At 40.4% G+C, this 128,580-nt stretch overlaps 1 protein-coding gene across 2 annotated transcripts; it reads right to left on the bottom strand.

The window, feature by feature from the left end:
* Window positions 1-12,747: 12,747 nt before the first annotated feature.
* LOC142107577 (BAR/IMD domain-containing adapter protein 2-like) lies at window positions 12,748-95,108 on the bottom strand. 2 transcript variants are annotated; one of them, XM_075191079.1, is made up of 15 exons: window positions 94,823-95,108; window positions 78,088-78,163; window positions 61,549-61,635; window positions 50,665-50,726; window positions 49,914-49,967; window positions 45,553-45,624; window positions 45,300-45,437; window positions 31,226-31,378; window positions 28,945-29,154; window positions 27,537-27,774; window positions 27,007-27,208; window positions 24,550-24,621; window positions 20,741-20,912; window positions 19,070-19,110; window positions 12,748-16,645 (listed from the first exon to the last, which is right to left on the bottom strand). In XM_075191079.1, exons 1-15 carry the CDS (start codon window positions 94,868-94,870, stop codon window positions 16,573-16,575), a joined length of 1,698 nt encoding a protein of 565 aa, XP_075047180.1. In that variant the 5' UTR covers window positions 94,871-95,108; the 3' UTR covers window positions 12,748-16,572. The 2 variants fall into 2 exon arrangements, with proteins under 2 accessions (XP_075047180.1, XP_075047181.1); XM_075191080.1 differs by lacking the exon at window positions 49,914-49,967.
* Window positions 95,109-128,580: the final 33,472 nt, after the last annotated feature.

Raw genomic sequence — 128,580 nt, 5'->3', positions numbered from 1 at the left:
AACGTAAGATATAGATGTTTGTGATTTTTCCATACACCTAATTAAAAAACAAAGGGGGGAATTTTAATGTTCTCTCCAGAAAACTATGACATATCAATGTATAGGAATGGGTATTTCCTATCTAAATGGAACTTTCAATTTGGACACTCTAAGAGATATGTAAAACAATAGATGCAAAGAAACACTAACCAGATGTTTACTTTCATTTTGAAATTGTGATGCTAAAATGACAGGTAGAATCTGATTGGTTGCTAAAAGCAACACCAATTTTTTCTTTTTGCACCAATTTTCATAAATGTCCCCCTCTGTCTATAGTCAAAGTTATCTTTTTTGCCTGCAGAATAAGTGCAGAATGTAAACCTGCTGCTGGTGATAACCTGGTTTACTCTTAGTGCCAAATTCACCCAATGGGGAGCCTTATTGGTTAAAGCAATGACATAACTGATTTTTTGATATATATATATAGAACGATTATAAAATGCAAATGGTACAATGAACTAACTCTCGGCAATTGATTTTTTTTATTTCCTTTTTTTTTTCTTTGCACTGGCGTTAGTGAGACTATACCCACAAGATGGATAGGATGCCTGACTTTCAATTGGAATTTTACTGTGAAATGATTTGTACTTCAAGTGTAAGGGATGTCATATGGATATGGATCTGAGTTATGACTATGTGCTAATGGCTACTGGGATGGAAGCACTGCTCTCAGTGGTGAGAATAATTCTTACCAGCTTGGTAATGACATGTTGACTTGATTACGCTACAAAAGACGTTTATTGAAGACAAACTGTGGATGAAGTGTCTGAAAACAAAGCCTCAAGTTACCTTACTACATGACTATCGCTGGCGAATGGATAGTGACACCTTCTTCCTAGATAACAAGCAGCAATTTCACTACTATTGAAACACATGGAACAATTTTGCTTCATTTTGAAGAGATTCACTATTGTTGGGATATTTTGTAATTTCACTCCCTTCATGCTGGATTTACTCGAATGCTAGTGACATTACCGGAATTTTGGCTTCTTATAAAAATTCCGCTGAATGCTCTCCTAAGACAAACGCCATGTCTTCTCCAGTCCTCATCGCTTGCCAGTCAGTGCCAAATTTCTATCTGGGTCCTGGCGTGGCACAGCGTATTCCCAGCATTTCATCATGATGACTACCACAAAACTTCTGAGGCTTTTAAAAAATGCATCATCAGAATCCAGGCTTCATGAATGTGTGTTTGTATGTTAGTTTCTATTTTTCTTTATGATCGTCCATGTTTTTGTTTTGTTTTTTATCTGTAAAATAATAACTGTGAGCCCAGAAAGGTAATTGATGTTAAGCAGTATGTTTCTTCTTCTTATTAAAGAAGCAGTACTAGAAAGAGCATAAAAAAATCAAAATGACCTTTAAACAATAAAAACATCACATAATTATTTTCTAGAGCTCTAAATCTTGGGCTTTTTTCTTTAGAAATATGTTTTATTGAGCAGAGTGTAAAGAAAAATCACTATCCCACTAATTAATTGTTCAAACTGTACTGCCTGGTTAATCTCCAATGTTGTATTTTAACTGTCAACTTATGTTGAAATCTTTCTGAAAGACAAAAAAAATGCACAAACCCACATAATGCTCTGTCAGTGGATGGCCTCATGGCAACAGCAATTGAGTATTATGTGACAAAATAAGGACAAACTTGCACATTCCAGTGGCTCATAGCAACCAAGTCACAGTTTGCATATTTGCCAACAACATATGTCACAACCCTGGTGTGCCCACATCACAACCCACATCCATTTTGGGCAAAACCACATCTATTTTGGCCACTAGAATTCAGGATTGTCTAACGGAAATCTAGCAGGTATGGGTTTGCTCAGTTGTGTTTGAGTTGGACTAAAAGGGGCCGATTCAATTCTGCTGAGAATAACGCTGCGTTAGCATTTTTACCGTTAATACGGTAAAACTGTGCATAATTAACCTTAATACAGTAATTTCAACGGTGGATTTTTACTCGCGGCTCTTTCAGCTGCGAGATGAAATCCAGGTTAAAATTACCGTATTAATGGTAATACTGTTAATGCCGCGCTATTCGCTGCAGAATTGAATCGTCCCCATAAAGTGACAGAATGTTGCTATGGGTTACTGCACTGTGCAAGTTTACATGTCTGCATATCTTTGTGTGATATGCAGATATAGCTTTAGTAAATGCTATATTTAATGCTACCCATATCATATTGGAGTCAAGTAATGTTTTTTAACACAACCTGTTGAAAATGAGTGGTTTTCTGTACATGGTACATGGTAAGATATAACAAGGATGTTACTGTATAGAGCTAACAAGTAAATTATCAATATATAAGGTTAGAATTGTAAACACAAAATGTACACAGTAAGGATGGTTACCCACAGACGTTTAGAGAATGCCAGTGACAATGCAGGTCACCTGCGGTGTGCAAGGTCAAGGGAGGACACTCCTTTGAGTGACCGCAAGTGAATACAGCAGCATCCAACAGGCCTCTACAACTCTCATCAGCTGGCACAAGAGGAAGTGGGTATTGGGTCATTGGCACAAAATAGTTTCCACCCACATATCTATTTTATATGCTTTTACTGGTATTAATAAAACAAACTAGTAAAAACATGGCTGTTAATGCTAATGTGTATCTGGCCTTATATGAGTAGTTTAGCAGCTAACACAGATCTATATTTATATCATTTGCCATAAATGTGATTGGAGGATAAATTGGGGCAAATCATACTTGCAGATTGTTTTTTTGAGGCAGGTTTTAAAGATTTGTCACTGAAAATATGTCCCTGGAATAGGTTATAACTATGTTCAGTGAACATGTATTGATGGGGGTTGTAAGGTTTACCTAGAGTGTATCACATGGAACATGCTCACATGCACTCGCAGGCGGGGTTAATAGATGGCACTTCATTGAACCCAATTCGTTTGCTTGTAGTGAACACAAATAATGGAGCAGGCAGCGTAGAACAACTGGGCCACAACACAAACACCCCCGAACAGAAGTGCAGGTGCTAGCGGCTATAGGGCCATTGGAAGCAATAGGTTAAAAACGCTAGTAAAAACGTGTATATCCATGACAGCAGATAAGGGGCCAAGACTTAGTAAGAATAATGTGTAGATTCATTAATTAACTTGTCCTGAGTAGATAATGTGCTAAATTAATATATTATACGCATTTGTGGTTTACAGGCACCATCACTGATTTTAGATTTTAACCTCCTCAGATGTAATCATAATACAGGGCAGTTTCTTGCTCCTGCCCTCCACTATATATGTATTTTTAGACATTGAAGTATATCATGGAAACACAATGACACAAGTTTGCATGTCTGTGCAGTTTACAGTCATGCTCACTAATAACTATTTGATAAACCCAATGTGTTTATATAAAAAAAAAAAAAATAGTTAATGAAAAAATCTAGTACTGCTTCTTTATAATTATAGTGATAAAAGTCAAACTGATTTGTTACGGAGTAAAATATTTGAATGCTGTCCCCTGGAAGTTTTGATGACCTGTAATAGGTCTTTTATTAAATTGGGAGAAATGTATTGAGCTCATGATCAACTCAGGTGAAATGCACCATGCCCCAGTGCATGCTATCGCAACCAAGAAATGCTTTTTTGAAGATGGCACCTGGTTGCTTCTTGGATTAAAGAAGCCGAAACTGGATTTTGTTGTGGTTGATGACTTTCTTCTTTCTTCTACCTTTATATAAAAGACATACCTCCCAACATTTACTATCAGAAAATCAGGACAAATTATGACATGCCCTGGTCCTTTCCAAAACACATCCTGACCTGACAATGTCACATCCATTTTGTATGAGGTCAAACCCCTTTTGGTTGCCGAAAATCGGGATGTTTGTCAGGTATGTAAAATATACTGAGGGTCATTTAAGAAAACTGTTGCACAGGTGCAATGCGCTGTAATCTTTAGTAACATTGGGCCTGATTCATTAGTGATCTTATCTTGTGCAAAAGTTAAGATGCTTATTTTAAGAAGAAACAGGGAGATAAGAGTGAAGTTAAGATGGATTTTCATCTTAACTTAAGAAATTCTTCACGTACGCAGTGGATTTTGCTTTTTATCTCCCTTTTCTGGGCATGAACAGAGTGGATTTGCTTAAGATAAGCAAAAAAAAGACAGATAAGATCACTAATGAATCAGGCCCATTATGTTTGCTTTCATTTCCTAACCTGTACTGGAAAAATTAAAGCATCTAATTTCCAGAACCTTTTATCTGTGCACTAGTTTTCATAAATGTCCCCCACTGTGTCTATGTAATATATTAGTTACTGAATGTCCTATTATAGATTATAGGCTGATGTCAAGTCACCTTCGAATTTTATGAAGCATGTGAATACAAGGTGACTTGTGGTAGACTTACCATCTTCAGTGAAGGTATATTATAATAAATATGTGGTAATGATGTCACCACTGATGGGTGGTGACATCACCATTCACCAATCAAATCAGTTTCCCTTGCTATTACCCTATCAGGATTTCCCATATGTCATAATAAGGTTTGAGTCAGATGATAGTGACACAGAATGACTTTTTTCACTGTTATTTTTTCATTGAAGGGTGATACAATCCCACTAGGAAATATAAGATCATGTGTAGGAGAGTTCATGGAAATAAGGAATTACTGCTCCTTCCATTATGTATAAAATGGGTTGAAAAGAGTATAAATATATATATATGTAAGAAACCATAAAGACTGCAGTATTATCTCTCAGAAACTCACATTATTTTTACATGGTTAAAATGTGATGTATTTTGACAATTTTTGTCTGTAAATAGATACATTTGCTGTTCTTAAGTGCAAATTGAAAACAAAATTTTTCATTTAAAATGGTGTTTGTTCGCCAAAATAATGTTTGCCAAAAAGGAGAAAAATAACATTAAAATAAGATCTTATACTGATTGGCTGGTGGTTTATCTTTGCAATTGTTTTCTTTCTTTACCGTAGATTACAATAACAATGCTCAGTAACAATGATGTTCTATTTTGTCAACCTTATAAAAGTTAGACAAATTCAAAAAAGTGGACAGCTAGGAAATTGTATGGTCGTATCCATTGCTACACCGCTGCAAGATGATGTACTGATCATCTGGGAAGGCACAGAGAGGACATTATCACAATTCTTGCATTATATTAACACCAATGAATATGGACTTAAATTCACAGCCCAGTATAGCCAAACATCTATGCAATTTTTAGACCTGGAAATTTTCATTAGGGAGGGAAAATTAACCAATAGTACATACAAAAAAAATCTGTGGACGTGAATAGCTTTATCCTCTCAGATAGCAATCACCATCCTAATTGGCTGCACAGTATCCCCTTCAGCCAATTCACTCGAGTTAGACGAAATTGTACTGAGATTTGAGGCTTATATTGTACAAGGGGAGAACGTGAAACAGCAGTTTTTGGACAAACAATATGATGTAGACCTAGTTGACCAAGCATTTTTGAAGCTCAAAAATACTGATAGGAATGACTTATTGAAATCTAAAAACAAAATACAGAATAAAGTTGTCCCAGAGCAATTAGATCAACTACCAATGGAACCTATATATTTTGTTTCCAGTTACTCTCAAGGAGGGAACACAATGAGAAAAATGATACGCAAACATTGGCATGTCCTGAAGCAGGACAATGTACTAGGACCATTGTTACCATCATATCCACAATTAGTATCTAGGAAAGCTCCTGACCTCAAAAAGACCTTAACATAAAATTATATCCCCAAGGAAACAATTTCACACTGATCCAATTGGTTAAATCATAGAACACCCATGAGTGGTTTCTTCTTCCATTGCGGTCAGTGCCCTAATTGTGTAGTACTGGGGTGCAAAAGCACAAAACCAGTAAAGGAATATCAATCAACGGTAGTGGAAAGACATTTAAGATTCATGAGTTCATTACATGTAATAGTCAAAACGTGATTTATCTACTGCAGTGTACATGTGGGAAACAGTATGTAGGTAGAACAATTAGGAAACTGAAAGTGCGGGTTAGAGAGCATATAAGAAACATCAGAATAGGGTATGAAAATCACCATTTATCTAGACACTTCAAGGAAGTTCACAACTGCGACCATGTACTGTGGTCACCAGATATGGACTCTACCATGTACCATGGTCACCAGATATGGGCTCTACGATGTAACGTGGTCACCAGATATGGACTCTACCATGTACCATGGTCACCAGATATGGGCTCTACGATGTACCGTGGTCACCAGATATGGACTCTACCATGTTCCATGGTCACCAGATATGGGCTCTACCATGTACCGTGGCCACCAGATATGAACTCTACGATGTACCGTGGCCACCAGATATGGGCTCTACGATGTACCATGGTCACCAGATATGGGCTCTGCATTTTACTGTGGTCACCAGAACATGGGCTCTGCATTTTACTATGGTCAACAGAACATGGGCTCTGCCACTTATCTACTTATACCAGAATATGTGCTTTATATTCTAGTCATGAGGACATCACTGCTCTAAAAGCAATATATTTGTATCCGATTTAATCAGTATGCATTCAAATTGCACTCCTGCATAATGACATCTCTCAGGTGCTACCAACAATGGGTTATCTGATACCCACAAAGTCAAATTTAGGATAGAGAGGTCAGCATACACTAAATTAAGTGTATTCTTCCCTACCAGCGATGTGGTGATATTAAAGCTGCATTAACCACTATTGATAGATTTTACCAATGTGCTCCTCCCCCTTCCTGAAACCCCATAAACTGCTTTGTACAGCTGTCTTATTGGAGTTCAGTGGTTCAACTCACTGTCATGAGCCGCGGCGGCCGCGGGCACCGCCGCGGGCACCGCCGCGACTCTCTGCCCCTGACTTTTCGTCATAGCGACGGCCGGGACGTCACATCTGGTGCCGCGGCTCCGGACGCCGGAATTAATGCTATCGCGCCCCGGCCACTCACTACAGCCGGGCGCACGCACTATAGCCTGCGGGCTAATTAGGTCATTATACATCTTGCAGGGTAAGTCCGTGATTGTCTGGCTCCAGTATATAAGGCAGGGAGGGCTTAGCCTCCCTGCCGGTTATAGCGTCCTGTTCACAGTTCTGCTGCCTGCTTGTTCTCTCTCTGTTTGGTGTTGAAACCTGTGACTGACTTCCCGTGTATGACCCTCGCTTGTTCCTGGACCTTGAACCTACTCTTCTGACCCTGACCATTTGCCTGAAAACCGGATTCTGCTCCTCCGCCAGTGCCCCTGACCTTTCGCTTGTCCCTGGATTCCGAACCTGTGCTTGTGACCTCCGACCTTGGTTTACTCTGTCTGAACCCCACGCTGCTGTCTGCCAATCACTCCACTCCTGGGTTCTCCTTAGCCGGTATACGATTCTCGAACCTCTTTCAGCCTGCAGCCAAGTCTGTCCCCACCACTAGGGGCTCCAGCGAACACCAGGCTTTCGGAGTAGACTCCGAGTTTTATTGTGCTGGCTAGGGAGTTCCTAACACTCACAGGCTGTGTGATGCCCGGATGCCGCAGAAGAGGCATGTAAGTAAGGGGTCCAGGGTAAGGATCAGAAACGGCAAGCACGAAGAGCTTAAATGCGTTTTTATCAAACACAGTGACAAAAGATGTATACATTGAGACCACCCAGTAGAATTAAATATGCTAATTAATCTAGAGAGACTGCCCAGTAGAACAATCACTATGTCAACTTTTCAATTACTTTGTCGCATTTAATAGGGTAAGACAATATAATCAAACTGTAAAGCAATATTGGTAATGTGTTGCTATCAGTGTTTTTGTGAATCATGTTTTTAAGTTAAGAGTTTAGAAATGTACGCCCCATTGGAAAACTGGGAGTGATGAAAACAGAGCATGTGTCTTTTGTCTAATTTTGGTGTGGTTTTATGTAGCCAATATAATATTTGAAAACATTTTATTTCAAAGAGCTACAATAAAATACACCTATCAATCCCATCTCATTATATAATAAATATACCCCTAAGAGTTGTACTGCCTCAAGCTTTCTGGAGTTTTCTGTATGAAGTTGTACTTCCTCAAGTTTTAGTTAGTTTTTTGTGTTTAAATCCTATGAAAGAGATCCCACGATCTATAATGTATCATCTATGATGGTTGATTTTAGTCCTGATGTTCACATTTAAGGGCATATTTAACAACTGGTGAATGTATGGTGCACTTACCGTTAAAAACACGTCCCTCTGTGTTTGTCCCGCATATTTAAGAAGGGTGCATCGCAGCAGATATCATGGATATCTGCTGCTTTGCATTCCTTTTCATTTTTGGGAGCAGTCACCATTCTAAGGTATGGTGACTGCTCCCAACCGCAATCTAATAAGTTACGATTTTTTTTTTTTTGTGGTGACTTGTCATGAAGCTGGCGTACATTATCATAATTGAAAGATTTCAGTGCAGTCCAGCTCCGAAGAGCAGAGCTGGACAGCGCATGTGTAGAGGGATCACATGATCCCTCCCTGTCACTCACCGCTCTCTTTCTGCAACTATAGTTGCAGAGCGAGATCAGAGATGTCTGTGCGCATGCCCAAGGGTTTCACTCGGCGCATGCGCACTGGCGTCAGAAGAGGAGCCCCGTTCATCGCATGCTGCTTCGGGAATGAAGCAGCAGTGGTAAGTATGATTTCCACTTCACAGGAACAACAGTTTTTCGTAACTGCTGTTTCTGTGTTGCTTTTTTAATAAATATGAGAAATAGTTCAAACCTCATCAATGCGATAAGGATTGGAAACTATTTTTCATATTGTTGATAAATGTGCCGTTTAGTAAGTATATTAAATTTAAGAATTTGCACTACACATAGTAAAACTATGTCAATTTTCTTCTACCGCACTCACTTCGGTTCGGTCGGATAACATTCGGATCTCTAGCAGTCGATGTCCTGAAAAATGTTGAGACAGTACATCGGCCACTGTGAATGTATCGAGGACACTGAATAGATACCAGAATTGCGGAATATTATTAGGAACCCGTTTGCGGCGATAAGTGAGATTTTTAAAAAGTCCCTTATTGTCCTCATTTATCAAAGAAATATTGCTAAAGCTGCTGAACAGCATCACACTGCACAATCTTCAGTATTACCTGCGAGTAGATGTATTAAACTCCCAGTTCTCTCAACTCTTATAACAGAAAAACTATACATGGCATGTTGAGACTGTTCACTTGGCTCGTGAGCACTTTCTCAGCAATCTTCTGGCTCAGTCGTTCATTTAGCTAAAGGGTGTTTGCCGAGCCTGGAAGGGTAAGAAATAATTCACCACTCTGACATGGCTGTTCTCTCCAGTTGTGCGCATACGTGAGCCGTCTTGCCCACATTTGGCCTTTCAGTTCCAATAGAAATACAAAAAGATTTTATTTATTTTTAAAATGAAATAAATGTTGATTTTGTTCCATTGTTGCCATCCTGAAAAGCGGCAACATTTTTGCTATACATTGTAATATTTGAAGCATAAGGCTAGTTATATCACATTTGAGGTGAGGGCCTTGCTATACATTCTAATAAAAATCTCTAAAAAAAAAAATTGGGGAACTCAGGCCAGCCATTTAGTACTCTCAGAAATGCCAGAGAGCCCGTCTGCCCTGGTAAAGTGGAGGCTCGTGCATGAGACCCACTCAGAGCGGACAGTAGTTTTAATCCACCAATGACTGGTATAGTAATGTGCAGACTTTATATAATGCCCGGGAAAATTTCTATTCTAATTATGTGACTTCCATCAGTAGCACTTTTATTCATGCACATTCGCTAATTATATTATCCTGATTCATGCTCAGACGGCCTTCTGTCTGCACAGTGTATCTTGCGTGAATTAGCTCTGCACAAGCCCAGAAACAGACATTACTGCAATGTATGCAATTCATGTCTGTACGCAACTGACACTGCCTATGACTTCAGAGGCAGAACGGGGGAGAGCAGGGGCGGACTAACGTAAGTCACGTACCGCAAGGGCGTTCCTACGCAGATGCATCCAATTCAAGTCCTTTGTTTGATATAAGTGCACTTGTTTCATCATCATCAATTTATATAGCGCCACTAATTCCAGAGCGCTGTACAGAGAACTCATTCACATCATTCAGGTTTGCAGGTGCAAATGGTGACTGATAGTGATGACTGACACAGCAGAGTCTAATCTATAAATTACACGTATACGTGCAAGTAGCCATCACAGAACATTGGTATGCAACTAAGATACTCTATTAAAATGCATTATATGTACAGTATGCATTGAATAAGCTTTATCTATGTAATTAATGTAACAAAAAATAAAAATAAATTATATTGATTTTAAATATAAAGTGATAAATGTATAATATAATATTGTTATAGACTTTAGCTAGTTTCTATCATTGTGCTCACTATAATGAGCTCTTCTAGACAATTGCAATGGATGCAGTATGAGAATATCACATGGCAAATAGCCCTTGTAGGGGATCTATTTTTCTCCATGCTGTGTTGCAAATTGCCCTTGTAGACAGCAATTCAATAAGCAACACTGAAGTGCCTCTATATGGTTTTATTTATTTACCATTTGAATTAGTTATAAGAATTGTCTTTAAGACGACAAGTATTGCTGCTCACCTTAAGCCATCTTACGAAGTGTCAGGCACATCCTAAAAGCGGCATTAAGCCTTAATAAATTGTTCATTAATTAGTCATTCTTACAAACATGATAATAACATTTTTCCTAATATAAGAATTGTAAATTTTACTTTTTGGGTTGGTGTAATTTAAACATGTGGTCCTGCCATGTGTGGTATTAAACGAGACACAAACTAAAACCATATTGCCATATGATAAACATGTACAGAACCTGGTTCACGGTATAGAAAGGGCATCATAATAACAGTCATGTATGTACTTGAAGCGTCAGCACATTTTTCTCTGAGGATTATGCTAATCTGGTTGGGGTATTAGTTTGAGTTTTTAACTAGTTTCAATTTTGATGACTTAGGGCTAGATTTACTAAGCTGCGCATTTGAAAAAGTGGGGCTGTTGTCTATAGCAACCAATCAGATTCTAGCTTTTATTTATTTAGTACCTTCTACAAAATGGCAGCTAGAATCTGATTGGTTGCTATAGGCAACATCCCCACTTTTTCAAACCCGCAGCTTAGTAAATCTAGCCCTTAGTCTTATATTCAAAATAGAAGTTCAAAGATTTTTCGTGTTTGCTATAAAAAAAAAAAAATTACATTTGCAGTTGTAGTCATTTTTCCAAAGAAGACAATTCTGGCAGTAATGACACAGACATTAATGTGCCGATGAGTAGACTCCTGGCATGGAACATATACAGACTTACCGTAAAAGCGACTCTCAACACTGCAGACTCGCTGCATATAAATGCCCGCACTGTCATTCTCGTCGCATAGCTGGTTTTAAGGGGGCGATGGCAGGATCTGGCCACTCAACCCTTTTTTTTGATTATACAGGTGCCAGGTCCTGGCATTAACCCCTTTAAAACAGGCAATGTGAAGAGAATGACGGTGTGTGCATTTTCTGCTATTGGGTGTCTGCGATGTTGAGTCATTTTTATGGTAAGTCTGTATTTATTCCATGCCGAGATTCCACTCATCGGCATATTAATGTCGGTATCATTACTGTCAGAATTGTCTTCTTCAGACAAACGTACCCCACCCAGTTTTAGCACATAATTCCCCTTTGATCACTGCATCCATAATTCTACCTTCTGAGACACTGCTCTCTGTATAACAATCCAGCTCATCTGCTTCCAATAATCTGGAACTGTACTCTTTACGTTCTGCACATCAAATGACATGACTCGGAAAGAGAATGCATAGAAGCTCTACTATCCATGGTCTCCTACACCCGATAGGCTCGCATGGATGCATCCATCTGCCTCCCCCCTGCTTGCTGGAGGGATTGTGGCCATAGAGGAACTCTATTTCATATCTGGTGGTCGTGTCCGGTCATCTCCTCCTTCTGGGGATAGGGTTGCTGGTCTCCGCTCCTCCCTTCTCCAATGCCCTGTCAGGAAGGATCTATGGTCCTTCCTCCTTTGTTACCCTATACCAGACCTCGATCCCCATTCAGCAAAACTGGCGTCACATGTCTTAGCGGCTGCCAGGTGTCTGATTCTCTTAAGCCCTATATCTGGTTTGTTGCCAATCTGGAGAAAATTACCTCCCACCTACGAGATAAGGAAGACAAGTTCCACCAAGTCTCGGCTCCCTGGCTATATCTGTAGTGCCCCCCGCTCATTTCCTTTTGAGTAGCCTCTCCCCCATGTGATTATGGGCCTACCGGTTTTCCAACGTTTCGTGACATAGCTTTGGCAGATTCCCCACCTGTGGGGTCCCTAATTCCCCTGGCATGCAACAAATGACAACCATCATCATTTATTTATATAGCGCCACTAATTCCGCAGCGCTGTACAGAGAACTCATTCACATCAGTCCCTGTCCCATTGGAGCTTACAGTCTAAATTCCCTAATATCGAACCAATCCCCCCTCTCCTCCCATCTCTTTCCCCCTTAACTTACGTTGCTATAGCTTGATTTAATTCCATCGTTTACATGTTTTACTACAAATAGCACTCGTACTGTGAAATGTAACACTGGTTGGTCTCTGTTACCACTATTTCCTTTATGCTTGTTGTCACTTGTGTTTGTGTAATAAAATTTAAATTGAATATAAATAAAGGACATGATTTGGACATAACAATAAACAATACAATGAACTGGATTAAAGCCATTTCTATTTGCTTGTTTAGTGACAAAGTCCATCAACATAGTACAATGTATGTTACAATGTTACAAAAAGTTGACAGGCACTACAGCAATAATTGTTGGCGATTTACACTTCACCTAAAATATACACATTGTTATATAGATACAAAATCAATGGAGTGTGAACAAAGGTTACCATTTTTTAAATGATTTAAAATATGCTTAATACTGACCATGGGCTTTATGAGTAATAACAGTCTTCTGCTGGTCACAGCGTATGCATATTTTTATTGAGCTAGTGCCACGCCGTGCATGCGGCACATTGCATGAAGAAACATTCTTTATCGAATAGCTCTGCATTAAGAGGAAATACACTGGCTACAAACGCTCAGTTAGTTAACAGACATGTGCCGCAGCCTACTAGCTGCGTAGTGTTATTCGTTCAAGGCGTAAAAGTAAAAAATTCTTTATTTCTTCTCATACAGACTTTAGAATATATACATTTTGCAGTATAGACAATGCCGATATGGCTTAAGGGCCTCCCCTAACATCAAAGAATGAACAGGCTTCAAAAATATTTTGAAATGCATTGTTCGGTCCAATATATTTTAGATATATAAGTTTACAGTGCTGAGGGTTCACAAACATTAATGCTTAACGCCAGATGAGATGTAATGGAAGCTTATATACTGACAGATGTGCTATCTGTATAAAAAAAACAAAAAGAAAAAACATACTGATAAAAAATATATAGTGTTTTTTTTGCTCCTTTCTACAAATACTGGGTGCGTTATACTGTATTTGAATGTTCATGAAGCCTATTCATTTTTTGGCATTATTGGCCCTTTAAATTAATGCCAATCCTTTAAAGTGTATAGGTGGGGTAGTAGATTTTTTTTTTTAGTAGTCCAATTCAAAATAGAGAAAATAGGATGATTACACATTACCAAACATTTTTTTTTTTATTTCATATGTTGGCATCCCATGTCTCTCCAGCTGTTGAAGAACTACAAGTATCAGCATGCCCTGCCAGCGTCTGTAGTGCTGCAACAGTTGGAGACCCACATATTGTCTACCTCCTTTCTGTGTACCGATACCAAGCAGAGAATGTACATCCTACATTGCTTTCTCTTATCAGGGACATTATTATATAGTCCCGTCACACAGAGATGCATACACACATTCTATGTACCATCTTATGCACACTTTCCATTTACCTTCAACAAATATTTCAACCCTGCAACATAAAAGCACAATGGAAAATAAATCACTTCAGTGCAGGATATCACAATTACATGTAGCTACATGTAATTACATCAAGCTACATCTCTGGATATTGAGGGCTCATTATGGTTTGATTATATTGAAACAACATTTTTGTGGATATTGTTTTGTATGGAAAATATAAATCTTTCCATTAAATCAATTCCAAATACTTGTAATGACAACTTCCATTTGTCTCAAGACCTTACACCATCCCTTGTGACAACATTACAAAGACCTGAGGGTATATTTACAAAACTGCGGGTTTGAAAAAGTGGAGATGTTGCCTATAGCAACCAATCAGATTTTAGCTGTCATTTTGTAGAATGTACTAAATAAATGATCACTAGAATCTGATTGGTTGCTATATGCATCATTTATTTAGTACATTCTACAAAATGACAGCTAGAATCTGATTGGTTGCTATAGGCAACATCTCCACTTTTTCAAACCTACAGTTTAGTAAGTATACCCCTTAGTGTTGTGCAGGGTAGCATTAGTGCACCATAGGTGGGCATGTTACCTGAGCCCCAGAAATTTTTATATCCTGTTTAAAGTTAGTTCCTGTTGTATCACATGACTGTTACTGCCCTCTTGTCATCCTCACTCTTCTCTTACCTGGATCTCTTGCTTTGTCACTCTTAGGGGAACATGGACCAGACTCTTAGTATCACCACTTTTCAGGATGAGAAATTCATTGTAGACACACACTCTGCCTTTACTGTTCTAGTGGATGCTAAATAATACTTTATAATAGAATACACTGCCAACATCTTGGTTTTACAAAGTGAATCATTATAGCAATAATGTATGCGTAATTTCTATGAAATCCATCTTGCCATATCTCCTGGGGTTCATAGGGTTTATGAAGAGTGTGTTTGTATGTGGTGATAAGAATAGGTGACAAACTATTTGATTTTAATGGCTTGTCAATGAGTGGATTCTTGAGTTGTGTTCCAAACAGAATACAACTTGAGAAATCCTTGGGGAACTAGAGTGGCAACGAGACGGACTGATCCCTATTCAGCCACTATTTTCCACTGCAGCCACCGAGCCACATATATCACTATTGTCCATGTCGACATCATAGGTGGCTTTGCATATAAATTAATGGATCTCTATGCAAGTCTATTCTCCAGATTGATTACCATGTGCAACACAACTTGAGAAAACGCTCAAGTGGATGAACCCTAAGTGCCGTTTCTGAGTGTCTATAGACCAAACGTATGTAACCAATGCTTTTTCAGGTGTTTGTGGACTTTCAAGTTCCAGCAAACGTAGTAACTCTTAGACCACCGGGACATGCCGAGATGTAGATTTGGAGAACCACAGACAGTTGGAGGCTCTAGGCATTACCAGTAAAAGCTCAAGGAGATAGAAGTTAAATGAGTGTCACAGTAGATGCAGAACACTTATTTGAACCACTCCTATGTTGATAGAGCTAGAGTTTACTGATAGGGCAAGTATAATGGAGCATTTTTGTCCCATTGGCACCTAGTGTTGCATGTGCTTGATTATAAATCCTTCCGCGCTCACTATTGGCTGCAGTAGTATAAATTTACTATCACTTCCAACGCACTCTCTCTTTAGTACATTCATAACATCCTTTTCCACAATCTCTCTACAACTTTCCTTTACTTTCCATGGATACCAAGTACATCTCCTTCATTAAAATATTTTGACCTACACAATGCTAAATAAACCCAATATTATATACAATATTTAGCAAATACACAGTCCTGTTTACTTCAGAGAATTGTTGTTATGCTAAAACACATATATCACGCTAGATAGATTTTTTTTACATGCCTAACATATTATTTTGTATTTCGGGGGCCAGATGTAATTAATAATACTTGTTTGTTCCTCTACAAATAAATAGGTATCACTAAAGTCCCTACAGGACTACTAGAAACACAAAAAGGAGGCAATTAATAACAATCTAACCTCACATTCTTCTGTTCTGTGTGTAGTTCTATAACTTTTTCTGTCTTTTTATATCAATTGCATTGTTTTTGCTTGAGCATCCTTAATGCAGTCATGTTTTCTAGGTTATTCTTAAATGGGGGTTATGGTTATCAACTTGAATATTTCCTTATATTTCTGTGTATTCAGCCTCACATTAGGTTTCTTTAAAATTACTACATATTTAAGCAATGCTGCAACTATCCTAAAGTTATCTTAAGAATGTGCATGGCTAATTTGCTATTTGTCACTTTACATGTGACCGGAGAAAGTCACCTTTTTATAATACTGTCGAGGTCATTTCATGAATGCTTTTATCAGAAAAGTGCAACAGGAGCCTATAGCCGATCGCCGGTATCCACACAAATGGATGCTACCACGAATCTGACAATCAAATCAACAAACACATGACAGGTAAAGGTCCTCGTGACTGATGTAAACAGAATACATCCAGGGTTAATTATTTAAAGTTGTTGGCTCACAAAGATATCACATCTCACAGTTTAATACGTTAAGTCTTTTGATTCCAAGAATAACATGTGACATCAAAGCGACTCTTCCTCTATAGACTGTTCTTGAAGCAGCTTTCTCTTGAAGGACGTCACAAGGTCACTGAATAACAGGAGCCGAACGGTCGTTAGTAACTGTCCGCTTCAGTTTTACATGAGCAAAAGGGTTGTTTCTTGAAAAAATAAGAAGTGCAAAAAAAAAAAGTATTATAATGGGAAGAATAAAATTCATGGTATATTAAATCTATATATCGCAATTGCCACATAAGTCAATGGACATAGGTGGCACCTTTATTTAAGCTACTTGGATATCCTATGTAAGGTGAATATTATTAGGACTCCCATTTAATGACACCTATGTGACAAATGTAATAAATTCATTAAGACTACCCTCTGCTCCACTGTGGTTTCCATGTAATATAGGTGTGTAAGGGGTCTGAATTGCGGTCAGATAAGATTTCATGACACAAAACTAGGATTGAAAAACTTGAACACATAAGAGCTAAACGGTTGCCTGAACATATTAACAAAGGTGGGGATGGAGCTGTCCACCAACATCTTATACATAGTGCCTTGCAAATATATTCAGACCCATAACCAATTCTCTCATGTTAGTAAATAACAAATCATATACGGATAACTTGTTCCCTGTGATATTATTATTTCAACGCACTCAAAATTGTTTTTTAAATGTGACCTGGTTTTATGTTACAAAAACATCTTAAGCAGAAATACTGAAATATGCTGTTTGCAGTTTTTTTGCAGTATTTAATTCCTATAATTAATATTTTGTAGAGCCCCTTTTTGCAGCAAGTCTTTTGGAGTAAGTTTGTATCAACTTTGCACATTGTTCGTGAGTTATTTTCAACCATTCTCCCAGGAGATCTGCTCCAGGATGTCAAGGTTAGTTGAATGATTCTTGGGCACCCAAATTTTCAAATAGAGCCACACATTCTCAATTGGACCTTTTTTTGCCTTTGAGCCACGCCAATGTCAGTTTGGCCTGAGGATCATTGTCCTGATGAAAGATGAACTTTCGCTTATGTTCCAGTTCTTAGCAGATTGAAATAGTTGCAATATGTTCTTGTGTTTTTTACCATTTACTCTTCCTTCTGCTTTAGCAAGATGACTGTTGATAAAAAGCAGCCCAATGCATGCTACCACCATCAGGTATAGTGTTCTTTGAGGTGTGGTCATTGTTAGATTTCTACCATACATATCGCTTTGAACCAGCAGTGGCCAACCCATGGCTCTGGAGCCGCATGTGGCTCTTTGATCATTAAAATGTGGCTCCCAGCCAGGTGCCTGACCTCATGGTGCTCAGGGGGGTGACAGGAGCTAACTCTGCATAATGCAGGAAGATCACAGTGTCAGCTACAGCAGTTGTGTGAGAGGTAACTAAGGGACATGTGGGTAGAGCTAAATCGCATGCGGGGACATCTGTTGGCATATAAGAGGCATGTGGGGAGGTCTGATGGCATATAAAGGGCATGTGGGGAGGTCTGATGGCGTATAAGGGGAATGTGGGGAGGTCTGATGACGTATAAGGGGAATGTGGGGAGGTCTGATGGCGTATAAGAGGCATATGGGGAGGTCTGATGGCATATAAAAGGCATGTGGGGGGGTCTGATGGCGTATAAGGGGCATGTGGGGAGGTCTGATGGCGTATAAGGGGCATGTGGGGAGGTCTGATGGCGTATAAGGGGCATGTGGGGAGGTCTGATGGCATATAAGGGGCATGTGGGGAGGTCTGATGGCGTATAAGGGGCATGTGGGGAGGTCTGATGGCGTATAAGGGGTATGTGGGGAGGTCTGATGGCGTATAAGGGGTATGTGGGGAGGTCTGATGGCGTATAAGGGGCATGTGGGGAGGTCTGATGGCGTATAAGGGGTATGTGGGGAGGTCTGATGGCGTATAAGGGGTATGTGGGGAGGTCTGATGGCATATAAAAGGCATGTGGGGAGGTCTGATGGCATATAAGGGGTATTTGGGATGGTCTGATGTGGCATGTGGGGAGGCAGATTATTTTTTAATTATATTGAAACAACATTTTTAAAGGACATGTGGTGACATCTGATAGCAAGAGGGTAGGTCTGATTGGTATGAGGGGAGGCTGATGGGTATGTGGAGAGATCTGATGGATAAGTAAGGGGCATGTGAAGACGTCAGAGGAGCTTGAGAATAGATCTGATGGGCATACAAGGGACATTTGGTTAGGTTTCATGGTATCTGGAGAGATTTGATGGGTATATAAGGGGCATGTGAAGAGATCAGAAGGGCATGTTGGTCATTTATTACTTTTTTATCCCCACTTCAACAGAACAGTGATTGTGGATGCAGTAGCAGTGTGAGCTACTGTGAAGACGCTATTAGTAGCCCTTTTGAAAAAAACAATGTGTAATTAAAAAAAAATAATTTTGAGTTTCAGTGTTTTTGATTACAAATATCAGAACAACAGTTTAGAATTTGTTATTCAGTAAAATAAGAGAACTAGTTAAGGATCTGAATACTTTTGCAACCAACTGTATGTTTATATACATAAATTTATACTTTAGTGGTTAGACCCTTGTGGGCTTCATGGCTCATGACCTGTTACCTGGATGGAGATGACATTGGGCTTCCAAATTCATTTGCTAACTGAAAAACAAAAGATGAAGATGATTTTGACTGTCGGCATTATCACAGGGTCAGAAAGTATTAGAACGATCAACTACATAGGTAGTAATTGTTACACCATTATTCTGAATGACTACAGATACCAATTTATTTTTATTAATATTGTACATGGACCATATTGATTTTACACCTCATTAGTATTTGACATAATTATATATCTTTTGAGAAAGTCCTGCTGATACAAGACGAAACGCGTCAGTTGTGAGCTTCAGACGCTGAGATACGGCCTCCCTCTAAATACCATTACCACCTAAGGGTGGAACTAACTTTTCGGTCCGTGTTGTACCATTGGGGGATCTAATAAGGTGCACGCACTTGTTGTCATTGTGGAGACTCTACAGAAACTATGGTCGCAAATTGTATGCATGCATGCTGAAGTTAAGTATCCCTATCAAGGGTTGGCCATCAGATGGACATGGGTATCTGTACTTTATTATCAATTGGGACGGCTATTAAAAAATGGGACAGAATGACATAGTCTTCAATATCTGACCCGGATAGTTCTTATAAAGGACCTTGTTGTCTCTGCTCTTATTTTGTATGGGGCTGCATTTTATCTCCCTAATGTGAGTGCTACTGGGATTCCTCAGGAGAATGTACTTATATCAAGGTCTTTAAGGACTGTGTTGGCTTTATTTGGAACATATTGCTGGAACTTTGCCTGGAGCTAATCCTTTTCTCTTTATATCCGCACACCTACCTATTGGTGGTGTTTTATAGGTTTATACAGTGATTAAATCTTTGTTTTTTAGAGACCCCCTCTTATCATGTTTATCTTTTCCAAATGTATTAATGTGTATTGGTATTTATTACTCTAGTGATCAATCTGCACAGCGCAGTTCGCTCTTTTTTGTGTATGTGTCTATGAATAGGGTGCTCAATAGACCCTTAGAACTAGCTGCAGTGAGATTGACTATCTGTATATTGATACTTTTGTTATGCAATGTTAATTATCTAATTAAGATTTATGTGCATTAATTGGGTATTCACCTTATTTTAAATTTATTATATTCCTTATATCCTCATTAACGCCGGCGAGCGTCTTTGCTTAGGCATAAGAAGCGAAATACATAATATATTTATGTTTAAGCTAAAAAATAAATAAAAAAAAAAAAAGATACTTTTTACAAACTCTCAGGACGAATTGAAAAAGTTATATATAGAGGAAGGTTTACGTGCTGCAATACAATGAGATAAAATGAATTAGTATCACAGTTTCTATATTTAAAGGAGTTGGACTGTCCCAGCTATTTAGTGGCTGTTCCTCCTCTCGAGACACCAGAATTCAGCCACATACCAGCAGCACTGATTGAAGGGAGAGAGTACAGAGCTGCCATAGCTGAATGTGGCTCCTGATTGGACAGGACAGCCAGCCAGTCAGAAGCCACATTTGCTAGATAGCCCCGGTCCTAGCTGCTTCAACGGTTAGATCGAGCTGGGTTCACCAGCGCTGGCAGCTCTCTTCAACCCTAACAAACAAAGGTATAACCCCTTTAATGACCATGGTGTTCTCTACATAGAAAGGAATCAGATTCAATGATGTAACAGTCACATTTGTATGTGCTGACATAGCTATAGGAAGAGTACTGACCTGCACCAAATCAGGACTGATCATGCTGTATGGGCGTTGTCGGAAGGTACTTGTGCGAGGTGAAGGAGTGTACCTCACTGCTTCTATCCGGATAGTTTCAGATTCAGGGATTGACATACCGACTTTATCCAGATTTCCAGTGCTGCTACTGTTCAACTTACTAAGCGGAAAACTGCAAAACAAAAAAAAAACAAAAAAAGTGAAGTTAATGTATATAAAAGTGATAAATTACATCAAAAATATCAATAGAACAGTACAGTTATTAATATAGAAGTCTTTTAGCACAGTTTACAAAGTGAAGATCTGATTGGCTGCTGGAGTGTCATGTGACAACAGATTAGGGCACATCACACCATGTTATCAAATAATCCATTTAATTGTTTATTAACACTAGTTGAAAATATGCCTTATATGTCATGTATATGGAATCGGTCACACAGATGAGATTTCATCTGATATCTTGCAGATTTCCCATGTAAAAACCAGGCGATACATTTATCAGTAATAACATAAATTAAACCTGCATAAACACCTACATTTGTGTTAATTACTTTAAAATGGTTGTAGTAAGGGGTGTGAGCGCAAGGGCCAATGAGAAACTGCAATGTGTGGGATTGGAACTTCTCATCAATCCTCCCACTGATGTTCCTTACCCCACCAAGACGTCACACACCTCTGATTTTCTCACGGGGCTGCGATACTACCCATGGAGTCTCTATTTCACTTTGTTGGTCACAAAGGCAGCATGCAGCATTTACTGCACACGTCTCCCATAGATAATACAAGTCATATAAATCTGCATGAAATGCACATAAACACCAGAACCTGCATAAAAATGCATCAATCTGCATGAAACCTGCCAAAATAACTAATCACATATGCCTAATAAACCTGTGATGTATTTTTACTAGTGGTCAAATTTTTTTTTTATAAAGATTTGGGTTTGATGTTTGACCAAATCAAAAATATTGATCTGGTGCACCCAAACTTCTGACTACCAAATTATTTTTTTTATCGAACCAAACCAAAAAGTTGGCTCTTCCCACAAAAACTCCAGCCAAACTGATTCTTCGCAATTATTGGAAATGAATAGCATATTTCCCAACATGACATAATATGGTTCATGCTATTGTATGTTATTTATTTGGAAGAAAGAAGAAGAAGAAAGATGAAATAAGATGAAAGATGAAATAAGATGAAAGATGAAATAAGATGAAAGATGAAATAAGATGAAAGATGAAATAAGATGAAAGAGAAGAGCGAAGAAAGAGAAGAGCGAAGAAAGAGAAGAGCGAAGAAAGAGAAGAGCGAAGAAAGAGAAGAGCGAAGAAATATTATTATATTTATCCGCAATACATATTCTGGCAGTCTGTAATCCACTTCTATATCCTGGGATTGATATAGGGATACATTTATTTCATATACTGCTGCAAAATGATCTAGACCAGTGATGGGCCACATGCGGCCTTCTAGGCCACCACCTTCATGCTTTGATATCAGATCTGTTTGTTATAGCTTAGAACACTTGATTATCTTACAATACAATGACTGCTGGCATGGTATTACCAATAGGTGGCCTTTTCTTTGAAACTTATTACTGAGATTAAGGGTAATGTGCGGCACTACTGGAGGTTAGAGGCCGGCATTATGCGACACCTGAAGAGTATCAGGTTAATGACTGATTAACGAGATTAACGAGATCCATGAGAGGAGACTCTTGAAAAACCTAAGATGCAATAAAAGACAACCCACAGTAAAATTTGTTTCAAACAAGGAAAACTAACTATAATGACATTAACTAAAAGTGGCCACAAAAATGATCTTGATCTTCCAAAACATTTCCGATTAATACCAGCTGAAAAAGAACAAGTGGACATAATGCTAGATTAACATAGTGGTTGACTAGATAATCTAGAAAACTGGAAGAAAATGTCACAATTCTAAAAGATCTTACAGATGTGGTTAGATACAAAAAATGAAAGAGATTGAGTACAGTGTTATAGATCTTGAAAACTGATGGTGCCGAAACAATTTGAAATTTGTGGGGATCTCACCCAAAAAAAAGCTAAAAGTTATACTATCATTTTATTTTTTATAAGAAAAAAATGGAAATATTGTAAAATCTATATGTTTTATACAATAAAATATACTTTACTTAAATGGTTTAATTTTCTTATATTTTTACATTTCATATGTAGGTTCCTTAAAGGGATCAGTTCCAAACTGACCATCACCCCAACCAATCCTCCACCACATAGGATCTTGCTGAATATCATTTTGTTTTCTATAGTGAAGATAGAGTCAGGAAATATTTTATGAAGACAGGCGTGAAGGCAGAAATGCTGCTGCTCCTTTATTATTTCAAGCAATTAATGGGCCTATATATTACATAGGAAGTATCACAGTGACATATTGCTTGCATTTATCAAAGAACTATCGGTGAAGCGGCTGAGCATTACTCAGCTGACCTGGTCCTACTGATCCAGAGAGGTAACAGCAATTTACCGCTTCACTGAGCCAGTCCGCGCTGTTGTGCGGATATATGAGCCGGATTGGGCATAAGCTATGGTAGTGGAGGTCCAGCTCTGAGCTTTCAGTTCCATTATTAAATAAAAATAGTTAAAACAAATTTGTAAAAAAACTCCAAATGTTCCAGCTTTCTCCCACACTCCAAAAACATACTGGTAGGTTAATTGGATTCCAGCTTCTGTGTTAGGGAATTTAGGTGGTAAGCTCCAATGGGGCAAGGACTGATGTGAATGACTAAATATTCTCTGTATGGCGCTGTGCAATATGATTAGCACTATATAAATAAATAATAATAATAACCTTTTAACATTACCATGGTATTCTTTTAAATTATTGAGAGATATGTGTGACTTGGTGATAACGGACTTGTCTTCATATTACCAACACACTGGGGTATATTTACTAAACTGCGGGTTTGAAAAAGTGGAGATGTTGCCTATAGGAACCAATCAGATTCTAGATGTTATTTTGTAGAATGAACTAAATAAATGATAACTAGAAACTGATTGGTTGCTATAGGCAACATCTCCACTTTTTGAAACCCGCAGTTTTGTAAATAGACGATAGGTATTGTCTTTTTTTAAGCAACAGAAATCCTGATATATGTACAATAAATACCACCAAGTACGTTATCAATGTATTCTTTTCGAGTTGCCAGAAAGACTTCCCGATGAGTTGAAAATGTTTCTCAAATTGATTACCATGACTGTTAGAGAGACCAATGCATGTAACTGGTATACTATGGATATATTGAATTGAATGTATCCTATAAGGAATTAACTGCACACGCTCTAAATACAGAAGCTTCCCATGGACGCAGCAGATAATGCATTGTCAAAAAAGAGGCATAGGAGACCCTTAAATGCAACATTTTGTCTGTTTAATGCAGTGGTTCCCTACGCCAGTTCTCAAGCCCCCTCCAGTCCAGGTTTTAATTAAGGATATCCATGCTTGAGCATTGGTGGGTGAATAAAAATGATTGAGACACTAATGACATCACTAGAATCAAGCATGGATATCCTTAAGTCCTGGCCTGTTAAATGGGCATGGGGTCCAGGTTTCAGAAACACTTGTTTAATGTATCAAATCCTCTTTGTACCCACCACTGCAGGTTCAAAACGTGTATTAAAAAAAAGTTAATGTTTATTACATAAAATTGCATAAACAACATTAAAAACATTCATATTATGTCTTGTATGTGTTATGTCAGTTTGACACAACATTGGCAAATTTGTGAAGGGGATTTTAATAAGGAACAAATTCAACTGAAAATGCCTTACCTTGAGCCAAGTTTCTCTAAATTCTCTGCTGGCGGTAGGGGACGAGTGTAAGAGAACGGGAACCATCCTTTCCTGTTGTAAAAACAAAGTATATGGGATATTCGGTTAAATTGTACATGCTCGACACTTATAGGCTTTCTGGACATCAAAGTAATTAACAGCACCTAGTTGTGGCTAAAATGGAATGAAACACAAAAAACTTAGACCACTTATTTAAAAACCACAGGTAGGAATGTTGCATGTTGAAATCCAAACAGATGAGAGAAGCGTCAGGTTCTCGGCCTAGATAGCACGCATTGCGACAAACATGGCTTATTTATCCATCCAAACCCATGACTTGCAATGCGAGACAGACTATTACAGAAATGTGTCAGCATGTATTGAGCAACTTCTGAATTATTTTCTGAGTAAGATAAAATAGTACAGTTCACCTTCTTCTACCAAAGCATTTCTCAGAAGTTCAAGGCATATGTCTAGATTTATTTCAATAAACGTTTTTCCAACGTTTGCATGTCATTTTCTGTATATACCACCAGAGGGCATTAATGTGCGATTTATATACAGTTACACAAAAAGGGTAATTCACGGACAGTAAAGGAAGGGTAGCATACAGCAAATACCATTTGTTCCCCTTTGTGCCATAACGTGCCCATGTTTACAGGTAATCCCATGTAGCTATGGAATATGCTGGTGCTATATAAATAAACATTAATAAATGAATAAACAATTAGTGTGTCCAGCTGTCATCGACTGTAGGTGCACAAAATGCTGCTTCTTCTGATGGTAGGAGGCGGATGCCCTGGGGCGGTCATTGACAAATATGAGCTAGACACAGCTATTAGTGGATACTGCACCCAAATGCAAACACTTTGTTTTACAGGACAAAACATGCTCAGGGGGTGGTAATGAGCACTTTTAGCCCAGGAAAGATGAATTACTTTTTACCAGAAGACGATCAGCAAAGAGCACAACCTCAAGGCTGCAGGACTTCTCTGAGGCTGTTCTGTGGAATTACAATGACTATGGCAGGATGAACACAAGTGGTGTGCATGCACTGCATGCTTCCTGCTATCTCCTTAAAGCAGGAAGCGCACATTTCAGTTTGGTCAGCCGAATGCGCATTTGAAGATGGTCTTCATGTTACTGTGGTCCTCTCATTTAAGCCTTGGAGACGGGGCAGGAGTGCGTGAGTTACACCAGAATGAAGGGCCAAAAAAAAAAAAAAAAATTAATGTTTATCAGTCCTCTAAGTAGTAAGATGGACGGCACTTCTGAACTTTCCTCTGGTTCTCAGAACGGGTCTTTTCAGCCAGTTAATAGATCCGCTCACATCTCTGGGAATTTTGTGGAATGTTTCAAGTCACTGACCCCAGTTGAATAAGAAAATGGTCCATCAATATACACTATGCAGCATAAAAGTGTTAACTGTTCGAAATTTTGAAGGCAGTACATACATTTAATGCATGTTTAACTTCTAAACGTCATTTGAGGATAATTTCCGAACAGGAAAAAATTGATAGGTGCGCAGTGCATGTTTTCACACACAGTTGTGAAAATTGTACTGCACGGTAAAGACGTCACTGCACGGTAAAGATGTCACTTTAAGGACCGCTTACTGATTAATTCTGTACTGCTCATCTGACCCTCAGTGACGTAATATATAACTCATGAAAAGTATGAGGACACCTGGGGGTAAATGTATCAAGCTGAGAGTTTTCCGGCGGGTTTGAAAAGTGGAGATGTTGCCTATAGCAACCAATCAGATTCTAGCTATCATTTTTATAGAATGTACTACATAAATGATAGCTAGAATCTCTTTGGTTTGTCAAACCCGCCGTAAAACTCTCAGCTTAATACATCTACCCCCTGGTTTGCAATTATACTAAAGGTCACAATTTTCCATTAAAATGTTTGAATTATTTTGGTTTATGTGTTCCCACTAATGGGCTTTCTTTATAAAATTCTCCTAGTCTGGGCATAAGCTATCCAACTGAGTGGCCAAGAAATTATTTCCGCCACCTACAAGATGGTGTAAAAATTGCATAATCATGAAGACTTCCAAATGTTCTTGATGCTTTGGTGTTAGAATATTTAGTCCGCAAACTGATACCACAAAATCTGTGTGCAAACTGGCACCTTATTGTGGATATTCCTCATTTTGTATGGAATACTCTAATCTGCCCTGAACAGAGAAAGATCTCCAATCAAAAATCTGCTAGTCAATGCTGTAAAAATAGAAGCATGACATGGCAAAAGAGGAAGCGATGGGCTGCAGAGCCACAGTGGAGTATTAATAAATGGTTTTATTTATATAGTCGCTACCACTGTAACTGTGGTTGCACAATAGAAAAATGAAATTCAGTGTAACTTTGCCTTTTTCTTGAGCAGTCAGCTTGTGGCTGGCTGGGCCAACGCCCTACGGGTAAAAGTACCATCTCCACATACACAATAACTCACATTTTGGTGGCTTCATTCTCTCCATAGTGCCAGCCGTCTCTGGCCTCCGGCACCAACAACAAGATGATGTCTCCCTCCTGGAAGTTGAGTAAAGTGCTGCTCTCTCCAGCGGTGTGAGAGAAGACCGCTTGGACTCTACGTCGTTCCACGCGAGGAGGCAAAACAGACAGGGGACTGATTCGAGGAAGGGTCTTATTTTCAACTGCAATTGAATAAAATAGAAGCTTAAATAAACATAGCAGTGAATTCATATCTATTACATACACTTATTATATATGTGATAGACATAGTAATACATGTAAACTAGGGTTGGCTTTAAAGGAAATAGTGGTCACTGGTTGCAGTGATGACAGCTGGTAGAATCAATTGTCCCTACAGAACGCAGTGCTCCATTGGTTAAAATCATTGTCTATGATTGGCTGTTCTCACTGGTGGGACAGAGCTATAGAGGGACCGGACCTTCCCATTTTCTGTTCCAAGTAGGTGGTGTATAGAGGAAGCATTGAAACAGCAAATAACAACGTACTCACCCAGCGTGGCCAGTCTGTTCTCACAGGCTGGTTTCCGTGGCATCGGCAATGTACATGAATACATTTCATTGGCCTTAGGAGTTGGTGGTGTGAGGGAACATGGTGTTGCTGGGCGCGGTGGAGCAATTTGATTGGGTGACAATGGATCTATATGAATAGGGATTCCCAGATCACGTGATCCTCTTGCTCGATGGCTCTCTCCGTTAGGTATAGGGAGAACTTCTTGAACAGACATGCGCTGCAAACGTGATTTAAAAAATATGTTTAGGACAAAGTTGTACAGATCGGGTCGGGGATGTCAAGGGGAGTCTAAATCTTTGACGTAGAGGCCTTATTGGTTCAGGAGATGGGGAGGAGTGGGGCCCTTTCCCCTTTGGAGAAGTCAAAAGACCCAAGCCCCCTGCACTGTGACTGCACTGCACAGAGTGATTGAAGGACACACCTCAGGCTCCAATTATAGAAAAAAAAAAAGAAAGGTATCTGCAAAACACATTGCAGTGAAGTGGAGGAAAGGAATGGGCAACCTGAAATATTTACACTAGAAGAGAACTTTTGGAATTGTATTCATATTTGCCCTTGTTCTTCTTTATACGCTTATACTGAATATTTGCCTACATTTGCAATTGTTCTGTATTATATATGAAACACTATGCATTTCTTAAATTTAAATGGAAATTGGAGATGTACATTTTATTCCAGTATACCATTTGGAAAACAACTAATTTAAGGCAGAACTCTCATTAGAATAAGATGCGTGTATTTGTATTTTTATTTTTAAGAGCTTTGTGGAAACACTGCATACTATATATCCTGTTTATCATTGTTGTTTGGTCCTCCTGCGCTGGATTCCTGACTACAGCATGTTACATTGCGAAGCAACAACAATGCCACTGTCTGTTTAACCCAGGAAAGTAGTAGGAGTGAGAATTACATTGCTGAACTGTAACAAACATTGTACTTGAATCTGGGGTAATGCCGCACAGCAATTTCGCTCACTTGCTATCTCTTACTATTTAACAGAGCAGCACTGATTTCCATTCTGAAATGACATGACAAGACCTCAGAATGGAATGGGAGAGAAGACTCAGAGCTGGAGAGCTATCTTGTTTTATAGAGTTCAAGGAATCATCTGAAGCTTCTAGCTGTAAAAGGGGCAAATACTTATGTACCACTGTTCTGTATATTATTATACAAATAAAGGTATGGCTGTTTATCTTTTAAATGCATTAACAAAGAGACAGCTAAAATGCAGTACAACTGCAGTCCATCCATGTGCAGTAGTCCCGTTGGTTGGGTGTAATGCAGTCTGCCAAGAGTTCTGCAGGCAAATGGCACACACGTCTCCGGCATTTGTTTTCCAATGTTGGACAGCATACAAACATGCAGAAAGCAATTTAAAGGCACTTACATGATTCAAAGACAGTCCTCCCCCTAAAAGAGGCGCTAGCTCAGGTGGAACATCTAGTGGTTTAGTGCTCGGCACTGGATCCGAGATGACCATCTCAGTAGTAGCATTGGCAGTTTGTTTCACAAGCATCAGGGCACGTTCGGGAAGTTTGGTGGGTTGAGTACATGACTGTTGCCAAGACGGAAGCTTGGCACTTAATAGTTCCTTCACCTTTAAAAATACCAAAGACAGGATTCAGTCATAGTTTGCTGCTGTTTAATAATGAAAGATAAGAATATACAAATATATTTTTTTGTCCAAGAAATCTATGGAGTACATGTTTTTCCTTGTGATTTCTCAGTCTCAAGTCATAAACATGTATGATTTGCCAAGAACTAACTGGAAGATACAGTAAATGCATGATGGACATGAAAAATATCGGGAAATGCAATACCTGATTTGCCAGATGCCCTATGATGTACGGCCTGCAGTAACATAGTGACTGTCTGTGTCTATGTGCTAAGGGCCCACTAAGCAGCATTATAGGCCCCTGGGCAAAGTAGTGCACTGGGGCCCTACCTACACAACCACACACAGGAAAACAAATGTAAATTATTGATAAAATGAAGCTTATATTTATTGGTGCCTCCAACAAAATCAATGTTTAAATATTAAAAAACAACCGGGCAGCACGGTGGCGAAATGGTTAGCACTGCTGCTTCATAGCGCTGAGGTCATAAGTTCAATTCCCAACCATGACCTTATCTGTGTGGAGTTTGTATGTTCTCCCCGTGCTTGCATGGGTTTCCTCTGGGTGCTCCGGTTTCCTCCCACACTCCAAAAATATACTGGTAGGTTAATTGGCTGTCTGTGTGTGTGTTAGGGAATTTAGACTGTAAGCTCCAATGGGGCAGGGACTGATGTGAGTGAGTTCCCTGTACAGCGCTGCGGAATCAGTTGCGCTATATAAATAAATGGTGATGATGATTATGATGCTGTACAGAAGAGATTAATCCACATACGTTTGAACAATATAACCATATATTGAAGTTGATAAATAAAGAAATTGACAAGGTCAAGATATGTATTCGCAACAGCAAGATCACATGTACAGATAACAGCGGATACTGCAGTGATTAGTCCACCTAAACGTTTTATTCAGAACCTTCAAACTCTTTATTAAATCTTCCGAAATAATATACTGAAAAGTTGGTAAGCCTCTATGATCGTGGAGCCCTCGGACAACTGCCCAGCATGCCTATGCATTAAGACATCTCTGTATGTGCTAAGTGATTGACTGACAAATTATAATCTTTGCAATGTGTTGTTTTCTCTATGGCATGCAGTGTACTTTTTCACGCACTCCACCTATGCAAATGTTTCAATGCCCTCATTACTTGATTACTAGTTGATATCCAACCTCACGTTATGATCAATGGGCACTTCAGAACATGATTATCAATACATGCCCAGCAGTGACTCTTGCCATTATATACTCACAGTGTCATGTAAAAGGTGAATAGGAAAGGATATAATTTTGTAACAAAAGATGTAAAATACTTTTACTATTTATTTGTGTTCCAGCTCAATCATTCAGAATAGTGATTTGTAATATATTTGGCAGGGTATAGTAAATACACACATCAATAATGTTTCTAATAATACACATGGAGGGTTTGACTAAGTTATGAATTACAGATTATCGAAAATAAAAATAGGATGACACAAGATAAAGGGGAAAAAAATCATCATCGGGACGTGGAACTAGATAGGTACATTTATGGTACACGGACAACAAAGGGGATTTGGGTTTGAAAGTCCGATATGAACTGTCCAAAGAGTGGTATAAACTAACCAAAAAGTTTTCTAACGAGAGGTATGAACTGTCCGTAGTTTTAAAGGGAAGCATGAACTGTCAGGTTTCGATCATAAGCAAGCCGAGAGGGGGTTTCCTAGTGCCTGGAAACCCCCCTCCAAGCCTGGGGGCACTGTAAAATTGAGATGGCTGGACCTTGCCCCAGCTTCACACGGCTCTGCTTGAAAAGGGAGAGCTGCATGCACTTAACAGTAGTCCACACAGCATTGCCATTGTATATTAAAGGGATAGGAAGAGTTGGAGAGCAGCCAAGTACTGTCAAAATTATAGCCACGCCCCCATGAATGCTGGTCACGCCCACTGGCGGCGTGCTGTGGAAACGCCCCTCTACAAATCCTGCGTTTGCCCCTGACTATATACAGGATACTGGGATGATTCATGGTACCTAGAGGAGGGGTACTGCTATCTGTTACACCTGTATTGTACCTTGCTGTGATAGGTGCTGAAGTGTTTGGACACTGCACACTGTCGGTCCACTAGGAATGAATACCGTCGTCGTTCTTCTGTAAGAGCGGCTTTGTATCCTTCTGCCACAAACTGATCCAAGTCACACTGTTTTGTGCTCATGATTTCAACATACTGTAAAATGAAGACAAGAAGAGAATAAAAATAATTACAAATGTGTGATATGCTAAAGCCGGACATGGTAACAATTTTCCTAACCAAAGAGCAACAACAAAAACATTTCTGTTAGCTAATCTGTTGCACATAAACCTTTCTTATCTTGTCCTTCTATTCAAAATAATTACTATGATCAAAAGCACAGCATTTAAATGATCATGAAATATTCTTCTCTCTCAGCAAGTACAGCATAGGCTACATAGTCCATTAAAGAGAATATAGTACAGCACTCAGGCGTATATTACTTTATTATTATCCTTTGTACGGGATCAGTTTATCAGAAATATGTGTCCTACAGTTTTATTGTGACTCACTTAAAGTCAATGACAGGATACAATAATGATGTGCTTCTTACTTGGCAGTGTTGCTTTTCTAAACAATTATTCTTTTAAATAATAAACATTTTACAGCCGAAAAAAACCCACTCCATTTTAAGTTGTTTTTTAATATTCTGAAATACTCTGCGTGCTGTTTTTTTGCCTACATACATACAAAACAGTAATTAAAGGACAACCGAACCTTGAACCTAAGCTTCTTTTACAGAGTAGCATTGCTGTCTACATCTACAAATACATATATACAAATTTATGAATTATATAAAGATCTTAGCAGAACCAGGTCCAGAACTGTGGGAAGGTCACAATGGCCCAGTTCTAAAGCAGCATGATTGCATCTTTTCTATTATTTAAGCAACGTTTTTGTTCACTTTTAGACCATGCACGCCAGGGGATAGATGTATTAAACATTGTTTCTGCAAGTTGTCTGATATCGGCGACTTTGCAAGGGAAATTTAAAGCAGCAATGGCTGCCAAGGCAAAACTTACCTTGAAAGCGATTGGTATTTTAAATTTCCTCTACAAAGTCTGGCGACTTGCAGAAACCGATGCATAATACATTTACTACCCCCAGGTCTATTAGTTTTGCGTGCACTGCTAAGTTTTGACTTGGTGGTGCAGTGTCAATCAGTCCAGATTAATCCAAGCAGCACCTTCCCCTTCAGTCTGAAGGTGAATCCTGGGGATTTGTAAATGTATTAAGCTGAGAGAGTTTTCCGGTGGGCTTGAAAAGTGGAGATGTTGCATATAGCAACCAATCAGATCCTAGCTATCATTTTGTAGACTGTACTAAATAAATGATCGCTAGAATCTGATTGGTTTTTCAAACTCGCCGGAAAACTCTCAGCTTGATACATTTACTCCCCCTGTCGGCATCAGGTGCCGATCAGGATTGATCTGATCGGTACCTAATGCACCTCAGTAATAACTAACGCAGCAAAGCTCTACGCACTGCTAGTAAGTAACCTTACATGTTATTTATGCAAGTCCTTCTGACCAACACCTGCCACCATTACCGATTAGAAAATCCGGACAAATTACAGTGTCCTAATCCACCTAAACCTTTGGTGAGGTCACATACTTCTCCTGTATGCACTTTTTTTCCACCAAATATTGAGGATATCTTACAAATATTGTGACTGTTGGCATAACTACTGATCTGTAATATCTGTGATATTGTCACGTGATGATCAGTCCATTCATGGTAGCTCACAACAAGAAGCCTAGGGGATAGCACAAGTATAACTCTCAGCCTGAACACAACTTGAGCTTGTGTTATCTGGGGTAACATTTTTTTCCATACACACTAAATTCAGTGCCCTATTGTACATTGGTTGAAGGGCAAAAATGATCTTGGCAGTGATGGGCAACAGACATCCCGAGGGCCGCCTGCTGCCTACTGAGCCTTCACCTGCAGCCCCAGCTCCTTTCTGCTTTTTGATTCGTCTATCTTTTTTTCTGCTTGAAGCCCCAACAAGCTTTACCTGTGGCCCCAGAGCGGTTTTAAGGCAAATGGGGTTCTTGAGCAGCGATGATCAAGAGGCGGCTCACGGAACCCTGACCTGTAGCCCCCAGCTCCACCCTGCTTTAAGACTTGTTGGACCTTTTCTCCCCATTAGGCCACACCCCAGTTCACCTGAGGTCCCAACTCTTATTGAATTAGTGAATAGGAAGAGGGGTATTATAGGGCAAGTGGAAGTGAAAGGCGTTTTGGGGCAAATGGCCTTTTAAAGTGCTTATCTGTGTGGAGTTTGTATGTTCTCCTCGTGTCTGAGTGGGTTTCCTCCAGGTGCTCCGGTTTCCTCCCACACTCCAAAAACATACTACTAGGTTAATTGGCTGCTATCAAAATTGACCCTAGTCTGTCTCTCTCTTTGTCTGTCTGTGTGTGTGTGTGTGTGTGTGTGTGTGTGTGTGTGTGTGTGTGTGTGTGTGTGTGTGTGTGTGTGTTAGGGAATTTAGACTGTGAGCTCCAATGGGGCAGGGACTGATGTGAGTGAGTTCTCTGTACAGCGCTGCGGAATTAGTGGCGCTATATAAATAAATGATGATGATGATGATGAACTATGCTCAGCCCTGTATTCCCTGTATGTGCTTATATAGATTACATATTTATACATATATATTTTTTTACATATTTATTTATCCATTTACTGTACAGGGATAAAAAGATTTGTCTCAAAATACATCATTTGCGATCCTGTTTTTTCCTCTGTGATTGTGAGCTTTAAGTGTGTTTTTACGGTCAAGGCGTTGTTTACACTAACAAGTAAAAATATCTGCCTGGATAGCAGGCCTGCATGTGAAGAATAAACACTGCCAATTTGCACTGACAGTATATAAAACAGACACTGATTACAATCACTGCATCTGTACCTAGAGGAAGCAGCTGGGGGTAGATGCCTCTATTACTAATTGAGAGCTAACTAGATGCCACAGTGACAAAGGTTCTGGTGTGTCTACAGTAGGTGCATATTAAACCACATGTGATGTCATTATTATTCATGAATTGCCCTGGCATGCACGGCCTATCGTAAAAAAAAAAAAAAGTTAGAGCTACACTTTAATCTCAGTAGTCCCCCCCTCCACACACATAACCCCCCACGAAAAGAAAATCAGATAATATTGTTTTGGAGTTAAATGACTGGATATTTACACCATGTCATATTCTCAAAATATTTAATGCTGTCTGAGAATTTGGCTTTAAAAATTAGTCACTTAGCCATTTTCATTTCTTTCAGTGCTAAGCTGTTTAGTTGGCGGTATTTAAGACCATCTATTAACATAAAATGGCTGCTCATAGATAAGGATGTCAAACTGCCGGCTGACAGACAAAAAGCAGATTGTTTAACTTAAACAGTGATAAAGCACTCGACAGTTGTTTATTTACCACAGAGTTCTGCGCTCCCAGAACAATTACTAAACATCTGGTGGACCTGCAGCTAATCTGGCAGCCATTTTAAACTTTAGCCAATTAATAAAGATGTCAAAACATCTCTTGCCGAGTCAGAAGACGCCTATGAAGCTTCTGAGTACATCCATAATATTCTAGCAGGAATTAATATACCATGCCTCAGCGTGAGGAACATTCTGACAGAGAAAGGGTTAGCACGAGGTCCCTGGCCTCCTGATCTGTGGCTGAATAAACAGGATGGCACAAAGCTTGAAGTTAGGGAAGAGGAGGGGAATCCTTACATTCTTTTTCAGAAACAGTCAGTAATAATTGCCCCCACCCTCCTCTCTGCATCCAACAGCAGCTTCATGTACCCTTCCCACCTCATCTCTCCCCCCCACCCAATACCACTCTTCTACCAGACTGGCCTCAAGTAGGCAAGCTGTGAACCTAAAGTAATGGTTGCCACGGTGACCATGTTTACAAAAGGGATGCAGAGATAATGCCCAAGCCTTTCTAAATCACTGGAGCCCAATGTCGTTCCTCCCTCCGCCCCCCTCCCCCCTACACAGCTGACATGCTAATGAAAAATGGACGAGGAGTAAGGCAAAGCAGAGCCAGGCACAGAGGAAATCAAAAGCCCAATCCGTATAATGAAGGAAGAAGCTTTTAATATGTGTTTGCTATAAGACCATGGCTGCTCAATTATGCTTTTTTTTTTTTTTTTTCATGCATTCCAACCAAGATTGGAGACAAAATAGGTCTCATGGATAACGATCCCCTAAATGTCAGGACTGCAGAGTTACTATTGTTCAAGATGTATCAACTTTATGTCAACCTATTCATTGACTGTTCATTGTAGATTTCACTTTTTTCCCACCCAACTCTTTAGTCAATGTTTATGTAAGGAGAGTGTTATAGTATGTATATTTCTACTTTACTAGGAGGAAATAATACACATAAAGAGACTGCCTAAGTTACTGATCTGGCAGCAAAATATTGTTCTAAGTACCAAGAGCGGAGAAAAATAATAGGATGGCCACTATTTTTCCAGAAGAAAATTAAATTTAAGGGTAGACTTAGTTAGCCCTCCTGTAATGCATAGTCCATAGGTATAACAGACCCTAATGTCCAGGGACAGTCCCAGGTATTAGAAATCTATCCCTGATAATTGTTGTCCCTCGCAATTTCTTTGTTTTTCAATATTGTGCTGTAATACACTGTACTGCAATATTCTGTACAAAAAGCCCAAAACCTCTTTTACTTCATGTTAAATGCAAAACTTGCAATTTATCTTTTTTTCCTTGGGCTTTATAAGTTGATATTTATTGAGGATCAGCATTTAAAATGCAAAAAGCATGGTCAATCAAATTCTGAAAACCAGCCATGATGGGGATAGCCATGCTACAAGGTCGGCCTTGAGAGAACAGCGTATGACAGTGTTGGCTAACCTGTGACACTCCAGGTGTTGTGAAACTACAAGTCCCAGCATACCCTTCCAGCAATAAGCTGCTCTATATTGGCAAAGCATGCTGGGACTTGTAGTTTCACAACATCTGGAGTGTCACAGGTTAGCCAACACTGGCGTATGACATGCTTAGATACCTACTCAGCAGCAAAGAGTCAGAAGAAACGATTTTAAAATGTTGACAACTATGCTTGGGTTGTGGTCAAATTAGGAAAACGACAAAATCTGTCAGGGGCACGGTGTGATTCCCTATTGCTAAATTACACATTCGTTCAAAGTAGCTTTCCATCAACTCCGCCACACCCACTTTCACGTCTCAGGCAATACTGATCCTACAAAAACCACCACCTGGATGGCCAGGTAAGTATGCTCATACTTTATTTATAATATTGGTCCTCTTCCCCTAAAACAAAACCTCTTCCTAATAATTTCACAATTATTCACAATGAGCGGATATCCAGTAATTAAAGTATAGTTAAACTCAAAGTGAACTCAAAGCACAAACGATTTACATTGCAGAAGGAATGTGGAAGATCTTATGAACCGTTTCCAAAAAACAATAACCAAACTTCTGTCCATTCATGAGAATGGTTCCCCATTTACAAGACATTCAAGACAGTCAAGAATATAGATAATTCACATACAAAATGTTCATACATTGGATGCTGGCAATGTTCCTTTTATATCAAATATTGGTACAATATTACTGTTCCCAAAAATCCCTGAATTTAGGGATCCAAAGAGAATTTCTGCATAGGCCATGAATGGCCCACTGGTTTATTGTATAGCGGTGTAAAATTATTCACTTTCCATAAGTCAAATGCTCAAGTATAATTGCTTCAGTCAACATAATAACATGGAGTTTGTGATGTGGTAAGCTGAGTTTTATGTTAATTTGTGTTTTTAGGTTGTTCAGAGTGGTGGGCATGTCTATTTATATAATAGGCAAACATCCATCTTTGGCTTAAAGCTTATAGGCTAGTTTATTCCTGTATAAGTAGGACATTCTATTCACATTTTTGCTATTTTTCTTTTTAATCAAGTATTTTTGTTGGTATTTTTCAAACAGAACAATACAAACAGTACAGCCTGTAAATTGGCTGTGAAAAAAAATAAACAAAAAACAAAATAAATAAATAAATAAATAAAATGAACATAACAGGCATCACATACCATTCAGGACAAATATGTTGATTACAAGATGTATAAACTGAAAAACAGAGTGCACAAGAGCACATAAATAAGCATAGAAAAATAAAAAGGGGTATATTTACTAAACTGCGGGGTTAAAAAAGTGGAGATGTTGTCTATAGCAACCAATCAGATTCTAGTTATCATTTTGTAGTATGCACTAAATAAAGTGATCAGAAAAAGTAGCTTTGAAGCTGAAATTAATTCACTAGATGTCATCCGACATGGGCGTCATGGGGTCAGACATCCACACTCAACCTCCTCATGGAGGTCCAAGAATAAGGAGAGTCAAACCACCTACACCATATACTTTCACATTCTGGTAAGGTCTCCCTACTAGTATATACAAATCTTCCATGTCCTATCAAGTCAATGACCAACGTAATTAATTTGTGAATCGTCGGACTGCTGGGGGCCAGCCAGAGCTGGGCTATGCAGACCTTAGCCATCATAAATAAATTCAATAGGTAAAGTTGTGTCACTTTATTCATCATATTCTTTAAATGCAACCCAAAAAGTAAAGCGGCAGGTGAGCTTAAAGGGATTGAAACACCTGGTTTAGTGATACAGCAAATAACTTTAAACCAGCAGGTGTGACTGAAAGGAGATGCTAAAAGGTTTCAGACTCACTCCCACATTTTGGGGAGTAGGCAACTTCACGGACACTTGTGGATGCGGGGCTTAATTATTCGGTCACGCCATTAAGCCCCGCCCCCACCATTCAATGTCGTGCATTTCAGAATTTTTATTATAGTAGGGGTTGGGGCTATGGTAATCCCCCACTGCACTTGCCAACTTATAAAACCTGGACAGGTCATGTGACAAGCATGCGATAAATAATAAGGAGGAGAATGTCTGGTGCTGAGTGGCGAACGGTCATTTTTCACCAGCAAGGTCAGTTTTTAGGAAGTATATGGTTTGTTTTTCTCTAGTTATTTACAAATAATATCAACAGTCTGGTTTCCTGCAATCTGCACGTGCAAAAGGGTGGGGTCCTACTTCCAGTCCACGCCATTTAGATAGATCCCAGACAGAGTTGACTGTAATAACCATGATCTGGCTATAAGAAGAAGGCAGGTGCATGCAGTCCCTTTCTATGGCTGTTGGCAATGAACCAAGTTGGGAGCTGCAGAGCTCTTGATGTTGAAGTTTTAGTACAGAATAGAGTGAAATTTTTAAGGTCGTTCTGCAAAATATTTGCCTCATTCCCCATATCACCGCAATATCTACATAATTTGGTGGCGAGCACTACTCTAACCACACCATGAACTGACCATCGCCCTCCCAGCTTTTGAGATATGTGAATTTACAAATACAGTGCAGAATGACATAGCATCAACGGAACTCAAAGATTGTATCTCCAGAACCTTGTACCTCTGTAATACAGTGGACTAGTCAGACAAGATAAATGCAAGTTAGTTACCCAGAAAGTAAGTTTTTTTATTTTCTACTGGGTGAGACGATCCCTTTTTGAAATTTATTCAGGATTGCATGTGCGAGGTATCTTTAAATTCCCATAATAACATTTTTATGGCATGAAAAGAAACCGCAATGTAAGTGCAAAGCTATTTTGAGAAGAGGGAAGTTTACATTGTTACTATACTTAAATAACTGACACGCTGCCAAGATCAGCACTTCAGTGTTTCCTGTGCACATGTGATGTCATGTTTCTTCTTCCTTTTTAAAAGAATTTGAGAAGGTAAAAAATTCAATTGTTCTATACTACAAGTTTCCTGGACGAATAATCTCTATTTGGGGGAGGGGGAGGAAGCGTATTTTGTTACGTCTATTTTACATATATCAATATATGGTAAAATTGAACAAAATATGTGTAATGAAATCGAGTGCGGGTAGCTTCAAATGTAAGTGATATATCCTGTACATAAAATACATGGCACTGATCTACTGTGGGAATCTGCTGTGTAATGTACACAGAGATTGTCAGGAGTACTGCTGCCTTTGACACTCTCCTGGGAGTAACCTTTCGACCTACAGAAATAACCCCACAAATAACAATGTATCACAAATCCTTTGAAGCCCATTTTGGTAACATATGTGTGGATTTCTCGAAATAATATGGTCAAAAGGTCACAACTAACTAAATCATGTACATTTCTGATTAATTTAGGTGCATTATTATGTCCCGTTATCAATGATAAATGTTAAAACTCCGCACCAGCCCCAGAAGTGGCAATGTTGTGCTTGTTAATGGACACAATACAGCAAACATTACTGACATGGAAAGGGCAAACACAGGATTTGTAGAGAGGGGTTTCCACACCACGCTGCCAGTGGGCGTGACCAGCATGCATGGGGGCGTAGCTATAATTTTAGACAGTGCTTGGCTGCTCTCCAACTCTTCCAATCCTCATAATATACATGGGCAATGCTGCGTGCACTACTGTCTGTCCCTTTTCAAGCAGAGCTGTGTGAAACAGGAGCAGGGTCCAAGAATCGGCTTATGTTTGGTGCAATTTCCACACCTGGAGGCTGGCTTGTGGAGCGCTACGATTAGCCCAGAAGGGTTCGGGTTCTGGAATACCTGACATTATTGTCCCAGTTTAAGGATAAAATGATAAGAGTGCGCTCAGGCAAAAAGGTGTATAAATACTGATGTACCGAGGGTGGGTGACCCGTGATGGGACATCCGGATTGGTATGGGGCTGAGCTGCTTACAGTGTTCTCCCTCCAACATATTAGTGTGTGGTTAGTTAAATAAACAACTTCATTTGCCAACAAGTCGGTGTAGTGTCTTTATTATATATACGATAAGTGTTAAGGTTAAGGGTTTATAGTATGTTATGAACTGTTAAGCATTTCAATGCATGTGCCTTTCCCTATTCATCTAACATGGCGTTTTGCGTACACCATGAACACTTAGGGAACAGAATGTGTGTGTATGGCCCATATGGGTGTGTCGCATTCCCCAGGAGCATGCCCAGTGCTTCTGCAGTACTAGGCAGCTCCCAACCCTCCAAGATATCACTGCATTGCCACAGTGACAAGTGCACACAGCATCCTGCTCACTGCAGTGAGCAGCACAAACCTCCAGGCAGCTCTGAATAGCAGGATGGTGGGGCAATACCCTCAAATTGGGACTATCTTGCCTAAAATGGGACAGTTGAGTGGTATGTTATAAGGACTAACATATTTCCTACAGCACATTAAATGGACATATGAAGACACATGAGACGGCAGAGAGAGTTTACTTCTAATATCCTTGTAGTTTACAGTAGGGCGGGGCATTTCCTATATTTCTAAAGTTTTGCAGATGAACACTAAATTGATGCCGCCTCAATGCAACAATATATTATGTGCGTGTATGTATCAATATATATTATTGTAGCTATTTTATTAAGTTAGTAATAAAATACTGCTACAAGGAAAAGAGAACTGTTGTGTCTTATTGAAGCCCTTTGATTCCTGCTCTTTGTACTTTTAGTGTTTTTATCATTTATTTTCACTCCCAAGCAAAAGTTTCACTAGGCTGCTGGCTACATAAACGCTCCAATTCCAACTCATTACACAAAACAGTTAACCATTGGTATGCATCACTGCCTGGAACCAGTAAGGATTTCAATGAATTACAAAGCTCTTTTATTACTGATGGGATTTGGATGGTTTACGGGACATGTGTTTAACATAAAGACTGACTCCTCTTCCCATGCAGTACAGCGGTTTAGAGACCTCTCTATATTATATTGCACACTGCTCTGTTAACAGTTATACTGAAAACTGTTGTGTTTATGGAACAGCTTGACAACAGTTTCAATAAAACTGACTGTATAACATATTTTGAAGATCATATTAAACAAACGATTATTACGGAAAGCAAACTAAGTATTAAGTATCCTAATTAAGTTAATTAAGTATCCTAGATTATACTGGGTGAGGCTCTGCAAAGTATTATTAGTGCCGTTGACTTGTAAAATGCCACAGTTCTCTACAGCAATGAACAGTGGGGGAAAAAGAGCGTATATAAAACAGAGACATACAAGTAGACAAAATCAACACAGGCGTGAAAACAAAGGATAGGTAGGACTCATGAGAGGTCTTACTAATAAGCTGAGACAAGAGTAGCGAGTGAGGCTGCAAATAGGACAATTGTCAGGGTGTACCAGTGTAAGACGTGTAGGTGGAAGCAGTGGCGGATCCAGGGAGGGGGTGATCAGTGCAATCGCTCCCCCTAGCAGGGGCTTGCTGCCGGCGGCTGCACACTATGTGCAGGTCCGTTCGGCAGTGACAGGCAGGGACAGTGTGCTGCCCGGCCGCTCTGACAATCAAAGCAGCCGGGGGAGTGTGGGTAGTGGTACAGGAGAAGCCTTGTAGGTGGGATTGAAAGGTAATCAGAAGTGAGGTAAGGGTCAGCTCAGTGTGAAGGATTGTATTTCGAGATGAGGTTTGAGATGTATGAAGGCATGGTGTTATGAGGGCTTTGGAGGTGAGATGTATGAAGGCATGGTGTTATGAGGGCTTTGGAGGTGAGATGTATGAAGGCATGGTGTTATGAGGGCTTTGGAGGTGAGATGTATGAAGGCATGGTGTTATGAGGGCTTTGGAGGTGAGATGTATGAAGGCATGGTGTTATGAGGGCTTTGGAGGTGAGATGTATGAAGGCATGGTGTTATGAGGGCTTTGGAGGTGAGATGTATGAAGGCATGGTGTTATGAGGGCTTTGGAGGTGAGATGTATGAAGGCATGGTGTTATGAGGGCTTTGGAGGTGAGGGTGAGTAATTTGAATTGGATTTTGGAGAATATGGTGAGCAGATTGGAAAAACGGAAGTGAACTGACGAGAGAGGAAACTCAATCTTGTGGTAGCATTTAGGACCGAAGCAGGGATAGACGAATGAGGTGAGTGCTAGATAGGAAGAGCTTGCAGTAGTCAAAGTGGAGATTGAGAGAGAATGGATAACAATTTTGGTTGCATCCTAAGTAAGAAAGGGGCGTATCTTAGCAATATTCTGTGGTGGAGGCGATAGGACTGGGAGGGAGACTGGATGTGAGGAATAAAGCAGAGGGCGGAGTCAAATGTGACAGAAAAACAGCAGGAAATTTGATGGTGTTGATGGTGAGGGAGATTTGAGGGGAGGTTGTGAGTCTGGCATAGTAAAATTATAATATAAAGTACAATTAATGCATATTATTAGTTTTACCGTTTGTTAAAAAAAGTTATATTTTTACCTGCAGGATATCTAGAGCATGTAACTGCCGAGTAAACTTGGCACATTGTGGTAGCTTTCAAACCATTACTATAATTGGTCATTTTGATTTGTCCTCAGAAACCCTAGTGTGTAGGCTGGTAAACATGTGTCTATAGGTTTTATAGGAGAAAGTCACCTCTGCTATTGTAGCTCTACCTACTTAATCACAAGCCCCTCCAATTCTTAATGAGTTCTGCTTACTTTATGTAAAACTTAGGGCTAAATTTGTGGGCCTACTTTAAAGAAATAGAGTCTAAGGGCTAGATTTACTAAGCTGCGGGTTTGAAAAAGTGGAGATGTTGCCTATAGCAACTAATCAGATTCTAGCTTTCATTTATTTAGTACCTTCTACAAAATGATGGCTAGAATCTGATTGGTTGCTTTAGGCAACATCCCCACTTTTTCAAACCCACAGCTTAGTAAATCTAGCCCTTAGACTCTATTTCTTTAAAGTAGGCCCACAAATTTCATCTCTAGCATTTGTATTTTCTCTGTATGTCTCATCTATAGATGTGTGCTTATGTTTGTTGCCTAAGGGCATTTATAATCATTCATAATGTAAATCTGTTTTTTTGGAGATATATATATATATATATATATATTACACATATATTAATATGATCGTAGATTTGTAAGGCGCCACAGTGCCGTACTGTAATGAAAACAGTACATACAAAAAACAGGGACATACAGGGTAGACAAAAGAAATGTAGACATGAAAACAAAGGGTATGAAGGACCCTGCTCATTCGAGAGCTTACATTCTAGGTGGAAGAGGACACAGCTGAAACGAGAGGAACAAATGTGGCTCAGAGTGGAGATTGGGATAGTTGTGCATTAGAATGAATAGTGTTATCGATGATAAGGTCACCTCTAAAAAAGAGATGGGTTTTCAAGGAGCATCTAAAGATTTGAAGGCTGCGGGAAAGTCTGATTGAGCATGGTAGGGAATTCCATAAGTGGGGAGCAGCACGGGAGAAGTCTTGTAGGTGGGAGCACATATGTACTCATCTGTACATTCAAATACATATTTAATGGGCACAACAAACCAATGGTGCCCAAGTGGTCTATCATTTTCTACAAGTTGGTCATGAGGCAATGCCTGTTAAATTGCGACCGCAGCTCAGTGAGAATGTACGGACACTGACCAGCAGATGTGACCTGTCTTTAGGCCACAAAAAAGTGTTGGTGGATCAATATAAGCAACACACAAAAATCCCCCAGCACACTGCAGTCAACCAGTAAAAAGACCAAATAAAACAGTCTTCTCTAATTGAAATGCAGAAGTCTTAGTTGCACATATTTGATCAGTGGGTCAGTAGCTTACAAGGAGTGCTGGTTCTTGTAATGCCATTTTGGATACCTCCTGGCAAGTTAGCTCTCAATTTAAAAACACATGAATATGTGACCCATAATAGAGATTCTCAGGGGCATATTCAATTCTTAAAAAGTTCAGCGGTGTAAAAACTATTACAGTTGATACGGTAGAATCCAGCGAGTAAATTACCGTATTAACTGATTTTCCGCACACGATTACCGTTATTATGGACCGCTGGATTTTCGGCGATCCCGCCGACAATTGAATATGCCCCATAGAGTTAGGACTATCCAGCAGCAGAAGTGCTGTGAAGTCATATTTTATGTGTGCATCTCGTCTTGCTAACCCCTACCCTTTTTTACCACCTGATGTGGCTTATATACTGATTGAACAACTTCAATTTTGGGTAGATGGACATACACAAAGTGTACCAAAAGTAGATCCCATATTAAAAATGGTTGGGCTCTCACGCAGAACACTATCCTTATATGCCTTCCTATTCCTTAATTGAAACCAAAAGCTCTTTATTAATAAGGTAAAACGGTCATCCGTATCCCCAATTGGATAATATAATGTAGAAAAGGTGTGCTTACATAATGGGAAGGTGCTGTAATGTCACACTGTGACATCACTAGAAATTTATATCCTAGTTGCCAACCTTTTGAGGTTGGCCTCCAGGAGTCTCGGGGGAGAAAGTGGGTGTGAGGGGGTGAAACTTGATTAATTGCGCCAATTTGGCCACGCCCCCGTGATTTAATGTTTTCGTCACTTTACCACAGGGGGTGGACCAAAATTTGTGGGGTTATTTCTGTAGGGCAGATTTTGAATCTCCATGATGCGATTCCCGGAGAATCGTATCAAGAAGTCTCAAAATCTGCCCACTTCACTTGGAAGATGCGGGACAATTGCCAGCTCGTCCGGGAGTTCAGGAGTCTCCCGGACATTCCGGGAGAGTTGGCAAATATGATTTACATTAATGCAGGAAGGGAAAAGAGATATTTTACTGGCAGATACACATTAGCTTAAGAGAAAGTTGGAAAATGTAAAGACAATATAAAAATGGTGAAAAATAAAGCAAGTACCTTTTCTTTCAACTCCTTACAATGGTGTCAGAAGTGAAGTAAACATATTTAGGGCTAGATTTACTAAGCTGCGGGATTGAAAAAGTGGGGATGTTGCCTATAGCAACCAATCAGATTCTAGCTGTCATTTTGTAGAAGGTACTAAATAAATGAAAGCTAGAATCTGATTGGTTGCTATAGGCAACATCCCCACTTTTTCAAACCCGCAGCTTAGTAAATCTAGCCCTTAGTGTCTTTATACTACAGATTCACTGGATACATCACAACAGTTGAAAAACTGGTCTGAACACCAAGACTGTAACTTCTTATCACTTGAGAATTAAATGAATATTTCTTAAAGACTCTACAATACTTTTATCCTTATGTTATAAATGTTTGATTTTGTTATACCTGCACCTCTCTGTCTCCATATTTCTGGGGATTCTTGCTGTTTTGACACTTTTTCCTCAGCTTCTTGAGTTCCGTTTGACATTTTTCTATAGACTCTGACTTGGAACGATGTTCGACCTGGTATTTTTTCAGTGTCGCCTGGGGACAGTGAAGGAACTGCTATCAGTTACAAAGTGACAAACCCCAGATACAAAAGAGGTGGAACAAATTACCACAATAGACAATGTAAAGAAACGGAAGGCAAATTACGCACAGTTAAATACTTGATGTCCAACTCCAGCTTGTGTTCCAGTTGAGCCAAGAGTTCAGAGTGGAAAAGTTTTAACTGAAAAAAAAGGTAGAAACATACATGTTTGTCACCATTACTTTGTCTTGTTAAATAATTACTTTCCCCAATGCTGTCAAAAGTGAACATAATTGCATACTGTTTTAATGGATGACAGATACTAAATTAAAGCTACACACACACACACACACACACACACACACACTAAAATCCAGACGTATGTCCTTACTGACAAACTTCCCCAAGTGGGCAAATTGGACAGGTCCAGACATTGGGTGGTCAATGACAATACAGTAAACAATTTAGATCTGATTGGCCAATGATATTGCCATGTGTATGGCCAGGTTTACTTCTGATTTTAATGTAACTGAATAATATTTAAAATGCTTTTAAATTATTTTCGACAATCTCCCTCATTTCAAAGTAAACCCTTTGCACAAAATATAGGAAAATAGTCCATTAAATAGCACACTCTTTATAACCCCACCCTTGTTGTATTGCCACTTTTGACCTATATACATTTACACCTACAGTACATGGAATCCTATCCATACATTAACTATGGAGAACAATGAAACATTTTCTTCACACCTCCCTGCATTGTCTCGGGAACAGGTTGGGCAGGCACAACTTTTTATCCATAAGTTCAAGTTCAAGTTGAATTATGCTTCTAAGTACGGTGTGGAGAACTCTGGAACTGATGATCTAGAGCTAGTGTGCCTTTATTAGAGACTGCTCAAAAAGCAGGTGGGGGACATCAAAGAAAGCAAAGGGAGTGTGTGTAATTTATTTATATATATATATATATATATATATATATATTTATTTATTTATGTTTTATTTGGAGGAGAGCAGACTTACATCAAGTGAGATCTCAAGTTCAGATGAGAGCTGCAAAATATCTGGACTGGAGGTGTTGAATGAATCTTCCCTGCATGGACTAGCTTTATACCGCTCACATGATTGTGTTATGCATCACTGAGTTAATGAGTGAGTGGACTGGGCATGCCTTACAAGTTATTAACTATGCTAAATGATGGAGGGTGTAATTCCACCTAAAATGACATGACGTGAGCATTTGTGACAGCTCAGCCGTGTCTCTGAAGGGGCTCACGAGAACCGAGATTTTAAAAATGGAACCCAAGAGTCCCATGTGAATACAGAGAACAGAGGTTTTAATTTGGGGTTGTGTCACTGATTGAGTCAGAGACTGAATATCTACCCCTTTGACTCTTTGAGTTTTTTAGTTAACCAGGCTACTATATGATCAAGTACGATCAAGCACTTATGAGTTTTGAGAAGGGGGCTCTGGAACCCAGTGTGAAAAAAGAAAGTGAGGAAAGTCGGATACTGACCTGACAGGAAATCGAATAGTCTGAGTGTGCGTGTTCATTTTGAGAGACACCTGGGAGACTATATTTGTTAGTTATGGAGGGTGGCCTTGGATAGAGAGGAGTTTATCTTGCCTAGTACGAGAGAGTAGCTAGTGTGCCCTCAACCCTGTTTGAGGTAGAAGAGACTGAATGGCAGACCCATCATGTTAGAGTGCCAGCTTCTCTGCCCAGTGTTGCAACAAGCTCAATATTAGTAAGCAATTATTAATTATGCTTGAGTGCAAAACGTTAGAAATGTAAATTAAACTTCCTTGCTTATTTCCATATAAGAGAGAGATGGACTGGTGCATTAATATGTTAACTGGTATCTGTTCACCACCACACTTGCTGCAGCTACATGACACAAAGATCACCGTTATCAATCCTGAATGTGCCCCTGTTTGTGGAGTTTCCCATGAGGCCCTGCGACAACAGACTGAGCTAGGGCCCATTGGCTGACTCAACTGCTCTTTAAAAGGTGCTGAGAAGAAATGCAGCCGACAAGGAGGAGGCAAAATAATAAACTCATAATTTTGCTGCAGAATAAAGCTACAGAGCCCTGACAGCGGTAAGATTGGGGAGTACATCTTTTATTATTTAGGAGCCACTTTGTCCTCCTTATTGCCGTGTACATGACGTTCTTACTATGGCAGAGTCTGGCACATTTCCTTAGTGTAAACCATAACATATCAGCACGCTTATGTTAGTATAAACATGCACAGGAAGCATATTCTATGTTTATATAATTGTGTATTCATTTAGTGGAAGATCAAGTAAATATTATATATTTCCCCATCAGTTGACAATTGCTAATTCATTAGATAAACACTAAGCAACATAATAGCAGCAATAATGTAATTACAATGCAACAGAAACACAACACTGTAATTCATCTAACAATGCATTTCCTTTACAAAGGGAGACTGATGTACAACGTAAGCTCTCACAAGTGGAACCCTCTCTGCATCTTATTCTTCAACCTCATGTGTACATATTCTGTTTTTATGTAGAGTGTTTTTACATACAACTTGTTATACCCACTGTCCAGAGTTTTCTGGCGTCTTATAAATAAACAATAAAAATGATGATGATGATGAACTTGACCCACACACAGTCATCAGCCAACATGGGATTTTGGGTCAAGCAGGTCGCTTACTGGACATCATCATTGACCATTTGGGCCTATAGGGACTACAAATAACTGTTCTCCTTGGCCAAATCCTGGAGCAATAACCAGATTGGCCAACTGCATTACAGTAAGTGACGAACTAAAGTGAGTTTCTTTAGTCAACATTTTTTTATTAACTAGAAAAAATATGGTGATATGGACACAGCGAGCAGCCAATCTGTATGATGATATGCCAATATAAGTATAGACACTAACAAAACAGACTGTATTTAATTTGGGAATTCAGTCAATACCAAGCTTTTTAGCAAGATTCCGATTTTGCCAAATTAATGACATTCACAGAACTGAACCAAAACTATAATCCTTGTTTTTACTGCAAACACGTTTACTGCAAATTATAATATAACGGGGGCTAGAAATAGATGATTGTCATGTTTTACCCAATTGATTTTGTTTGTAAGTGCTTGAAGTGGGTCTGCATTACCAAAACCAGGTAAGACAAACTAAATGGCATCAAATGTTACTGATTACAAACATGATATAGTTATCCAGCTCTAATACCAGAAGTGTAAGCTATAGAATATTTAAAATTGGCATCCCAGGCTAATGTAATGTATTCATTTTCTTTGAACCAATACATATTCAGGCAATAAACAGTAACAAACATTTTCATTGTAGAGCATTAAGAGGATGTTGATTAATTCTTCACAATTCACATCAATCCAGGAGACCTTCATATATCCACAAAATAGTCACTGTAAACCAGCTTAGTATACTGCTTCTGAATGTAACTCAGAGCTGTAACTTAGAATTCTAGCTCCTGGGGCGAGAAAGACAAATGCCGCCCCCCCCAGCCCTCAATTTTAACCAAATTAACCTAAAATATTCCTAAATTGCGCCCCCTTCAGCATTGCGCCCTGGGCGGTCGCCCCTGTCGCACAGCCCTAGTTACGGCCCTGTAACTTACTATAATATCCAAAACACGCAGGGCCTGAGTCATTAAGGCAAAAAAGGAGTAAATGTTCTCTGGGACAAACCATGTTACAATGCAAGGGGTGCAAATTAGTTTATTTTGCACATAAGTTAAATACTGGGTGTTTTTTCATGTAGGACGCAAATACTTGATAGCTTTATTACTACACTGAAATTTAAAGTTGATCTAGGACATGCCCTACCCCAACAATAAATATGTCCCCAAATTTTAAATTTACCTCCCCCTCCAATGCAACATGGTTTTGCCCAAGTGCAAATGTTACTCCTTTTTTATGCTTTGCTCTCCTTAATGACTCAGGCCCGCAGTGTCACCTCAGCATTGCTATAAAATTTAGACAAGTCATGTAACTCTCAACGGTTTCAGAATGCCCTACCAATACACTATGCCAAATTAAATAACAGACATGAGGTGGATATAGGTAAACAATATTATGTGCTACAAGATTAATGAGAAGCTACAGCATGCTACTATGAACTGATTAGCAACTGGGACTTCACCCTGTAGCAGTTGTGCCCCCTACAGAGCCAATAGTTCTGCCACCGATTGAGAGTTACCGCATTTTCATATATATCCTAGGTAAGTTTTGTAGTTTTTCTGTCGACAGAAAGGGCAATTATGCATTATAATTACACACATGCTTATAATATAAGCATAAAGGTTTACTAGATCAAGGTAAGCAAATGTAGAGAAACCACATTGTCTAGGAACCAATATAAGTCTTCTGGAAGTGGGTCACAGTAGATAAGTGCAGTGTGCTGCAGAGTTGAGAAGTCTGGACAGATAATTGGGCAACTTGTCTAAAAATGTTTGATGTGCAAAGTGAACACTTTACCTTGACTCTAGGAACAACAAACCAAGACCTGATCGCATGTTGTAATGGTGGGTACTGTAATTACATTGCAAAACATAAAGGTTGTGTTTGCCAAGGTGAGTTTCAGGTGCAGTACCATAAACTACATTCCCATATATGTAAAATTCCCCAAACAATGGCAGGTAAAATATTACTTTGTATTCTACCTCCCTGCAAGCTATTGCCCTCTGTTATCAGTGATTTTAGGGTTGTGTATGTCACGTGGTTAATATCATTAGATAATTAAATATGTGTTTGGCATGTAGTAGGAAGATCGATCTATTCTAATATCAATGGAACTAATCATTTTATTACTATGAATCTATCAATACTGGAGCAATTCCCAAAAACTTTTGATTACATTTCTTTCATTCATAATTAATGTGGCAGTCATTTATTTATAATCCATCAGACATTTTCTGTAGCACTGTGGTGGAACAGAAGCAAACCGATATATACTGACTGAAGCTTGGTTAAAGAACCACAAAGAGAAAGAGAGTTTACGGTATATAGGCAGTAATTAACTTACAAGGTATGGATGAGAGTAGATAAGGCATCAACTTACCATAAATACAGGACTCTGCCCTTAGGCAGCTAACAACTCTACCCAACACAGTGGGAAACCTTTTTACATCTGAGCAAATACATAATTTAAGTGCTATTCTACAAAGTAGTTCTGCATAGTAACCAGAGGCCTGAATCTTGATTAATCACATGCCAGGATGATACTTACAACTTCTTCCAGCTGAACTTGAATTTGTCGATGGACTTCAGCCATTTGGAATAATGTATCACCTGTAGCAATCAACCACATAAAATAATAAACGTCATGCAAATAACAAATTGAGCAGGAAAGCAGAAGAGATATGATCTATGACATAGTTGGCAACAATTGAAAAGAATTCCAGGGACATTTAGCTGTGAAGCAGGTGTATGTAAGCACATTACGTATAGTACTATAGATCTTGATGAACTACAATTCCTATTACAAATTGTTTATTTAAAAAATAATAGTAAATAAATTATCACTATTATTATTACTGCTCATATTAAATAAATATTACATAATCAAACCAATAAAATAAGAACAGATAGTCATAATTGTATTTAACATACAGAATATGGTACTGTGCAGCTGGTCAATGTTGGAAAATTAAGTACATTTCCTGGGGGAAATTTTAAAAGTTTGGGACAGTCCCCAGAAATTAGGTGCAGCAGGCAGCTATGCATAGAAATGGCCCTAATTAGAGACTTGAGATTTCAATGTAAGATGACAGTAGTAGTGGCAGTAGTAGTAATATGGTGACGCAAATATGGTTATGACGAACACAAATAAATTATGTAGCTTGTACCTATTGCATACTTGCCTACTCTTTCGAAATACCCTCTGGGAGATCCCGGAGGGGAGGTCCAAGTGGTAAGTGCCCGGAGTGAAGTGAGTCGTTATGGTGGGATCCGGGATGGTGGCCTACACGGCCACCAGTTGGGGAGGACTCCTTAAAAGTTGAGAGTCTCCTTGAGTGGACAAGTATAATCTATTGCTCGCTGGTGACTAACCACCCAAGGTATTGTTGCAATGGTCAGGATATGTAAAGCTATGTATGTGCAGTGTGTCATATCTTTGTGAACAATAAAGAACATTTAGCCCAGAGAGAGCAATGTACTGTAGCTATACAAAACCTTAGACTGTGTCTGTATTTACCCATCAAGATGACATATATGTACGTAAAGATAAAAAGATTATGGCCTGAAGCAGTTCATACAACATATAACTCTGCCCATTATTTGTTCCCCGTGCACCTCAACAGTGCATTAACAAAGTGTTTACTTTGCAACCCTAACATTTAAAAGAGCAAAGGAAGAGATACCTGGACAGACATGGAGACATTCCCTTAAATTGCAGAGGTGCTGACCCTTTCCCCATTAATCTATAGTCAGCTCTGACTTTATGTCCTGATGTGCTGTACAACTTTTGATTGGCTGCAGCTTGTTAACCAGTTAAAAGCAGGTGGTGTACACCCTACATCTGATACTGGTTATTACTGTAGGTATAATGCTGGGTGACTAATGACATATAACTATCGCTCCTAGTTTGTTACTAGTAAAAATATATTTTTTTGTAATACCCCCCATTAAATAAATAAATCTTAAATCAGGATGTTCTTAATGTATACTGTACATAAAAATGCATCTTTATAGTTTCTCTTAATTGCAAACATATGTCCTGTGCTATCGAGTGCCTATAAGTCGACACTTACACCTGCCCTGATACAGCTAAAAAACACGCACTTAAGAGATACCCTGAACTTGAACCGGCCGCATCTGCATTAGCACCCCCTCGCATGCGCTTAATGTACATTGCCTACGTCTGTCCACCCCTTCCCACCCCTGTCTACCATTCAAGTCACAGGCAGTACTAACTCATTTGCGTTCAGTCATGGATTGCATTTAGTTGCGTACATTGGTGTAAGTCCCATTCTGGCGCATGCAAGATACGGCACGCAAATGGACTTACGTTTGAAGATGAATCAGACCCCAAGTATCACAACAATTTAACTCAACACATAACAGCTTTTGTACTAAAGATGTTGAGTGTGTTACCTATACTTGCGTCGTGCGGCCGTCTTTTTACAGCCAACCGTTTCACTGTGTCGGTTCCAGTTCATGAGAGCACTAAAAAAAACATACCCCTCAATTTATGAATTGTCCGCAGAGTGACAGCAGCAAGTGGCTTAATGTGGCTTTTTATTCCCTAAATATTAGGTGTGCTGGGTGCTTATGACGTGATCATCTCTTGATTTCTATAACTTGCAGCAGTCAGCGCTTTTACGTCATTTTGAAGTAAGGAATTTTCACAAGGTTGGTTGCTTGAGGAGTTTTTCTCCTTGTTCTAAAAATATCAAATAATTTTTTTTTTTTTTTTAAATTGAAATAGTAGTATTTACCTAGTGAAATATAATTTGTTATTCTTTTTGCTTTTGTTGGAGATGCAGGTTATGGAAGTCATTCCAGGTTGCCAACGCCACTCGCAAATCCTGTTACTGTAGCGGAACAAAGACACCAAGCAGCGCACATCACTAGCAGACACTGACATCTCACCTTCTTTAGCTTTTCTTGCGCTCCCCAACTGCTTTTCATTCTTATTCTCTCAATTCTCTGCTCGCTCACATCTTTAACCCTTTTGCCTCCACATCATGCCCCTCTCTCGCTTTCTCTGCCCCTTTACCAGATCATCTGGACCGAAGCTTAGAAGAACCCATCACGCCTCCAGCGGCAGGGCGTGGACATTTTTAAAACAAAATCTATTATGTGTTCAGTTAAATTGTTGATAAATATTTTTTGTTAAACCAACCCCTCAAATATTATAATTTATTTAATAAATATTGTAGTTTAAAATAAAAATCAGTGCAATTCCCATCAACGTTTGCTAAATAACAGAATTTGTACATAATATTTGTGGCATTAAGTATTTATTCAAATTGTGCTATAAATTGACTGTTAAAACTTGTGGAAAATACTGTTATTTGCAGCTAAATGATTCGCCCCTTCATAATACTGTACCACTAAATGATAAAAATATGAAAAATAATTGTAGATCATAAAAAGAAGTCTGATCTTCACAATATGTTTTTTTCATATATTCAATGATTTCTTTAAAAAAAAGTATTTTTTCAACTGGGAATTCTTTTTATATTTTTTTTAATCTTTTTTTGAACTTAAGTGAAACTTAAAACCCAAGTCAGCGCTTCCAGTTCCAACACGCATGCATGTCCAGATCCCTTGACACCGACGCCATGAAGCTGTAAGTCTACACATACCGTTCCTTGCCAGTATAACTTTGCAGCTGAGTATCGCGGCACAATTTTACTAGTAAATCGTGGCGATAGAAGGTCTTCTATCTCTGCAATAAGCGTTGATATTAAACCAACCATATCTCCACATATTAATAAACAGACAACTGGCCCAGATGGCATTCACCCATGTGTGCTAAAGGAGCTAAGTAACTGATGGAATTCTATTTCTTATATTTGACAGAAAGCCAGTGTGGTTGAACGCAAGTGTGGTACTAATCTTAACAAGGGAACAGAAACAGGAAATTATAGACCAGTCAGTCTAAAGTCAGTCAGTCAGTTATTTGAAGGATTTCAAATAATTTATCTAGGTTTGTTCACTGTGGAAAAATATGCCCAAGAAGTGGCCTAATGAATATGTATAAATATTTGAGGTCATCAGGTATTATCTAACACTTTTTGTAGCAAGGATCATACTGAGGACAACGGGTCACGCAGATGGAAGAAAGACAGTTTCATCATGATCATAGGAAGGGTTCTTTGTTATTAAGTTGTGCAATTCCTAACAAAATGTTTTGTTGATGGCAAAGTCATCAACATTATTGTAAAATGGACTACATGCCTTTCTTATAAGAAATGGTGTCTGTCTATAATTCGTATATGACATTAAGGGGGTGGTAGATACTGTGAATTTAATAAATTACCCTATTTGTGATCAGGAAGGATTTTCTCCTCCTGTGAGACTAAGCTGGCAACTGTCACACTGGGGGCTTTTGTTTTAAAATAATAGAAGACATAAAACTCCTTTAAAAGACAAGTTATCAATTATTGATAGCATTTGCTGTCTTACTACAGTATATATGACACTGTGACAGTAACTGGATACTTAAAAAATATAAATGCTCCTGCTTTTTTTCAGTTTGAATCAGTTCTGAAGGGAAATCAGGGAAGGTCTAATTTCTGAAGTTACTTAGCTACGGAGCGTGAAATTCAGTTAAACTGTAGCCAGGAGAAAGTAATACCGCTACAGAGAGAAGTGGAAGTAGTAAGAAGTAATAAAAAGGAGAATTTAATGTTTAGCAGAACAAGAAAAAAAACTGAAAACAAAAATAAATAAAATTATATATATATATATATATATATATATATATATATATATATATATATATATATATATATATATATATATATATATATATATACATACATACTTGCCAACCTTTGGAAATTTAATTCCGGGAGGTCCCGGGCAGGGGGGGGGGGGCGTGGTTGGAGGGCAGCAGGCGCGGGGCGTGACAAATTGCGTCTCTCCCCCCACGACAAAATCACGCGATTCACCTCAAATCTCGTCATTTTGAGGAGCAGGTTGCCGTATGCGGGATACTTGCCTGCTCTCCCAGGAGACCTACCCGAGTTTCGGGAGTCTCCCGGACCAGGCCCATCTTAACAACAGTATGGGCCCCCGGGCAAAGCAGTGCACCGGTGCCCCTACATACATAGATATTATTAGAGAGAGAGAGATACAGGTATAGATATAGATATATAGAGATAGAGATAGATAGATAGATATACTTGCTCAGTGACCCTTGAAGGTTTTTTTTTGCAGGTTTTTTCTTTTGCAGGATTATTTATTGTAATTAAGAGCCCTGCCTATGGAGCCCCTTTGCCCGTGGGGCCCCCGTCCAATGGAAAAGATGGCCCTGTCCCGGACATTGGCAAGTATGAGATATATATATATATATATATATATATATATATATATATATATATATATCTATAATATAAATGTCTAGTGGCGTGTGTTAGTTTGTCTGTGTGTGTGTGTGGAAAAAATAAAACCAAGCTGCAGCGCCACCTGCTGGGCGGAGTTATACACTGACCTACTAAATTCTTAGTGTGTGTGTAAAAAAAAATTCAGAAAGGGCTGAAATTTGGTATACTAAGATGTTTTTAATTTGTTAATTTAATTTGTTAATTGTTAAAAGTGTTTATAAAGATTTAAAAAAAAAAAATATATATTTCTTGAAGGAGAAGCAACAGTTGGGAGTGGTTGGTTGTTGCCGGGGGTGACAGTGGGTAGTGATTGGTGGTTGAGGCCTGGGCTATGGCCCAAATGCATGACAAGAACCTTTTTAACACCTTAAGTAGCTTGATTTGACTAGAATGCATGAGTATCATGCACGGGTTAACTTATATATATATATATATTTACTTAACTTTATGTATGACTTCTATGTCCTATAGATTGTTGTCAGCTTGCGAGCAGGGCCCTCTTACCTCTCAGTCTGTCTGTATTACCCATTATTGTTTTATTACTGTGTTTGATCCCACCTGTAAAGTGTAACGCAATATGCTAGCGCTATATAAATAAATGTTCTTGATGACGATACTTATTTTTTCTTACGATTTACTCTGCAACAGTCCTTCAGCAGCATATGGTTTGTTTTTTTTTAAATCCCAGATCATGACAATCTAACATAAAGATTGGCAACTGAGCTTAACCTCAGTTGGGAGGGTGTATGGAGTTGGGATTGAGGCGACACAACCCCTTTACAACCAGATTTCATTTTCAATCAGATCAAATTGCAATTGGTAGAAAGTTCAGGATTCCATAATATAACTATAGACAATTTAAAATCTGAAATTAATATGATAGAGATAAATCAAATGAAGTAAGATAGATACAGCCATGTTAACACCAGCTAAAAGTAAATGTTACCCCCGTGTGCTGAAATTAAGATGAATATTGTTTCCAACTGTTTTTACCCTAATTACAACATTCTTGGAGCTCAACGTGACTCAGATTATCTTTTTAGTTCTAACAAATTTAAGAGGACTAACACATTGCTAATCACACACCCACATAGCTGAAATACTCAGTCACTGAAGCTGGTGTCTGGATAGGTTATAGTTGGCATTAGTCATAATATGGTGCTGGTGTTCTGGAGAATATCATGCAGATAAGCATGGTTTTCCCCTCTCTGTGCACAATATAAAAATAAGATATCATTTATAAATGTACTCTGCAAAACAATGATGCTGGTGGCATATTGATAAGGAAATTAACACGGCAAGAAAGGAGCATTTGTTTCTTTTCTAAGAAAATGACTGATTGTAGGTCTGTACTGAGTTCATTGCAGGAAGTACCAGTGACAGTCTAGCAGTCTATATTGAAAAGAGCAGAGGGGGATTCCTGCTAGTTCCAGCAATCAGATTGTAGGAAAACGTCAAACTTATTACGCATGTAATACATACACTTATCACATTTGTCCAGCTTATGTGGAAGGAATCACAGGAAACATTTTTTCTTATTTTTTTTGGTAGCATTAGTCAATTAAGTCCTTTCTCTGGGCAACAAAAACAGCACTGCTGGAAAAGAAAATAATCTATACTCCACCAGATGTAGCTAACAGGGTGTGAAAGCTACAGGGCCCATCTACCATAGTAATGAGTGCCACAGGACAAGTGTGGAGTGCTGTGTGACATCACAGAACACAACAACCTGGAGGAGAGATCAGCAACATTATCTAAGCCATTCAGCCACACTGCTTTAAAGCGGCAATGGTGGGACCCCGCAGGTTAAGTGTTTGAACACTTAACCTGACATTGCCGCTTTAAATTAAGATTCATTCAGGTTGCGATGACGTGAAAGTGTTGTGCCGGACACCTGTGTATTTGGAATAATTTGCTGTCAGCATGCTGCTGCGATCGGAGATGCACAGTGTCGTTTTGGAGGCAAGTCTGTTTATATTATAATCGGATTTTCATAGATTCGTATTTTCCTTGGAGGTCTCCTCGGTGTCGGAATGGTGGTAATCGTGAAAACAATTACCACCGCTTATTCTCTATCCTTTGACCCGTCTACTCTTCCCATGGACAACCCCACTGTCCCTGCTGCCACAAAACTTCTTTCCTTTACTTCCTCCTTTGGGGCTCTATTTATTAAGAAGAGAAATGCCTTAAAGCCATCATAAATGGGTGTTTTCGCTGGAGATAGGGCTTTTCCTTATCTATCAAGGGCTATCGCCGGCGGTAACCTCTATTGGCGAAGAGGTTCACCAGCTTACTCTATTGAAAGCTTGCCTATTTAACAAGTAATTCAGGATGCCGATAGCGGGAGATTTTCAATGAACAAAATAATTTATTTAAATACATTTTTCAAATCCCAATTTTTTTTTTTTTAATAAGTGGTACTTAAAAGTAATGGTTTCCAGTTCCTCTGCGCATGCATAAACCAGCAAGACTACGCCCAACGCTGCCAGCCAGATGAGTATCACTCAGCTGCAATGATGATATTTTCTTTGTAAATCATGGCAACAGGACATTTTCTATTGCGGAGTTAATAGTGATGTAAAACCAGCCCTATAGACACTTTAATAAACAGACCAATTTGTCTCTCCCAGTGGACTTCCTCTCCCACCTATGATGAACACTCCCTTCATCTTGTCTTCTCCTGCATTTGCTCAATCTCTAGTTTCTCCAACCTGGCCTTCCCGCTCTCCGGCCCACAAATAGGCACATTCATTTAAAACATCATCATCATCACCATTTATTTATACAGCGCCACTAATTCCGCAATGCTGTACAGAGAACTCACTCACATCAGTCCCTGCCCCATTGGAGCTTATAAATTCTCTAACATACATGCACATACACAGACAGAGAGAGAGATTGGGTCAATTTGATTGCTGCCAATTAACCTACTAGTATGTTTTTGGAGTGTGGGAGGAAACCGGAGCACTCGAAGGAAACCCAGGCAAACAAGGGGAGTACATATCAACTCCACACAGATAAGGCCAAGGTCGGGAATCGAACTCATGACCCCAGTGCTGTGAGGCAGAAGTGCTATCCATTAAGCCACCGTGCTGTCCACAAAACACCGGCCACTTTCCTTCTGCGGTGCATGAATCGTGGTGTCCCTTTGATATCGGGACCATTGGGAGGTATGGAAAAAATAAATGTATCTCCATAAGTAGGATTGTTGAAGGAGGTGCAGCAGATGGTTTTAAATATTACTATAGAATTGACTGGTCTTATCAAAGTTCACAGAACAAAAAAAAGAAATACAAAATGTACAAAGCTCTCTATAACTGATCATGCTGGAGAGCACAGTGACCGCCTGTGGGTGCGTTTCTGTCTTGTAAGAATAGATTTATCAGATTGACATTTTCTGCTATCTGAACCTCTGCTCAGCCCTAAGCTAATGTCTTATTGCCTAATTTTATAGTCATAATCAGTTTCAGCAATTTAACATTTAAAAAGGTATTTAGTGAGTTTTAAAGTGAAAACTGTTAGGAAATGCGATTCATTTTCACAGTGTGGTCTAGTTGGTCTCTGCTACACAATCCAGGGGGTCTCGCTGAATAAAATAAAACAGGACTCTGGCTTAGGACAGCACAAAACAAAAGATTTCTTGAAGGATGACTGTTGCTTTCTTTCAAACATGGATCTCAGTTGGACTTGTTCCCTACTTGTGGAAGCCTTGAATACTGTAACATTGTAGATCATCTCCAGCAGGACATGCAATGCTGCACATGAAACACTAACAAATACAGCAATCAGATACAACTGTGATGCCCGTAGATGGTACTTGGGGGTCTATTTATTAAAGGGCAATATTTTCGCCTGTGATAGTGCGTCACCCTATACATCAAGGGTTGTATCATACATCCGTTTCAGGATGGCCGTCCTTTATTCTTTATTTATTTTTTTTAAACTTTTCTATTTTTTTACAATTATCATTACATATTATTTTTACATATTATTTTGCTAAGTGTAATTGAAAGGCCAAGTCTGGAGGTTCCAGTTCCACTATGCATGGTGTACCGGTATGGTGTACCGTTATGTCCCCTCCGACTAGCCGGGTTTGGCAATACGTTAACCCATGCCACTCAGGCCCAGAATCATTGAGGCAGCTATCATTCACTCTGCAAGATTTAAATGATAGAATAGCACCTATTGCCGCAATCCATTACCGCGATAAGTGACATTAAAATAAATCATCTTGATCATTATCATCATCATTCAGCAAATTCACTAGCGCTTTACAATTGGGAACAAACACAGCAATAAGACAATACTGGGTAATACGGACAAAGAGGCAAGGCGGCCCTGCTCGCAAATTTACAATATTATCGCAGTATTTTAATAAACAGCCCCCTAAATAGACCCCTATGCGATATACAAATAGCAACACTCTAGCAGCCAACATCGGAAAGTAGGAACGTTGCAACTCTGAAAATACTAGTATGATCAGAGCCTTGGACCCAGCTATGCAACCACACTCATACTTGCTCCTACCATTCCTATGCTATAAAGTTAGAAGTCACACTATAAAAGGAAAAATATCTGTTTGTTGTAGCTATAATAATGTTGGATACACACAAAAGAATATAATATGTTTCTACAAATAATACAGGCTAATAAAAAAATATACATTTAAGGTTGTAAAAAATAACCTGCTGAAGTGGACTGGGGATTAGCGCACATGCCACATGATACATCTCATTACCATGTACTATTGTTGAGCCGTGACTCCTCCCTCCAGGCACTACCCACCTGGAGGAGGAGTCATGGGCTAGGGATGGGGATTGGTGCAGATGCCACATCTCATTACCATGTACTATTGTTGACCTGTGACTCCTCCCTCCAGGCACTCCCTACCTGGAGGAGGAGTCATGGGCTAGGGATGGGGATTGGTGCAGATGCCACATCTCATTACCATGTACTATTGTTGAGCTGTGACTCCTCCCTCCAGGCAATCCCCACCCGACAAGAGGTAAATATGGAGGAAAGAATGGAAATGTACAACTCTTTCCTCCATATCTGCCTTAGTACATAGACCCTGTATTATTTATCCCATTACATCAATATGGCTTTAATTATGTATTCTACGTGGCTGAATGATACACAGATCATAAGAAAACATATAGGAAACTTTAAATGTTAAAATAAAACTATAGTTTAAAAAGTCATGGAGGTGGGATAGACGTGTGCAGTCAATCTTGCACTATTTTGGATTAAACTATTATTGCACAAGGTATCAAAACACTAATAGTGATATTACTGAAACATTGACAAAAAAATCTCAAGTGAGGTACAAACATACAAACACACAATGTTCAGGACATGCCAGACAGAAGGATTTCCATTGATAAATGTGGATTCTACAAACATTCCCATGATTTAGAGTAGTAAAGACTTATGTGATATAACTTCCTCAGCACCAATAAAATGAATAGAGCTGAACCCACATGAATGGAGTTCACAGCTCTCCTGACATAGAAAGCAGCTTCACAGAGATTGTAACAACCAATGACTTAAAGCAAATCGTTTTGCATAACTTTGAAGGTCACTTGGGCAACAAAAGGTGTAAATGCAAACAAGTAACCCTGGCATTAAGAGGGAGGCCATGGGAGCGCCAGGCACAGACCGTCTGTGCACCTCACACAATCCATTCTAGAATGTTAGGGAGAACTAAGCATGTTGCCAGGACAACAAAATGGGGAATGTGATTTAAGCTAAGAAAAGCAGGGAGCTGGCAGAGATGTCAAGGGAGGAACAGAGCAGGCACTGAGGGCTACTTAGTTCTACATTCCCCCTGCAGGACCCACGGTATATATTTCACATGGAAGTAGTTATGCGAGAGAGGAGACGGTTAACAGGAATTTCTGCCTCTCTGCAGGAAGGCAGAACTTCCTGTTTAATCAGCTTGGTCATGAATCCCTGATCTTGAAGGCCTCTAGACAGTATACTCTCAATGCATAGAGGAGCCAAGTGCAGGACACAGTTGGAAGTGAGGTTGAATAAATAAATAGATAACTCACCAAGCTCTTTAGACCCTTGGCTAATGCTGGCAAGTTCTCCAAGTTTCACAAGGGCATCAAAATAGCCTTTTGCTGCTACCGTGACACCTGTAAGACAAAAAAATTATGAACTTTTAATTTGGCTAAGAAACCTTTCCACCACTGAACTTCAACTTTAAATAACCTTTACCTATGAAATGGCATTATACCTGTTAAATACACAGTAACTGGGTCCTCAAATTTATACCCTTAAGTACCCGCGTTCTAAAACCTACCATGTTATCATTGTCCTTTATTTATACCAGGACTGCCAACAGGTGCCCGTGGGTCAGATGTGGCCCACCAAGATTTTTTTGTAGCCCCACCATCCATAAAAAACTCCATAGATTCTAATCTCATAGATGTAACATATATGCAATCCTCTTATAAATATCTGAACAGTGCTGATCTATATAGTGCCAAAATACATCCTGCAATGCCATACAAGTAGAGAGCATTATTCAGGCACATCAGAAACCCCAGTGGACGGGCTGGAATTCATTTTTGCACACCCTATCCCACTTTTCAACTGTCCCAACTTTCAAGATTGGACAGACCCAATTTACGAACTTCAAAAGGGGCTGTGTTTGCACAGCGGTACTTTGCCAAAAGTTTTTTTCTGGGAAAAAAAAAAAAAGCTGAGCATCTCTAGTTTTTATAACAAATCTTCAGCGGTCATCCATCAGTGTTCTCCCCAGCACCTATTTCCCGGGTGCTCCATCCAACTGTAGTTGTTTACCTCCCGACTCTTGGAGCACAACAGACTATTATAATAGAATAAACCATTGTTTCTCCTATTAGAACAGGCACTATGTGAGCACTACAGCCAGCAGTGTGTGTTAGACCACTGACCATCAGTCTGACCAGTCCTGGCAGGTGTGGACAATAACCTCCAAATTTTTCATTATTATTGCAAAATATTACAACTGCCACCACCCGGCTACTTCTTAATGCGAATGCTTTATTTCTCGCTTCTGCAGCCACCTCCCATGTTAGGAGGGGATGGTGCTTCTCTCACGCAGAAGATAAAAGGTAATTGACAGCTTAGCAGATAATTGTGACGGACAGCTTGTCAGCTTTCTCTGCAGATATGCACATTGCGGATTGTTGATTCATACACAGTGCAAATATCTGTATTCTCAGGTGTGATTAAAGTTGTAGTTGCAATAAAATTTAAACTGCTTGCATGAATAAGTCTGTCTCTGCGATCCTGCAGATTAGCTTAGAGCACAAGTACAGACGTATAAGTCAAAGCCATTACTCCTCGCTCCTTCTGCCCAGTACTTAGGAATAGCCCCATAACCTTCAATCATTCTCTGGCACAGATCACTCTCAGACCTCCTCTCTCATCCCGATGTTTCTCACCCTCTTTCTCTCTCCCAGTCACCTACAGACCCTCGCTCATCCATTCTCCCATCTTTCTCTGTCCCCCATTTTCCTCTCTTTCCCCTGCACTTTTGTATCCCCTCCCCCCACTGCCTCCCTTCATTCCTACCTACCCTCTCCCCTACTTTCCCTCTTTTACCTCCATAAACTGCTTACTGTTAATGCCTCTTTTTTATTGCACTAAAACCCTTTCACATGCTTATCACTGTAGGTAAATAAATAAAAACACGGACGTCAGTAATTTTTTTGCCAATAAAGGTCAGTGTATTAAAACAAGACATAGTGGAGAAGAAGGCAAATTGTGAGTCAGCTACATCTAATAGCAGTAACCAAACAGTGTAAGGCCATCCAGCATTAACCACTGGTCCCAGGATATAATTCTGTATGATTGGCTGGTGTCAAATCTAGCTTCAGAGTGACTACACCTCTTCTGGACTCACAATAACGTGTCCGCACAAAGCAGGTTAAGGGGTCCCCCCACACAAGGACCAAGAGCCACGTTACTTCGCAGAAGGCAGTGACCTCAGCTAAGCAGCACCATATGAATTAGTCGCTGACTGCAAATGCCTTCCCGCCGAAATGTGCCTGCTCTGTACCGAGGGAAAGAAAATTGTTAACCACACACACACACACACACACACACACAAATGTAAAAAACGCAGATACATATGAAGGGAGGGAGAGATTTCCTGCAGCAAAAAAGAGGCTCAGCAACCACTGGGAGAATTTATAGAGCAGACAAGGACCCTCCCAGTGGATCCTATTGGATGGAAGCTGCAGTGGAACTTAACCTTGAATGGTTACTAATGGGTAAGTACTAGAGATGCTCACTGACCCCCGTGTTCTGGTTTTGGCTTTGGAGCTGGATTAACTTTGTGTCTTGGTTTTGGTTGTGGCAAAACCGCCCTCGTGTGTTTTGATTTTGGTTCTGTATTTTTAAGAAAAATTGCTAAAATATGCTAAAATCCCATAATTTTGCTCTTTTTTTGTTCCTACGTTATTATTAACCTGAATAGCACTAATTTCAAGTCATTTGCAGTCAATTTTGACCACCTCACAAGTCACAATATTACTTTCATACACTTTCAAACAAAGACTGCAGATTTAGAAGACCAAGCCTGCCAGACCTATTATTAATTCTATTTCAGCAATGACAATTAGCAATGGAGCTCTCCTGATGTCACTGTAGACTTTGAAGAACACTGCTACCCCTCCTCTTTCTATTCTACCTATGACGCTGCCCAACTGTTCTACAGAATGTGCTACCCCTTCTGCGTCCCTCTGTGAAATGGCTAGATCGCCGTGGAGGGCGGTACTTATAGGATCCAAAACTTGCGAGATCCGACGACGTAACAATGATGTTTTGCCTCATTTTCAATTCCGAAAGCGCGCAAAAGTACCGAGCTGAGTATCTGCTAAGTTCGGGTGTGTTCGGTTCTCGGGGAACCGAGCCTGAGCATCTCTAGTAAGTACAAGGCACTCACATTACATATGTGTTTAAGTGCATTCGGTTTATGAACTATTTACTGACCTACCCTCTCTCTGCTCCTCTTTCTATTTATCTCTATCACACTGGGGAAAAGAATACAGCCGTTTATTGAAAGTGGTGGGCATGTTAATTAAACAAGGAGATGTGCTTCAAGAAAATGGCCACCGCTCTTAAGCACACAGATGTAGTCATTACTAATTCCTCTGCCCAGTATTTCTTCTCTGGTGGGCAGAGAGTGAGGATATAATTAGTTTGATCCATCGCTGAAATACCCACTATTTCGGATGTCTCCCGGTCATTCTGAGAGAGTCAGCAATTATGAGCTTGACTCACCCATTGTAAAACTACCTGGCAATAATCCACAACTTCAAAATCAACATTACATGTTAAATTATAAAGAGTCATAGCTGGCTTGGTTATGTAAAACATTTATTTATTTTATTTATAAATATCATGTCAAGATAAGTTTTGTGCATATTGTGCATATTATCTTCCATCCACAGTACTTGTTCTCACACTGTATTACACTGTGCTATTAATGCAGTAAGTGTCATTTACAGAAGTACAAAAGTACAGTGCAAAGTACAGTGCAAACTCTGTTCTGTGAAGTCATGTGACCGTTCTTACACAGATGTCAATAACTTCATCCATTTTTACAGGTAAGCACATGGATTTGTAACCCAAGATGGCAGTATCTGCTGGGGTGCAAAACTTTGGAGAAATCTGGTAGTAATCTAATTATCGGGGCTTAACGCTGTCCTCATAGACTTCTAAGAGGAAAGCAACATTAGTTAATTTATTAACCAAATTAACAGCATTTCAGGATGTCGTTTACAATGGGATCCAGCTGAAGCATCTCTGGGTTCGCTGGATCCCTCACAGGTAAAAGCGCAAAGCACTTTCTCCAGTCGCTGGCAGCATTAGGCTGCTGGTGAGAGAAAACTGCTTTATAGAGGAGGGCTCTTCACAGAGCAGCCCTAGCATAGTAAATTGCAGCGGTACATCGCTTTTATTTGCAGCAATACATATCATACTTGCCAACTCTCCCGGAATGTCCGGGAGACTCCCGAAATTCGGGTTGGTCTCACGGACTCCCGGGAGAGCAGGCAAGTCTCCCGCATCATGCAATAGCCTGGCCAAAATGACACGATTTGTGGTGAATCGCGTCATTTTGGCTCCGCCCTCTGTGACAAAACGGCATTTCTGTTGTGGGCCAAAATGACGCTTTTGACCGCGCCCCGCCCCCTCCAAGTAAAAGATACATATTGGCAAGTAAGATACATGTTGTTACCAGGCTGGAGTCATAAATAGACCCCCATATTTTGCAGGACAAAATTAGTTAAATGAGTTTTATGTGTGGGTAAACAGCATTTTCTTCTGCGCAAAATGACTTGAATCCTAAGGCTGGTCAGAGGAGCTGGAAGCAGACCCTCATCCCTACGTTTTTAGTGGGATACATTTTGGATCTTCGTTACCCTAGGCACAATGATCACCTTGTGTTGCCTGAACGCTGTCTAAGGATACTACACAATCCCACTTCCTTTAATGCAGCCCCTGTAACACTTTAATGGCATAGGCACTTGCCCATACTCCCTTGTGAGCAATCCATGCTTCATTTGTAGACTAAAACTCACATCATCTAGAGCCAGAAACATGTAACAACCTTCTTTGCGGCATAAACTTCAATAGCTCTAACAATGAAATGACAAAAATCTTCCCCAAGACTTAACTATTTGTATAAGACAGACAGATCCTAACAGGCCTTCAGGAAGCTGACTCCACAGACAGCCCAACACATTCTTGTGCTGTTTATCACCTGTTGCAGATTTGTTTCCAATTTTATCTTTGTGTTTCCTACTTCTATTCATTACCCCTTTCCAGTGTAGAACGATGTTTGATATCTATCTTCCCTATCTGCATGTTACCCACAAAGTCACTCACTATACACTGATTTCACCAAGAACTATAACCAATTACTGTTCTATTTACTTTTAACTCTCGCATACATAGACCTATTCTATCTATGTTTATACAGCTCCTGTTTATGTGCTTACAGTGTAGTTAACACTTAAAAATAATTTTCAGGCTTAGAAAATCCCCCGAGTACATCAAGCACAGCACTGTCTAGATGAGCATTTATCTACTACAATCTACATCAAAATATTCTTACTGACCATGGTTACTATCTCAATTTATGCACTTTAAATGCAATAGAAAATAGGTCTGTAACTATGGCAGGGTTGACAATGGTTTTAAAATGTAGGAGCCAGACTAAATAATTAGGAGCCAGGCAAATTCTAGACAATCTTTATAGCGTCCACTAATAAACAGCAGACCAGATACATAGCACCTGCCTCCTATATCTACAGCTCACCCCTCTGACAGACATTACACAATCTATAAAGCAAAACACTTAGGCAGGTTTCCAGTTGCCCGGACCCCCTCAGGGGCTGGGAGTGTGGTACTTGAGAATCCAGGTGGGCCACAATATACTTCTGCGCCCGCCCATCTATTCCCCCACTGACAGCATGTGTGAAGGAAGATTCAGCGCCGTCAGCAACCTACAACACCACAGGGAAGAAGTGTGTAGGGGGCGTGGGTAGCTTTTAACATAAGTAAAGTGGGAAAGGGCTTTTAATAAAGGTTGAGGTGTGAGTGGGGGCGCGAGCTATTAATTGGTAGGGTGAGGGTTGAGACTAATCATTTAATGGTGAATGCGAGTTATTCATTTATTGGTGGGGGTTATTTATTTTATGGTGGGAATTTAAAAAACTGGGGTTATGGTGGGGAAAATTAGTTTAAAGTGGGGTGGTGGGACTATTAATTTAATGCTGGGGTGGTTTGGGGGCTATTAATTGAACATTGGGCTGAGTTTGGGGACAAGGAGGGCCATTTATTAAATAATGAATACTAAGAAAATACATATTACATGGTCCATTTTTTTCAAAACTGCCCCCCTCATCACCATCACTCTGCCGCAATCATCTACCCTTCCTCAAACCTCCCTATCCAGTCATTACCATTAGCCCCTCCTTCCAGCATAATCATTAACCACAATTCTCCTTCATTAACCAGTTTATCAAACTTTGTTAATCCTTCAAATTTGCATTATTATTAACGTTCACTCATGAACCTGCCGGCCTATTATTATCTCCCTCCATCATTAACCCCTTCCCATCTTAGTAAACCCTCCCCCACACTCACAGCAATGGTGCCCCTCCGCATTCACTCAGATGGGATCTGTGCACATATCTATTCCCGTGGCAATGTTAGCACTGAGCCCAAGTCTACTTGATCAGAGATCTGCACATCAATGACGCAGCACTGATAATTTTTAACATCCTCATGTGCCGATGGCTATGGTACGGAATTTTCCCATATAAAGATATGACTAATAAAGCAGATGACTACAGCGTTATGTGCAAAATCATGGCATTTATAATGGCCACAAATGCCTGATATTGTTGTCAATGTCAACAAATTGACCCGACAATGAAGATATGTGGGCCAGAAAGAGTCCTGAGAATTACCACCAAATAGTCTGATACATTTTGGTAAGAGCATACCTCAAGTTACTTGGTGTGAACCCCTAGAACAAGACTAACCATGGTCTTTGCCTATACATCCAGTATGTGCTGTGTCTGGAATTGTGCAGGAGGGATGCAGCATCATTCTCCAGGAAAAAAAAGTTGCTAAATGCCTAATACCTGGTTGACAGAGGTGGAAGCTGCTGTCTCTGATGTCGATCAGAATGTCCACTAAATGGTCTATTGGGTTTAGATCCAGTGAGGGTGAAGATTATGATATATGGAGAACACCACTGTCATGCTCATCAAAATTTTTGGTAACCACTTATGAGGGCGTTGACACACTGGATCACACACGGACTATCAGGAAAGAAATGCTGCAAGATTGGGTGAATATGAACACTTGGTACCATTAAGTAGTGATAGCACGGACATTCCTTTCTCAGGGAATGTTTGCACCCAAACCAAGCAAGGAAAATGCCCCCCACAACATTACAATTCAACCACTGCAAAAAACAAATAAGCAGCCAGGACTGCAGAGTTTCTTAGGTTAGCTCAACACGTACACTCGTCTGTTTGTCATTTGACCAATATCATCTTCCTCCATTGGTAGTCCACGGACTTTTAACACCTCTGAACTTGCAAAGAAGCTTATTCAAGTGTGATGAAATGTTTATGTTCTGAAACTCAACTGTGATATCCTTGCTCTGTGTTCTCATAGGACCATTTTTGATGAAACTGGCTGCTCACACCATAGCTTACCTTGATTTCTGAATAAATACACTGATATCACACACCTGGGGCTAAATGTATCAAGCTGAGAGTTTTCAGGCGGGTTTGATCAGATTCTAGCTAGCATTTATTTAGTACATTCTACAGAATGACAGCTAGAATCTGATTGGTTGCTAAGGCAACATCTCAACTTTTCAAACCTGCCGGAAAACTCTCAGCTTGATACATTTACCCCCTGGAGTCCACTGTTGCTGATGATGTTTTTCCTGCAGAGTTCCATGCTGACATTACTTTGATCATGAAACATTAGTTGAGCTTTCTTGGTGGCGCCAACAATAAACCCTCTTTCAAAGTCACTGAGGTCTCCTCTTGCAGCCATGGGTACCACATTGTTATAAAATGAGCCTGACCATGTTGGGATGTTATTTGCTTAGTTAACCCATGAGCCACATCTGTGTAAAAGCCTTTGCTTTTACTATGCTTGTTGTCCCTCCTTCTCCCAGGCATTTCCACTATTTTGTCTGTTACCTATACATGCAAATATTATTTTAACCCAGTGGCATCATGTGCCTCTAGAGTTGTTCTTAATCTTGAAAGACAGCATGCTCTACCATTCAATGACAGATGCCTGGATGATTTCTCATCAGCTAGTGGAGCATGCTGGGAGTTGTAGTATAATAGAGAGAGCCACGTGATGCCAATTTCTGTTCAATGGAATGTATCCGCTAACACCCTTTCTGTGACAATTCAATAAAATAGGCATCATTAAAAAATTGTTAATTAGTTATGTAATATTTCCTAAGTGTAATTGATGCCCACCCAAACTGGGCTGACATAATATTTTTGAGAATGCAGCCTCAGATCACTGTGAAGCTTTCACATCTGTTACAGTGGATAATGGGTCAATTGATAGACTGCAGTCCCATTCATATTGGTACAGTCCACAAAATACTGTAGCTGCCTCTACTGGCCATTACATGCCGTTGAGTACACTGTAGAGAGTAGGGAAAATGTATTTGGATGTAGAATACCATCTGTCAGTGTTAAGTCTGTGACTTATAATTCAATAAAAGCTTTCTGATTGACCAAGACACAGTGCCTATTGCACGCTTCTTTACTATAGAACTGCAGGAAACACATTACACAGAACATTCATACACCAACTATATACAGCACAAAATAAGATCCGGTGTATCCTTCCACCAAATCATCATCATTTATTTATATAGCGCCACTAATTCCGCAGCGCTGTACAGAGAAGTCACTCACATCAGTCCCTGCCCCATTGGGGCTTACAGTCTAAATTCCTTAACACACACACACACACACACACACACAGGAAAATTTGTTAGCAGCCAATTAACCTACCAGTATGTTTTTGGAGTGTGGGAGGAAACCAGAGCACCCGGAGGAAACACACACACACACACACACACACACACGGAGAACAAACAAACTCCTCACAGATAAGGTTATGGTCGGGAATTGAACTCATGACCCCAGTGCTTTAAGGCAGAAGTGCTAACCACTTAGCCATCAGGACCTACATACACCATATCCGGGTATTTATTTATCAAACATATCTAGAGGAATTAAACGAAAAGCAACATTTAGTTGTGAAGCATTTGGTACATAGAAAAAAGCATTTGTCCATTATGTGACTTTAAACTTTGCCTCTATAAATCTTTGCTTAATCTCTGGCCAAATATGTTGGAATCCTATGTTTTCACAATACACTTACAGTGTTGTTAGAATCATTTTGGATATTTGTAAATTCCCTTTTGCCAAATACTTTATCATTCTCTCAGTTTCCAATATCTGAGACACTAGCAATGGAATTCATACAATGCTGCCACGTTTCATCTGTTGGCTTCTTCCCATGACACGCAATTTCTACAAGTAATTTCCCTGTTGTAGTACAACAGATAATAGGTGCAACGTGACATCTTTGTATTCCATGGTGAAGTCCAAAACAGCAGAAGTTATTTCATTATTGTTTTTGGAGGGAGTGAAAAGACAGTCAATAAAATTAAAATAAATCACACATGTACCAAATGTATACATTCCAAGATAATTACAAAGCTTCTGTAGTTTATTTAAACAATGTCAGACTCCACAGTGTTCATTAGTATTTAATATTTTGTATGAATACATAGTTTTGTGATGAGATCATAAACGGTAATACAAATATGACCGGTAGGTATAATAAACTGACCACTAGGCACTGCCCTGCGTTATAGTACTATAATAACATTTATACTGCACACGAACTATAAGGACGTGAACAGAAAAACTGGTCAGCTGACATTGTTAAGCAACGATTTGGTCAAGATGACCGACTTCTGGATGAATAATGGGCACTAACTGAGCTCACAGTGAAGTTAGCTGGGTCTTAACAATGGCAAGCATTGCGATAAGTGTTAATAATTCATCTAGAAGCATGTACAGAATATTAAATAGATAATATATTGTTCATGTTTTACATTATTAGACTCCTTCCTCTTCTTTTCACAAAATCCACCTGTTAGCTCCTACATTTAAAACTAGACACACATTTTATTTTATTGTTAATATATGTTTGGCTGTTAGTAACTTCATATAGTAAGTCATGTTTATTTTTATTCATTTGTGTGAAGCCTTGAAATGTGACTGCATTGCATTACTGTAAAGAAACGAAGGGGTATATTTACTAAACTGCGGGTTTGAAAAAGTGGAGATGTTGCCTATAGCAACCAATCAGATTCTAGCGGTCATTTTGTAGAATGCACTAAATAAATGAAAGCTAGAATCTGATTGGTTGCTATAGGCAACATCTCCACTTTTCCAAACCGGCAGTTTAGTAAATCTAGCCCTAAGTAACTAAACAACAGATTCATAACTGTAACCTCCTCCTTCCTCTTAATGTGGTGAAAGAGCTTGTTATTGCTTCACTCAATTCATTAAAAGGGAGGCAATAACATGCCTTTTACATAGGAAAGCTTATTTAACATGTATGACGATAAATCTGCCTCTGTGACCTCTCCAGTCTGAGCTCAATACAGCCGTCAGACTCAGCAACACAACAAGTCAATACAAGGAGCCAAATCCATATGGCACGAAAAGTGGAGTTTTTTTGACACGTGAAAATAGCACTCAATTTTGCGTCCAAAATTGCGTTTATTGTGGCCAAAATACTCCCCAAATTAAAGGAAGTGTCTGCTCGCTGGATCTTGCATGAAAATTGTGGGGTTTGGCGAGCCGAAAATTTGGATGTGAAATGAAAAGTTTTGCATGCAATTTCGAGCAGCACATGACTCAGAGTCATTCTCCAGTTATTATCTGCAAATTGGATTGCAGTAGTATAAGGGATGCAAGCATATGTTGTCTAAACTTCTACCTTGCAAAAACCCATGGTGAATGCCCTCTCTACCTGGTATGCCAATTACTAAATATTAACATATGTATCTATGATACTATTTGCAATCACCCCCATTTGTACATTGATACAAAATATGTTGGGGCTATATAAATGAAAAATAATGGAAATAATAAATTGAACACAAGGATGTATGTGTTGCGCTGATCATAAGTTTTCCTATTTGACTATTTAAAGAAGGTTTGCTGTAAATAAAACAAAAATTATAATATTCATTATCAAGAAGTTAGAGAAGCAAGTTTAAGGGACAAAATTTAAATCTAAACTACAGACTGTTAGAATAAAAATGATAATGTTTGTGTTATCATCTTAACTCTCCTATTTATAACCCAACTTTCCAAATGTAAATATATAGGACATTACTGTTCATTTCTCACCCAAGGCCACTTATCCAATCCACCTACTCCTCCCTAATTTTGGTATGGACACTCAACAGAAAAAATATATAGAATACCTGGCGCTGATAAATAGCAAACCCCTCTATACAATAACTCTAAACGCTGCTGTAATGGGATAGTGTCCCAGAGCACTGAGAGGTGCGCACCTCATCTCCACGGAGCATTCAGCTGAGAGAGACGGAGTTAGGAGTTGGATACTCCCCACGTGGAATCTACAAATGCAGGTATTTTGCCAATATCCACGGATTCCTGCATTAATTATACAGTAGTGGAGAATGAGATATACTCTTGGAGACTGTACTTGTTGATACTCCTGTCTAGCGGATATCAAATTGGATCGACATTTAAACATATCTCATTGTAGGAGATCAAGTCTTGGAACGGTATCATTATATGGAACTTCATTATGATTTTAGTGATATCACATTATATGGACCATTATCATCTTACATCTGGATCCACAGGTTCTGAGTACATATGTATTACATTAGGTCTGCCATACCAGGTTCAGATTTCCCATATTGAATGGTGTCTATTCAATGTTTATATATTTATTTGTGTATGGTATTTTTTAATTTTTATTATTGGTTTTATGGAATAAATATTTTCTATTTTTTTGCAATCGTTGTGGATTTGATATCCATGTTATTTCTCCACCTAGGTATCCCCTGCGTATTATTCCACCTCTTATGTGCCTCTCTTCTGCACGATTATATATTTTTTATGGACACTCAACAACCTGATTGACGACATGCTGATTTGCTGTGAACAAAAAGGGATGGGCTGGGCCTGTACAACTTGTGGCTTTGGAGCTGATTTGCCGACAGCTGTGCACTACAGAACCACGTTTGTTGGCCTAGAGACAGATAGGAAGTATCCAGAGATGTGGTGTCTGCATTTTATCACCAAGGTGGGAGGGGCTTCATGATAAAGCCACCCAAGATCTGGCATCAGTATAGTGACACCTAGTGCTCAAAGTGGGGAGGTATGACACTTCTTCACCTCACTTCCTTACAGGCAGCCAGAGCCAACGGAAAGCGGGGTAAGCAAGGTGGGGGTGCAATACTCCTCAGGAGGAGCAGCGCAGAGAGTATATTATGTGTATTATATAGAGATTACTAGAACGCTCTGTGTGTTATATATGAGCCTAGAATGCTCTCTAAAATGTCTAACAGCCACTAGAATGTTCCCTGAATTGTAAAGAAGTTACTAGAATACTCTATGTATTGTATATCAGTCCTAGAATGCTCTGCATTGAACAGAAGTCAGATAGGGTTGATAGAGCTATAATCAATGCCTTTCAGATAACAATTTTTCATACAGTTCACAAGATATATAAAAGCAAGCCACACGCGTACTATTTGGGTCACGTCCATTTTTCTGTTGTGGCGCACTGGTAGAAAAGCTTGGGTCACTTATTTGTCTTTGCCCCCTGGTTAAGCGTTCCCAGCTCTCCATGGTATGCCTATGAACTAATCTACAGCTTGAAACCGAAGAAACAGATCTCTTGCTTCTCAGTTTACAGGAATGGGGAATTCACAGGACATGCTTGCCAATGAGAATATGTACCCTAGCATTTCAGGCCCCCGTCTGCTACGGGTGTCCTTGGGCAAGTCACTTTGTCTCTCTCATAAGATCTACAGGGCAAAGGAACTGTGCCCATATAATCCTGTGGGTAGCTCTACGTGATGTGTAAATAAAAAAAAAGACTAAAATTATATTCACAAAAGAAAATGAAATAGACTCATAGGCTAATTTAAACTTGTACATCTTTCTATCCTTTTTAGTAAAATATTAATTTCAGTACTGCGCATGCACACCAACAATGCATATGTCCATATATATGTATATAGATGGGCAAGTGCAGGCAAATTTCAGTAAGCGGTGTGTTCATGTAATTGTGACACACTTACAGATATGCACTGTATGAGGCATATGATGATAATGACTATCAGCAGTACTATGTAGCTGCTTCCAATTGCGTATTGACCTCTCCAGCTGATACTACATAATTCATTAACGCCAAGGCTATTTTATATGAAGTCGCGGCTGCCTGTTCTCATTACTTAATTAATATTTCCATTTTGACTACTGCAGAAAAGAAGATTCCCATTTGATTCTCAAAGGAAAACCAAGAGATGCTTGTATTTAATTTAAATGTTATTCTGTTTGTATATTTTTGTTTGTATGTAATTACATTTAGGGAGGGAATTCAATTGACAGCATTACTCGTGAGTGTAAAGCGGCCCGAGAGCAAAAATCAGCGTTGAAATTATCGTACTAACGGTAATAGTGCACGGGACGCATTATTCTCACGAATAACGCTGTCAATTGAATTCCCCCTTTATGTGGAACACGCGACTTTCACATTTACTATTAGCGGACAATCTCTTGGGTATAAGACACTTCATGACATTATTACAGTGTGTTCAGTTACGGTAATGTGACTTTACCATTTACTACTAACACTGTCCAGCCACACCTTTACGCTATCCCTATGCTATCTAGGGGTGTAAGTATACACACTTGTTACGCCTGACAAACTCCTGGCGCAAATACTACTATTTTTCCGCTTGACCTATCTTGAGATGCGTATGACTGAACACTTTTTTTAGTGTATATTTTCCCTACATATGTTTCCTCCTCTAAATGAGCATTAGGAATATAAATTATATAGATAATGTTTGAGGTTGGGAATTTCTTTTTGGAGATGTTTGAGCAACTGAGAGAACGTAAGGGAACCTCCGTATGCTATGTATACAGAGGGCAGGCATCACTGGTGTAGGAAGGAGACAATAGAGAGATAATAGATAAAGGTCAGAGTTCAGAGAGCCCCAGAAAGACAGAGAGTGCAGGCGAAATGTTCGTAGATGAAGAAGGTTGTAAGATGTGTGGTATGTGTGTGTTTGGTGGGTGTTATCAGTGGTGATGGGTAGTAAGGTGATTGGCACCGGGCCTCTGGGCCTTATAAGTCTGCAGCTCCCAAACCAAGCTGCAGTGGAAACTGAAACAAACTCCAAAATACTCATATAAACAGCCAAATACATTAATATATAAACAAAACATGACAGGGTCTCTTTAAGGCCCCTTTTTTATTAATATGCAGCAATCACACAGATTTTCCATCGCCAGTTATTGAAGCAATAGGAAACCAGTTATTGCCACAATTTATTGTAATATATAGCTGGACTATCTGAGGGATACTCAGTTGCCCAGAGATACTGGCTGGCAGCAGTAAGACCGGCCAATCTTGCTGCCATATGCGTGACACATGTACAGAGGAACTGGAAGCCGTGACTTCGACTTTCTGTTCCACTTATAAAAAAAAAGACAACATAAATTGTTAAGAAAAAAAATAATTATATATATATATATATATATATATATATATATATATATATATATATAACAAATAAACAATAATGATTAGAAAATATATGTTATTTTAATAAATAAAGCATTTTGACTTTCAATATCATCTGCTTTTGCCATCCTGAGATGGTGATAGCACGATGAGGATTGTGGTGGTACATGTACCATTGTAACCCTTGAGACTTCCGCTAAATCTGTTTTCCAGAGGAGACGTTTGCCAGCAAAAGCATGCAGGGAGAAGCCCTATCTCTGGTGAAAATGTTAATGAGATTCAAAAGCCACATTTAGAAGGAAGTTCAGTTAGCCGCGAGGTGTCTCTAGAACATCTGTGAGGCACCTCGCGGCAGAGATTGGACAGAAATCTCCGCTCATTTTTCCTCGCACCCCATAGAGGTACAAGGGAAAATGAGATTGCTACCGTAACTGCCGGCAATATGCGCGCCGCGATGTTCGTGTGCCACATCGTTGGCAATTGAATCTCCCCCTAAGATGAGACACTCCCTGTTTAACAAAGGGCCATAGAGCATGTTTATTCTCACTAAATTAGTGTTGGACCCACAAACCCCCAAAAGGTTGTAGACAGCGTTTTACAGAGGTGGTTCCATAATCTGACACAGGCACATACTGTGAACGTGCTCTGTGTTACATGAAAAGCAGACAAATATATTGCATCCATGTATATTTTACAACTGATAAATGACCTTTAATGAGAGTATATACAGGATGTTCTCTGCTTTTGCGAATACATAGTAAATGTGTGGATTAGAAATACTGAATAAATAAAAATGTGATCCCTTATTTTGTTGTTCAGCTGTACAACAATCCAATGTTCTGTGGCACGTATTAAGCCAGTGAGAGGGCAGAAGGGTGTGCTGTTACCGAAGTGTTTGGTTCATGCTGACATGGAGGCCAATGTAGCACAATGCTCGCAGCAGTTATGTCAACTTGTATGTTTTATAAATGACAATTTCCTGCTGTGGAATTGCCACAATGGTCACAAAGATGACTGTTACACTTCCGAGGCCCTAAATCTGCTCCCCTGACCATGCGTGGGGGCCTGGAGCAGTCCTGGAACTGAATGGTGGATACCTAGCGAATGGACCAGCATCACTGCACATGGGCCAGCCCATCACACGCTCAGGAGAGCAGAATGGTGGATCCCTAGCGAATGGACCAGCATCACTGCACATGGGCCAGCCAATCACACGCTCAGGAGAGCAGAATGATGGTTCCCTAGTGAATGGACCAGCATCACTGCACATGGGCCAGCCCATCACACGCTCAGGAGAGCAGAATGGTGGATCCCTAGCGAATGGACCAGCATCACTGCACATGGGCCAGCCAATCACACGCTCAGGAGAGCAGAATGATGGATCCCTAGCGAATGGACCAGCATCACTGCACATGGGCCAGCCCATCACACGCTCAGGAGAGCAGAACGGTGGATCCCTAGCGAATGGACCAGCATCACTGCACATGGGCCAGCCCATCACACGCTCAGGAGACCAGAATGATGGATCCCTAGCGAATGGACCAGCATCACTGCACATGGGCCAGCCCATCACACCCTCAGGAGACCAGAATGATGGATCCCTAGTGAATGGACCAGCATCACTGCACATGGGCCAGCCCATCAAACGCTCAGGAGAGCAGAACGGTGGATCCCTAGCGAATGGACCAGCATCACTGCACATGGGCCAGCCCATCACACGCTCAGGAGACCAGAACGGTGGATCCCTAGTGAATGGACCAGTGAATGGACCAGCATCACTGCACATGAGCCAGCAACTCACATGCTCAGGAGAGCAGAACGGTGGATCCCTAGCGAATGGACCAGCATCACCAGGGACCCTTATCCCTTACTGCTTCTACCTCACGAATATTTATGCTGTACTAATGTGATGCTAAAGAATAAAACATAAAAGCTGTGTATAACTGGTCATGGATATGACATGAGAAAAGCATTGCATAAGACATTTCTTTTTGTTCACTTTTGTGAACAGTGCATAATTGTACAACACAAAAATGAAAATGCAGCCTAGAATTAACACAGGAAATATCCCTATTGCTGTATTGATAACTTGATGATGATTTTACATCCCTTTTGGCATAGTACACAGTTTGCTGTCGTTCACTGAAATGAAGTCAGATCTTTGAATTGTATGCATTAGTAGTTACTAGGAAAAGAAAAAGAAAAGTTACCTGACAGTGCTTTCTCGTAATGTTTCCCCATAGTCACAAAGTTCTTTAGGCTTGGGTTGAATTGGTCTAGGATAACCTGCAGGAAAGAAAAAGTATATTGGACATTTGTCTTCTGTGATCTGTTGGTAAGAACTTGCCTTTAGTACATAAAAGGTCATAATTACATACTTCACCAACATGTTTGTACAGATCTGTTAGTTATAGCTGAGCCAGAACTTTTTTTTTATAAATAAACATTGTTCTGCTTTTAAGCAAAAATTACAGTCTTTGGATACTTCTCTTGTTTGCTTAGACCTGGACTTTAATCTTTATTAATGTGATAAATACTAATTTGTTCCATATTTCCAGAGACTTAATAGTTATTGGCTTGTCCATAAAAATTTCAGTCCTTGTCGATTAACAATGACCCACTACTCAGTATCGCTTCTGTTGCTCCGTGTGCTGAAAGGAATTCTATATTTCGTACTGTAAGCAGCCATCACTATATAATACAACAAAAATAAACTGTAAATAAAATCAAAAGAATGATGTTTAAAGCATCTGCAGTGGATGTGTCATGTTGGAAGGTGCTGTATTTGTATATTTGTGTATAGTAGTTGTGCTATGGATTAAGACTTCAAGTGTAGTCCCAGAATCTGAATTTGGAGTCAACCGTTAGACCAGCAATGCATTCTATTTTGTGTTGCTTCTTTTGGGCTTATAGAACAATGGCACAGTGACACTTGTGGTCAAAGCTAAAAAAAAAAAAGAAGATTGAGCCCCACTGCGGTACAGTGCCCCACCACAGAAATGTATACGTGCATATGCACAGCAGTAGAGTCCTGAGAAATTGTATTCAAGTAGTGTCAAGTATGGTGAGATCTAACTGTGCTCATCTATATTCCATTTACATTATAATGCACTTATTTTTTTTTAAACACTCTTTACACTTATTTGCATTTTGTTGCCTAGAACAAGACTAAATGTGATACATCATCATCATCATTTATTTATATAGCGCCACTAATTCCGCAGCGCTGTACAGAGAACCCATTCACATCAGTCCCTGCCCCACTGGAGCTTACAGTCTAAATTCCCTAACATACACACACACACACAGACAGAGAGGGAGAGACTATTGTCAATTTTTTATAGCAGCCAATTAACCTACTTGTATGTTTTTGGAGTATGGGGGGAAGCCGGAGCACCCGGAGGAAACCCACGCAAACACGGGAAAAACATACAAACTCCACATAGATAAGGCCATGGTCGGGAATTGAACTCATGACCCCAGCGCTGTGAGGCAGAAGTGCTAACCACTAGGCCACCGTGCTGCCCCATATACATTTGTGCTGTGATTGGTCACATAGACACGCCTTTGAAAAGCCAAAATTTTCACGTAATCATTTATGTTACAGGTTTTATCAAACTGAACTGGCCCTCCTGTTGTACTTGCTATCTTTTTACTAAACCTCTACATCATCATTATCAGCTATTTATATAGCGCCACTAAATCCACAGCGCTGTACAGAGAACTAACTCATATCAGTCCCTGCCCCATTGGAGTTTACAGTCTAAATTCACTAACATACACACACATAAACAAACAGAGAGAGAGAGACTATGGTCAATTTGATAGCAGCCAGTTAACCTACCAGTATGTGTTATCATACATAAGCATAATTTCCTTGTTGTATCTTGTGGCAAAATGATCAAAGTCAGTTGAGCAGCTATTCTCCACCTCTTTATCTTCTACAATAATCTGTAACCCACCTTCATGTAGGCAAGACTATTTGCCTTCACAAATCAGACTCAGTTCTTTACTCACTGCAGTGGCTAGACTGAGGTCTGCCTACAAGTACATCTTGAAAAAAACAGGGTGCTCCACATTTATTTCGCTGTGACCCCAAAAGCCAGTGTCCCACTATTCTGGGACCTCAAAAGAGACGGTTACCAAAATGGGTTAAAAGTTTTGCAAATAGCTGGAGTCCAAAAACAAACACTGGGATTTCACTTGGCATCTTGAACGATTATTAAGTTACTAACTTGTCAAAGACATTTTTGGACTTTGCTCCATGTGAAATTATCAGAGAAATAGCCCAAAAATGCTCATTAAGATAATAATGCTTCACTGTACAGTAGAACAATCGTGAAACACAGTGGTACAAGGCAGCAATACTTTTTTATTTAACATCAGCCTGGACACAAACACCCATAATATATCAGTGAATGCTCAGTAGTTTGCCAGATGTATGTTATACACATACCTGCAGCATAATAGCAGCCCTGAAGGCATCTCTTTTACAATGGCAGTAACTGTGGAACAGTTAGGACTGTAACTTTGTGCACGATTTACAACAAAGCTGCAACTAACTCTCTTCCATTGTCAATTTGAAACATTGTATCTGTAAACAAGGCCAAGTTAACAAGGCTCATTTTTGTAAGTCTTCCATGTTAACCTTAAAGTGACTGGAGATGTCCCCAGAGGGGAGTTAGTTAAAATGGACAAGTATGGTTATAACATGTTTGTATGGTTAATGTTTTTTTATATTTACCTATCATACATAAGTGATACATGTATACATTCCTGTAAATAGACTCATCTTCAGCTAACAGTACGTAATTCATTAGCATCACATGGCCCTATCTGAGCTTGTATGTTCTCTTCGTGTTTGCGTGGGTTTCCTCCAGGTGCTCCGGTTTCCTCCCAGACTCCAAAAACATACTCGTGTCTGTGTGGTGGGAAATGATTGTAAGCTCTGATTGGGCAGGGACGGATGTGAATGAGTACATATCCTCTATGAGATGCAAAGAAAAAATGAGTGAAGATCATTACCATAGCATCACCCAGAAACACACCGTTTGGTGCTACTGCAGCACCTCGCTGCCAACTGATCGCCCCCATATATTTGGGATTGTATGTTCTCCCCGTGTTTGCATGGGTCTCCTATGGGTGCTCCAGTTTCCTCCCACATTCCAAAAACATACTGGTAGGTTAGTTGGCTGCTAGTCTGTGTGTGTGTGTGTGTGTGTGTTAGGGAATTCAGACTGTAAGCTCCTATGGGGCAGGGACTGATGTGACTGAGTTCTCTGTACAGCGCTGCGGAATTAGTGGTGCTATATAAATATCTGATGAAAATGATGGACAGTCCTCTTAATGTATTCTCTCTTCATACCAATTTTTACTATTAAAACAAAAACAAAAATTCTCCATTTGCTAGTTTTGAATTAAAGTGGGTCAATGTAAATGTCTCAATTCTAGAAAAAGCCTGGAACTGGTTTTCTTTATCTAGCTAGTCCATATCTAGCCAGTCCATTCTAAATGTAAAAATAAGATTATTCTGTATCCATGTTAGTGATATTCTCTTTCTAGTTACAGCTGCTACTATAAGAAATAGTTTTCCGCTTCCCTTAGTGAATCCGGCTGTTGTACTGGTTATGCCGAGAATGGTGAGAGGGGTCTTAAATCTATTAGTCTGTTTGTAGTATATTGTTGTACTTGCATCTAAATTTGTTTTTTTAATCCCAGAGTCAGTGGAATAACATGGAATAAGAGTTTTCACATTGGGGACATTATGAAGTAGGTGTATACTAATCAGTAGTGTCCTGAGGGAGACACCTATTTCATATAGAACATGATGTATATTATTCATCTGTACATACTTTTAGGGATTGTATAGAGTAAGTTAGAGCTAAGGTTATTGTGGATATTTGAAGCTGTGGGAAGTGTCTGTATAGTGAGCTTGAGCATAGTGGGGCATTGGTAAACTTTTACATATTGATCTTCTTGTGCTGGCTTGTGAAGTTCCCAATTAAATCCCTGTTTTCTCTCCTCTTGATTGTAGTGGATGGTCTGTGCCAGTTACTATATTACAGCAAAAACCAAAGAATATGTTGGATAGATCAGAAGGAGCATAGGACTATAAAATAATAATTGTTTAAAGTGTCCGACCACTATAATCAATAAATATGTGAATCTGGACAGTCGTTTGCCCCTAGGTCTACAAGAGCAGGGCGTCCACCTTTAAATGCCTTGTAATGAAGCTTTGATCAGAGAGGTTCCAAATAGTTTCTACTGTACGACAGTTTCATGGCTCCTGGAGAAGACAACAGACTCCTTGCTCCAAATAGGATATTCTGAAAGATTACTACCTCAACTGAACAGCCTTTATCAAAACTCTTCCTTAGACCTAGAACATGTGTCTGCAAATCAAGAGCAACTTTAAAAATGAATTAAATGCATGAAAAAAAGCAAAACTTTTTTTAATGTTTTTTTCATTAATGAGGATATTAACGGGTGACAACATTTTTTTTGTGTGTGTGTTCTATTGGGACTTTATATTGCACACATGTATTGTTTGTATCCTGCAGTGTGTTGTGCCCGGCTCATTATGGCAAGTGCCATATACGCAGAGCGTACCTATACCGTATTCAGCAAGAGACACTCTTCGGATATGCTAGTATTTGAATACAGGCAATGCATATGCAAGAATTATATATTTTAAAAAAAAAATGCACATTACGTTTGTTTTGTGTGCTTTGATGAATTAGGCCTAGTATGTTTAAATTCAGTTTGTGTATTAATGCCAGTCACAAGACAATTAAACATGAAGGCCCTGCTTTAGAGTTAAACAAATAAATGCAACTTTTGTGTACACACAATATTGTGTCTGTACACTTAAGATTCTATGGCTGTATAAGGAGTTGCATGTAGCGTATAGGCATGTCAGGAATAAAGATGTAGCCATCATTATGATCAACTCGAACTTGCACCAGGCCTATGAGATCCAAAAAGATGAATAAAACAATGACTGGTCGATCACCTCAAATATATTATATTAAACCTACAAACAATAGTATAGCCTCATCTCATTTCTACTATGGCTGACAAGGTACAGTCCTTTGCTTGAACATCCAAAAATAAAATTTCTAGTGTCAAATCAACATAATACTAAATACTTTCACACATATAACTACATTATCATAGTAATAACATACAATACTCCCACAATTAAGGCTAATAATTGTAAATGGCTATGCATTATAGGTAAATACAAGAGGCAACCAATTCATATTATACATAAAACAAGTTACAAAACTGACAAAACATGTCAGAGTACAAAATAAAATAAATTATATACCCATAATAGCCAGGTCATCCTGACAAAATCTTCCCAGCCCCAACAGGAGTTTCAACATACACGTTGAACATTAAACATACACTACATGCAATTTTACACTACACACAGTGATTAGAAAACAATAGTCAGCCTGTTTGGCATTTCTCAGATTCATCATGAAGATCAAAGAACATTAAAAAAAACGTAAAATCAAAGAAATGGTTATTGAAAAGCAACGAGCATGGGCTACTTGACACTCAGCAACACATGACTGAGACTACGTGATCAGAGAATCTGAATATTCTTACATTTACTTCCTGCCACATCTCTTCAGAAGCGGGTAGGGGAGTCCCGGTAACTCCACCTCCCAGTTATTGGTTCCCTGCACATATGATTGTATGACTTGACCTTGGTGAGTGCCTTCCCTGGTGTGGATGGTGTGCCTGCATATTGATCCGCTGTAGTGGAGGGAAGGGAGAAGAAGATAACAAGTGTCTGAAGCAGAGAGAAAAGATGGCTGGATTTAGGTACCTTGGGCAGGTACTTAGCTGTGTAATCTGTGTGTCTCTACTTTGTGGAGGAGGAAAAAAGTTGTGTAAGCGTAACCTGAGCATATGCTCAGAGCAGAGGTCTGGATTATATTCACCATAAGCAACATTAGTATAATGCAACATGCTCTATATGCTAGGGCTTGTGGTCCCACAATTGAGGAGCCTGCTGGAGGTTTTGGGAGGGGAGCTTGAGAATATGAAGACTAGGGGCTAGATTTACTAAACTACCAGTTTGAAAAAGTGGAGATGTTGCCTATAACAACTAATCAGATTCTAGCTGTCATTTTGTAGAATGTACTAAATAAATGACAGAAAGAATCTGATTGGTAGCTATAGGCAACATCTTTCACTTTTTCAAACCCGTCGTTTAGTAAATCTAATCCTAGGTAAGTAAATAGAGTGGTATGCAGGGGAGGGCTGGCAAATTTTGCTCAGGAAAGGGGGGGGGGGGCAAGACTCATCTCAGCAGCCTATTAGGAACATCTTAAAAGAAAAATGCAGGTGAGGTCAGGGGCGAACGCAGGGTTTAGAAGGTTTCCGCCCCCCGAAAAAAAAAAAATAGAGTGAGAGAGAGCTGCTGCGCATGCGCAGCGGCCCGATTTCAGCGAGTCTGAATTCTACAGCAGCCGCGGCGCTGTCAAGCAGCATCCGCGGCAGTGCTGTATTATACTTCAATACAGCATTGCCGCGGGCGCTTCTTTGACAGCGCCGCGGCTGCTGTACAGTATCGTTGGTTCCCGGAGGGGAGGGCCAGAAACCCCCCCTGCGTGCGCCACTGGAGGTGGCCCAGTGACCCAGCCCAAGGTAGCCCATTTTGGGACCGGTCTGGGGGAGCTGATGCCTCCCTGCCCCCCATCCAAGCCTACCCCTGCTTGTACTCGTGTTCACCACAGCTGGAATGGCTGTGAAATTATAGATCTCTCTAACGAATGGGCTGTTTGCCCCTGGTTGTATGGTGGAATGGTGCATGGGGCTGCCATGGGAGAGACATTTTTGCAGGGGAGGGGGTGTAAAACAGTATCTAGCGCTGGAGGGGTTGATACTTATGTAATCAAATATTCTCTGTTTTTGAGTTGACATTGCAGAATATTTTGTGCTGATCTGTGATATCCTTGAATAAGTCACGTTATCCTTCACTTGGTTATGATTAATTTGTGACATATTAATACATACAGTAAACTGATATCAAACACACATATGTAAGATATACTGTATCCTGTTTTACGCTGCTACATCTTCTCGGTGGCAGCTGCCTTTCTTCCCTAATCCCTGCAGTCATGAGCGTGCAGATAAGTGTTTTCATCTCCGGGTTCCAGTTCTGTGACCGTTGGACCCCAGCAGTCTGGGAGCCGACTCTCTGTTCAAGCAACCATATAATTAATGCCTGGCCTGCTACAGACCCTACAGTAACACACAGTGCAAGACTACAAACCATCTTGCTTGTGTTTCATGCTACTAATATGTCGAAGTGAATTTCCATCAGAGCCTTTGAGCCAATTGAGTACCATATCTCCATACAACAGTCCCGAATTTCATGCCACAGTCCTAGGTTTTTTTCCACAATCCTGAGCTCTCCGTTTTAAGAGATGTCCGTGCCTCAAATGAGAAGTACACTGGGCCGAGCAGACATGAGAATCTCATGCTCATTGTACCATGCCTCCACTCACCAGCCCGGTTCTCTCTCAATCCCGGGAATAATAAGCTGTTCTTCTACTAATACACAGAAGCATGAAAGCTGCTTCCCACAACACTTCTACACACTGTCAGACCCTGTAGGACGGGATGTGAGCGAGTCCTCTGTACAGCGCTACGAAATTAGTGTCCTGATATAAATAGCTGCATACAAAATATTACCACTAAAAGGGACATGTACTACAAACTTGCTGGTCTTACTGTTATATATATATATATTAGGTTCAAAATCATATTTTTTTAGTTAAAACCAGTGCTTTTTTTGTAAGAAAAAAGGTGCCGAAACTCACATCACGTAGTCAATCAATGTACACACACCCACACACGTCAGTTGTGTAACAAAACATAACGGTCACCACCCGCAGTAAGCTCTCAGCACGTGACCACACCACCAATCACAAGCTGAGCAGCGCCACAAGCCGAGCAGTGCCATCACAACCAGCGCGGAGGAAGTACGCATGCATCGGACACAACACACATGCTCCCCGCATGCACCGTTTTAATGATTTTGACGCCGACCTGCTACGCTCGACAGGACGATTCAAGTCCACATGGACCAAACATCAAATGTTCAAAAGTTACTTTTAAAACTTGAAAAATCTGTAGACAAAAAGGTGCTGGAACTCAGTTACGGTGAGTTCTATGACAAAAAAAAGCACTGGTTAAAATGTAAAATAAAATACTTGGGCAGCACAGTGGCGAAGTGGTTAGCACTTCTGCCTCACAGCGCTGGGGTAATGAGTTCAATTCCCAACCATGGCTGTGTGGAGTTTGTATGTTCTCCCTGTGCTTGCGTGGGTTTCCTCCAGGTGCTCTGGTTTCCTCCCACACTCAGGCCCGGCGCTCCCATTAGGCAATGTTAGGCACTTGCCTAGGGCGCCGGGCTCTGGAGGGCGCCACAGAATGGTAAATTACTTTAAAACTGTGCGGCGACCGCTGACCATACCTGTCACGGCCGCCGCACAGCATTCAGATGCACGGGGGGGGGGGGGGGAGAGGCTATTCCTCACCACCGCCGCCTCTCTGCTCCGTCTCCTCCCCTCAACTCACTAGTGTCAGTGAGTGGAGGGGAGGAGACGGAGCAGAGAGGCGGCGGTGGTGAGACAAGGTAAGGAAAGACGGGGTGAGGGGGGAGGAGGGTGCCGATTTTGTAAAAATGCCTAGGGTGCCATGGACCATAGCACCGGCCCTGCCCACACTCCAAAAAACATACTGGTAGGTAAGCTCCAATGGGGCAGGGACTGATGTGAATGAGTTCTCTGTACAGCACTGTGGAGTCAGTGGCGCTGTATAAATAAATGGTGATGATGATGATGTTGTGTATAAATGCTACAGCATAAATTGTTGGTCATACTATGTACAAACAAATCTAACAGCAATAGTTAGACAGTGATCTCTGACTATTAGCATTTCATGTGCAATGTTAATATTCATATAAACACTAAAGTGTCTGGTTAATCCACAGTAATAATACACAAAAGCCCCAGAGTTCCCGACTGAAAAGCCCTGGAGTTCACCTTAGTACAGTAAAACTGGCAAAACACCCAACAAGAGTATACTAGGCACTGAAAAGCAATGCTGTGAATCCCTGTGGCAGAGAAGAAGTTACCATAGCTGCGGCTCATTTCAGATTATTTTTCCGAACTTCATAACAGCCCGAGGGTTCTCTAACAACTTCAAACTTGCAAGGTTGTTCTGAACTGACATTATTTCATCCATAGCTTTTGTAGCTTGTAAACCAGCTAGCATGAGCTAGAACATCCTGTGTGTGCTCATTACCACTCAAGCTCTCCGAGTTGAAATTCTTTATGACAACTCTACAAACAGAAACAGCTTCTGCCGGCAGATTTGGATGCAAATTATGTAAATAAAAATGTACAATCAATAGGATGCATTTTTAGATTAGGATGATTTACTACATTGCATTTGTCAGGGTCCGATCCAGGGACAAGATGAGAGGTAAGTAAAAGAGGCAGCTGCCTTTGGCGCTCGTAAAGTGAGGCACACATTAAGCACTGAATAAGGTCATTGTTTATCCTGCTATAGAGTATATTCTTTATTAGGTACATTTATAGAAACTCTTACAGACAGTTTTGCACTAAAAATAAATCACGCTGGGTTAGTATGCTATTGAGATATGTTTATAAAGTCAGTTACTCATTGGCACACTGTCTGTGTTTATGTAAGGGAATTTAGACTGTAAGCTCCAATGGGGCAGGGACTGATGTGAGTGAGTTCTCTGTACAGCGCTGCGGAATCAGTGGTGCTATATAAATAAATTGTGGAATGTGATGAAACACCAGTGATAGTGCATGTATCGGCGGAAGTGTGCATGAGGTCATTGGAATCCATCGGTTCCATCTCCACCCCCGCCTACGTGCTTCCAGTGGCGGAATTTCCGGGAGGCTCCCGAATTTCGGGGACTCCTCCCGGATTCCCTGAAGAGTACACAACCTCCAGGAGTTTTGTGAAGGCGGAGCTTAATGACATGGTCTCACTATTAGGCCCCACGCCCCCGTTATTCAATGCCGTGAATGCTGCCTTTTTTTATTTTTTTATAGTAGTGGGCACCCACCCCCTACACTTGTCACATGACCTGTCCTCTGGGATCTCCCGGAGGGCAGCTTTTAAAAGTTGGCAAGTATATTTTAATGCCACTGGGTAACTGGCCTAAAAAATTGTGCAACATCTTCTCTTCTGTTCATAACCCTCTGGCACAGGGTTGTCCATTTTATAAAACATTTACTGATTGACGGATTTTTGAGCTACACCAACATTTTTCCAGTATCTAGAGCAGACTTGGCTACCTGTGAAACTCCAGGTGTTGTGAAACTACAAGCCCCAGCATGCTTTGCCCATATATAGCAGCTTATTTCTGGAAGGGCATGCTGGGACTTGTAGTTTCACAACACCTGGAGTGCCACTGGTTAGCCAAGCCTGCTCTAGAGGATAGAGAAGTTCAAGGAAGTTTATTATTATGTTTACGGACGAAGAACTCTGCTTACAGTGTAAAAGGGCTCATAATCTATACAGCAAAAAGGTTATTCCAACATTATCTATGAGCTATATATTATTATTATATTATAATGATTATGTGTGTGTTTGCATTTTTTATACTTTTTTTTTTTTTAAAACTAATGTAACGGACAGACCAAATCTGCCATTGCACATACCAGAGTCAGCAAGCCAGCTCATGAATCATCATCACCATTTATTTATATAGCGCTACTGATTCCGCAGCGCTGTACAGAGAACTCATTCACATCAGTCCCTGCCCCATTGGAGCTCACAGTCTAAATTCCCTAACATACACACACACACTAGGGTCAATTTTTATCTCAGCCAATTAACCTACTATAGTATATTTTTGGAGTGTGGGAGGAAACCGGAGCAAACACGGGGAGAACATAAAACTCCACACAGATAAGGCCATGGTCAGGAATTGAACTCATGACCCCAGCACTGTGAGGTATAAGTGCTAATAATGTGAGGTATAAGCACTGTGCCACCGTGCTGCCCTCATGAATGCCTAGAACAATGGAGTCTGGCTGAGCGACACTGTACGTTACGATTGCCACTCAGAGCCAGTGTCGCAGGGGCAGCTGGGTAACGGTCAGCTGACTCAGCAATCATTTTTTGATAAATGTAGGCAATATCTAATAACTAAGTGTTAGTTGTTTACTTCTTTGTGCAGTAAAGTGATGCTAGGAAAATACCAAACTTTTCCTTACTGACGGATTAAAAATCACTACTGATTGCCAGTACTAATTATTGGCAAACCTGCTCCAGAATTTGCTTATGCAATCACACATACAGAAGAACAAAATAACAGTCTGCAACACATTTATCAAAGAAAAGTGAAAAATCAATACCCCATTCTAGAGGAGGATCATGGTTTGGTCAACAGTGAGATATAGTTAATAACTGTTGTACAACAAATCCATTTTAATTACATTTTAAATGCCCATCACACCATGGGGCATATTTAACAATCATTGTGTTTTTGACACAATTACTTTCATTCCTCATCGCAATGATAAGGAATATAAGATCATGACCATTTAACAAAATTGTTGTTCCGGACAAGCAGTTATGGTAAATAGCTGTCCCTGTGCACCTATCCTATCTGCTCTATGGTCACTATCGCAAAGACCGGAGGGGAGAGCAGGTAATCTGCGGTAAGAGATCCGAAGATCCCACTACCGCAGATTACCTAGAGATCCCTCTGCCGCAAATATTCTCCCCATAGGCTTCAATGGCATCATAAAAAGATATGGGGACTAATTTTGCGTTCAAAGACATTGGGACCACAGCAGATATTGGCGATATCTGCTGCGATGCCCTAATAATCAGTTTAAATGATCCTTAAATAGGCACTCATTTTAATGAAAAGTACGAATGATAAATAGGCCCTCTAAGTCAGAACACAATTTTATAGATTGAGCTATGTCTCTTTAGTAGAATCTGCTGATATCATTGGGAAGATTCCTCAAATCTATAGCAGTGACAGAAGGAAGGAGATCAGAATCAATGTGTCAACTGATCAGTGCACAGGCACCATTAGTGAAATCTGCACCTGACCACCATCCGCAGAGTGTGTTCCTTGCTTTTTCCTGGTGCGTTAGATTAATTTAAAACAGGTAGCCTGAAAAAGTAACCCTACCAGGAACTGTTCTCCAGAGTTCTTCATCTCACAAACCCGGCTGTGATGCTGTGGAGGGAGTTTGAGTGGGGCGACTTATATGAAGCTGCCGTCAACAGAATAGGTTTTTGACCTTACATTAAACATTAGAGAGTTTACAGAATAGCTACTAAAGTATTAGCACTAATATTTGTGTATTATTTACATCCTCTTATCTGTAAAGTCTCTTAAGTTTTCAGGGAAGCCATAGTGCTACCTCAACTGTGGTTAGGAGAACCTTACTTATCTTAGAGCATAACCCTTTAGTGTTAAGGACACCTCAAAGGCATGAATAACCTGTTTATATTCAATAGAATAGTTTAGATCATTTGAGCCAATGACATTTAAATCATACTTACCAACTTTTCAATCTTTCTCTCTGAGAAATCCTGGAGGGGAGGTGAAGTGTGAGGATAAAGGGGAGGGGCAAAGCGCAGCAAATCGTGTTATTTTGGCCCCACCCCTACAATGCAATGACACTGGGGCCAGAATTATATGAATAACCGCGTATCGCACTATGGAGGCCCCATCCTGCCCTCTTCACTAGGAAGTGGGGAGGATGCAGGAGAATTTCCTGCTCTCTCGGGAGTCCGGGAGACCTACCCGGAATTTGGGATCTCCTGGACATTCCGGGAGAGTGGGCCAGTATAATTTAAATTAGCAAGCCAAATACTAGAAACATAGGGAATAATAATGTCCCAGTTTGGAAATTTAAATGAATCAATAATAACCATTTAAATTCCAAACCAAATATTCATGAGTGGAGTCATATTTTCAGTGAGCCAATAATAATTTATACTTATACTTCATACCAATTGTTGATGGGGTATAATCTACCTAAAGAAGTAACAATGATGTATTGATTTATTGATAAAGAGGAGATCTACAGTATAGTGCATTTGCTCTATAGTAGGTGTTTAGCAATCATGGGTTTGTAGCAAACCATGTCAAAATAACATTCTGGAAATAAATGGATATTTAAATTTATTGTGTGAAATGTGGTGGTTTTATTTTAGTTGCACAGCTTTAACAAATATATCCAGCCTGTACATTTTTTTTTTAGTTCCTGGCTCATGAGGTTACGTACTCTGCAGTGGCCTAGACTATATAACAGCCTATTCATACTACACATCTTTGTATTGCAACTGCAGAAGAGTCTACGGCACAGCTCTATGGGAACAGAGAAACACTGTTCCATCTTCTTAAACTAATCTCAGAGTCTGAGCCCTTCCTTGGCAAAGTGGATGTAGTGTCTCATGCTTTAATTTCTGAGATAGTCTGCAGCCTATTCTTTTTTTTTACCATCCAATATATTATAATGAGGTCATGCTTGTTTGTAACACAAATATAAGACTGTCAGTTATAATGTCAAATTATGAAGATGGTTCCAATTTAGCAAAGATCAATTTTACAAACTAAAGTCCTGGTTTAAGAAACAGACAGTATGTTAATATCTACCGGGGTCTGTGATCCTAATGCCACCCTGTATAATTTGTAGTATGTGAAAAAATATCATTGCCTCAAACATGACTTAGGGGTATATTTACTAAACTGCGGGTTTGAAAAAGTGGAGATGTTGCCTATAGCAACCAATCAGATTCTAGCTGTCATTCTGTAGAATGTACTAAATAAATGACAGCTAGAATCTGATTGGTTGCTATAGACAACATCTCCCCTTTTTCAAACCAGTTTTGTAAATATACCCCTTAGTATTATTTTCAGCTAACTTTTTAAATCCTTGCTGTCTAATGAAGAAGATACTTACATCTATAAAGGTTGCATGGTTCCCTATGGATCTATTTTCCATCTATTACTAGTCTACTAAACCATGTAATTCAGTCCACTGATTGTTGTAAAATGTCAAATAATTGTATGCATGGTGTGTTCTGGCCAAAAATACAGCCAATCACACATAGGCAAACCTGGTCATTCTGCCCTGTTTCTTCCTCCTCGCTAATTTTATTAACAGTTTAATAGAAACAATAAAAGTTACGTTTTAAGTTTTATTTTATATTGATGTTCAATCAATTATCTTGATCTCATGATATTCAGGGAATTTAGTGCACCTAATCACACAACTTCTAGCCTATCCCTTCTTGTTGGTCATTCTGCCTTGTATCAGCTCATTTGTATTGATCCTGGACAGCTGTTCATGCTGGAAACAAACAATAAGATCTTATGGCTGTCATCGGCCACCCAAAATTTCCATCAGTCCTGATTGACATCAGTTGGATACTGATCAGATGCTCATTCGAGTTGCTGGTTATTTTTAGGCCTACACACAATGTGATTTGTCTGTCCCAATAACTGCGTGCAGGAGCAGCTTAAGCTATTCCCACTCTCTATTAGGAAATGAATGAACTAGAATTGAGAACAAAGCATCTGTATGGTGACATTAATTCTTAGTGCTCACCGTACCCCTAAGGATGGAAGTAACACCATCCTATAAAACATGCATCTGGCTTATCAGAAAGAAAAAAATAATAAAAAAAAATGTTAAATATAGCTTCTAACCAAACGTTCAGTATTTCAAGACTGTATTCCATACTTGCCAACTCTCCCGGAATGTCCGGGAGACTCCTGCATTTTGCGAGAGTCTCCCGGACTCGTGTGGCAATCTCCCGCATCTGGATTATTCTGCCCACTTCCTAGTGAAGTGGGCAGAATTAAGTCCCAAACGCCGCGATTCCCGGTGAATCGCGGCGTTTGGCCCCGCCCCCCGCTGTCAAATGACGCGTTTTGCGTCATCACATCATGGGGCTGGTCCAAAATGATGTGCGTTTTGGAGCCCCGCCCCCATTACGCCCACCTCCTCCGCAGGCTCCCGGATTTCAAAATGAGAAAGTTGCTAAGTATGCTGCATTCTGCAACTGAGAGAATCTCTTTACAGCTGTCATTGTTTGAAAGGCTTGTTAGTGGGCTACAAATGACAAGTAGAATAATGACTTGCTGGGAGAATGTACTTTTTTTTAACATTTTGTGGCATACTGCCTGAAGGACCCTGACCCATTCACTGGTCTTAACTAAAAAAACAATAGTAAAAATCAGCACACAGCATATGGTGCGCCCTCAATATTCTAGCAGCTTAGCAAAAAAAAAAAAAAGGCATTGTTTCCAGACAGCACTGCTGGGGAAGCACAGGCCTCAAAGGCTGTGATTTATGGGTGGCTGTTCAGCTGGAACTTACTGTGATTAGCAATACTCCAAAATGGACTAATATCTTCAGAGATATTACAAATAATTAACACATAACTAAATAACAATGTGGTTTACTGATTTGTTTAGGTTATTCATAATAAAAATAATAATAATAATAATAATAATAATAATAATAATAATAAAATGTGGTCTTCTAACTATGGGTGTTTATAAACAGGTATTCTTTTAACAAATTATATTTGCTATAAAGTATATAAAAACAAACAATAATGAAAACAACGTACTACTTCCATAAATCTATACAAGGCCATGATTTCACAATGGCTCAGATTTCTGTCTATTTCTCTGTGTTGTAGACGGAGCCCATTGACTTTTAATAACATTTTGTTATAACAGTTCTTTCTTTCTGAACCAATGTATCACAATATTTGTTACTGCTGGTTTGAGCTCTTTAAGAAAATACATCTATAGCTGAATATCTTAGTGAAGGATAGACTTGTTTCCTTGGACAACACTGTAAGAAACTTGAAATGCATCATATGACATAATTATTTATTACTTTATTTGCAGTTGGAATTGATTTTAAACAGACATCACATCTGTTATTTCTGGGAACAAACCTTTTTTCTTTGGCTGCCCCTACAATTAAACATAGCAGACACCCAGGGACATATTAGCCAAGATGGGGCCCTGCAAGACATAGAACAGTTTCAGAGACTGCTCAAAAAAACCACAAAACTAACATTGATGTGTCCGAGAGGCTGGAAAACATACAACCAGATCTTCCTGAATGAAATCAGCTATGTGATTTGTAAATTAGGACGACATGTCCAACAAGTGTTCAAGATTATAGTCAAATCTGCACTGTTATATTTAAGACCCTTGTATTGCCAGAATACAATGGAAACAGCTCCCTTCCCCCAATCAGTGTGGCAGAAGGGTTAAGTGGACAACACTGAACTATGCACAATAGCCCTATTAGCTGATGATTAGTCTGCCCCAGTCATTCTGACCAATACATGCCAGAGTCAGCTCTGGACCAATACTTAGTCCCTGCGGGTCGGACTGGGGACACAAAAACATGGACATTATGCCACTATGTGGGGGTTTCCATGATCTTAATGATCTATATATGTAAGTTTATAGTAATATAAGTATATATCAAGGAAGGAAATGATACATAAGTAAATTAATTAAGAACTGAGCCCTGGTTTGAAAAGCTGATTTAAAGACCTAATAGGGTTCCTGTGCAAATAAAAGGTTAATATCTCCAACCCTGAATTATAATGGTCTGGCCTTTGTTTGCTGTTGTATTATCAAGTGTTGTTGTTTTACTATCTGTAAATGGCAGTCAGCTTTTAGCCCTAAGAGTTAATGATAGCATATAGTGCAATAAATAATTAGCAAGATGCATACATGTATAAGCGACAGCATGAAACAATATATACAAAAAAAAGTATTGAAGAATGTAAGGTATGCAAAAGGTAGAAACCTCTCCCATCTCATAAGTGTCTGCAACAGCAAGTTCAATCAGCACTTCATTGAGTACTCACTCTGTACACATTCTCTGTCAGCCTGTTCACCTCATCGGACCTGGACATGTTGCTTGGCTTTGCGCTGTTCACATGGAATTTGGATGAAAGACACAGAGAATCCAGGTTTGGGGAACGGATCCCAGGAGATGGAAGACAGAAGTTGTCTCTCTGATGTTGACCACTGACCACTGCTCTGGTCTAACGGGTGGAAGGGTGGCTGTGGGAGGGAGAGGGGGCCTGGGGAGGAAACAGGATGGGAGGATGAAAACAGCCTCAAACAAAAGTTCTGCAGCTCAGAATAAAAACTTCCAGCCAATAAGGATAATGCTCTGCTGTCACCCAGCTAACACGCTCTGCATAAAGGGAGGATTCTGCATGACAGAAAGGGAGGGGCCCCCTTGCAAGACATCTGTGAGAGACTCAAACGGGGTCTCTAAACCTTCAAACCTTTTTAACTTCATCCACAGTCTCTTTCATCTTTCTCCTGGATCCTAAGTGATACAGTAGTTTCCCCTGTGTGTAACTAAGAGACATGACACTGTAAACAGTTTAATCCTACAACGAGGCTCTTAACCAAAGGTCTCCAGCCTGCAGTAATGAATGAAGCTGTGTTTCCCTGAATATTTTCTGATTTTTCCTGAATGGACTTTCCTACAAGAGGTTGCTTGTCTCTGGTGAGCTATGGCCATATATGAACACTTACATATGTTTGGCTATGAGAACTATATTTTGCAAGGGTACAGTGTTATTTTTTTTAATAATATGCATATTTATATAATACATTTGAAAACAAGTAGGCACATTGTGTTAACTAATTATTGAGCACATACAGTTTTTTTAATCTAACACTTATTCTGTCAGCTCCTAGAGAACAGTACTCAAGGTTATCAATATACCCTAACTGATCAGGCTGAGGCAGGCTACAGCTGGTGTAATATTAGTGACTATGGGGTCTAACTATCAAAAGGAGCACACCCCTATATCATCTATTTATATAGCGCCACTAATTCTGCAGCGCTTCACAGAGAACTCATTCACATCAGTCCCTGCTCCATTGGAGCTTACAATCTAAATCCCCTAACATACACAGACTGAGAGAGACTAAAGGAAATGTAATAGCAGCCAATTAGCCTACTAGTATGTTTTTGGAGTGTGGGAGGAAACCAGAGCACCCGGAGGAAACCCACGCAAACTCCTCGCAGATAAGGCCATGGTCGGGAATTGAACACATGACCCCAATGCTGTGAGGCAGAAGTGTTAACCACTAAGACACCGTGCTGCCCACTATATCTGGCAAGAACGTTGTTGCCAGACGTAGGGATTTTTCCCTGGCTGGAAAAGTCTATTTATCAGGGACCGTGTCGCTGTCCTCCAACGTCTCAGGATGGCATTAGCCTGGGGACAGAACAAGAAAAATTATTTATTATTAAACTAAGTTATTTATTTTCTCAATTTTTGGGGGTGGAGATTTGTATTTGTATGCTGGCAGTACAAAACAGAGAGAGTTTATGGATGGATATATCACTGTCACTTGTCTTGTACCCAGGGTAGGACTGGCAAATTTTATTCCGGGTGGCAAGACTTAATTCAGCAGCCTATCAGGAACATTTTAAAGGAAAAAACAATGCAGTTGACCCAGTGACCCAGTCCAAGGTAGCCCATTATGGGACCGGCCCGGGGGCAGATGCCCCCCTGCCCCCCAGCCAGCATGCCCCTTCTTGTATCCATGTTCACCACAGTTGGAATGGCTGTGAAATTATAGATCTCTATGGTGAATGGGCTGTCAGTACACATTCTAAACTTCCTGAAAGTTTAACAGACCATGGACGTAAATGTATTAACCTGCAATCAGGGGCAGATCTAGAAAATAATTTTACTGGGGGCGATTTAGTCCCCACCCCTTTTTGACAGCTAAGGCTGCCGGCAGCTGCACTTTATGTGCAGGTTCGTTTGGCAGAGACAGGAAGGGAGAGTGTGCTGCCCGGCTCCTCTGATTGTGTTTTAAAAACAATCAGAGCAGCCGGGCAGCACACTCTCCCTCCTTGTCTCTGCCGAACGAACCTGCACATCATGTGCAGCCACCGACAGCAAGCCCCTGCTAGGCTGGGGTGGATCCGCCACTGCCTGCAATTCTAGCAAATTGCAGATATTTGTCGACTTTGCCGGCCAAACTTAAAAAGGCAATAAGTTTAAAGGCAAAACTTAAACACATTGCCGTTTTAAACTTGGCCAGCAGCTTGAAGTGAATGTACTATGGGGCAGATAAAATTAGCCGTGTTATTAGCGCATTATTACCGTTACTGCGGTAATTCCTCTGCTTATTTTTCCTCGCAGCTCTAGGAGCCGTGAGAAAAAATTTAATCTGCCCCTTGGAGTGAAATAAAAGCGACCTGAGTAAGGGGAAAAAACGTTTTTTATTGAACTCGCACGTGACAACACGCCACATCACACATAGGGGGAAATTCAATTCCCCCCCGAATTAGCGCGACGTTAAAGCTGTTACCGTTATTATGGTAATTTTAACTCGGCTTACAAAAATCAGGCGTTGAAACTACCGTAATAACGGTAATTAAGTGCATTATTACCATAATAACAGTAATAATGCGCAGGCCGCATTACTTTTACCAGTAGCGCAGCCAATTGAATTCCCACCATAGAGTAGTAAAAACAAGAATACAAAATGTACAGAAATAGGTACATTACACAATGATCAGCATGGTTAATAATTACATACGTTAAAACAAAAATGGCAGCTCTGAACCACACGGGACCCACAACACACTGTTGCATCCATTTTCAATTCAACGCAGGGGTGGATTAAATTGAGTTAAAATAAATGGAACAGAAGCAGTATATCAGAACAGGAGGGTGTCTGACTATATTTCAAAGTTGAAACCAAGCTATGTGCTGAAGGCAATCCCGTATCTGTGATTTAGTGGTTGTAGGGAGCGTGTTAAAATACCTTCCCCACATATCCAAACACTTTTCAACCTGACGTTCCTTATCAGTCAGTGTCTCCATCCAATCCATTTGAAATATGAAATTAAATTTTTCCCTGAAAAGGGATATAGGAGGGTTTGTGGGATGTAACCAGAGGTGTAAGATAGACTTAGACAAGACCTGTCACCCAATTTGTTAAACACAGGATTTAAATAGCCTGTAGCAAACCCCCTTCCCCCAATGCAATTGGAAATAGATCTGCTGCATTGCTGATAAACATGCTAATTTGGCTGTTTAGAGTAATAATCATACTTGCCAACATTTTTATTTTTTCTTCCGGGAGATGCCGGCTGGGACGTGGGCGTGCAGGGGGCGGGGCTGCGAAATCGCGTCATTTTGGCCCCGCCCCCGTGACGGAATGACGCAAATCGCGTCATTTTACAGTGGGGGCGGGGCTAAACGCCGCGATTCCGGGTGAATCGCGGCGTTTAAACTAAATTTTTCCCCCTTCCTATCAGGGAGATTGCCACACTCGTCCGGGAGACTCTCGCAAAATGCGGGAGTCTCCCGGACAATGCGGGAGAGTTGGCAAGTATGGTAATAATTCACCCGGCTATCATGCTAAATGGCCAGCAAGTTAGCCGCATCCACTGCCATCTCCACACACCCTGCCATCGTTCCAAACTAGTAAAAAGCAAATTTTGCAACTGAGCTGACGGGTGTGGTGGGATTAATCGGCACTTTCAATGGCAACACACTTTAGAACGACAAAAAAATACTGATTAGCATAACTGCGACGACATCTAAATATCTACTTACCATATAATAGACAGGCAGTATTTCCAGCATGTTTTCTTACCTCCAGATGTAAAATCCGACTTTGACAAATATGTAAAGTAAAAAATCATGTCAGAAATCATGGTCAGACTGTAAATGGCATTTTTAAAGTGGCAATGGTCAGACCCTACCGCCTGGATTACATTATACAGGCGATGGGTCCCGCCATTGCCTCTTTAAAAGCGCTGTTTTGAGTCTGACCGTTACATGTGACGTGATTTCTTACTGTAGATATTTGTGACAGTCAGATTTTACATCTGGAGGTAAATGTATCAAGCTGAGAGTATTCCGGTGGGTTTGAAAAACCAATCAGATTCTAGTTATCATTTATTTAGTACATTCTACAAAATGACAGCTAGAATCTGATTGGTTGCTATAGGCAACATCTCCACTTTTCAAACCCGCCGGAGAACTCTCAGCTTGATACATTTACTTTTGTTGTTGCAGTTATGCTAATCGGTATTTTTTGACGTTCTGAAATGTGTCGGCATTTAAGGTGCCGATTAAATGACTACCCCTGAAACTGACAGTTTAGCAGTGGTATAAAGTTCCAGCAATACAATGGGGGGAATTCAATTGGTCACGTTACTGTAAGAAGTAACGCGGCCTGTACACTATTACCGTTATTACGGTAATAGTGTGCTTAAATACCATTATAACGGTAGTTTCAATGTCGGCTTTTAGCTGCGAGCAGAAAGCCGGGTTAAATTTACCGTAATAACGGTAATAGGTTTAACTCAGTGATACACTGGGGGGAATTGAATTCCCCACAATCTGTGAGTCCTAATTTGGAATCACCATTCTGCATAATGTCATACCACACTGTATTTGTAAATTCACATTTTTTGGAATTTATCATCTATATTTAGAGCTGGGACAACAACAGTCAACTCATTCTGCTCTGTGGTTTGTTTGGGGTAGGAGTATGAATAGGACTAGCACAATAAAGCTTTGCAAGAGAATAAATACAAAAGCTGACATTCACACAATTGAATTGATCTTGATTTGGTGTACCAGAATTAATATCATTAGTAATAATTATTCATTATTTTCCACTGACTGATGACTAATACACCCATTGATCACTGTGACAATTTTTCTGTTCTGTTGGAATAAGTCATTTCTTTTATAAAAGAGTTGTCTGTGGTCAGTTACACTTGCAAGGGGGAATTTAGAGTTTTAAAGAAGTTTTACTTACAGCCCCCTATGCTAGAAGAGACAGATTTGGCGCATGCTAGAACAGCCATAGTTGCCATTTCGGGAGACTCCCAAATTTCTGGGAGTCCTCCCGGACTCTCGGAAGAGCAGAAAATTCTCCCAGATCCCGGCCTGCTCTGTAAATCTAAAGGATGGGACAGGGCTTAGTGACGCTATGCACTCGTCATCGCAGCCCTGCTCCCAGTTTTTATTGGTCCAAAATCGCTCCCTGTTTTTATTGGTCTGCCCCCCCCCCATTCTGGGGGCGGGGCCAATGACACAGTTCTTCGAGCCCCGCCCCCACACGCCCACCTGTCCCCCGGATCAACTGGGAAACAACTTGCCTATGTTGACATGTTTGAGTACAACTGAAGTTGAAGAAAGCATGCATAGAGAAGTGTGGCATGCCCTCCGCAGATACAATCTATTCTAGTTAGGCCACATCTCTAGGCAGGGCCGGACTGGGACTAAAAATCAGCCCTGGCATTTAAGGTACACAGGTCCACCATAGCTCCAGCAGGAAAGAAAACATGTGCTGCCGCGCAGCGGCGGCACCGAACAGGGCGTGACCCCATATCTCCCAACTGTCCTTGCAGTCGGACCAAATCCTGACTGAGGGGAGACACTCACCCAAATTCAGGTCTGCCCCACCAGATTCAGGACAGTTGGCAGACTGTTCTGCTCTCTCCTACCTATCTTGGTCACTTTCACTACTTGTAGCAGCTGGTTTCTATAGCTCAGTTCATTCTTGTCTTGATCCTGGAATATTGGATGCCCTATTTAAAAAAAAAAAAAAAATGGATACATGAGATTTAGAAAACTCCCCGGTGTTAAAACTATAGCACTCACATTTTATAATTAGGCCTCCCTCCAGTCCCCACAATAATAATATTCACATTTAATAAGCAGACCTATTTCCTTCCAAACAGCCCCAACATTAAATTAATAGTATACCCATTTACTCAAAACATATTTCCCTCCCTCCAAACAGAAATAAATTAAATAGCATTAAAGTTTAAGGAATATAGCCATATTTCACAACAATTCCCGACAATAAAAAATTCATATTCACATTTAATAAATAGCCCTCCTCCCCAAAATCAGCCCCATATTAAACTGATAGCCCTAAGCCACCCCAGCATTAAATTAAAGGTTCCTTCACCTCACCTTAAATAATTAGCCCCCACCTACACTCCACCATTAAATAGCCTACCTCCCACACTATATTAAGATCCTCCCTTCCCTCACATATTATATTAAAATACTGCACGCGCACACACACACACGCACACTATGTGAACATGGCCAAATGAACACACTATAGCAACATGGGGCCACACACAAACACTATTATCCACACACACTATTTTCCACACAGCCACACTATTAGCCACACTATTACCCACACAGACACGCTATTACCCACACAGACACGCTATTACCCACACAGACACGCTATTAGCCACACAGCCACACTATTAGCCACACAATTTGCCACACACACTATTTGTCACACAGACACACTATTAGCCACACTATTTGCCCCACAGACACACTACTAGCCACACAGACACACTATTTGCCACACAGTAGCCACACTCACTATTTGCTACACAGCCACACTAATAGCCCCACACACACTATTTGCTACACAGACACACAGACATATTACACACACACGCACAGACACTTACCTTACATCCAGCAGCAGCACTCTGCGCTCAGCCCGGCAGAAGGAAAATCAGTGTCAGCCGCCTATGCGAGCAATCACATGGGACAGCACCACTTGACAGGTGCCGTCCCATGTGATTGCTCGCATAGGCGGCTGACACTGATTCTCCGTACGCCGAGCAGCTCGCAGAGTGTTGCTGCTTGGCGGACATGCGGACCGGCCCATCTGGCCATCGGCACTTCTGGCATTTGCCAGAAGTGCCAGATGGCCAGTCCGGCCCTGTCTCTAGGTATACCTGTAGCAGGTATATAATTTGCTGCTACTAGAGTCACAGTGTAAAGGTCAGCATGTTTCTTTACCAGATTAAATACTATATTTTAGAAACGATTGAGCCTCCACACACCAGAAGTGAAAGCAGCTCTCCAGCACACCTGTGCTGGTCTGGGGGACAAACATGTTCCCCAGAAAAGTTACAGCCAGCGCCAGATTGTGACAGGCTGGTCTAGTCAGATTGGGCCTGATTCATTAAGGAAAGTTAAGCAAAAGTACAAAAGGCAAAAGCATGTTGCATTGGAGGGAGAGGTAAATTTAAAATGTGATGACAGATATATATTTGATGTAGGGCAGGTCCTAAATCAACTTTAAATTTCATTGTACATATAAGCTATCAAGTATTTGTGTGCTACATGAAAAAACAGACAGTATTTTCATTATGTGGAAAATAATAAACTAATTTGTACCCCTTGCATTGCAACATGGTTTTGGCCAGAAAACTTCAGTAAAAACACTTACTCAATTTTTTGCTTAACTTTACTTAATGAATCAGGCCCATTATCACAGTTTAGACCCAAAGCGTAGTGTTCCCTTATCATATTGGTACTCAGGCCCAGCCTGATCAGCAGAGAGGGAATTCCTAAGGGAATCGAGTGCACAAAAATGATGCACCTACCCAGGGAAAGCCTGATTTGTGCTCATAACACTGTGGTTCATCCCAACCACCCTGGTGCATTTGGAAGTTATAATAAGTAAAGTGTTAGCAACAATAATTTACTATGTGGCACAACAAGTCCCAGAAAGCCATTAACAGCTTCCACTCAGCTCGGGAGTTCTTGCTTTTGTAGATCTGTAGTACCACATAGTAAACATTGCTACAATGAACTTTATTGATACAATTAAGCTTATTTTGATGTCAATATGTTTTATTTGCTCTTTACTATGTGGAACTGCAGGTCCCAGTATGTGCTCCAAACACCGGAATGATCTAACAGCCATGGGTATGCTTCCACTGGTAGTTCCACACCGCCAGCATATCTAAACTGTTACAGGTGACCAGGACTTGCTGGGACTTATACTTCATCACAAAAAAGTATTGCTTTTAGGCACACACTTCTGGGGAGAGGGGGGGGGCTGGTCCAGTTGCCCGGAAACCCCTCCTCCAGTCGATACTAATTGACAGGCTGGTCCCTCCCTCGGGACCAACCACTGCTATGGACCCGTTCCACTACTACATTGTGCCCGCCCCTCTCTCCTCTGCTGACCTCTGATTCGGAATCCTAACACACGTGGAGCGTGCATCACATGACATGCGTTCAGTCCACGTGTGCTGGAAACGAGAGGCAGACGCAGGTGCCTGCCTGTCCAATGCAGAGCGCCAGATAGAAGACCAAAACAGCACATTGAGCAGTGGAGATGCTATTCACACTGACTGAGAAGACCTGAACCAACTGCATTTACCCACCTACAGTTCACATGATTTTAAGGGGAAGAAGGTAAGTGTTGGGGATGGCAGGGCTCTTAATGTAATGGAGGTGGATGCTGGGCACTCATTTAATAATGAGGGTGGGTGATATTCATTTAATATTGGGTGGGAGATATTAACTAATCGGTGGGGTCTATTTTATTTAATAGTGGGGTAATGATAATGCCTGTTAATTTAAGATTGGTCAATGGCACTATTGATTTAATGTTGGGGTGGTTTGGGGCCTAATAACTGAATGTCGGGCTAAGTTTGGGAAGACAGAAGGCTGTTTATTAAATGTGAATACTAATTATTTAATGTTGGAGCAGTTTTAGGGGAAATAGGTTTCATTATTAAATGTGAATACAAATTTTCTAACATTGTGAATACTATTAGTTTAATGTCAGAGCATGTTGGGGGAAACAGGTCTATTGATTATTTAAGAATGCTATTTAATTTCAGGGCTGGATGCTGGTAGGGAGAGCTAATTATTGGATGTGGGTGCTATTGACCCTGGCTTGGGGTAGGGAGACCTAGAAGGTTCACGTACAGCTAGACTTTCCATATTTCATGTTCCTATCCTTATTTTCACAAAAGGTATTTCAGGATCCAGGCAAGCGACAACTGAACTTAAGACACAAGCAGCAACAACACGTGAAATCCTCCAGAACTTGTTGTAGAGAGCACGGCAGCCAACTGTCTTGATGCTGGTGGGGCAGTCCCGAATTTGGGTGACTGTTCACTCCGGAATTTGGAAGGTGTTCCCCCCCCCCCTTTACACTGCACTGGCTGTGAAGGGTGAGATGAGTGCACCTAACGGTAGTGCATGCAGCATTGCCCGTGTACTTTAACGCAATGGTTAAGAGTCAGAGAGCAGCTCTGTCTGAAATGATAGCCACGCTCCATACATGCTGATCATGCCCACTCTGGAGAAACTTTGTGGTTGCCCCTGGCTTGTCTCAAGTTAACTTATTACCCTAACCCACTCCACCCACCCTCCTGCTGACACGGACCTACATATAGTGTGTGACCGCATGCAGCACGCCCCTGCTAGGCTCTACCCCCACCCCTTGGATCCGCCACTGCCGCCCACAGAGTTTTGGATGATCTCCAGTGCTATTAGCTGGTTCTAAATTTTTACGGCAAGCCCTACTCCCCTATGGAATTTAACCATGCTGACCAGGATGGAACTGAGACCCCTATGACATGGGTACTTCAGACTGCTGGTCACCATGTTATAGTTAGAGATGCCCGGGCTCGGTTTTCTGAAAACTGAACCCACCCAAACTTTGGGGATCCGAGTAGGCTCACGAGCCGGCTCAGTACTTTTGCGCGGATCTGAATCGAAGCAAAACGTCATTGTTGCGTTGTCGGATCTTGCGGGTTTTGGATTCCATAAGTACCTCCCTCCCCAGGAGATCCAGCGCCATTGCTCACACAGAAACAGGGATAGCAGTGTTCTTGTCACTCTCCAGTGACATTGCTCAGTGCCATTGCTCATACAGAAACAGGAAGAGTAGCAGTGATCTTGTCACTCTCCAGTCTCCAGTGACATTGCTCATACAGAAACAGGAAGGGTAGCAGTGTTCTTGTCACTTGACAAAAAATGACTGGAAATTAATGTTATTGAGGTTAATAATAATGTAGGAACAAAAAAAGAGCCAAATTATGAGATTTTAGAAAAAAAAATAGGGATTTTAGAAAAAATAAACCAGGTATCCAAAACCAAAACATATGAGGGTGGTTTTGCCAAAACCAAAACACGAAGTTAATCCAGATCCAAACCAAAACACGGGGGTCAGCGAACATCTCTAGTTATAGTATGATTAGTCCAGTCTGCTATAGCCTAATTCTGGTTATGGCTTTTTGCCTGTGGGGCTGTTTGTTCCCCTGCATTAGCTGTGATAAGCCCAGCCAGGCTATGAGCGCTGGTGCTGGTTTCTCTTTTAGGAGTGGGGGGGGGGGATCTATGACATTTTTTTATTTATTTATTTTTTATAATGACTCTTAATTCGCTTTAGGTATATCTTGCTGTAGCCACGTTCCTACACAGTAGCCAGACGGGGTCTGTGAAACAAGAGGAAAGTGTACAATTACCCAATTCTCAAGAGCTAATGCAAGGTTCTGATTCTTAAGATAATTATAATGATGTTGAGGGGGAAGTAGAGCAAGAGGGAGCAGATAGAGCAGGCCTGTCCAACCTGCGGCCCTCCAGATGTTGTGAAACTACAAGTTCCAGCATGCCTTTCCAGCTATCAACAGGTTGTCTACTGGCAAAGCATGCTGGGGCTTGTAGTTTCACAACACCTGGAGGGCCGCAGGTTGGACAGGCCTGAGATAGAGTTTACTCACAATTGGACAAATATGGAAAAAACAGGTGTTGAAAGTGGGGTGGTGATGTTGATAATGATTTAGGGCCTGATTAATTAAGGATCTTAAATTAAGACGTTTCTTATTTCAGTCTCCTGAACAAAACCATGTTACAATGCAAGGTGTGCAAATTAGTTTTCTGTTTTGCACATAAGTTAAATACTGACTGTTTTTTCATGTAGCACACAAATATCAACTTTAAATTACAGTGTACAAATAAGCTATCAAGTATTTGTGTGCTACATGAAAAACAGTCAGTATTTAACTTATGTGCAAAATAAAACACTCATTTGCACCCCTTGCATTGTAACATGTTTTTGTCCAGGAGACTTAAATAAGAAACTTCTTAATTTAAGATCCTTAATGAATCAGGCCCTTAGTTAGTTTGTAATTTTTTCTCCATTCGCTACCCCTATGACGGAAATCCTATACCATTCCCCAATATAGGTCTGCTAGGTAGAATTTGCTGGCGCTATACAAATAAATGTTGATGATGATGATATTAATATTACTGCCCGTGCAGCGATGACAATATGAATCAACTAGCCTTATAATTAGTCGTTGTATATCTGGTGGTGAAGTCAGAGTTAGCTGAGTCAAGTAATAGTGATTATACAGTGGTGATTAATGACACCGTGATTGGTACGGATAGGGAGGATACGATGAGATCAGCAGAAAAAACTTGTAGCTGCAAGGAATTTTCTTGAAATAAACTATCAAGTCATCCTTCAAAAAAGGAAGCAAACAAGAATGTGTTTCACAAGGCAAGGAAATACACCCACATCTAAATGATTAGCAAATGTGTCTGTTTTATAGACACATTTGCTAGGGTGCCGATCTCTTTTTTAATGCAGCAGTTTAATGTGCACCCGTCTCATTTCATTCATTTACCATGGGTAAAAACTACATTTTCTTACCTGTCGGGAGAATATCATCTGCACTATACAGCAAACCTAGTTGCTTTTTGGTAATTGTCGTAATAGTATTGTGCAATTGCATTTTATATTTGGAAATATCTTGTTTAAGTAATCTTCTGGTATGCAATGCCTTATGCACTTGTTTGATGGGGACATATGCAAGATAGGGTAATACAAGTGGTGAGGTGTGTGGGGGGGGGTCATTAATCAGTGTCTATGTAATGTAACTTTGAGGCATTTTAGGGAGGAGCATTGCTGGAGTGTAATTAGAATTTAGGGTGCAGTTTTCTTTGAAGTTCTTATGTTATTTAAGCATTACACTCAAGTTGAACAAGGGGTGGGGGATTTGGGATTATTGATTACATGACATACGATTATTGATTACATGACATACTAAATGGAAGCATCAAAAATACACTCTTTTAAGTGCGTGTTAAGATTTATATAATATAGTTAGAATTATACATGAGTTAAAAGGAGCTGTCTCCTTCCATTGCCTGAACATGTCTTTTTGCACTGCCTGGACACTCCTTATTGAACTGTTCCTTCCCATGCTTCCGAAAACTGCTTGACAATTTTCTTACATTTTTTTTTCAACCCACTATCACTCCTTACTTCACACCTCTCCCCCAGGTACACACTTTCTGTTATATACCTTGGTTTATTAACAAGCATTGCACGTTCCAGTAAATATAACCATTTACTCATTATGTCACTTCTGATTGGCATTCTCTCTATTTACAACTGTTTTCTCCACTGCTTTGTACCACCTGATTCACTACGTAACCACACTATCACCTGTCTTATCTATGTGTTCCTCCAGAATGATCGGTGGTAATCGAGTTATTGGTGCTGTAAACACCGACACTGTTTACTCCTACATAATTATTCCAATAATGAACAGAGCGGCATAGAAAAAACAACTACTTACCATCATCATCATCATTTATTTATATAGCGCCAACATATTCCGTAGCGCTTCCGTAGCTACCAGTAAAGAGACATAGAGGAAATCCGATGACAGGACATCGCGACACTTCTAAATGACGTCAGTAGTGTGCGTAACTTAGAAAGTTCGGCTTTTAAAGCGGCAATACACAGACCCAGGTAAGTATTACCTATACATTAGGGGTTAGGGTTAGAGGTTAGGTTTAGGAGTTATGGTTAGGGTGAGGGGTTAGGAGTTAGGGTTAGGAATAAAATGAATATTACCATAGTCCGTGCGTTGCCGCTTTACTGGTAAGTAGTTATTTTTTCTATGTTGCTCTGTTCATTATCAAAATAACTATGTAGTAAACAGTGTCGGTGTTTATAGCACCAATAACTCGTATTACACCCAGAATGATGTGCTCCCTCCACTCTCCTTTCTCTCCAGTTCACACAAGCTGGACCTACCCTTAAATCTACGACAGGAGCCTGGACGAAACAAAAATGATAGGTGGAAGTCCATACGGAAAAGCTAAGAACATATTCCACTGGAGAAATGTGGGAAATTCTACAGCAAAATGTGGAATGAGGCAAATATTCCTCGGGACAATTAAAAAATGTAATCTTTATTCTACTCTAGAGAATGTAAAAGCTATTTTAAAGTTATTATATTTCAGTATTTAAATATCAAAGCCCTCTGCTCACTGCAGGGAGCTCACCTGCATGTTGCAGTAAGCACTTCTGGTTTTAGAGCTTATCCTGCCAGCTGCAGGAATCGCTACTACTAAGGGTGTCCCCAACTGTTCTGGGAAGCCCAGAAGGCTAAAAAAGTTTTTGTGTATTCTCCCTTATTGTTGTGCCTTCCACAGAACACCCCTTGCTTTTGCCATTATACAATATTTAAGTATTTAATTGCAAGAAATAGGTGGTTGGTATGAAATTAAGTAAAAGTAAAAAACAAATAAAATGAACATCGAAACCACTGTTATGTGCCCCCCCCCCCCCCTCCTAAACAGTGCTGTCCTAAACATCGGCCTCTTTTACCTACATGGTAAATCTGTGTCTGCCTGTTAAGATTTTTTAAGATACTACAATCATGGCCAAAAGTTTTGAGAATAACACAAGTATTGGTTCTCACAAAGTTTGCTGCTTCAGTGTTTTTAGACCTTTTTGTTGCTATGGTATACTGAAGTAAAATTACAAGCATTTCATAAGTGTTAAAGGCTTTTATTGACCATTACATTAAGTTTATGCAAAAAGTCAATAATTGCAGTGTTGACCATTCTTTTTGAAGACCTCTGCAATTCGCCCTGGCATGCTGCCAATCAACTTCTGGGCCACATACTGACTGATGGCTGCCCATTCTTGCCTAATCAATGCTTGGAATTTGTGAGAATTTGTGGGTTTTTGTTTGTCCACCCGCCTCTTGAGGATTGACCACAAGTTTTCAATGGGATTAAGATCTGGGGAGTTTCCTGGCCATGGACCTAAAATTTAGATGTTTTGATACCTGAGCCACTTAGTTATCATTTTTGCCTTATGGCAAGGTGCTCCATCATGCTGGAAAAGGCAGTGTACGTCACTAAACTGTTCTTGGGTGGTTGGGAGAAGTTGCTCTTTGGAGGATGTTTAGGCAAAATTGTGATTAAGTCCACTCCTTTGGCTGAGAAGCAACCCCACACATGAATGGTCTCAGGATGCTTTACTGTTGGCATGACACAGGACTGATGGTAGCGCTCACCTTTCCTTACCTGAACAAGCGTTTTTTCAGATGCCCCAAACAATCTGAAAAGGGATTCATCAGAGAAAATTACTTTTACCCCGTTCCTCAGCAGTCCAATCCCTGTACTTTTTGCAGAATATCAATCTGACCCTGATGTTTTTCCTGGAGAGAAGTGGCTTCTTTGCTGGCCTTTTTGACACCAGGCCATCCTCCAAAAGTCTTGGCCTCACTGTGCGTGCAGATGCACTCACACCTGCCTGCTGCCATTCCTGAGCAAGCTCTGCACTGGTGGGTGACCCGATCCCGCAGCTGAATCAACTTTAGGAGACGGTCCTTACTCTTGCTGGACATTGGTGCCCTGAAGCCTTCTTCACAACCATTGAACCTCTATACTTGAAGTTCTTGATGATCCAATAAATGGTTGATTTAGGTACAATCTTACTAGCAGCAATGTCGTTGCCTGTGAAGCCATTTTGGGCAGAGCAATGATGACTGCACGTGTTTCCTTGCAGATAACCAGGGTTACCAGAGGAAGAACAATGATTTCAAGCACCACCCTCCTTTTAAAGCTTCCAGCCTTGTCCTCGTCAACACTCTCACCTGATGTCAACTGGTCCTTTTGTGGCAGGGCTGAAACGCAGTTGAAATGTTGTTTTTGGAATAAAGTTCATTGGCATGGCAAAGAGGGACTTCGAAATTAATTGCAATTAATTTGATCACTCTTTATGACATTCTAGATTATATGCAAATTGCCATCATAAAAACTGAGGCAGCAGACTTTGTGAAAAATAATATTTGTGTCATTCTCAAAACTTTTGGCCATGACTGTAGCTAGGAGTGTACTTTTGTCCCTTTAAAAAGTTACAATGTAGTCATATAAAAAATGGAAAGCACATTTTATACCCAGGAATGGACCATGGAATAAATCATTTATTTACTTGACATTGCTGCAGCATTCCCAGTTCTGCTTTGCTCTACCAGGTTATTGAAATCTTGTGAAAAATGCGCACTTTATTCAAAGGGCATTAACCGCACATAACTTCTTTTTCTTCTTGTAGTGACCGTGTCAAAGTAATTTATCCTAATTGTAAATGCAGCATGAGTTGTTGGAATTAAATTCTCATACAAAGAAGCAGTGTGCAACAGCTAGGAAAGTTTAACTAAAAAAATACTAAAAAAAAACCGATTGCCACTAGCTTAGAGCAACAAACCAGAAGATTGTTTCACATAGCATTGGTGACTGTACAAACTATTGCACTTCGAAATGGTCACATTTTAACTGTATGTACAAAAGTGTACAAAAGTTTGGGATCACTAAGAAATGTATTGGTTTTTTAAAGAATTTATACTTTTATACTAAACTGACCAGAGATTATAGTGAATACATTTACAATTTCATAAATTATTGTTATATTCATCAAACTTAACATTTAAACAAAGAATCCTTTTATTTGCAGTCTTATAGACATTTGGCAGTCTAGCTGTCAGTTTGTGAACATATACATTTGTACCCATGACCTCTGTATCTCTTCCCAGAGGTGTGTCTGGCTTTTTTTCTCTGACCTTATGGTCAAGCTCATCCAGGGGAGGACTGGCAAAATTTAGCCCCGGGTGCAAACTCAGCTCAGCGACCTATTTTAAAGGGAAAAAAATGCAGGTGGCCCAGTGACCCATCCCAAGGTAGCCTACTATGGGACTGGCCCGGGGGGCAGATGCCCCCCCCTGCCCCCAGCACAGCCAGCCTCTGAGCTCATCCCACAAGAGCTCAATAGGGTTGAGATCTGGTATATGTGGCCGGACAGTCTATCAAATACAGTGCTCCAGTTCCCTGTTTCTGCATATCTTAGAGGTATGCTTAGGATCGTGGTCCTGCTGCACATGCTGAAATTTGCATCAATCAATCGCTGACCACAGGGGATGGTATGATGTAAATTAGAATGGTGTCACGGTCCTAGGCAGAAGTGTAGGATCCCCGGGCCTGTCTAGTTCAACACTACTCTACCCAGAGGCGCGGAGTCTAACAGGACAGGTTGTCTTGACCAAGAATGCCTGCAAGGAGGTATGGGCGTTGCAGTCACGGCTGCGGAGGTCGCGGCCCTCTGAGAGAGTGTTAGTCGATACCCAAATGGAGAATGTAGGATTGGAGGGAACTCTGTGATGCCGTAGAGCGGCGAACTGTAGTATAAAAGAGGATAGTTGTGGAAGAGTAGCACTGAACAGAAACTGAGGAATCACTGGAACAGCGAGCTGAACATGAGGAATCACCAGGGACTGCAGCAGGAGAGCAGGAAGCCACATCTAACCTATGCCAGAGGTTTGACACAAAGAACAGACATCTGACTGCAGGGTCAGGTGCCTTAAAGATCCTATTTGCAAAAACGGCAGCCTATTACAGGAAGGAGTTAATAAAAGGATCAGGTCTGGGGGTGTGGCTTGGACGCCATAGTGTGAGGACACGGTTATTAAGAACTTCTGTAATCGCCACACATTATCCAGTGAAATCGGGGCTCGCTGACACCCCAAAGTGACACCAATCGCTACACAGGCGGTTTCCCGACTTCCTGGGTTCGGCTAAGACATCTGCGGCTCATTTTGAAGCACATATCAGTGGGCTGTAGTTTCTGGCTTACCCTAGCTCCTAGGCCTTCCCTACCATGGCCTTTCCTACGCAGCCCAGCGGACCCTTGAGCACCCCACATACTTACCTGTGTTCCGACGACAACTCCCTGAACACAGAGAGTTAACCTTTACACCTTCATAATTGTCAGACGCCGTCCCTGCGCCTCCTCCTCGGGCAGGGACGTCCGTCCGTCTTCAGAGCGCCCCGTTGCTAATCAACGGGGACGCGTCTTCCGGCAACGCAGTGCGCTGGCGCGCCCGTCGCCATAGCAACGGGACGCGCCTTCCAGTTTCCTGTCAGCGGTTAGAACAGCTGACCGCCGATCCACTGCCCACCAATGGGGAGTTACTGCTTCCTATTTAAAGCCTGCTCTGACACCATTAGGGTGCTAGAGCAACTGGTTTACCTAGTCTCCAGCGTTCCTGCATTAGTATATTCTTGTCTTGACTCCAGTGTTTGACCCGGCTTCCTGACCTCACTTTCGGATTCTCCCTTTGTTCCATCTTGATATTCTGGTTTTGACCTCGGCCTGCTGACCATTCTCTGTCTCCTGATTCGGTACCTCATCTGCCCGGTTGGTTCCTGACTCTGCCAGTTTGACTACGGATTTCTCTATATCTCGCAAGTAACTACCTGGGGGGGCCGCGACCTGCACGTCGTTGCCGCTAAGTCCAAACTTCCTTGTGGGGGTCCCTGGTGAATACCAGCGGCGTGTTAGACTCCGCGCCTCCTGGTGTAGTAGTGCCAATACTTGCAGGTACTAAGGTCACGTCTGTGACAATAATAGACTGCTGCATGTGACATCTTGTCAGGTCTGTTGCTGGGAGCTGCGGAGCAGAGGTCTCTGCCCTCACAGCTGCTGCCTTGCACTAAAGCCCTCGATGGTTGCCGGATCTTGGTGACACTCTCTGAGCCTCTTCCATCTCTTATTCCTGTGGTCTGTCATCCTACAGCGTGCACTGTGAGTACCTTGTCATCTGGGGATGACTTGTCTGGTCTGGGCTATCTGATTGTATTGATCAGCTCCCTGTCGCTTCACACTGCATAGGATTTTGCTGCCCTCTGGTGGACTTGTGCTGCTACTGTTTGCTTTAATTACAAGGGTTTAGCCCAGCAGTACTATACACCTGGCTGACATCTACTGCCATCTGCTGGTCACAGATATTCCTCTACTCTTTAACACTACAATCCTCACCATCCTACCTTACAAACTTCTAACAAAACCTAGATGGACTGAGGCCGTGGTCTGGATGCCACAATTGTAACAGTAGCTCTGGCTTTGCGCTCTCCCAAATTGAAGTTTTAGAGCTGACAACCCACAATTGTGGCCACAAAAATAGTGGGAAAATAAACGGCATACCTTTGTACCAACTATTATAGCTCTCTGACCTTGCTTCGAAGATCTATTCACCGGATCAGCGTCTTGGCCTTTCTTCCTGTCAAACGACCTGCAATAGCCTGCAAAGACTCTAGGCTGTCCGCCACACCAACTGAGACCTGTAGCCCTGGGAACCTCACACTGCTGGGCTTTCTATTGGCACCGGAAGATGGTGATCAAATATTCTTTGTGGCACACTGATGTGCTGAATCACGTTCCTATAACTTTGCCTCAAGATCGGTGGTACTCTTAATCACGGCTTAGTAAAACCCGACACTACTTACCACGACTGCAGGATCCCGAACCACGGATGGCTGACACCCTGACATTCACGGCTGTTGGAAAAAGTGAAATTCAATCATTTCGATGATTGAACATGCCGCCTCCCAGGAAGACGTCAGTTTCCACGGCGACAGTGTCATTGCAGCTGTTAAAGGGGCGATGCAAGGATCTTCCGGTCCCCCTAGTCAATAAACTCCATCCACTTCTTCAAAACAACTCCCAATCTTTACTGTATACAAAATTTAGCGGTACACGAAATCTGGTGCCTTAAAAATACGGATGCAAAAGATTTCACACATTACTCAGCCCCATGCGGTAGTTATTTTCGCATAGGTATGATTTTTGTTTCTCACTCTCTCACCCAAACAATATTGGATGCAGGGATTTCCCCTCTTACCTGGACAGATCATGCAGGAGTATATATAACTTTTGACATAATAAAACTAATTCCACTATCTCGTCGATGGCGTCTTGATGACTCCCTTTTGTTGTCCCACTCGACCCATCAAGAGATTAAGGGTGCAATCAAAGAATATTTTGAACTAAACACCTCAGAGGAGATCGCACCAGGTATCCTCTGGGAAGCCTATAAGGCTACCATTCGAGGTAGATTGATAAGCAAAGCTTCCACAGCCAAAATATTGGCATCTCAAGAAATCCTCTCCCTTGAGACTAAATGAATCTCTCTGTTTAGCCAACATAAAGTATATCCATCTTCAACTCGTCTAAAACAAATTACCACAGAGCCTGGCTAACTGAACACAATCCTCTCCTGAAGGGCTGCAAATACCCTCAAAAAATTAAATCAGAAATACTATGATAAAGTCAATAAAGCCGACTCAATGCTGACAAACTGCGCCTGAGAAAAACTTGAGGATTGATCGCTAAACTTAAAGGAATTTAGGGAATTTAGACTGTAAGCCCCAATGGGGCAGGGACTGATGTGAATGAGTTCTCTGTACAGCGCTGCAGAATTAGTGGCGCTATATAAATAAATGGTGATGATGATGATTACATGACTCTTCAACATCACTCCCTCTGGATCCTTCTCTTCACCCTCTACCTCACCCTTCCCATCTCTCCCCTCCTATTTTCAATGGTTTACCCCATTGCTTCTTTCCTTTCACCTTCAGACAGCCTTCCACACCGCCACCGTTTTCATTTTCTTTTGTTTAACTTCTTTATTTTTAGTTTCTCCTTTCTCTCCTTATTGTAAAATCGGGCCAATATCTATACCGTTTATCTTCTCTAATGGACGCTGTTTGTTTTATTACCTGTATATTCATACAACGTTTGTAACACATTGAGTCATTGATTGACATGTACTATTGACCCTTGCAAAAATAAAATCTTTAAAGAAAAAAAAAAAAGGATCAGCACATGCGCATGCGCAGACACAAATCCAAGATGGCGGCCGACATCAGAGGAAGCGCGGCACTAGCGCTGGCAAGGAGCCCTGCTCAGAGCAGGTAAGTATGCAATGACCCGACCGTGGCCCCGCCTTGTGACAAATGGTAACAGTTTTGGTTCATTATTCCTTGCACTTACACTGTGTAAATCTCCCATCTTACCAGCACCAAAACAGCCATATAACTAGGGATGTGCACCGGCCACTTTTGGTGTTTCGTGTTTTGGGTTCGGATTTGCTTGAGGTATTGGGTTCGGATTTGTTTCGCAAAACACCTGACGAAAGGTTTTGGTTTGGATTTAAGGTTTTGGATTCGGATTTTTTTTGAAAAAAGCATAAAAAGTGTTAAAATCAAGATTTTTTGGTTTATTTTCACTCCTACGCTATTATTAACCTCAATAACATTCAATAACAATCATTTCCACTAATTTCCAGTCTATTCTGAACACCTCACAATATTGTTTTTAGTCCAAAACGTTTCACCGAGGTAGCTTTCTGGACTGCATAGTGGAGTGGTCCCGGTACCCAATTTGGTACCGGGGCCACAATACCTCCTCCGACTTTCAAGTGTAGTGTTTCTAAGTTATAAACCCTACAGTAGTTCGAGCACGTCAATACCTCTTGTTTTAGACGACCATGGTACTGAGCATTCATCATTGAGATCCCATCAAGTATGTGAAAGACAGGGTCGAAGTGTTATTTGTTGACTTTGTTAACCAAAAAACTGTCCCTGTTGCAAATATTCGTGCAATGAAGAGTGACTTTTTCATTTAAAGGATCAAGCTTTCAAGTGTAGTGTTTCTAAGCTATAAACAGTACAGTAGTTCGAGGACGTCAATACCTCTTTTTTTTTATTAGGACTGGGCATTTAACTTTTGGTTTAATTTGTTTAATTGGTTTTAATTTTGTTTTACTTTGTGCTCATGGCAAACGACTGTTGAACGGTCACATAATGCCAAAAAATGAGTTGCAAGATGGAATTGTCCTTGGGCCCTCCCACCCACCCTTATGTTGTTGAAATAGGACATGCACACTTTAACAAACCAATCATTTCAGCGACAGGGCCTACCAAACAACTGTGGCTGAAATGATTGGTTTGTTTGGGCCCCCACACCAAAAAAGCTATTCATCTCTCCCTGTACAAACTCAACTGGCTCTACTGAGGCAAGATGTCGCCCTCATCCTCAGATTCCTCGCCCCCTTCAGTGTGTACTTCCTCATCCTCACACATTATCAATTCGTCCCCGCTGGACTCCACAACCACAGGTCCCTCTGTAGTATCTGGAGGCCAGTGCTGTACTTGATTGAGGAATTGATAATTCATTTTTATGAACATCATTTTTTCAACGTTCTGAGGAAGCAACCTCCTTCGCCGCTCACTGACCAGGTTACCCGCTGCACTAAAAACTCTTTCCGAGTACACACTGGAGGGGGGACAACTCAGGTAAAATAGAGCCAGTTTGTACAGGGGCTTCCAAACTGCATTTTTTTCCTGCCAGCAACAATATGGACTGTCTGACATGTGTATTTGGATGGTGTCAGCAAAATAATCCTCCACCATTTTTTCAATTGTGACAGCATCCAATGCTGCGACAGTAGACATGTCTGCAATGGTTGGCAGGTCCTTTAGTCCGGACCAGATGTTCTCAGCACCCCCGCCAGCGGGTCTTTTATGAAAACTGAGCTTTTTCCTCGCAGCCACAGGTGTGGAAGAAAATGAAGGTGGAGCTGTTGGCATGTCACGGTCCTCTTCAGAGGACAATCTCCTGACCAGCAGGTCTTTGCACCGCTGTAGACTTGTGTCCACCGGAAACAGAGACACAACATACGCTTTAAACCGAGGATCAAGAACGGTGGCCAGAATATATTCCTCTGACTTTAAAAGAGTGACCACCCTTGGATCCTCGCAAAGCGTACGAAGGGCTTCATCCACAAGAGCTACATGCTTGGTGGAATCACAATGGTGTACCAGCTCCTCCCTCACTTTCTCCAGCTGTTTCTGCAAAAGCCTGATCAGGGGAATCACCTGACTCAAGCTGGCAGTGTCGGAACTGACTTCTCGTGTGGCAAGTTCAAATGGCTGCAGAACCTTGCACAACACGGAAATCAGTCTCCAGTGCGCTTGACTCAGGCGCATCCCCACTCCTTTGCCTATGTCGTAGGTGGCTGTGTAGGCTTGAATAGTCTTTTGCTGCTCCTCCATCCTTTGCAGCATATAGAGGGTGGAGTTCCAGCACGTTACAACCTCTTGTTTGAGGTGATGGCAGGGCAGTTTCAGACTTTTTTGATGGTGCTCCAGTCTGCGGTAGGCACTGGCAGAATGCCGAAAGTGTCCAGCAATTTTGCGTGCCACCGCAAGCATCTTATGCACACCCCTGTCACTCTTGAGGTAATGCTGCACCACCAAATTAACAGTGTGTGCAAAACATGGGACGTGATGGAAATTGCCCATATTTAATGCCCGCACAATGTTACTGGCATTGTCTGACACCACAAATCCCCATGAGAGTCTAAGTGGGGTAAGCCACTGGGAGAAAATTTCCCTCAGTTTCTCTAATATGTTGTCAGCATTGTGCCTCTTATTAAAGCCTGTAATACACAATGTTGCCTGCCTTTGCACGAGCAGCCGTTGTGTAGATGCAGCTACTGATGCAGCTGCTGCTGTTGCTGCGGAAGGCGATGCATCTACCCAGTGGGCTGTCACAGTCATATAGTCCCTCGTTTGCCCTGAACCATTTGTCCACATGTCCGTGGTTAAGTGGACAGTGGGTATAACAGCATTTTTAGAGCACTGAGGACACTTGCTCGTACTTCTCTGTACATCTTTGGTATCGCCTGCCTAGTGAAGTGGAATCTCGACAGGATTTGGTACCGGGGACACAATACCTCCATCAACCCTGTAAATCCCACTCTACTGATGGCGGACACCGGGCGCACGTCTAACACCAACATAGCAGTTACAGCCGCAGTTATACGCTTTGCAATAGGGTGACTACTATCATATTTTGTGGTCATGGCAAACTACTGTTGGACGGTCAATTGTTTTGTGAAAGACGTAGCGGTCTTACGACTTCCCCTCTTGAAAGATGACCGACTAACAGCAGCAACAGCAGCAGTGGCAGTAGTAGGCGTACCGCTGCAGGATTCCTCGGATGAATCCCGTATTGAAGAGGACTCAGTCTGGCTGCTGACTTGGGCTGCAGGACTGAATCTGATGGAGATCGTGGAGGAAGTTGACGAGGAGGGTGTTGCTGGTGTGTATCCAACAGGACCAAGGGATTTAGGTGTCCCTGTACTGATGACGGTCCTAGCCCCAGTTCCTGAACTAACCACTGAACCATGAAGGTTATTCAAGTGACGTATAAGAGAGGATGTCCCTAGGTGGGCAAGATCCTTACCCCTGCTTATTTGAGCTTTACATAAGCTACATATGGCCATACATTGGTTTGCCGGATTTGGATAAAAATAACTCCAAACCGAAGAGGTGCATTTTTTGGTCTTCTGACCAGGCAGGACGATGGGCTTTTTCATCTCATGGACATCAGCTGTTTCCCCCCCTGGTGCCTCATTTACAATAACCACATCACCATCCTCATCATCAAGTTCCTCCACAGCACCAGCTACATCATCAATAGCCTCCTCCCGAGCCACCTCTTCCCGTACAGTGATGGGAAGGTCAGGTTTGACAACCACCAACACCCTTGGACTCGCCTTGGGGATTTGTGATGTCATCTGTTTAGAAGGCAGAGTTGTTTGCTGTTTTGTTGCTGACAGCATAACTCTCTTCAATTTTTTGTAGGGGGAGGAGGAGGAGGAGGGCTAATATCCTTGGGTGAAGCTGAACCACTAGTCATGAACACGGGCCAGGGCCTAAGCCGTTCCTTGCCACTCCGTGTCGTAAATGGCATATTGGCAACTTTACGTTTCTCCTCAGATGTTTTAAATTTCCTTTTTTTGCTAATTTTACTGAACTTTGGCTTTTTTGATTTTACATGCCCTCTACTAGGAGCTTGGGCATCGGGCTTGGAAGACGACGTTGATGGCATTTCATCGTCTATGTCATGACTAGTGGCAGCAGCTTCAGCATTAGGAGGAAGTGGGTCTTGATCTTTCCCTACTTTATCCTCCAAATTTTTGTTCTCCATTATATGTAGCACAAGATACTGCAGAATGTGTGAACTTTGTAATATTGCAGTACCAGTAGACTTATACTGCAGAATGAGTTTACTTTGTAATATTGCAGTACCACTGGACTTATACTGCAGAATGTGTGAACTTGGTAATATTGCAGTACCAATGGACTTATACTGCAGGATTGTTTTTGGATATTTTTTTTTAATTTATTTTTTTTATAATTTTTTTTTCAAAATTTTTAATAACTTGGGAATAATGGGGAAATAACAATGCCCTTAGAAGAACAGAGCACAGGACACAGCACCACTGGACTGAACAGGACACAGTACAGGACCCAGCAGCACCACTGAACTCAGAAGGACACAGCACAGGACACAGCACAGCACAGCACAGAACTGAACAGCACAGCACAGCACAGCACGAGATATAGCAGGACAGAGGACCACCTAACACACCCTCCCTCTACCCTGATCAATGCCCGAGTGAAGATGGCGGCGACTAGCGGGGAATTTATAGAATACGAGTATCGCAAGATCCGACAGCGGGATTATGACTCAGAGCCTCGGTTTCAGTTTTGCAATTGGCGGGAATACCCGGATCTGTCTCGGATCCGGCTCGGATCCGCAACGTTCGGATGGGCTCGGATTTCAGAAATCCGCGTGCGCTCATCTCTACATATAACATTACTTTTTCTTAACCATACTTGACAGAAGGCGTCAAGTATCCTTTCATTTGCTTTACGTATCACATATGTTCTCCTCTTCGAGCCAAGCCCCTCAAACTTAGACTCGTATGTCCATAATACGGTTTTCCAGTCATCCACCATCCAATATCTGTGTCCTTTTGCTCATTTTAACTTTTTTTTTTCCTATTTGCTAGTTTCATATATGTAATTTACTTTGCAACTCTTCCTACAAGGCCAGCCTCTCGGAGTCATCTTTTTATTGTTGCAGATAACACTGGTGTTTGGAGTCTTCTATTTATGGAAGCCGCCTACTCGGACCCTGTAAAGCGTCTTACTGTAAACTCTGATGTACTTATCCTCTTGTGCAGTTGGGCCTCTGGGCCTTCTTATACTATCCTGGTTATATCCGCTTGCCCTTTTTTCTCAAGTCAGTACCGGACACCTTTGTATGAAATCTTGCCAATTTGAGACATGGAATAACGTTAATTTCTCAAAACAATTGACTGACATGTTTCTTGTGAAAGCTGTTTTGTTTAGGCCATATTTGAACCCAGAATTAGGCCTCTAAAAATGGGGCTTTGCAGCCATATTTGAATAATAAATGATAAAACGGTTGTTTTAAGCAGTAATAGTCATTTACAAATTTCGCAATCTCTTAACTACATTTTGAAATTCATTTAATAGTACCTTGATAAAATAAAGTATAACAAAATCCAGGCCATTTTTTAGCCATTCCAAACTTTTGCAAGTTGATTTAGCCAGAATTCCGGGTTTATAAATATGCGTGATTAACGTGTGAAAGAGCTAATGTGCATATTTATAGCATGTGCATTTTTTTTTATTCTGTATTGGCAAGTGCCAAAACACTACTTTTGCAAACACTAGTGTGGAAATGTTCTTGATTGCATTGTTATCAGATATACATTATCATATCGTGGACATTTTTACCCATTGTAACTAAAGCATATCTTTCACAATGAGTATTTCTTATAATAATATGTGTTAATGCACTTGTGAAAGGGCCCTAGGATTTTAGCATTTGCAGAGCTAGAAATTTAAAACATGCATATAGCTTGTAATATGCAGATCAGCAGTCCTCATACGTTCATCACAGGTATGTCATACTTGCCGACTTGTGAGATCTCTCTTCCAAGAGGGAAGATCTCACTGGTGATTTCTGGGGGCGTGACCAAGTGGAACACGTCATTTGGCCCCACCCCCTAAACTGCCACAACCATTATAGCCTATCACAGCATGGGGACGGGATCACACTGATGCGTGAATCGCGTTACCAAGCCACGCCCCCTCCACTTAACTAACCGAACTGGCCGGGATCCATGAGGTTGCACTACTCTCCCGGGAGTCCAGAAGCACTCCCAGAAATTTGGGAGTTTCCTGGAAGTTCCGGGAGAGTAGGCAATTATGAGGTATTTATAAACCCAGAATTGGTGCTAAATACTTGTGTTAGCAGATATAAGAAGTAACTTTGAGAGTATGATCAGAAATTAGAAAAAGCACTTTCATCGCCCATATAGCATTGCTATATCTTTAATAAGTCTGAAAAAATGGGTTCGCGATTTTAGAGATACTCATCACCAGAAAACAACTCACTAATATTTTGTTGATTCATGAAGGCGACTTTTCTGGCTTTCAGATACTCCGGAGGATCTCTCATATAACACATAAAAATGAGATAAACAATCGGATTTACCGTGATAACCTCTTGAAACCAAATCTAATTTGCACGGCTGTGTTCCTGCATTTCATAGTTGCCTTGAGCATATTATGTACTTAAAAATGTTATTCGGTAATAGGAGACAAATAACAAAACTGTGCAAATATATTTTACATAGACTTCGATGGCACTGATAACTATAGGGATACTTTTTATAGTCGTCACAACATGAAATTGTAATTGTAGGACTGTTTACATTAATGCTACTGGATTTGCACGTTCATTTGATAAGCTATTATTATATAATGGTTGATATTAATTCTTATGTTTTACTTTATGAAAGCTTTAACGTTTTACTTTTCAGGGTTCTGTGTCCGGGCGCTCCAGAAGTCTTTTGTATTTCCCTCTATATCAGTTTCACCTGGGATGAACTTTTTATACTTTAATCTACCCACGCATTATCTATATGTTATATTTTTGGGGGACTTTGTTCAGTACCATAGTGGAAAAATATTTTTGTAATTTAAGGGCATATATAGGGAAAAGTGGTATTTTTTTTTAATTAAAATGCAGCTTTTTGTAATTTATCTTTTAGTTATTTACCCAGGAAATGTACCCCTTTTTCATTCTGCAACTTTTATTGTTGGGAATGTTCGTACAGGAAGAGGTACTCTGGTTGAAAGCCAGGATAGTAAGAATGAGAGTGTAGAGCATACTTGCCTATTCTCCCGCAATTTCCAGGAGGCTCCCGGACTCCCGGAAGAGTAGACATCCTCCTGGATCATTACGGGTCGAGCTTAATGATGTGATCACGCTGTTAGGCCCCCTTCCCCTGCTATGTAATGCCGTGAATTGTGGCATTTCATAGCAGGTAGCGGGGCCAAAATGACCCAATACGTCAAAGCCCGCCCCACACGCCGACCTCCTCCCTGAAGCTCCCTGAGGCCAGTTTGAAAAGGCTGGCAAGTAGGATGTAGAGAGCATGCCCAGAAAGTAAATGTATGCAAATGCAGCTATGCAGATTTACGAGTAGGGTAGTGATAGAGTAGAGACTACAGTCACAGTCATGAGCAGCCCTATCAGAAGAAGGGACCTGACCTTTGACCTTGCTACCATAGAGGGAGAAGATCCGAGACTTGGAACGCTGACCCTTCACATAAATAGTCATCCAAAAGAGGACTAAGTAAACCAAAGTCTTTCTAACATGTCAAGGATAAGCCGGAAAGCTCACTCTGTAATCCATACTAAACTCACAGACAGTAAACATAGCACTAACCTTACCATTAGTAATGAAGGGACAAAGGAACTTAAGGAAAAGAGACGTAAACTGAAAATAAACATAACTTCAAGAGTTTATAGACCTTGTCTACTACAGAACTCTTATCAGTTGGAGTAATAATTCTGGACTGCAAAATAGCCCAAGACCCAGACTAGATAATATACTTGTATATATATTCAGTGTATAAGATCATTTAGCAGACACTGGAAGATAAGAACCAAATAAAGGAGCAGAATGCATATGGTATAGTAAATTGTGAAATTCAGATAAAATAATGTGTTCAATTTTGATATTTCAGATATCCCTGATTATAAGTACACGCATTACTTTATTTTATCTGAATTTCATGATTTACTACACTATGGGCTTGATTCAGATATCTATACCTGTTTGCACAGTGTATCTTGCATTTTTTTGCATTGAGCATGCTCAGAAAGCGAACATATGCAAATGTGGCCATGCAGACCTATAACGTTTTGAAACCTAAGATTACTTACGACTGAAGAGGCGTGACAAGGGGAGCCAACGGCATTCTAATATAGGCAATGTAAAGTTAGGCCGTGTTCTCACAATTACATACTAACAGACAGGGGAAAAGTTGCAGATATGGCAGAAAAGGTTGTTATGTGCGGGTGATCAAGGGCGGGGGTAAATAGTGGATGATGATGACAATCACTGGAAGTAGGGAACTGCTTGTACAAAAAATGTGCAAATGATTCGCAAATGCTTATTGATCACTTTAGTAGTCGCTCGGCCATAGATTAGGATTTTGCAAGCGTGTTTTAGAAATAAAAAAATGTTTATTTAGTTTTGGAACGCATGGCAGGAAGTTGTAACTCCTTTATTAGATAAAATCATTCAGGATTAAACATACTTGCCAACTCTCGGAAACAAGTTGACGCCATTTTGGAGGGCGGGAGGGGGCGGGACGAGGCCAAACGTGTCATTTTGGCCCCGCCCCCCGCAAAAACGTAATTTACATCGCAGGGGGCGGGGCCAAAATGACGCGATTGGCCTCGTCCAACCCCCTCCCGCCCTCCAAAATGGCGTCAATCACCAAGAATCGCGTCTCGGAGAAAACCAGGATGCGAGAGAAATGCCAACGAGCCCGGGAGCCCGGGAGACTGAACCGAATTTCGGGAGTCTCCCGGACATTCCGGGAGAGTTGGCAAGTATGGGATTAAATGATGCTTTATAGCATTTCCTTTTGTAACATATAAAAAAAAAAGTGTCTGAAGGGTATGTCTGTAGCAATGTGGATGTCTATGCTACTCATTCACATTCAGACACATCTCCATCTCTGAAAATGGGCGTAAATACATATTTTTTTGCGCCTCTTGATCATCATCATCATCTATTTATATAGTGCCACTAATTCTGCAGAGCTGTACAGAGAACTCGCATACAGAGAGAGAGCGAGAGACTAGGGTCAATTTTGATAGCAGACAATTAACCTACTAGTATGTTTTTGGAGTGTGGGAGGAAACCGGAGCACTCGAAGGAAACCCACGCAAACAAGGGGAGTACATATCAACTCCACACAGATAAGGCCGTGATTGGAAACTGAACTCATGACCCCAGTGCGGCAAGGCAGAAGTGCTAACCACTGAGCCACCATGTTGCTTGATTCATTTTTGGGTATTTGAGTTTTTGTGGCTGAGGACTTGTAAGGGAAGCAGTAAACTCACCTTCATATATATTGTAATATAACTGCTGTGACTGGTTACCAGTTTGTTTTTATTGGAGTTGTAAAAGCGTGCAATTGGGTTTCAACATTGTATTTACTGGAGGATAAGTATTAATACTAATTCCCTCAACTAAGATTAATTACTAAAACGTTTTTTCAGTGCCTCAAATTAGTATTTTAGGGTAAATCAAGGGATAGTACTAAGATGAATTTCATAATGTTAGGATAATTTATTTAATTGACACCAATATGTTATAACAGAAACGTTAGTCATCTATTATATATTGTGTGTCTAGAATAATCTATTTAATAATTTATTAATATTGTTACCCATACATCCCAGGTGAACAACTACCTAATACCCTTCCAAGCTCCTTTCCCTGTAACCCAATAATAAAAATCACTCCTTTAATGTGTCCAGGAGGGGCAGCCATCAAGCATTGTTTGACTTGAGTACAACAAACAGGGGCGCAAGCAGGGGGCGTTTCTGGTTCTCCAGAACTCCCCCCCCTTCCGCGAGCGAACGAGCAGCAAAAGCATTTATAAACATGCTAAAGACTGCCCCTTTCCACAGCACCTCTGTGGACGCTTTGCTGACAGTGTCGCGGCCTCTGTACAATGCAGCGTCGTTGAAATGGAGCAGCTGCGCATGCACGGCCACAGCAGCACCTCCCAGGCATATCCAGAGTGAGGCATTGCATCAGGGCCATCTTAACAACATTATGGGCCCCCGGGCAAAGCAGTGCACTTGGGCCTCTAGATATAGATATATAGATGTATACAGATACAGATATAGATATATAGAGATAGATAGATGTACTTGCTCAGTGACCCTTATAGGCTTTTTTTGCAGGTTTTTTTCATTTGCAGGATTATTTATTCTCATTAAGAGCCGTGCCTATGGGGCCCCCTTGCCCGTGGGGCCCCCGGGCAGCTGCCCATCGTGCCCAATGGAAAAGATGGCCCTGCATTACATCACTGGCTGCCCTGCTAAACGGTGAGTTCCAGGGACCCTGGACATTTAACAAATTGAACAAAAAATTAAAGATAAATAATATACATATATATAAATATATATATATATATATATATATATATATATATATATATATAAATAAATATATATATATATATATATATATATATATATATATATATATATATATATATACACATATATACATATAATGTCTGGTACTTGCGCATTTATTAGTTATTGGGTATCATGTCACAGAAACCAGATACTGCCCATAAGTAAGCTTGTATAGTGTTCTACCCTTGATTCATAGACCCAAGAGTCCATTTCTGGTGAGTCTGCACTCACTCCTGGATGAACCCTGCTGTCTCATTTTTTGCAGACTGGTTGCAGGATAATGGTTGCTCAGCAATAAATTAGAATATTATTTCCAGTTTGTTGTGCTCAGCTGGAAGCTGAGGTGTATATATAAGATTAAGGAAGGAGTCCTGTGCAATTACAGCTTTGTAATGTTATTTAAGAAAATATGGGAATAATAAGAATAAGAAGTACCAGTAAAAGCCAAGAATATGTTACAGAAAGCTGGAGGCAGCTTACGAGAAGCTGGAATATATTGATTCTGCTGGTCAAGGTTGAGGTGCAGAGCTGTGTGATGTATATAAATATTGTATTATAGAATCCTCCACTTTATTAATGATCACCAAAGTAATTACAAGAGCCTGTCTATAAGCTTCAATTAGATTGAATACATATATGTGTGTGTGTATGTATATATATATATATATATATATATATATATATATATATATATATATTTATATTATATCACGCTTTAATATAAGAGTCAGGCTTTGACTTTTACTTTAATAATGATTAATAAAATAGAGGGTCCTATAACATATCGGTTATCATCATCAGCTATTATATAGCATCACTAGTTCCGAAACCGCTATCTTATTTTTACATGTTAGACTATGTGAATAACAATTTATTTTGTGACTCACATGAACTTGTTTTTTACAGTAAAAAAGTTGAAGGCTTATTGTGGCACTTTATTTTTTATGTTTTATTTTTGCTTTGTTCCGAGTTCAACTATTTGGAAACCCCCCCTTAAAAATCCTGCGTTTGCCCCTGACAAAAGTTCACTAAAGTGGTTGGTGAATTTACATTTGCTCTAATATGAGACTATGGGTTTGAATTGTTTTATTCCACAGTATGCATACTGGCTGGATCTGGATTTAAGCATTTACACATTGAGCATGATCAGATGCTCTGTTTGGGGCCCAACCATTGTGGGGAACATTGTTCACAGTCTATGTAGTCATGATGTGAAGGAACGAGTCTTTGCTACTGAGGAACACCACAGCAATAATGTCATTGCCACAAGAGATTCTTGGGTTGCTGGCCACTCTGCACATGAGATGATCCAACACATGCACAACTGCATCGTATTGGTCGACACCAGATGGTCCATATACCGTAGACTTGCATGGCCAGGTTCTATGAGTTATTGTGCCTGGTGACCTTCCAGAATTGTCCACTAAAGAGGTGGTGACATTATTACCAATACGTGGATGCATTGGATGGTGTGGGGGCTGACTCAGCACTCCACAGGTTGCTTCTGTTGGACTCCCCATGATCAAGTATTTTTCCCTTTTCCACTTCTTCCACTTCCCTCATTCCCTTTTTCCTCCTCTTTTCTTCCCAAATATTGGTATAGAATATAAAGTTAGGACAAGGAGACTACCATAATGGGATCAGGAGACTATCATATCTGAGACAGGGAGACTATTAATGGATGGAAAATCTGTGAAAGGGTCTATGGATTAACATTGGGAATGATAGTTGATCCATGGTGGATAAGTATTCTTATACACATTTATAAAACAGGCAAATAATTCAGAGTAATGGAAATATCTATGCTATGTTATATTATATGTGTAAGATTGTTACTGAAGATTATGTTAATGAAAATATATAATACGTTAATGAAAACCACCTATATGTACAATCTTTCCTGGTATAAGTAACATTGACCCTAGAAGGAAACTATATGTGCCATGTATATCAGTATCCCTCATCTAGGATATCTGCTATGGTGGGCCTGTGAATAGTATATAACGATACATATGTCTAACACAAAGAGTGTGTATATGTATGTATATATATATATACATATAGCTATATATATATATGTGTGTGTGTATATATATATATATATATATATATATATATATATATATATATATCTACTATATAAATGCCTAGTGGCGTGTGTGGGGAAAAAAAACAAGCTGCAGCGCCACCTGCTGGGCAGAGTTATACACTGACCTATATATTTCTTGAAGGATAAGTGACAGTTGGGAGTGGTTGGTGGTTGCCGGGGGTGACAGTGGGGAGTTTTTAACACCTTAAGTAGCTTGATGAAGGATGTGGCGATGAAGATGAAGGATGAGGTGATGGAGAAAAATGATGAGGTGGTGACATGTGGACAAAACCACGTTAAAAAAGGGCGCTTGCGTCGGGAAGTAACGCTCTTCCCCTGAGAAGGCCTGGACTAGGCCCAAATGCATGACAAGAACCTTTTTAACACCTTAAGTAGCTTGATTTGACTAGAATGCATGAGTATCATGCACGGGTTAACTTGTGTGTGTGTGTATGTGTATATATATATATATATATATATATATATATATATATATATATATATAAATATGTACTGTTTCTATGATCTGTAATTTAGTGGTTTTAGTTATTTTTCTAATGAGTAATAATGATTCAATAATTTGTCTTTACTTATAACACATTGTGGTTAATTATAGATTAGTGTTCATACAGCAATTGGCACAATATAGTAGGTTACTTCATGAATTTGTCAAAAGATATGTCATATCTGGGTGGTTTGCCCAGTCAATAAAAGAAGCTGAATAATGTTGTTAGTAGTTCTTTTATATAAGTCAATTTGTATTTTAGATTTATTGCTGCTAGATTCCACAGTGGACCTCTGGCATTTTTATATCTCAACTCAAGTGTGGCCATAATAGAATTCGGATGGAAATTCTAATACACAATGGAAGTAGCTATTAATAATTAACATGAAGACATGAGGAAATAGGTTAAAAACATGGATAGCAGTTGTTTTATATCAGATATTAGGTGGGCTGTGGGAGAGACTGAGAAAATGGTTTGGTAACATAAGTGGAAGATGGAGACATTGCCTTATGATGAAGGGAGTAGGGAGTAAGATTGGTAGGAATTCTTGGAAACATCAGGATAGTTAAGGAAATAACTATATTTATAAGGCTCATCTCATTTTACAATATTTTTGGCT

The sequence above is a fragment of the Mixophyes fleayi genome, chromosome 11 (assembly GCF_038048845.1).
Source record: "Mixophyes fleayi isolate aMixFle1 chromosome 11, aMixFle1.hap1, whole genome shotgun sequence".
In the NCBI taxonomy this organism is placed as follows: domain Eukaryota; kingdom Metazoa; phylum Chordata; class Amphibia; order Anura; family Limnodynastidae; genus Mixophyes; species Mixophyes fleayi.
Note: the sequence above shows the minus strand (reverse complement) of the source record. Positions and strands in the feature narration are given on the sequence as shown.

What these genes read in the sequence shown, in the direction of transcription:
- LOC142107577 (XM_075191079.1), bottom strand. Translation starts at nt 94,870, where the DNA reads ATGTCCAGGTCCGATGAGGTGAACAGGCTGACAGAGAATGTGTACAGA. An exon ending in TCAGCACCTATCACAGCAAG is followed by an intron (nt 29,155 to 31,225) that starts GTACAATACAGG and finishes GTATTTTTAAAG; the next exon opens with GTGAAGGAACTATTAAGTGC. An exon ending in GAACAGACTGGCCACGCTGG is followed by an intron (nt 27,209 to 27,536) that starts GTGAGTACGTTG and finishes ATTCAATTGCAG; the next exon opens with TTGAAAATAAGACCCTTCCT.